Source organism: Xenopus laevis, chromosome 1S (genome assembly GCF_017654675.1).
Source record: "Xenopus laevis strain J_2021 chromosome 1S, Xenopus_laevis_v10.1, whole genome shotgun sequence".
Classification (NCBI taxonomy): Eukaryota; Metazoa; Chordata; class Amphibia; order Anura; family Pipidae; genus Xenopus; species Xenopus laevis.
The window spans coordinates 95,424,338-95,567,387 of record NC_054372.1 but is presented as its reverse complement, the minus strand read 5'-3'; the positions used below and the strand labels follow the sequence as shown (position 1 = coordinate 95,567,387).

At 37.7% G+C, this 143,050-nt stretch overlaps 16 protein-coding genes across 18 annotated transcripts; 1 reads left to right on the top strand and 15 right to left on the bottom strand.

Annotated features, from left to right (window-relative positions):
* Window positions 1-5,880: 5,880 nt before the first annotated feature.
* On the bottom strand, window positions 5,881-8,026 carry crygdl.11.S (crystallin gamma D like gene 11 S homeolog). 2 transcript variants are annotated; one of them, NM_001093875.1, is given in 4 exon segments: window positions 5,881-5,954; window positions 5,956-6,228; window positions 6,778-7,020; window positions 7,835-7,866. In NM_001093875.1, coding segments are annotated over 4 exon segments (570 nt in total). In that variant the 5' UTR covers window positions 7,844-7,866; the 3' UTR covers window positions 5,881-5,909.
* Window positions 8,027-13,866: 5,840 nt separating this feature from the next.
* crygdl.10.S (crystallin gamma D like gene 10 S homeolog) lies at window positions 13,867-16,203 on the bottom strand. The gene is made up of 3 exons (XM_018242834.2): window positions 16,078-16,203; window positions 15,010-15,252; window positions 13,867-14,176 (listed from the first exon to the last, which is right to left on the bottom strand). The coding sequence occupies exons 1-3, from the start codon at window positions 16,084-16,086 to the stop codon at window positions 13,901-13,903; spliced, it is 528 nt and encodes a 175-aa protein (XP_018098323.1). The 5' UTR covers window positions 16,087-16,203; the 3' UTR covers window positions 13,867-13,900.
* Window positions 16,204-20,844: 4,641 nt separating this feature from the next.
* On the bottom strand, window positions 20,845-22,691 carry crygdl.9.S (crystallin gamma D like gene 9 S homeolog). The gene is made up of 3 exons (XM_041578386.1): window positions 22,683-22,691; window positions 21,656-21,907; window positions 20,845-21,135 (listed from the first exon to the last, which is right to left on the bottom strand). Exons 1-3 carry the CDS (start codon window positions 22,689-22,691, stop codon window positions 20,860-20,862), a joined length of 537 nt encoding a protein of 178 aa, XP_041434320.1. The 3' UTR covers window positions 20,845-20,859.
* Window positions 22,692-32,118: 9,427 nt separating this feature from the next.
* crygdl.8.S (crystallin gamma D like gene 8 S homeolog) lies at window positions 32,119-34,233 on the bottom strand. The gene is made up of 3 exons (XM_018242828.2): window positions 34,082-34,233; window positions 32,992-33,234; window positions 32,119-32,463 (listed from the first exon to the last, which is right to left on the bottom strand). The coding sequence occupies exons 1-3, from the start codon at window positions 34,088-34,090 to the stop codon at window positions 32,188-32,190; spliced, it is 528 nt and encodes a 175-aa protein (XP_018098317.1). The 5' UTR covers window positions 34,091-34,233; the 3' UTR covers window positions 32,119-32,187.
* Window positions 34,234-39,835: 5,602 nt separating this feature from the next.
* Window positions 39,836-42,227, bottom strand: crygdl.7.S (crystallin gamma D like gene 7 S homeolog). Its single transcript, XM_018242825.2, has 3 exons — window positions 41,686-42,227; window positions 40,641-40,883; window positions 39,836-40,174 (listed from the first exon to the last, which is right to left on the bottom strand). The coding sequence occupies exons 1-3, from the start codon at window positions 41,692-41,694 to the stop codon at window positions 39,899-39,901; spliced, it is 528 nt and encodes a 175-aa protein (XP_018098314.1). The 5' UTR covers window positions 41,695-42,227; the 3' UTR covers window positions 39,836-39,898.
* Window positions 42,228-45,398: 3,171 nt separating this feature from the next.
* Window positions 45,399-57,413, top strand: post5.S (posterior protein 5 S homeolog). 2 transcript variants are annotated; one of them, XM_041579933.1, is made up of 3 exons: window positions 45,399-46,284; window positions 54,735-54,840; window positions 54,979-57,413. In XM_041579933.1, exons 1-3 carry the CDS (start codon window positions 45,760-45,762, stop codon window positions 56,001-56,003), a joined length of 1,656 nt encoding a protein of 551 aa, XP_041435867.1. In that variant the 5' UTR covers window positions 45,399-45,759; the 3' UTR covers window positions 56,004-57,413. The 2 variants fall into 2 exon arrangements, with proteins under 2 accessions (XP_041435867.1, XP_041435866.1); XM_041579932.1 differs by having other exon boundaries at window positions 54,735-57,413.
* A 2,427-nt stretch (window positions 57,414-59,840) lies between these two features.
* crygdl.6.S (crystallin gamma D like gene 6 S homeolog) lies at window positions 59,841-62,505 on the bottom strand. Its single transcript, XM_018243678.2, has 3 exons — window positions 62,365-62,505; window positions 61,394-61,636; window positions 59,841-60,179 (listed from the first exon to the last, which is right to left on the bottom strand). The coding sequence occupies exons 1-3, from the start codon at window positions 62,371-62,373 to the stop codon at window positions 59,904-59,906; spliced, it is 528 nt and encodes a 175-aa protein (XP_018099167.1). The 5' UTR covers window positions 62,374-62,505; the 3' UTR covers window positions 59,841-59,903.
* Window positions 62,506-66,989: 4,484 nt separating this feature from the next.
* crygdl.5.S (crystallin gamma D like gene 5 S homeolog) lies at window positions 66,990-68,906 on the bottom strand. The gene is made up of 3 exons (XM_018242823.2): window positions 68,758-68,906; window positions 67,735-67,977; window positions 66,990-67,273 (listed from the first exon to the last, which is right to left on the bottom strand). The coding sequence occupies exons 1-3, from the start codon at window positions 68,764-68,766 to the stop codon at window positions 66,998-67,000; spliced, it is 528 nt and encodes a 175-aa protein (XP_018098312.1). The 5' UTR covers window positions 68,767-68,906; the 3' UTR covers window positions 66,990-66,997.
* A 4,473-nt stretch (window positions 68,907-73,379) lies between these two features.
* crygdl.4.S (crystallin gamma D like gene 4 S homeolog) lies at window positions 73,380-75,391 on the bottom strand. Its single transcript, XM_018242821.2, has 3 exons — window positions 75,266-75,391; window positions 74,229-74,471; window positions 73,380-73,702 (listed from the first exon to the last, which is right to left on the bottom strand). The coding sequence occupies exons 1-3, from the start codon at window positions 75,272-75,274 to the stop codon at window positions 73,427-73,429; spliced, it is 528 nt and encodes a 175-aa protein (XP_018098310.1). The 5' UTR covers window positions 75,275-75,391; the 3' UTR covers window positions 73,380-73,426.
* A 4,699-nt stretch (window positions 75,392-80,090) lies between these two features.
* Window positions 80,091-80,397, bottom strand: crygdl.3.S (crystallin gamma D like gene 3 S homeolog). Its single transcript, XM_018242820.2, has one exon. The coding sequence runs from the start codon at window positions 80,387-80,389 to the stop codon at window positions 80,132-80,134; it is 258 nt and encodes an 85-aa protein (XP_018098309.2). The 5' UTR covers window positions 80,390-80,397; the 3' UTR covers window positions 80,091-80,131.
* Window positions 80,398-92,845: 12,448 nt separating this feature from the next.
* Window positions 92,846-94,252, bottom strand: crygdl.2.S (crystallin gamma D like gene 2 S homeolog). The gene is made up of 2 exons (XM_018241394.2): window positions 93,784-94,252; window positions 92,846-93,156 (listed from the first exon to the last, which is right to left on the bottom strand). The coding sequence occupies exons 1-2, from the start codon at window positions 94,228-94,230 to the stop codon at window positions 92,881-92,883; spliced, it is 723 nt and encodes a 240-aa protein (XP_018096883.2). The 5' UTR covers window positions 94,231-94,252; the 3' UTR covers window positions 92,846-92,880.
* Window positions 94,253-98,739: 4,487 nt separating this feature from the next.
* Window positions 98,740-101,736, bottom strand: LOC121398874. The gene is made up of 2 exons (XM_041578378.1): window positions 101,504-101,736; window positions 98,740-101,326 (listed from the first exon to the last, which is right to left on the bottom strand). The coding sequence occupies exon 2, from the start codon at window positions 101,044-101,046 to the stop codon at window positions 98,740-98,742; it is 2,307 nt and encodes a 768-aa protein (XP_041434312.1). The 5' UTR covers window positions 101,047-101,326; window positions 101,504-101,736.
* Window positions 101,737-108,352: 6,616 nt separating this feature from the next.
* crygdl.1.S (crystallin gamma D like gene 1 S homeolog) lies at window positions 108,353-109,977 on the bottom strand. The gene is made up of 3 exons (XM_018242817.1): window positions 109,969-109,977; window positions 109,268-109,510; window positions 108,353-108,628 (listed from the first exon to the last, which is right to left on the bottom strand). Exons 1-3 carry the CDS (start codon window positions 109,975-109,977, stop codon window positions 108,353-108,355), a joined length of 528 nt encoding a protein of 175 aa, XP_018098306.1.
* Window positions 109,978-115,176: 5,199 nt separating this feature from the next.
* LOC121398873 (gamma-crystallin-1-like) lies at window positions 115,177-116,849 on the bottom strand. Its single transcript, XM_041578372.1, has 3 exons — window positions 116,841-116,849; window positions 116,172-116,414; window positions 115,177-115,498 (listed from the first exon to the last, which is right to left on the bottom strand). Exons 1-3 carry the CDS (start codon window positions 116,847-116,849, stop codon window positions 115,223-115,225), a joined length of 528 nt encoding a protein of 175 aa, XP_041434306.1. The 3' UTR covers window positions 115,177-115,222.
* Window positions 116,850-120,212: 3,363 nt separating this feature from the next.
* Window positions 120,213-123,608, bottom strand: LOC121398871 (gamma-crystallin-1-like). The gene is made up of 3 exons (XM_041578368.1): window positions 123,600-123,608; window positions 122,932-123,174; window positions 120,213-120,533 (listed from the first exon to the last, which is right to left on the bottom strand). Exons 1-3 carry the CDS (start codon window positions 123,606-123,608, stop codon window positions 120,258-120,260), a joined length of 528 nt encoding a protein of 175 aa, XP_041434302.1. The 3' UTR covers window positions 120,213-120,257.
* A 3,381-nt stretch (window positions 123,609-126,989) lies between these two features.
* LOC121398870 (gamma-crystallin-1-like) lies at window positions 126,990-128,631 on the bottom strand. Its single transcript, XM_041578364.1, has 3 exons — window positions 128,623-128,631; window positions 127,955-128,197; window positions 126,990-127,280 (listed from the first exon to the last, which is right to left on the bottom strand). Exons 1-3 carry the CDS (start codon window positions 128,629-128,631, stop codon window positions 127,005-127,007), a joined length of 528 nt encoding a protein of 175 aa, XP_041434298.1. The 3' UTR covers window positions 126,990-127,004.
* Between the last annotated feature and the right edge of the window lie 14,419 nt (window positions 128,632-143,050).

The following is a 143,050-nucleotide window of genomic DNA, read 5'->3' as shown; positions in this document are numbered from 1 at the left end:
GTTAATCCAGACTGGTTAAATTAATATTTATATATTGTGAGCAGGATCAGACGAACATACAGTTCTTGAACAGGGTAAAGTCCATTTATTGTTCACATATAAAGACTTTGGGAGCAAAGCAGCATAAAACAAAATAAAACAAAACAAAATCCTGGCCACACTTGGGCTCTAACTAATACACAGGGTAGTTTCCCTCTCTACTAACCGGTCCCCTACTGGGATTCCCGGTCAAACAAGAAAACAGTACAACTCCCCAGAGTCACAGTACCTTTATAAAGTCCTTTCCCTTTGGGGGAAAATAAATTGCCTCTTTGAATGGCCACACTCAGCTCCCAGCTCTCCTCAGTGTGTGTCTCAATCTTCCTCTCAGAGCCCCCAACCCTCTCTAGCAGCTAGCTGATCTAGCCTGCTAATTATTCCCCAGGTGAGACTTTCTAGGGGAATTAACCCACTCAGAACTGCTGTACATATGGGAGTAAGACATGAACCTAGGGGAAATATATCTCCCTTCACACTGTGCTCCAGTTACCGGTTCACAATATATATATATATATATATATATATATATATATATATATATATATATATATATATATATATATATATATATATAAGGAAACAAGGAACAGTTGTGCTCACCACTAATTTTTAAAACCATTAGGCGGGGGTGCAATGAGGCTGTGACCACAAAATACATATAGACAAATACAAGAGTCCTCTGCACTCAACCCATTATCAATATATTTAAGACAGAGACATTTTGTGCATACTGCTACTGAAAAATACCTTACCCTTTAAACAAAACAGGGATTGTTTGTCCATATATTGCAATATATTTAAGCTGGCCAACTACGTCAAAGTCATCCCATATCTGGCCAGTCCTACACTTAATTTTCATCTGATTCATTAAGAATTCTATTGCTTCATTATACATTTTCCAAAGGGACTAAGTTTTACCTGCAACTTACTAGCTGTTTTCAAAGTAAAACTCCCAAACTTGGCTGCCCTTTTATTAGACACCAGTGGGATCACCGGATCATAGTTATACAATAGCAGTGACCAGCTCCATATTGTAGCTCCCACCCTTCCCAGCTATAATCAGGTGATCCCACTGGTGTCTAATAAAAGGGCAGCCAAGTTTGGGAAGACGTTTCACTACTCATCCGAGCAGCTTCTTCAGTTCAACTGACTGGTGTGGGAAGTTCTCAGCATACAGACTCTTCCACTAATCCAATCACAACGGCACATTGTAACTCTTCAATGAGGTGACATCTGAAATTCACAGAGGTGTTGATTCTGTGAAGTTACAGTGATAGAATTACCACTGGTCATGCAACGCCTAGAAATAGGTGTTACTTGTGGGTAGTGATGGGCAAATTTTTTCGCCTTGTTTCGATGTGAAAATGACGCCCATAGACTTGTATGGCGTTGTGCGTCAAAATTTTTTTGCCCATAGACTTTAATGGGTGTTGGTGACATTTCGCTGGTGGACAGGTGAAATTCGCCCAAGCCTACGGGAGTTGCATGAATGTATGTGTGAAGTGTTCTGAAACCGCCAGGGTACAGATGTTAGAACAGCATTGTACGTAGCAGACAGGTGGTGTTGAAGAACCCTGGCTCTGTTCATTGATGGTTGACATGAATCATCTCTTTCAAACCGGCGGTCTTCTTTATCCAAGATTTGGATATTGCTATCTTCAAAGGAGTGTCCCTGGTCTTTTAGGTGTAGAAAGACAGCTGAGTCTTGCCCTGTAGAGTTGGCCCTCCTATGCTGAGCCATTCGCTTGGTGAGCAGTTGTTTTTTCTCCCCAATATATAGATCAGTGCACTCCTTGCTACACTGGACTGCGTATACCACATTGCTTTGTTTTTCTTTAGGCATAGATCATTTGGGTGTACCTTTTTTTGTCTCAGTGTTTTGCTAGGTTTGAAAAACACAGGTATGTTGTGTTTGTTGAAAATTCTCAGTTACATATGGGATGACTATGTTTCACCTACTATGTGTCTACGGGCAGTTATTTCTTTTGGTGTTCCTGTTGGGTTTGGTTGCTGCTGTTTTAACAAATGCCCAGTCTGGGTAGCCACACACTTTCAAAGCTTCTCTGGGATGTTTATTCTCCTTGTCCTTGGACTCTGTATCAGTTGCCACACATTCCACCCTGTGGTGCAGAGTTCTAATGACACCCAGTTTGTGTTCCAGCGGATGGTGGGAATCGAACAACAGATATTGATCCTTATGAGTGGGTTTCCTGGATACTTCCGTTTCCAAGTTACCCCCCACTTGGATGCATATCAAACAGTCCAAAAAGGCAAGTTTGTTCCCATGGACATCTTCCCTTGTGAACTTGATGTTATTGTCCACTGAATTAATGTGCTCTGTAAAGGCCACCACTTCATTGGATCTGATTTTAACTCAAGTGTCTTCCACATATCTGAACCAGTGTAGTTTCCTGGAGTGTAAGTAAAGCCATCCTTTCCACTCCCTCCATGTACAAGTTAGCTACAATGGGAGAGACTGGAGAACCCAATGCACAGCCATGTTTCTGTCTATAAAAAAGGTCCTTGTACTTGAAGTATGTGGTGTTAAGCCACAAATCTAACAACAAACATACTTGGTTAGGATTGAGCTTCATTCTGCTTCTGAGGGTGTTTTCTTGCTGCAGTCAATTTCTTACAGTCTCAATGAAAATCTTCATAGTCATGTAATATGTTTAATTAGCGCAAAAATAATTCAAAAACACCTTTGTGAACATTAGCAAACATGTTTGTGCCATTTTTGAGTGATTTAAAACCTCAATGACTTCATTGCAGAGTTTGCGACCAAAGACCAAATTGCTTTTGCGAATGTTCGCAATGTATGTAATACATTTTCGCAAACCACTTTTTTTCGACAAAATATTTAGCGAAGCTCAGGAGCAGGTGTTAAATGTTCGCAATACATAATTAAGATTGGCAATGCAATTAAGGCCTAAGAAAGAGTATTACATTGTGACCGGTGGATTTTTATTCGCAAAGTTTTGTTCTTTGTGAATTTTATTTGATTTCCCCCAAAGAGTTCATTCCTATACAAGCCCTTTCCCTGTTTTCTTCATGTCTGTTACTAGATCTATTACTTTGTGCCGCTAGTCTATGGGCTTTACTAGCATTTTATTTTTTTTCTCACTAAAAAAAGTTTTTAATAATACATATTATTTGTAATTAAAAATAAACACCTTTCATTCTAACACCATGTAGCTGACCAGGAAAAGAATTCCTGCCAGTTGTTACAGCTTGTTTTTTGGAATGGTGGTATGAGGGATAGTATTTTGGTAAAGGCGCCACACATTTCTGTAAAGTTGATAGAGAGATGTAAGAGTTGTAAGCATGGGTGCACATAATACATGAAATTTACGTGTCACCCTTCTCCCTCCTTACAAGTTTATTTGACACCCTTTTTGCAGAGTATTGTCTGGGTTGTCCCTTGTCTCCACCCGAAGCTCTGCCATATGTGGACTAGACAGCAGTGCTGCAGGTGATATGTGAGTGCAAGAGTAATAAATCTTGAACTGGAATTTTCTAATTTACACTCTATTATATTGGTCAGATTTCCATGTCTGTTGTTGTTCTTATGTTAAAGTCACGGACATAATTTTAGACTATAGAATTCCAAATAGCTCCTAGGTGAGCTTAACAAGTTTAACTGTATTAAAACCATTTATATATTGAAGGAGAGGCCAGGTGAAACTACAACAGACTTAGATCCTTTGAGTACAGGTATGGGACCTGTTATCCAGAATGCTCAGGACTTGGGAGTTTACCAGATAACAGATCTTTCAGTAAATTGGATCTTCATACCTTAAGTCTACTAGAAAATCATGTAAACATTAAATTAACCCAATATGCTGGTTTTGCTTCCAATAAGGATTAATTATAACTTAGTTGGGATCAAGTACAAGCTACTGTTTTATTATTACACAGAAAGAGAAAATCATTTTTAAAAAGTTGGATTATTATATTATAATTAAGTCAATGGGAGATGGCCATTCCATAATTCGGAGCATTCAGGTTTCCGGATCCCATACCTGTACTAAAATACTAGTTGTTTTCTCAAATTGATTTCTTTTTCTCTGTCCCTATAAACCAGCATTATTTATATATATATATATATATATATATATATATATATATATATATATATATATATATATATATATATATATATATATATATATATATATATATATATATATTTCCCCAAGATTGATGCATTCCAGGACTTCATAATGCAGTTTAGAAAAGAAAATTTATTGTCAACGTTTCCGTCCCGTTCTGGGCCTTTCTCAAGACATTACATTGTCATTTACATTTTGTAATGTCTTGAGAAAGGCCCAGAACGGGACCAAAACCAAAATGTTGACAATAAATTTTCTTTTCTAAACTGCATAATGAAGTCCTGGAGTGCGTCAATCTTGGGGAACTACTTTCTACAATATATTTGACAGCACCCAGGCATGAAGAGAATGCTTGACTGGAGTGCACCACAGCTGGAACTTTATATATATATGAACAACCATATTGATCATATTAGTATTAACTTTACTGGAACCGTTTAACTACTCATATGACATTAGGTCAGTAATGCTGTGTTTCAACCCAATGCACGGATGGGGGTCGCGTGGGGGGGCACAGTTGTAAACTTACGTACCAGGGCCCTTAGGGGTCTAGTTACGCCACTGCATTCATTTTCTCTTTTATCCAACTAACAGATCAGAGGGGTAAGATTTTGGCTACCTATGATTTATGCCTTGGGGCTTTTTGTGCACATTTTTTGTACATTCATTGAGAAAGGACAGAGGTATCCAGGGCCAGGGCCAGGGCAGATATCCCAGGCAATCTGGCTGGCCGTATAGCCCCCTCTGCCACTCGCGTACATTAGTGCTTATACATGATGCAAGTTGAATGGCCGCGTCAATGGAGGTGAAAGTATGCACGCCCCCCTTCCCCTCGTACGCGCAAACAAGTGAGACAACGAGACTCTGCAGACCGGACTGGGGTAGGCAGCAGTGAAAGGTATGTGTTTGGTGCCCCCCCAAAGCTTTGTGCCCTAGGTAGGGAATCTACATATCAGTCTTTTGAGTCACTCTCTATAAACTATTAAAAATGATTGAGTTTATAGAATTTACCAGTCATTTATATATTTTGTGGTTATTTATATTTTATGTGATTGTGATCATTTTGTATTAAAAATTAACAAGTTTGATCTGTGAAAATTGTTACATATAGCATAGTGGTACAGTTCATATATATCATTTTTAGTAGTGCAGTTATTGTTATCCCATACATGTAATTAATGGATTATCCAGTCTGCAGAACTCCTTATGATAAATTGGCCAGGGGATCAGGGCCACTGATAATAAATCTATATTGTTGCATTCACTGGAGTCTGATTGACATCTATCAGAATAACTTAAAGTTGTTGTCCCCCACAGTAAAATCATTTTAGGGCCCTATTAAAGTTTGAGAATAATAATTATGCTAAAACTGTCAGTGCCCCACAGGGGCCCCTTAAGTCTCCTGAGGGTTAACAGCAATGTAGCACACTTTTTTTTAAATGTTATCGTTGAATTTTAATCATTTTGAGATTTCTTTTGATCTCTGCTGCAGGCCAGTGATCAGCTGCTTAATGTTTGCTGATTTATCAAACTCAAGAATTGAATAAATCATCATTCCAACCAGTGGTCAGACCCATATTTTACCCTAAATGGTTATGTTTTTGAGAATATTTATAAAAGTTAACTGGACATTTTCAGGCAAATAAAAACATCCTTATTTATTAAATTATAAACGAATGATTTGACCTAAAATGCTACTGCATGTATAAATAAATAACACACACACAAGTAATTTGAAGCATGTTGCTTTAATTGAACTTATTGAACTAATACAAATGTATTAGTAAATGTCTGAGTTGATTTAAAACTTGTGATAAACTCTTCTGAATGATCCAATTCTGGGGCTTGAGGCTCCCCAGTCACTGTATTTCCTGTATTCGCCAGGTCTCAGGTAGTATTGACGCCCCCTGTAGTTGGGTTCCTCGTAGAACATCCAGTGGCCATCAAACACATTGCAGGAGTGAATGTCATTGAAACGGAATCGATCATAAGTATTGGGGCAGTCATCAAAGAACTCCATCATCTGCCCTTGATAGTCTCCTTTTTCATAGATTCTCATTTTGTATTGGCCATTGTGCTTTAGAAATAAAAAAGGAAATGTAGAGACATTGTCAAAACATGCCATTTGATGGTTGCAAAAACACTTTACCTACTTTGTACTACTGGGAATCTGTTTTATTGACATCTTTTAATTGTCTGTAGCTTTTAAATTTTTTTCCCTACTGTTCTACAGGTTTTGATCATATGTATGTTATAGCAGTGATGACATTATTTTGCAGTCATAACATATTATACCAGGTTTCCTTGAAAAAGAATGACTATGTTTTGAATAACTATTTTTAAACTTAGGGTTAAATATTTTAATTGCACATTTTAACATAAAACTAATTATTTTCTCTTACTTCTGTAAAGTGTAGGAATATTGGTTGGATTAGTTCAGAATTTCTTTCAAAACCAATGATTAAGCTTCTAAATAAAGGCTATTCCATAAAACTGGTAATGTGGGGAAAATAAGTTTTCCCAGAACTCCTGCTGGTTTTTATACAGCTAAAGTGAAATTCTGGCTATAGGTAGTGTTATCGTCAATGTTAATGTGCTATTTTAACATAAGTTTACAAACACTTACTTGAGGAATAAAGCGACAGGACCTGATGTTGTCATTGAAGCCCATCCATCTCTGAAAGTCTGGGTATTCTCCTTGCCAGAGATAATACTGGTGTCCCCTGTAACTGGGGTGCTCATAGAGGATCCAGTTTCCACCCTGTACCCTGATGGAGTTGCAGCGATTGAAGTATGAGGACAGGTCAGAACATTCTGAGCCACACTCATAGTGGCGGCCTTGGAAGTTCTTTTCCTCGTAGAAGAAGATCTGAAAAATATGGATATGTTAATTTTCTAATGACGCTGTTATTTATCTTATTTTGCTGGCAATTGGGAAAATACATTTGACTGTAATCCTGCTACAAAGATCTCAGGCACTGATTAAATGATGTATGCAATGTGGGGGTTTGATACATTTCCTAAGAAAGGTGGCCATGAAAAATATGTATTGATGCAAATTGTTTCCTATTTTATTCAATGTGAATAATTGTAATTGCTATTATTTGGCTCCTATGTAATTGTTTTCATTTAGAAAAACTATACACCCAAAATGAATATTTAAGCAACAGATATCAATACGTGGCCTATTAAAGAATCTCACCAAACTGCAATATAGATATCAGTGAATATTGCCCTATTAAATCATTTCCCATAAGCAACCATTATGTGATGGTCTCTGGGCTCCCTCAGAGGTCACTTGACCAGAAGTAACGCAGCTCTAACTGTAACAGGAAGAAGTGTGGGAGCAAAAGACAGAATTTTGTCCATTAATAGGTATTCCCTTGGTTTGTGTGTGTGCACCATGAATTGTATGATCCCAGGGGGTGACCCTTAGTTCATTAAACAAGGCACATACTGCTAAAAAATGTAATTTTTTGATGAAGCTGGATTTAACATTTAAATGTTATGTGATATTTCTTTACAGAGACCTACATTGTGAGGGGTATAGTTTTCCTTTAAATGGAATTGGAATTCTAAAATGTACAATGCCATTCAGAAATACAGTAACAGAATAAACATACATGTAAGCACGAGTTCTAAAGTGTGTAAAAACCACCAGAATGTTAAAGATTTTGGCTTACCTTTCCCATTTTGATTGATTGGAAGTTTCAGTGCAATGGAATGAAGAGATGAAGCAGCCTTTATATATGTCCTGTATTGCTGCTGTCTGTATAAGCTGAGCCTAGAGCTTTTGTTTTTGTCTAGTAAGGTAAATGTAAAGACCTTTTGTATTGTATTGTGTTCAATGCTGTGCTGTGACAGTTACTTCTGGCACCTATGTTCCATACATTATCTAAAGAGCTACTCTGCATTTCCAATTGTCAAAGCTTTGTAAGTGGACAACTAGAATCTATTTTCAGCAGTGGAATAGAGTCTATTCATAGGGGCAGATTTACTAAAGGTCGAATTGTTTCCAGCAACTGATTCACACACTTTGCATCACTTTGCCAGGCGCAAATTCATTACCACTTCGCTATTTCACTAAAATGCAAAGTTGTGTCCTGGGTGCCGAATGCTAACGACTTTTTCTCTTGCAATACTTTTTAAGTGCAAGCATTTCATAGCTAAGATTTGCTAGCAAAAAGTTGCTAGTGGTCTTACACTTATGTCAATTTAGTGCAGGCAATCCCGCTTTAAAAAAAGGAAAAGTCACCAGCGTTTTTTTAAACTTTAATGCATTTTCGACATACCGGATATGATGTAAGTGACATAAGATTGAGGACAATTTTGCTTCATTTTAGCAGTTCATCAGTTCTGAGGTGGCAAAGTCAACTCTGGTGAAAGAGGTAACATTCTATAAAATCTGAATTTGTGGACCAACGACCATTTGCCTGAGCGAAAAGTTGACTGGCGATAGAGTGCGATGGTCTCTTTTGCTATCGAATTGTTGTCTGCGCCTGTTGGTGGATTGGTCCTGTACATTGGGTTTCTGTTGAATTTTTGGTATCGACGGCCACTTTACCCTTTAGTAAATCTGACCCATAGGGGTATATTTATCAAAGAGTGAATTTAGAGATTGCCACAGTCCACTAGAGTGAAATTCCGCCACTCTCCATTCATTTCTATGGGATTTTGAAAGCCATATTTATCAAAGGATGAACTTTCACCCATTGATAAATATGCTTTTAAAAATCCCATAAAAATTAATGGAGAGTGGTGGAATTTCACTCTAAAGGACTGTGGTGATCTCTAATGTCACTTTTTGATCAATATACACCATAGTGTAATTTTTCAAGCATACTAGTGAATACTTTACTTGGCAGCACTTGATCATTAGGTATCATTCCTGTTGTCAGGGTTTGCCAATCCTGAAGGATATTCCTTGTTGGATTCAAAAATACTAACTTGTGTCACCCTAATGTTTCAAGAAGTCTCTTCTATCTTAAGCAACTATCTATTCACTTAAGTGTTTCCCCACATGCCTCTTACCAATGGAGTTACTATAGAGGAAGCAGTCAGCTTTCTCTATAGTATTAGCAACCAGCAGACCTGCAGCCCGGAGATGATGTGTGATGTGACGAACCCCTCCAAATTTTTTAACATTCATATATAAATAATGGTTATAGCATTTTAATATATTTAAAAAGAACAGCACTGCCTAAGGGGTATGACTTTCACTAACATGATTGAAAGCTTGATGGCTGTGCCTGCGCACACTAGCGTGTTAAAAGATGAACACACTTAAGGGGTTATTTATCAAAGTCAATAGAAAAGATTTGACGAGCACTCCATTCACCTGTTCGATTAAAAGAAGTAAATGTTTATTTCAGTATATTAAAAACATCCATTCCCTGACGCTTTTCGTATCATCCGGTACGTAGTCATAAGTATTACATACACATGTAGCCAACGGCTTTTTACACTAACATTCCGGACATGATCTCAGCAATTGAGTTGAGTTAAAACAGATTAGGGCATATAAACCATTTTGCTGCAAAAGTCCTTTTAACAAGTGAAAAAACTTTACTTCAATATTTTACATTTGGAATAAATAAATAAATAAATATATTTATTGCATTTTAGCGTTATCTTCTTATTTCTGATGGGGTAAAACCTTCTAAAAGAAATCCATTGAGGTCACATATCAAAAGGGGGTAATCTCACAAGATTTTGGCTCCCTATGATTTTTCCCTTGGGGCTTTTCATGAACATTTTTTTATACATTCATTGACAAAGGACAGAGGTATCCAGGGCCAGGCCAGGCAGATGTCCCAGGCAATCTGGCCGGCTGCATAGCCCCCTCCGCCACTGACTCGTGTACACAACTGCATATACATGATCGCAAGTGCATGCATGCTGAATGGCCGCATCACTCCAGGTGCAAGTATGAACACCCCCCTTCCCTTGCGTATGTGCACAAACAATCACGATAACAAGACTCTGCAGACCGGACTGTGGTAGGCAGCAGTGAAAGGTATGTGTCTGGTGCCCCCCCAAGCTTTACGCCATAGGAACGTGCCTACTCTGCCTACCCCTAGTTCTTAACCTGGCTGTTTTTGACTAGTTTTAACATTTAAATGTCATTACTCGCAGTAGATAAGTGATAGGTTAATTAAGAAAAAATATGATGTATATAAATATGGTAAGTGTTTTGTCTTACAATTTTTATTTCATAACAGTAAGTGAGCATAATTTAGCTTCTTTTGCTTAAAGGGAATCTACATATCAGCCGTCTTTTGAGTCACTCTCTATAAACTATTGAAAATGATTGATAGAGTTTATAGCAATTTACCAGTCATATATATATTTTGTGGTTATTTATATTTTATGTGATTGTGATAATTTTGTATTAAAAAATTAACAAGTTTGATCTGTGAAAACTGTTACATATAGCATAGTGGTACAGTTCATATATATCATTTTTAGTAGTGCAGTTATTGTTATCCCATACATGTAACTAATGGATAATCCAGTCTGCAGAGCTCCTTATGATAAATTGGCCAGATGATTAGGGCCACTGATAATAAATCCATGTTGTTGCATTCACTGGAGTCTGATTGACGTCCAGCAGAATAATTTAAAGTTGTTGCACCCTGGGGGGGCGTGGCCGGCATGAGCTTGTGAAAGCACGTGCGTCCCGTAGCTCCTGCATCGATCCTGAACTTATCCTGTTTCAAAGTGCACCTTAAAGTACGGAGTTTGAAGTGGAGCTAGTAACAGACAGAGGTGAACTTATTCTGCCATTATGAGGAGGAATTCTGCGCTTAAAGCCTCAGCAAATGTTATGAAAAGGTCTGATCGTAAGGACTCTGCACACAGCCAAGATGGCGTCGGCCCCATATCAGAGAACTCTCCCTCCACAGCCAAGGTCAGTGCTAAGAAAGCAGATGTAAGTACCTCAGCGGCCAAACGTTTGGAAGTTTTTGCACATGACCCGACTACTTCTGCCCTCAGCTGCCCTACTGCAGATGAGACAGTCCTCACACCCGACAGTCCACTGTCCTCCCCTCCCTCACCGGCCATAACCGCAGGCCCGGATGACGCAGCAGAGCCTTCCCTGCTGGAAATTGTGCATATTATGAAACAACATCATGCGATGCTGGTTGACAAAATAGACGGTCTTAAAACGGAGTTTGCCACAGTGAAACAGGATATTTCTAAAATGAGAGACCGTACCAATGAGGCAGAATGCAGGATTGGGGACTTGGAGGACATATGTGGGCCATTGGGAAAAGGAGCCACAGAGGCTGCTAGGCACATACAGGCATTAGAGATTAAGACTGACGACCTCGAAAATCGCCTGCACCGCAACAATATACGTCTGGTGGGAGTGCCAGAGGGAGCTGAGGGTACTGCGACGGAAACTTTTGTGGACAGTTCCTGCCAACATAGATCGGAGAGAAGGCCTTCTCCGCCATGTTCCTAGTAGAGCGTGCGCATCGTGTTCCAGCACGGCCATTACCACCAGGCGCAGGGCCCAGACCGGTGATTGCAAAAGTTTGTTAAACTATCGAGATCGCACTGGCCATTGAAGTGCTAGCCATTATGGTAAGGGCAGATGATAACATTGTTGGCTGTAAATATGGGGATATAGAGGAAAAGATAGCGTTATATGCGGACGATATGTTGCTGTTTCTGGCAGATCCGGCAGAATCACTAGATAGACTCCTCCATACAGTCAAAACGTTCTACAAAAATACGAGTTTGCTTATAAATTGGGGTAAATCTTATATATTTCCTTTGGATCACGAAGCCCCTCGTTATCAACTACCTGGTCAGCCCTTGCAATGGGTCACCCGACTTCAATATTTAGGAATATCCTTTACCAAAAACAACCGTAATTACTTGCAAGATAACTTGAACCCTATACTTACTAAAATATCTAGTCAAATGAAGGCATGGAGCTCCTTCCCCTTAACACCACCGGGTAGAGTGGCTATTTGTAAAATGATCTTTTTGCCACAGCTTCAGTATGTATTCGTAAATTCCCCTGTCTACATACCAAAACAGGTATTTACACGGCTAGATTCTGACACCAAAACATTTGTATGGGTAGGCAAGCGCAGCAGACTGACATACTCAGTTTTACAACTTCCGAGCCTGCAGGGTGGGATGGCCCTTCCAGATTGGAGATCTTACTATTTAGCGTCACAATTGCAACATCTCCTGCCCTGGTCTAAACGAGATGTAACTGATTCTTCCTATGTGGTTCTTAGTAAGTGTTGGGGTAGTAAGGCGGTACCGCCGCTAATTCTTTTAGAACATATACAGAACTTCAACTGCCCCCTTCCATTGATAAGAACACTTTTTAGGGTATGGGAGGTGGCACTGAAACTTATTCACTACCAAGGAATTTCCCCAAATACTCCATTGTGGGAAAATGAGGGGTCCCCTCATTTCCAAAATGCGGATTTGCAGTTATTATGGCAAACACAGGGGGTACAGGTCATTGATGATCTATATGTGGACGGTGTTTTTAAAACCCCCGAGCAGATTGAGACTGATTTTGGTGTGGTGGTTACAGCCTGGTTACAATATTACCAACTTAAACAGGCCGCTAAGGCTCAATGGTCACTATCCCCGGTTGTTATAACTAAATCACCACTGGAAAATATGTTGGAATATCTCACTAGCTTCTGCAGAAATCATAACTGAGATAAGAATACCTGTGAACCCAAAGGTGTGCCTGCTAGGTATTATTACATATCTCACTAAGTCCCACTATGTGTAAATATCCCTGAGGGAATCGCTTTTCCTGGCATGCAAATGCATAGCACTTAAGTGGTTATTGGGTGACTCTCCCACTGTACAGATGTGGAAAAACCTTTTACAGGAACATATTACGCTGGCATGGTTAGTGTACATACAAAGAGATACACCAAATAAGTTTGACTTGGTCTGGACAGGATGGGTGGAAGCTTTGCAACCAGGTGCTGATCCTACTTGAGAAATTGTATCAGTATGACTTGTCATTATGCAAATGTTCTGTTTTATGAAGTGTAATGCAGAGATATGTACCTGGCAATGTGTACGGATATGTATACTGTATGTAAAACACTGAATGTCAATTATTGTGACTTGTTTCTCCACCAACCTTTCTTTTTCTTTTTTCTTTTGTATTTTGTTTTGAAAAAGCAATAAAAAAAGATTATAAAGAAAAAAAGTTGTTGCACCCCACAGTAAAATCATTTTAAGGCCCTATTAAAGTTTGAAAATTAATAAATACTGCATGCTAAAACCGTCAGTGCCCAACAGAGGCCCCTTAAGTCTCCTGAGGGGTAACAGCAATGTAGCACACTTTTTTCAAATTTTATCTTTGAATTTTAATCATTTTGAGATTTCTTTTAATCTCTGCTGCATGGCATGTTCAATGCCTAAGCATTTAATACTTTAATAGGCCAGTGATCAGGTGCTAAATGTTTGCTTATTTATCAAACTCAAGAATTGAAGAAATGATCATTCCAACCAACTGGTCAGACCCATATTTTACTCTAAATGGTTATATTTTGGGAATATTTATAACATTAACTGGACATTTTCAGGCAAATAAAAACATCCTTATTTATTAAATCATAAATGAATGATTTGACCTAAAACGCTACTGCATGTATAAATAAATAACACACACTCAAGTAATTTTTAAAGCATGTTGCTTTAATTGAACTTATTAAACTAATACAAATGTATTAGTAAATGTTTGAGTTGATTTAAAACTTGTGATAAACTCTCCTGAATGATCCAATTCTGGGGCTTGAGGCTCCCCAGTCACTGTATTTCCTGTATTGTCCAGGTCTCAGGTAGTATTGACGCCCCCTGTAGTTGGGTTCCTCGTAGAACATCCAGTGTCCATCAAACACATTGCAGGAGTGAATGTCATTGAAACGGAATCGATCATAAGTATTGGGGCAATCATCAAAGAACTCCATCATCTGCCCTTGGTAGTCTCCTCTTTCGTAGATTCTCATTTTGTATTGGCCATTGTGCTTTAGAAATAAAAAAGGAAACGTAGAGACACTGGGGCTCATTTATCAACACTGGGCAAATTTGCCCATGGGCAGTTACCTATAGCAACCAATCAGTGATTAGCTTTTTAAAGCCAGCTGCAAGTAGAACAATGAATGCAGCAATTTCATTGGTTGCCATTTGTCCAGTGTTGATAAATGACCCCCACTGTCAAAGCATGCCATTTGATTGTTGCAAAAACACTTTACCTACTATGTACTATTTGGAAACTGTTTTATTGACATCTTTTAAATTTCTATAGCTTTTTTTTCCCTACTGTTCTAGTACTCCTAGTACAGAACTCCTGCTGGTATTCATACAGCTAAAGTGAAATTCTGGCTATAGGTTGTTTAATCGTCAATAACGAAAATGGAAACTGTTTTATTGACATCTTTTACATTTCTGTAGCTTTTACATTTTTTCCCTACTGTTGTGCAGTTTTTGATCATATGTATGTAATATCAGTGATGACAGTATTTTGCAGTCATAACATATTATACCAGGGTTCCATCAAAAAAATGAAAAGAATGAATATGTTTTGAATAACTATTTTTAAACTTAAGGTTAAATATTTTAATTGCACGTTTTAACATAAAACTGTAATTATTTTCTCTTACTTCTGGAAAGTGTAGGAATATTATAAAGGATATTTTGGTTGGATTAGTTCAGTTTTTTTTTTCCAAACTAATGATTAAGCTTCTAAATAAAGGCTATTCCCTAAAACTGGTATACGTTTTCCCAGAACTCCTGCTGGTTTTCATAAAGCTAAAGTGAAATTCTGGCTATAGGTTGTGTAATCGTCAATAACACTTACTTGAGGAATAAAGCGACAGGACCTGATGTTGTCATTGAAGCCCATCCATCTCTGAAAGTCTGGGTATTCTCCTTGCCAGAGATAATACTGGTGTCCCCTGTAACTGGGGTGCTCATAGAGGATCCAGTTTCCACCCTGTACCCTGATGGAGTTGCAGCGATTGAAGTATGAGGATAGGTCAGAACATTCTGAGCCACACTCATAGTGGCGGCCTTGGAAGTTCCTTTCCTCGTAGAAGAAGATCTGAAAAATATTGATATGTTATTTTTCTAAAAACGCTGTTATTAATCTTATTTTGCTGGCAATTGGGAAAAATACATTTGACTGTAATCTTGCTACAAAGATCTCAGGCAGTGATTAAATGATGTATGTATGCAATGTGGGGGTTTGGTACATTTCCTAAGAAAGGTGGCTATGAAAAATATGTATTTGGTGCAAATTGTTTCTTATTTTATTCAATGTGAATAATTGTAATTGCTATTATTTGGCTCCTATGTAATTGTTTTCATTTAGGAAAACTATACACCCAAAATTAATATTAAAGCAACAGATAATTTATATCATAATAAGTGGCCTATTAAGGAATCTCACCAAACTGCAATATAGATATCAGTAAATATTGCCCTATTAAATCATTTCCCTTGAGCAACCATTTTGTGAAGGTCTCTGGGCTCCCTCAGAGGTCACCTAACGAGAAGTAACGGAGCTCTAACTGTAACAGGAAGAAGTGTGGGAGCAAAATACAGAATTTTGTCCATTAATAGGTATTCCCTTGGTTTGTTTGTGTGCACCATGAATTGTATAATCCCAGGGGGATTTTCTATTTTTGATTAAACAAAGCACATACTGCTAAAAATGTAATTTTTTGATGAAGCTGGATTTAACATTTAAGCTGTTTAATGTGATATTTTTTTAGAGACCTACATTGTGAGGGTAATAGTTTTCCTTTAAATTGAATAGGAATTCTAAAATGTACAATGCTATTCACAAATAACAGAATAAACATACATGTAAGCACGAGTTCTAAAGTGTGTAAAAACCACCAGAATGTTAAAGATTTTGGCTTACCTTTCCCATTTTGATTGATTGGAAGTTTCAGTGCAATGGAATGGAGAGATGAAGCAGCCTTTATATATGTCCTGTATTGCTGCTGTCTGTATAAGCTGAGCCTAGAGCTTTTGTTTTTGTCTAGGAAGGTAAATGTAAAGACCTTTTGTATTGTATTGTGTTCAATGTTGTGCTGTGACAGAAAGAGCTACCCTGCATTTCCAATTGTCAAAGCTTTGTAGGTAGACAACTAGAAGTTGTCCACAACTCAGCAGTGCAACAGAGTCTATTCATAGGTGCAGATTTACTAATGGGCGAATTGTTGCCAGCAAACAATTCGCACACTTTGCATCACTTTGCCAGGCGCAAATTCGTTACCACTTCGCTATTTCACTAAAATGTGTCCTGGGTGCCGAATGCTAACAATTTTTCTCTAGTGATACTTTTTCAGTGCAAGTATTTCATAGCTAAGATTTGCTAGCGAATAGTTGCTAGTGATCTTATGCTTGTGTCAATTTCAATAGGGCGGGTACATTAAAGTCGTATGGATGTCTTTATTAGAGATGTTGGTGCAAATGCTTGAAGTGGCCACTTTTTATTACAAATGTCCAAGGAACCTTAATAAAGACATAAGATCATATAATGCCCTAGACATGAGCCCACTGTAAAATGAATGTTCCATGGCCCTCAAATATCTGGGGGAAAATGTTAACCCAAAAAAGTTCAAGCTAGGACTTTTGCAGGCAATCCCGCTTTAAAAAAAGGAAAAGTCACCAGCGTTTTTTCAACTTTAATGCATTTTCGACAGACAGGATATGATGTAAGTGACATAAGATTAAGGAAAATCTTGCTTCATTTTAGCAGTTCACCAGTTCTGAAGTGGCAAAGTCAAGAGTGAAGTTAGAGATTGCCACAGTCCGCTAGAGTGAAATTCCATCACTCTCCATTCATTTCTATGGGATTTTGAAAGCCATTTTTATCAAAGAATGAACTCTTACTTTCACCCATTGATAAATACTAGAAATGAATAGAGAGTAGAAGAATTTCCCTCTAAAAGACTGTGGTGATCTCTAACGTCACTATTTGATCAATATACACCATAGTGTAATTTTTCAAACATACTAGTGAATACTTTACTTGGCAGCACTTGATCATTAGGTATCATTCCTGTTGTCAGGGTTTGCCAATCCTGAAGGATATTCCTTGTTGGATTCAAAAATACTAACTTGTGTCACCCTAATGTTTAAAGAAGTCTCTTCTATCTTAAGCAACATGACATGACATGTTTTTAAATTCATTAATTTCATTTATCATACATATTGATTGTTTCAAATATCTAAATTTTCTTTAAGTGACGCTTCATTAAGAAAGATCGGTGATGTCTGGTAAAACATGTCAGGAGGAATATGTAATTTATATAAGGCTTACTTTAACTGAAACTTAATTTATATGGACTGTAATTAGAAGAAATGTTAGTGGATTGAATCGTAACCTCCATGGACCTCTGTCACATGAAGTTTTTTTTACGGCATTAGAGATAAGAAGTCAGCGCAACAATGCAATGAATTTACTTATTTATTTATTTGATGAGATCGTAACCTCAATGAATATCTATTAGAAGGTTTTAACGCATCAGAAATAAGAAGATAACACTAAAATGCATTGAATAGATTTATTTAATTATTTATTCCAAATGTAAAATATTGAAGTAAAGTTTTTTCACTTGTTAAAAAGCCTTTTGCAGCAAAAGGGTTAATATGCCCTAATCTGTTTTAACTCAACTCAATTGCTGAGATCATGTCCGGAATGTTAGTTTAAAAAGCCGTTGGCTGAGTGTGTATGTAATACCTATGACTACATATCGGATGATACGAAACGTGTCAGGGAATGGATGTTTTTAATATGTTGAAACAAACATTTACTTCTTTTAATCGAATGGGTGAATGGAGTGCTCGTCAAATCTTTTCTACTGACTGTGACTCACCTATAGCTAGGGGCTTGGGGCGATGCACCCGGGCCACCCGTCTGATCTGGTGAGTTCCTTCTCATTTATTACCCTTGATACTGTTTAAGACACAAGTGAATCCAGGAGCGGGACCCGGGGTCTATATACCCGGGTCACCATCTATTATGGGTGAGCAGTATTTTTTGGGTGAGTGTATTTTTGAAAGAGCCCGCTAAAGAAACCTGCACCATTCAACATAGGCCTAAGTACAAAGGTGTTTTGGTACCTATTATTTGTTTATAATATGTAAACGGAACCAAATTTAGCGCATACATTTTTGTATACGGGTTATTTATCAAAGGTCAAATTTAAGGGGCAGATTTATCAAGGGTCGAATTTTGAATTAAAAAAAAACTTTGAAATTCAAATAAAAAAAGACCAACCAATATTTATTCGAATTCGAATTGTAGGAATCAAAGAAACATCTTATTCGGTCAAATTCGATTCAAAGTTTTTCTAAAAAAAAACTTTGATTTTTCAAAGTCTACCAATTGACTCCAAATAGGTTCTAGGAGTTCTCCCATAGGCTAAAATAGCTATTCGGCAGGTTTTAGATGGCTAATGGTAGAAGTGGAAGTGTTAAAGACACAGTACAAGATACATTTCAAATCTTTTCAAATTTGAATTGAATTTGGATTATTCTCTAGTAGAACTACACTAAAAATAGCTCAAAATTCGATTTTTTAAATCAAATTTTGACGTCGACCCTTGATAAATCTGCTTCTTAGAGTAATGTGATTTTTTTGAACTTTTTTTTTTAAACTAATAAATTTGATTTCATTCACAATTTGAATGGTATGTTATTTATGAAAAAATGTGAACGTCTAAAATTCGATTGAATAGTCCTGACCTGAAAATCCAATCAAATTCGAATTGGTTTCCTCCAAAAAAGAAAACGACTTTTGCACGACACATTTTTTTGACACGCAACATTTTTTTCTCCCATTGGCGTCTATGGGCTGTCATTTTTGCAGAGAAACTTGGCAAAATGTTGGCACATCACTATTATTAACATCTTCAAATAGTTCAAGAGCCATTGATTTCTACATGAACTCAGCAGGTTTTAGGTGGAGAATAGTTGAATTAGAACTGTTTCCAGGGTCGAGTGATACATCTCGAGTTAGTGGTTTTAAATTGGAATTTGTGAATTTTGACCAAAAAAAACTTGAGGGTCTGTGGAGCATTAGCAATAAATATGCAGAATTTGTGTACTGCAACATCATTGGGACTTGCAGATGTCTTGCTGAACACATAGGACCCATTTGTGTAGTAGTACAGACAGATAAGATTCCTCTTTACATTCATTTTCTCTTTTATCCCACTAAAAGATCAAAAGGGGGGTAATCTCGCAAGATTTTGGTTCCCTATGATTTTTCCCTTGGGGCTTTTGGTGCACATTTTTGTATACATTCATTGACAAAGGACAGAGGTATCCAGGGCCAGGCCAGCCAGATATACCAGGCAATCTGGCCGGCCACATAGCCCCCTCCGCCGCTCGCGTTTATGAGTGCGTAAACATGATCGCAAGTGCATGCATGCTGAATGGCCGCGTCACTCCAGGTGCAAGTCTGAACGCCCCCTTCCCTTGCGTATGTGCACAAAAAAGCACGACAACAAGACTCTTCAGACCGGACTGGGGTAGCCCCACCCCCAAGCTTTACGCACTAGGAACGTGCCTACTCTGCCTACCCATAGTTCTTGACCTGGCTGTTTCTGACTAGTTTTAACACTTAAATGTCATTACTCACAGTAGATAAGTGATAAGTTAATTAAGAAAAAATTTGCTGTATATAAATATGGTAAGTGTGTTGTCTTACAACTTTTATTTAATAACAGTAAGTGAGCATAATTTAGCTTATTTTGCTTATTTTTAAAGGGAATCTACATATCAGCTGTCTTTTGAGTCACTCTCTATAAACTATTGAAAATGATTGATAGAGTTTATAGCAATTTACCAGTCATTTATATATTTTGTGGTTATTTATATTTCATGTGATTGTGATAATTTTGTATTAAAAATTAACACGTTTGATCTGTGAAAATTGTTACATATAGCATAGTTGTACAGTTCATATATATAATTTTTAGAAGTGCAGTTTTTGTTATGCCATACATGTAACTAATATATAATCCAGTCTGCAGAGCTCCTTATGATAAATTGGCCAGATGATCAGGGCCACTGATAATAAATCCATGTTGTTGCAATCACTGGAGTCTGATTGAAAACCAGCAGAATAACTTAAAGTTGTTGCACCCCACAGTAAAAATCATTTTAGGGCCCTATTAAAGTTTGAAATTAATAAATACTGCATGCTAAAACTGTCAGTGCCCTACAGGGGCTCCTTAAGTCTCCTGAGGGGTAAAAGCAATGTAGCATGCTTTTTTTTAAATTTTATCTTTGAATTTTAATCATTTTGAGATTCCTTTTGATCTCTTCTGCATGGCATGTTCAATGCCTAAGCATTTAATACTTTAATAGGCCAGTGATCAGCTGCTAAATGTTTGCTGATTTATCAAACTCAAGAATTGAGGAAATGATCATTCCAACCAAGTAGTCAGACCCGTATTTTACCATAATTGGTTATGTTTTGAGAATATTTATAAAACTTAACTGGACATTTTCAGGCAAATAAAAACATACTTATTTATTAAATCATAAATGAATGATTTGACCTAAAACGCTACTGCATGTATAAATAAATAAATAAATAACACACACACACAAGTAATTTGAAGCATGTTGCTTTAATTGAACTTATTGAACTAATACAAATGTATTAGTAAATGTTTGAGTTGATTTAAAACTTGTGATAAACTCTCCTGAATGATCCAATTCTGGGGCTTGAGGCTCCCCAGTCACTGTATTTCCTGTATTCTCCTGATCTCAGGTAGTACTGACGCCCCCTGTAGTTGGGTTCCTCGTAGAACATCCAGTGTCCCTCCAACACATTGCAGGAGTGAATGTCATTGAAACGGAATCGATCATAAGTATTGGGGCAGTCATCAAAGAACTCCATCATCTGCCCTTGGTAGTCTCCTCTTTCGTAGATTCTCATTTTGTATTGGCCATTGTGCTTTAGAAATAAAAAAGGAAATGTAGAGACATTGTCAAAGCATGCCATTTGATGGTTGTAAAAACACTTTACCTACTTTGTACTATTTGGAAACTGTTTTATTGACATCTTTTAATTTCTGTAGCTTTTACATTTTTTCCTTACTATTCTACAGGTTTTGATCATATGTATGTAATATCAGTGATGACAGTATTTTAGTCATAACATATTATACCAGGGTTCCTTCAACAACAAAAAAATGACTATGTTTTGATTAACTGTTTTTATATTTAAGGTTAAATATTTTAATTGCACATTTTAACATAAAACTGTAATTATTTTCTCTTACTTCTGGAAAGTGTAGGAATATTATAAATGACATTTTGGTTAGATTAGTTCAGATTTTTTTTCCAAACTAATGATTAACCTTCTAAATAAAGGCTATTCCCTAAAACTGGTATGCATTTTCCAAGAACTCTGGTTTTCCTAGAGCAAAAGTGAAATTCTGGCTATAGGTTGTGTAATCGTCAATAACACTTACTTGAGGAATAAAGCGACAGGACCTGATGTTGTCATTGAAGCCCATCCATCTCTGAAAGTCTGGGTATTCTCCTTGCCAGAGATAATACTGGTGTCCCCTGTAACTGGGGTGCTCATAGAGGATCCAGTTTCCACCCTGTACCCTGATGGAGTTGCAGCGATTGAAGTATGAGGACAGGTCAGAACATTCTGAGCCACACTCATAGTGGCGACCTTGGAAGTTCCTTTCCTCGTAGAAGAAGATCTGAAAAATATTGATATGTTATTTTTCTAAAAACGCTGTTATTAATCTTATTTTGCTGGCAATTGGGAAAAATACATTTTTTAATCCTGCTACAAAGATCTCAGGCACTGATTAAATGATGTATGCATTGTGGGGGTTTGGTACATTTCCTAAGAAAGGTGACCATGAAAAATATGTATTTGGTGCAAATTGTTTCCTATTTTATTCAATGTGAATAATAGTAATTATTCATAATCATAATATGTGGCCTATTAACGAATCTCGCCAAACTGCAATATAGATATCAGTAAATATTGCCCTATTAAATCATGTCCCTTGAGCAACCATTTTGTGATGGTCTCTGGGCTCCCACAGAGGTCACCTGACCAGAAGTAACGTAGCTCTAGCTGTAACAGGAAGAAGTGTGGGAGCAAAAGACAGAATTTTGTCCATTAATAGGTATTCCCTTGGTTTTTGTTTGTGCACCATGAATTGTATGATCCCAGGGGGTGACCCTTAGTTCTTAAAATGGCAATTTTCTATTTTTAAATTGAACAAAGCACATACTGCTAAAAAAATTTGATTTCTGATGAAGCTGGATTTAACATTTAAGATGTTTTATGTGATATTTTTTAGAGACTTACAATGTGAGGGGTATAGTTTTCCTTTAAATGGAATAGGAATTCTAAAATGCCATTTACAAATAACATTTACAATGCCATTTACAAATAACAGATTAAACATACATGTAAGCACGAGTTTTAAAAATTTTAAAAACCACCAGAATGTTAAAGATTTAACTTACCTTTGCCATTTTGATTGATTGGAAGTTTCAGTGCAATGGAATGGAGAGATGAAGCAGCCTTTATATATGTCCTGTATTGCTGCTGTCTGTATAAGCTGAGCCTAGAGCAGGGGTCAGCAACCTTTACTATCAAAAGAGCCATTTTGCTCCTCTCCCACTAAAGAAAAATAGTCTGGAGCCGCAAAACATAACACAGCTCAGGCCTGGACTGGGAGTGAAAATAGGCCCTGCCATTCCAAGTACACAGAGGCCCAAAGAGCCTCTTACCAGCCCAAATAGCCCCCTACCAGCCCACTATATGGTAACTTTCTATGGAACTATACAGCAGCCCCTCTGGCATTTGCCAGAACCCACAGATTGCCAGTCCGGGCCTGTCACAGTTTATAAACTTTTTTAACCTTTTTATTAGTTTTAACTGTTACAACAACAGAATACAACAAACAGAAGTGCATTGTGTACATGCAGGGCTACTTTGAAATCAATTAAACACTGAATAGCCCTATTAAATGTTAGTGTTCTCATCTGTTTAATGTGACTTCTGTTTCTGAAGCTCCATGCTGATCTTCCCTCTCTTGTCTTGAGTGTGTGACCGCGGTAAGGACCATGATGAATCATCTTGCTGTGGCTCAGTCTTGCCACTCCTGGGACGTCTATACAGTCCTCGCACCTGCTGGCGGCTTCTTGAGTATGCTTACCGTGGTCGCACACTCAAGAAGCCACCAGCAAGTGCGAGGGCTGTAAATACGACCTGACAGACAAAGCCGAAAGACTGAGCCGCAGTAAGCAGGATGAAGAGCCGCATGAGGCTCTGGAGCCGCAGGTTCCCTACCCCTGGCCTAGAGCTTTTGTTTTTGTCTAGGAAGGTAAATGTAAAGACCTTTTGTATTGTATTGTGTTCAATGTTGTGCTGTGACAGAAAGAGCTACCCTGCATTTCCAATTGTCAAATCTTTGTAGGTGGACAACTAGAAGTTGTCAACTAGAAGTTGTCCACAACTCAGCAGTGGAACAGAGTCTATTCATAGGTGCAGATTTACTAAAGGGCAAATTGTTGCCAGCAACCAATTCGCACACTTTGCATCACTTTGTCAGGCGCAAATTTGTTACCACTTCGCTATTTCACTAAAATGCAAAGTTGTGTCCTGGGTGCCAAATGCTAACGATTTTTCTCTAGCGATACTTTTTCAGTGCAAGCATTTCATAGCTAAGATTTGCTAACGAAAAGTTGCTAGTGGTCTTACACTTATGTCAATTTCAATACATTAAAGTCATATGGATGTCTTTATTAGAGATGTTGGGGCAAATGCTTGAAGTGGCCACTTTTTATTACAAATGTCCAAGGAACCTTAATAAAGACAAAATAGATCATATAATGCCCTAGACATGAGCCCACTGTAAAATGAATGTTCCATGGCCCTCAAATATCTGGGGAAAAATATTAATCCAAAAAAATTCAAGTTAGGAATTTTGCAGGCAATCCCGCTTTAAAAAAAAGGAACAGTCACCAGAGTTTTTTCAACTTTAATGCATTTTCGACAGACAGGATATGATGTAAGTGACATAAGATTGAGGAAAATCTAGCTTCATTTTAGCAGTTCACCAGGTCTGAGGTGGCAAAGTCAACTCTGGCGAAAGAGGTAACATTCAATAAAATCTGAATTTGCGGACCAACGACCATTTGCCTGAGCGAAAGGTTGCCTAGCGATAGAGTGAGATGGTCTCTTTTGCTAGCGAATTTTTGTCTGTGCCTGTTGGTGAATTGGCAATCTCCCCTTAGAATGGGTTTCTGGTGAATTTTCGGTAGCGACGGCCACTTTAACCTTTAGTAAATCTGACTCATTGGGGTTTTTTTATCAAAGAGTGAAGTTAGAGATTGCCACAGTCCGTTAGAGTGAAATTCTACCACTCTCCATTCATTTCTATGGGATTTTGAAAGCCGTTTTTACCAAAGAATGAACTTTTACTTTCACCCATTGATAAATACTCTTTTAAAAATCCCATAGAAATGAATAGAGAGTAGAAGAATTTCACTCTAAAAGACTGTGGTGATCTCTAACATCACTTTTTGATCAGTATACACCATAGTGTAATTTTTCAAGCATACTAGAGAATACTTTACTTGGCAGCACTTGATCATTAGGTATCATTCCTGTTGTCAGGGTTTGCCAATCCTGAAGGATATTCCTTGTTGGATTCAAAAATATTAACTTGTGTCACCCTAATGTTTCAAGAAGTCTCTTCTATCTTAAGCAATATGACATGACATGTTTTTAAATTCATGAATTTTCATTTATCATACATATTGATTGTAGTGACGCTTCGTTAAAAAAGTAAAAAAAACGTAATAAATTAAATACTTTAGAAAGAAAGGTCATGTCTGTTAAAATATGTCAGGAGGAATATGTAATTTATATAAGGCTTACTTTAACTGAAACTTAATTTATATGGACTGTAATTAGAAGAAATGTTAGTGGATGGAATCGTAACCTCCATGGACCTCTGTCACATGAAAAATCTTTTACGGCATTAGAGATAAGAAGTCAGCGCAAGAATGCAATAAATTTATTTATTTATTTGATGAGATCGTAACCTCAATGAATATCTATTAGAAGGTTTTACCGCATCAGAAATAAGAAGATAACACTAAAATGCAATGAATAGATTTATTTAACTATTTATTCCAAATGTAAAATATTGAAGTAAAGTTTTTTTCACTTGTTAAAAAGCCTTTTGCAGCAAAAGGGTTAATATGCCCTAATCTGTTTTAACTCAACTCAATTGCTGAGATCATGTCCGGAATGTTAGTTTAAAAAGCCGTTGGCTGCATGTGTATGTAATACTTGTGACTATGTATCAGATGATACGAAACGCGCTAGGGAATGGATGTTTTTAATATGTTGAAATAAACATTTACTTATTTTAATCCAATGGGTGAATGGAGTGCTTGTCAAATCTTTTCTACTGACTGTGACTCACCTATAGCTAGGGGCTTGGGGCGATGCACCCGGGCCACCCGTCTGATCTGGTGAGTTCCTTCTCATTTATTACCCTTGATACTGTTTAACCCTTTCCCTGCCAAGAACGTAGCTCCTACGTTATTTTAAAAAAAAGGCTGCAAGTGCCAAGAACGTAGGAGCTACGTTCTTTCTTTAATCAGCTGCCTCTCTGCACTCCTGCAAAAATCGAAGTGCAGAGAGGTTCTCCTGGCCCCTCCACCCCCATAACAACGAGCCTAGGGGGCTGCCAGTCGGGTCCTGTGCTGCGATTGTCGCAGGACCCGACTTCTTACCTGATCCTGGCTGCTGTATGCTGCCCCCCCTGTGCTGCTTCTTCCTGGACCGACCTCATGTGAAGCTCCGCCCATGCACTTCCTGCTGTTGATCTCTGCGATCCTGGAGTCTGCAGATCTGCTTCTGATCCCTTCTTCTCCAAAAAACTGTAAGTGCCCTTCTATTTACACAGTTACACACACACATATATGCATTCACACATACATACATGCATTTACACATACACAGCACACATATAACTAACGGTAGATTTTTTTTCTAATTTTCTGGCTTTTTTTTGTATTTTACAGAGTCACATACAGATATACACACACTTATACACTTGTCAGAGCTGTACACACATGTATACACAAACACACACTTATAGGATCTTTTTAACTTTTTTTTTTTATCAGTTTCCCTCTTGTTATTCCCTAAAAAACTGTTGCTTTACCATTGTGACTAGTGGATCAAGCATTCTGACCACTAACCACACTGTTGGATCAGTTATTTTGTTATTTTATTGATTTGCCTAATTTTATTTGATTTTTGTGATTTTTATGCTTTCATTGTTGTTCCTTACATTTTTTAGCATCATTTGCTCTTTGATCATTTGGAGTATAAACACATTTTTAGCAAATTTGGGTTGGTCAGAATGTGTACTTTCCAAAAATATATGGTTTTGGTGGTCCTTGTGCTGTAAAGAGGGTCTTGTGGCACACAATGCGCAGTCAAAGGTCTTTGTTCACAGAAGGCGAATCGGCAGCCGAGAAAATTCATATGCACTATTTGTATTTGGGGTTCGCACATGCCAGCTGCTTTGGTATATCTATGCATATTGGGCATCAAACTGTTCAGTAGACCCTTGGCATCAATATTTAGGGTGTTTTACTATTGTATTTAAGAAATTGGGTGAGAAAAATGCAGCCAATTACAATATTTTTAGGTGATTTTTTAGAAATGTCATAAAAACCACAGCCTTTAGCGTAGCGTTGCAGTATGGTGCTTTGGAGTACAAAGACATGCATACCCAATTTGTATTAGGGAGGATTGTGTACTTTCCAAAAATATATGGTGTTCTGGGGTGAAATTACTCTTTTCTAACTTTGCCCCTCTCAAAATGATATAAATGTGTTGCTTTTGCTGTACCTGAAATGACAGACCATATGGGGGTCTTCCTTTTGGGGCCCCTGTATGCCATGTGCTTCAGTACACCTATTCATATTGGGCATCAAACTGTTCAGAGGATCCTAGGCTTTCATATTTGGGGTGATTTATCTTGATACCTAAACGTATGTGGGCTATATGATGCTGCAGGTTAGAAATTTTGAGGTGATTTTTGGAAATTTCACCAAAATCACCAAATTTAGGAATGGTTTGCGGCTTGGTACTTTGGAGTACAAAGACATGCATACCCAATTTAGATTCGCGGGAATGTGTACTTTCCGAAAATATATGGTTTTCTAGGGTGAACTTACTTTTTTTCTACTTTTGACCCCCCCCAAAACGATGTAAATGTGTTGATTTTGCTGTACCTGAAATGACAGACCATATGGGGGTCTTCCTTTTGGGGCCCCTGTATGCCACGTGCTTGGGTACACCTATACATATTGGGCATCAAACTGTTCAGAGGACCCTAGGCTTTCATATTTGGGGTGATTTCTCTTGATATCTAAAAGTATGTAGGTAATACGATGCTGCAGGTTAGAAATTTTGAGGTGATTTTTGGAAATGTCGCCAAAATCACCAAATTTAGGAATGGTTTGCGGCTTGGTACTTTGGAGTACAAAGACACGCATACCCAATTTAGATGCGTGGCAATGTGTACTTTCCGAAAATATATGGTTTTCTGGGGTGAACCTACTTTTTTCTACTTTTGCCCCCTCCAAAACAATGTAAATGTGTTGATTTTGCAGTATCTGAAATGACAGACCATATGGGGGTCTTCCTTTTGGGGCCCCTGTATGCCACGTGCTTGGGTACACCTATACATATTTGGCATCAAACTGTTCAGAGGACCCTAGGCTTTCATATTTGGGGTGATTTCTCTTGATACCTAAAAGTAGGTGGGTTATATGATGCTGCAAGTTAGAATTTTGAGGTGATTTTTGGAAATGTCAGCAAAATCACCAAATTTAGGAATGGTTTGCGGCTTGGTACTTTGGAGTACAAAGACCTGCATACCCAATTTAGATTCATGGGAATGTGTACTTTCCAAAAATATATGGCTTTCTGGGGATGAACTTACTTTTTTGTACCTTTGCCGCCCCCAAAACTAGGTAAATGTGTTGATTTTGCAGTACCTGAAATGACAGACCATATGGAGGGGGTCTTAATTTTAGGGCCCCTATATGCCACATGCTTAGGTACACCTATACATATTTGCCATGAAACTGTTCAGAGGACCCTAAGCTTTCATATTTGGGGTGATTTTTCTTGATACCTAAAAATATGTGGCAAATATGATGCTGCAGGGTGGAAATTTTGAGGTCATTTTTGGAAATGTCACCAAAATCTCCAAATTTAGGAATGGTTTGCAGCTTGGTACTTTGGAGTACAAAGACATGCATACCCAATTTAGATGGGGTGAACTTACTTTTTTCTACTTTTACCCCCCCCCCCAAAACGATGTAAATGTGTTGATTTTGCAGTATCTGGAATTACAGAACTGATAGCTCAAATGAGGTGTCTATATTTAAGAGCCCCTATGCCACATGCTTGGGTAGACCTATACATATTTGGCATCAAACTGTTCAGTGGACCCCAGGCTTTCATATTTGGAGTGTTTTACATTGATACCTAATGATGTGTGGGAGATATGATTCTGTAGATTGGAAGCTTTGAGGTCATTTTTAAAAAAATTCACCAATTTCTATAAAACATTATAAATTTAGGAAACAATTGCAACTTGGTAGTTTGGAGTACAACGATATATTTACCCATTTTTGATTCACCAGAATCTGTTCTTTCTAATAATGGGTAGTTTTCTAGGGTAAACCTACTGTTAGTGGAATGTTTGGCCTTGAAATCAGAAGTATGCCGTTTGGGGAGCGGTGCTTTGGAAATTTGGTAGTGTACTGCTTGTAGATTTTGATCTATACAAGTGAGAAATCTCCATAAAACTATATATATTTGGTATTGCCGCGTTCAGGAGACATAGACCCTTCCAAATCGGCTGTGTTCTCATACATAAAATAAATGATGTTTCTGATATATGTGATTGTTCTTTGTGAAACATGATTTTTTTCATTTTATTGGACACTTAGAAGCCTATATTTTTTTACAGAAGTAGAATTACACCAAAATTCTTGCATATTTTGAAAGTTCAGGTTGTCCTGAAAAAAACAATATATTGTTTTCCTGGGTAAACTAAAAGACCGCCCCAAGAAAGGCCCTTAAAGTGAAAGAGTGCAAAATATCTAAAAACTGCTTGGCAGTAGATGTTCGCATCTAGGACAAAACGGCTGGCAGGGAAAGGGCTAAGGCACAAGTGAATCCAGGAGCGGGACCCGGGGTCTATATACCGCGGTCACCATCTATTTTGGGTGAGCAGTATTTTTTGGGTGAGTGTATTTTTGAAAGAACCCACTAAAGAAACATGCACCATTCAGCATAGGCCTAAGTAAAAAGGTGTTTTGGTGCCTTTTATTTGTTTATAATATGTAAACGGAACGAAATTTAGCGCACAAATTTTTGTATACGCGTTATTTATCAAAGGTCAAATTTTAGGGGCAGATGTATCAAGGGTCGAATTTTGAATAAAAAAAACTTTGAAATTCAAATAAAAAAAGACCAACCAATATTTATTCGAATTCGACTTGTACGAATCAAAGAAACATCGTATTCGATCAAATTCGATTTAAAGTCTACCAATTGACTCCAAATAGGTTCTAGGAGTTCTCCCATAGGCTAAAATAGCTATTCGGCAGGTTTTAGATGGCTAATGGTAGAAGTGGAAGTGTTTAAGAGACAGTACATGATAAATTTCAAATCTTTTCAAATTTGAATTGAATTTAGATTATTCCCTAGTAGAACTACACTAAAAATAGCTCAAAATCCAATTTTTTTAAATCAAATTTTGACTTAGACCCTTGATAAATCTGCCTCTTAGAGTAATGTGATTTTTTTTAACTTTTTTTTTTTAAACTGACATATTTTATTTACTTTCATTGTACATGAATCTGGTCGTCCGCTGGTTACGGTACCCTGTTATATTTTTTAACCTTTTTAAACTAATAAATTTGATTTCATTCACAATTTGAATGGTATGTTATTTATGAAAAAATTTGAACGTCTAAAATTCGATTGAATAGTTCTGAAAATCCAATCAAATTCGAATTGGTTTCCTCCAAAATAGAAAATGACTTTTGCATTTTTTTTGACACGCAACATTTTTTTCTCCCATTGGTGTCATTTTTGCAGATAAACTTGGCAAAATGTTGTCACATCACTAATATTAACATCTTCAAATAGTTCAAGAGCCATTGATTTCTACATGAACTCAGCAGGTTTTAGGTGGAGAATAGTTGAATTAGAACTGTTTCCAGGGTCAAGTGATACATTTTGATTCAAATTCGAGTTAGTGGTTTTAAATTGGAATTTGTGAATTTTGACCCAAAAAAAATTGAGGGTCTGAGGAGCATTAAAAATAAATACATAGAATTTGTGTACTGCAACATCATTGGGACTTGCAGATGTCTTGATGAACACATAGGACCCATTTGTATAGTAGTGCAGACAGATACGATTCCTCTTTATATTCATTTTCTCTTTTATCCCACTAACAGATCAAAAGGGGAGTAAAGTCGCAAGATTTTGGATCCCTATGGTTTTTCCCTTGGGGCTTTTCGTGAACATTTTTGTATACATTCATTGAAAAAGGACAGAGGTATCCAGGGCCAGGCCAGGCCAGGCCCGGCAGATGTCCCAGGCAATCTGGCCGGCCGCATAACCCCTCCGCCGCTCGCGTACATCAGTGCGAAAACATGATCGCAAGTGCATGCATGCTGAATGGCTGCGTCACTCCAGGCGCAAGTATGAACGCCCCCTTCCCTTGTGTATGTGCACAAACAAGCATCACAACAAGACTCTTTAGACCGGACTGGGGTAGGGCCCCCCAACCTTTACGCCCTAGGAACATGCCTACTCTGCCTACCCATAGTTCTTGACCTGGCTGTTTCTGACTAGTTTTAACACTTAAATGTCATTACTCACAGTAAATAAGTGATAAGTTAATTAAGAAAAAATATGCTGTATATAAATATAGTAAGTGTGTTGTCTTACAACTTTTATTTAGCAACAGCAAGTGAGCATAATTTATCTTATTTTGCTTAAAGGGAATCTACATATCATACATAGCTGTCTTTTTGAGTCACTCTCTATAAACTATTGAAAATGATTGATAGAGTTTATAGCATTTTACCAGTCATTTATATATTTTGTGGTTATTTATATTTTCTGTGATTGTGATAATTTTGTATTAAAAATTAACAAGTTTGATCTATGAAAATTGTTACATATAGCATAGTGGTACAGTTCATATACATCATTTTTGAAGTGCAGTTATTGTTATCCCATACATATAACTAATGGATAATCCAGTGTGCAGAGCTCCTTATGATAAATTGGCCAGATGATCAGGGCCACTGATAATAAATCCTTGTTGTTGCATTCACTGAAGTCTGATTGATGTCCAGCAGAATAACTTAAAGTTGTTGCACCATTTTAGGGCCCTATTAAAGTTTCAAAATGAATAAATACTGTATGCTAAAACTGTCAGTGCCCTACAGGGGCCCCTTAAGTCTCCTGAGGGGTAACAGCAATGTAGCACACTTTTTTTTATCTTTGAAATTTAATCATTTTGAGATTCCTTTTGATCTCTGCTGCATGACATGTTCAATGCCTAAGCATTTAATACTTTAATAGGCCAGTGATCAGCTGCTAAATGTTTGCTGATTTATCAAACTCAAGAATTGAAGAAATGATCATTCCAACCAACTGGTCAGACCCATATTTTACCCTAAATGGTTATATTTTGGGAATATTTATAACATTAACTGGACATTTTCAGGCAAATAAAAACATCCTTATTTATTAAATCATAAATGAATGATTTGACCTTAGACACTACTGCATGTATAAATAAATAAATAAATAACACACAAGTAATTAGAAGCATGTTGCTTTAATTTAACTTATTGAACAAATACAAATGTATTAGTAAATGTTTGAGTTGATTTAAAACTTGTGATAAACTCTCCTGAATGATCCAATTCTGGGGCTTGAGGCTCCCCAGTCACTGTATTTCCTGTATTCGCCAGGTCTCAGGTAGTATTGACGGCCCCTGTAGTTGGGTTCCTCGTAGAACATCCAGTGTCCATCAAACACATTGCAGGAGTGAATGTCATTGAAACGGAATCGATCATAAGTATTGGGGCAGTCATCAAAGAACTCCATCATCTGCCCTTGGTAGTCTCCTCTTTCGTAGATTCTCATTTTGTATTGGCCATTGTGCTTTAGAAATAGAAAAGGAAATGTAGAGACATTGTCAAAGCATGCCATTTGATGGTTGCAAAAATACTTTACCTACTTTGTACTATATGGAAACTGTTTTATTGGCATTGAAATTTCTGTAGCTTTTACATTTTTTCCCTACTGTTCTACAGTTTTTGATCATATGTATGTAATATCAGTGATGACAGTATTTTGCAGTCATAACATATTATACCAGGGTTCCTTCAAAAAAATGACTTTGTTATGAATAACTGTTTTTATATTTAACGTTAAATATTTTAATTGCATGTTTTAACAAAAAACTGTAATTAGTTTCTCTTACTTCTGGAAACTGTAGGAATTTTATAAAAGACATTTTGGTTTGGATTAGATTTTTGGATTAGATTTTTTTTCCCAAACTAATGATTAAGCTTCTAAATAAAGGCTATTCTCTAAAACTGGTAAGCGTTTTCCCAGAACTCCTGCTGGTTTTCATACAAATAAAGTGAAATTCTGGCTATAGGTTGTGTAATCGTCAATAACACTTACTTGAGGAATAAAGCGACAGGACCTGATGTTGTCATTGAAGCCCATCCATCTCTGAAAGTCTGGGTATTCTCCTTGCCAGAGATAATACTGGTGTCCCCTGTAACTGGGGTGCTCATAGAGGATCCAGTTTCCACCCTGTACCCTGATGGAGTTGCAGCGATTGAAGTATGAGGACAGGTCAGAACATTCTGAGCCACACTCATAGTGGCGGCCTTGGAAGTTCCTTTCCTCGTAGAAGAAGATCTGAAAAATATTGATATGTTATTATACTAAAAACGCTGTTATTAATCTTATTTTGCTGGCAATTGGGAAAAATACATATGACTGTAATCCTGCTACAAAGATCTCAGGCAGTGATTAAATGATGTATGTATGCAATGTGGGGGTTTGGTACATTTCCTAAGATAGGTGGCCATGAAAAATATGTATTTGGTGCAAATTGTTTCCTATTTTATTCAATGTGAATAATTGTAATTGCTATTATTTGGCTCCTATGTAATTGTTTTTATTTAGGAAAACTATGCACCCAAAATGAACACTTAAGCAACAGATAGTTTATATCATAATTTGTGGCCTATTAAAGAATCTCACCAAACTGCAATATAGATATCAGTAAATATTGCCCTATTAAATCATTTCCCTTGAGCAACCATTATGTGATGGTCTCTGGGATCCCTCAGAGGTCACCTGACCAGAAGTAACGCAGCTCTAACTGTAACAGGAAGAAGTGTGGGAGCAAAAGACAGAATTTTGTACATTAATAAGTATTCCCTTGGTTTGTGTGTGTGCACCATGAATTGTATGATCCCAGGTGGTGACCCTTAGTTCTTAAAATGGCAATTTTCTATTTTTGATTAAACAAAGCATACTGCTAAAAAATAAAATTTTCATGAAGCTGGATTTAACATTTCAGCTATTTTATGTGATATTTCTTATAGAGACCTACATTGTGAGGGGTATAGTTTTCCATTAAACGGAATAGGAATTCTTAAATGTACAATGCCATTCACAAATAACAGATTAAACATACATGTAAGCACGAGTTCTAAAGTGTGTAAAAACCACCAGAATGTTAAAGATTTTAGCTTACCTTTCCCATTTTGATTGATTGGAAGTTTCAGTGCAATGGAATGGAGAGATGAAGCAGCCTTTATATATGTCCTGTATTGCTGCTGTCTGTATAAGCTGAGCCTAGAGCTTTTGTTTTTGTCTAGTAAGGTAAATGTAAAGACCTTTTGTATTGTATTGTGTTCCATGTTGTGTTGTGACAGTTATTTCTGGCACCTATGTTCCATAGATTATCTAATGAGCTACCCTGCGTTTCCAATAATGATGGTCTCTTTCGCTAGCGAATTGTTGTCTGCGCCTGTTGAATTTGCAATCTTCCTGTTGTAGATATCAGAGTTTTAGATTTAAGCCATAAGTGGTTATTATTAAAGAACAAAGATTATAGAACACAACACTAAATACAGAATTGCTGTGTTGTAGAAGAAGCTCAAGGTTAAAGGCCATTCTGTTATAAGAATGTAGAATGTTTGCACAGAACAAGGAATACATCTGTTGTCTCATATCACAAGTATAGTGCAAGGCCAAGCAAGACACATCGTCTCAGAAACGACAGCATAGATACCATTCTGGACACTGTGCTGACACAGTAGTTGCACCTTATTTGGCTTTTGTACTGAGACTGTGAGTCTGTCCCTAAGATGGAAATAGTGACACAGTTATGCTAAAACAAAAATGATGATTGGATGCCTCTGGATCAGCCCCATGGAAGAAGAAATGGTTAAATAGTCATCTGTTGTATTGCTTATTGTCCCCCAACGTCCTCACAAGCTTTCAGGACATGTGAGCTATTATTTAATACTTTGTATTGTAATATTCTTATTCTATTAATGTATACCTCAAATAAAGCTGTCTGGTTAATTTCCTGAGAGAATCTGTTTGGTTCAAGTCAGGCCCAGGGGGAACTTCGGGGCCAGGCTCGATTTGAGTAAGTATTTATTCAAATCCAAGAGGGACTTACTCATCGTGGCTGAGAATCTTATATCCCTGGAAGACTATAGCAGCATAAATCCGACACCTGTGCATTGGGTTTCTGGTGAATTTTCACTAGAGTCGGCCACTTCGCCCTTTAGTAAATCTGACCCATAGGGGTATATTTATCAAAGAGTGAAGTTAGAGATCGGTGCAGTCCTCTAGTGAAATTCCGCCACTCTCCATTCATTTCTATAGGATTTTGAAAGGTGTATTTATCAAAGGATGAACTTTTACTTTCACCCATTGATAAATACTCTTTTAAAAATCCCATACAAATGAATGGAGTGATGGAATTTAACTCTAGAGCAGGGCTGTCCAACTGGTGGCCCCGTGGTGTTTAATCATATGCTGGGGTACTGTATTAAACACAGGGGAGGGGGAGGCATATGGATTTATGGGTATGTCTTAATATAACTTAACTTTTTTCACATATGAGTGACATCCTTGCCAGGGCAGGCACAAGGTAGTTTGACACCCTAGGCAAGAGCTTCAATCAGTGCCCCCTGTCCTGCATTACCATTTCCCTCATGGTTTTTAAATAAAGAGAGCAAGAAAGTGTACAACACTTTTTCATTTATATTACTGTCCCCCATACCTGTACCAGCAAGCTCAGCAGCCATCCATCATACAGCCCTCCTGCAGCCATCATATTGCTTCCTATCTTTACCTGTGTCAGCAGCAGCCAAAAATAAATCTGATCACGTCATATTGCCCCCAATTATTTATGTACCTGTGCCAGCGCCCAGCAGCAACAGCAAACATATGGGCCCCAAATCTGTACCTGGCTGTGCCAGCAGGAAGCTTCACATTTTACAGTAATAGAAAGAATGTCTTCAGTTCAGTGCAACTGTGCAAGGCTGAGAGCAGCAAGTGCGAGCCACACCAAGCAGGCCGCCAGCTCTCTGCCTCTCTCTGTCATCACAACAGTGACGTCATTGACGCAGGTATACACATCAAGGTGCACCACACAGAAGGAGCTATTACTTGCTGGCAAGAGGGAGAAGGGGAAGGAGATGGATTCCACCCAACCGGGTGACCATGATTACTGAAACAAATTATTAATAAGCGCTTGAAAAAAGTGCGCCCCTCAATGATGGCGCCCTAGACAGCCGCCTACTCTGCCTACCCCTAGTTCCGGCCCGGATCCCTGCAGTGAGCAACAACCATTTGGTTTTTTGGTGTTCTATTAATGTGGACATAGTCTTGCGGTAACATGGGTGTGGTTTAATGTGGGTGTGGTCTAAAAAAGGGAGTGGCTAACACTGGCTTCTGTTATCGGCCCTCCACCATGTAGATTGGGAAAATTCCGACCCTCGGTACCATAGAAGTTGGACAGCACTGCTTTAGAGGACTGTAGTGATCTCTAACTTCACTTTATGATCAATATACACCATAGTGTAATTTTTCAAGCATACTAGTGAATACTTTACTTGGCAGCACTTGATCATTAGGTATCATTCCTGTTGTCAGGATTTGCCAATCCTGAAGGATATTCCTTGTTGGATTCAAAAATACTAACTAGTGTCACCCTAATGTTTCAAGAAGTCTCTTCTATCTATCTTAAGCGACCATCTATTCACTTAAGTGTTTCCCCACATGCCTCCTACCAATGGCGTAACTTCAGATGAAGCAGTCAGCTTTCTCTATAGTATTAGCAACCAGCAGACCAGCAACCAGCAGAGCATCATGAGATAATGTTTGCCGACTTTATGATCATGACTTTGTAACTAAAAAACCCCTGTGTTTGTTAACACATGCATTTGCATATCTACTGAATTACTTAGACAGGGGCCCAGGGAATGTGCACTGACCCATATGGTTATATCAGTAGCACTTCCCTTATACTTATATACATTTCTACTTAGCAATGTGGGTGCTCCCACAACGCTCTGTTTGTGTTTGCCGAACTCCTCCAAATTTTTTAACATTTATATACAAATAATGGTTATAGCATTTTAATATATTTAAAAAGAACAGCACTGCCTAAAGAGCATGACTTTCACTAGCATGATTGAAAGTTAGCTGGCTGTGCCTGCGCACACTAGAGTGTTAAAAGATGAACACTTAGGGGGTTATTTATCAAAGGTGAAATTTTAGGGGCAGATTTATCAAGGGTCGAATTTCGAATAAAAAAAAAAACTTCAAGCTTCAAATAAAAAAAGACCAACCAAAATGTATTAGAATTCGAATTGTACGAATTGAAGAAACATCATATTCGAACAAATTAGATTCAAATTCTACCAATTGACTCCATATGGGTTCTAGGAGGTCCCCCATAGGCTAAAACAGCAATTTGGCAGGTTTTAGATGGCTAATGGTCGAAGTGAAAGTGTTAAAGAGACAGTACATGATAAATTTCAAATCTTTTCAAATGCTAATCGAATTTGGTCCATTCCCTAGTAGAAGTACAAAAAATAGCTCAAAATTTTAGTTTTTTTTAAATCGTTTTTTCAGTTCGACCCTTGATAAATCTACCCCTTAGAGCAGTGATCCCCAACCAGTAGCTCATGAGCAACATGTTGCTCTCCAACCCCTTGGATGTTGCTTCCAATGGCCTCAAAGCAGGAGCTTATTTTTGAATTCCAGGCTTGGAGGCAAGTTTTGGTTGTATAAAAACCATGTGCACTGCCAAACAGAGCCTCAATGTAGGTTGACAATCCACATAGGGGCTACCAAATAGCCAATCACAGCCCTTATTTGGCACCCCAAGAACATTTTCATGCTTGTGTTGCTCCCCAACTCCTTTTACTTCTGAATGTTGCTCATGGGTTCAAAAGGTTGGGGATCCCTGCCTTAGAGTAATGTGATTTTTTTTTAACTTTTTTTTTTTTTAAAACTGACGTGTTATTTACTTTCATTGTACATGAATTGGGTCATCCTCTGGTTGTGGTACACTGTTAACTTTTTTAAACTTTTAAGCTCTAATAAATTTGATTTTATTCACAATTTGAATGGTATGTTATTCATGAAAAAATTTGAACGTCTAAAATTTGATTGAATAGTCCCGACCTGAAAACTCAAATCAAATTGGAATTATTTTCCTCCAAAAAAACCACAAACAACTTTTGCGCATCACATTTATTTTGATGCGCAAAGTTTTTTTGGAGTCTATGTCATTTTTGCAGCGAAACTTCATCGCTATTATTAACATCTTCAAATAGTTCAAGAGCAATTGAGTTCTACATGGACTCCGCAGGTTTTAGGTGGAGAATAGTTAAATTAAAACTGTTTCTAGGGTCGAGTGATACATCTCAATTTAAATTCGAGTTGGTGGTTTTAGATTTGAAATTTAGAAAAAAAATTGATGGTCTGAGGACCATAAGCAATAAATTTGGTTAGTTTGTATACAGCAACGTCATTGGGACTTTCAGATGTCTTTGTGATCACATAGGACCCATTTGTATAGTAGTGCAGACACTAACAGATCGGAGGTGTAATCTCGCAAGATTTTTGTTCCCTGTGATTTTTCCCTTGGGGCTTTTCATGCACATTTTTTTATACATTGATTGACAAAGGACAGAGATATCCAGGGCCGGGCTAGGCCAGGCAGATGTCCCAGGCAATCTGGCCGGCCGCATAGCCCCCTCCGCTGCTCATGTACATGAGTGCTTATACATGATCAAAAGTGCATGTGCGCTGAATACCCGCGTCACTCCAGCTGCAAGTATGAACGCCCCCCTTCCCTCGCGTATGTGCACAAAAAAGCAAAACAACAAGAATCTGCAGACTGGACTAGGGTAGGCAGCAGTGAAAGGTATGTGTCTGGTGCCCCCCCCGCCCTAGGAACGTGCCTACTCTGCCTACCCCTAGTTCTGGCCCTGGCTGTTTCTGACTAGTTTTAACACTTAAATGTCATTATCACAGTAGATAAGTGATAGGTTAAAAATATGCTGTATATAAATATGGTAAGTGTGTTGTCTTACAACTTTTATTTAACAACAGTTAGTGAGCATAATTTATCTTATTTTGCTTAAAGGGAATCTACATATCAGATGTCTTTTGAGTCACTCTCTATAAACTATTGAAAATGATTGATAGAGTTTATAGCAATTTACCAGTCATTTATATATGTTGTGGTTATTTATATTTTATGTGATTTTGATAATTTTGTATTAAAAATTACCAAATTTAATCTGTGAAAACTGTTACATATAGCATAGTGGTAAAATATCATTTTTAGTAGTGCAGTTATTGTTATCCCATTCAAGTAACTAATGGATAATCCAGTCTGCAGAGCTCCTTATGATAAATTGGCCAGGTGATCAGGGCCACTGATAATAAATCCATGTTGTTGCATTCACTGGAGTCTGATTGACGTCCAGCAGAATAACTTAAAGTTGTTGCACCCCATAGTAAAATCATTTTAACGTTTAAGAATAATAAATATGCTAAAACTGTCAGTGCCCCTGAGGGGTAACAGCAATATAGCACACTTTGGGGAGCCTAAAAGTTTTTTTTAAAATGTTATCATTAAATTTTAATCATTTTGAGATTCCTTTTGATATCTTCTGCATGGCATGTTCAACGCCTAAGCATTTAATACTTTAATACTCCAGTGATCAGCTGTTAAATGTTTGCTGATTTATCAAACTTAAGAATTGACGAAATGAACATTCCAAAGAAGTGGTCAGACCCATATTTTACCCTAAATGGTTATGTTTTGGGAATATTTTAAAAAGTTAACTGGACATTTTCAGGCAAATAAAAACATCCTTATTTATTATTATATACATTGCGATTTGACCTAAAATGCTACTGCATGTATAAATAAGTAAATCAATAACACACACACAAGTAGTTTGAAGCATGTTCCTTTAATTGAACTTATTGAACTAATACAAATATATTAGTAAATGTTTGAATTGATTTAAAACTTGTGATAAACTCTCCTGAATGATCCAATTCTGGGGCTTGAGGCTCCCCAGTCACTGTATTTCCTGTATTCGCCAGGTCTCAGGTAGTATTGACGCCCCCTGTAGTTGGGTTCCTCGTAGAACATCCAGTGTCCATCAAACACATTGCAGGAGTGAATGTCATTGAAACGGAATCGATCATAAGTATTGGGGCAGTCATCAAAGAACTCCATCATCTGCCCTTGGTAGTCTCCTCTTTCGTAGATTCTCATTTTGTATTGGCCATTGTGCTTTAGAAATAAAAAGGAAATGTAGAGACATTGTCAAAGCATGCCATTTGATGGTTTAAAAACACTTTACCTACTTTGTACTATTTGGAAACTATTTTATTGACATCTTTTAATTTTCTGTAGCTTTTAAATTTTTTTCCCTACTGTTCTACAGGTTTTGATCATATGTATGTAATATCAGTGAGTATATTTTGAATAACTGTTTTTAAACTTAAGGTTAAATATTTTAATTGCACGTTTTAACATAAAACTGTAATTATTTTCTCTTACTTCTGGAAAGTGTAGGAATATTATAAAGGACATTTTGGTTGGATTAGTTCAGATTTTTTTTCAAAATTTATGATTAAGCTTCTAAATAAAAGCTATTCCCTAAAACTGGTAAACATTTTCCCAGAACTCCTGCTGGTTTTCATACAGCTAAAGTGAAATTCTGGCTATAGGTTGTGTAATCATCAATAACACTTACTTGAGGAATAAAGCGACAGGACCTGATGTTGTCATTGAAGCCCATCCATCTCTGAAGGTCTGGGTATTCTCCTTGCCAGAGATAATACTGGTGTCCTCTGTAACTGGGGTGCTCATAGAGGATCCAGTTTCCACCCTGTACCCTGATGGAGTTGCAGCGATTGAAGTATGAGGACAGGTCAGAACATTCTGAGCCACACTCATAGTGGCGGCCTTGGAAGTTCCTTTCCTCGTAGAAGAAGATCTGAAAAATATTGATATGTTATTTTTCTAAAAACACTGTTATTAATCTTATTTTGCTGGCAATTGGGAAAAATACATTTGACTGTAATCCTGCTACAAAGATCTCAGGCACTGATTAAATGATGTATGCAATGTGGGGGTTTGGTACATTTCCTAAGAAAGGTGGACATGAAAAATATGTATTTGGTGCAACTTGTTTCCTATTTTATTCAATGTGAATAATTGTAATTGCTATTATTTGGCTCTTATGTAATTGTTTTCATTTAGGAAAACTATACACCCAAAATGAACACTTAAGCAACAGATAGTTTATATTATAAAATGTGGCCTATTAACGAATCTCGCCAAACTGCAATATAGATATCAGTAAATATTGCCTATTAAATCATTTCCCTTGAGCAACCATTTTGTGATTGTCTCTGGGCTCCCACATAGGTCACCTGACCAAAAGTAACGCAGCTCTAACTGTAACAGGAAGAAGTACGGGAGCAAAAGACAGAATTTTGTCCATTACTAGGTATTCCCTTGGTTTGTGTGTGTGCACCTTGGATTGTATGATCCCAGGGGGTGACAAAGCACATACTGCTAAAAAAAATAGTTTTTTGATGAAGCTGGATTTAACATTTAAGCTGTTTTATGTGATATTTTTTAGAGACCTACATTGTGAGGGGTATAGTTTTCCTTTAAATGGAATAGGAATTCTAAAATGTACAATGCCATTTACAAACAACAGATTAAACATACATGTAAGCACGAGTTCTAAAATTTTTAAAAACCACCATAATGTTAAAGATTTGGCTTACCTTTCCCATTTTGATTGATTGGAAGTTTCAGTGCAATGGAATGGAGAGATGAAGCAGCCTTTATATATGTCCTGTATTGCTGCTGTCTGTATTAGCTGAGCCTAGAGCTTTTGTTTTTGTCTAGGAAGGTAAAGACCTTTTGTATTGTATTGTGTTCAATGTTGTGTTGTGACAGAAAGAGCTACCCTGCATTTCCAATTGTCAAATGTTTGTAGGTGGACAACTACAAGTTGTCCACAACTCAGCAGTGGAACAGAGTCTATTCATAGGTGCAGATTTACTAAAGGGCGAATTGTTGCCAGCAACCGATTCGCACACTTTGCCAGGCGCAAATTCATTACCACTTCGCTATTTCACTAAAATGCAATGTTGTGTCCTTGGTGCCAAATGCTAACGATTTTTCTCTAGCGATAATTTTTCAGTGCAAGCATTTCATAGCTAAGATTTGCTAACTAAAAGTTGCTAGTGGTCTTACACTTATGTCAATTTGAATAGGGCGGGTACATTAAAGTCGTATGGATGTCTTTATTACAGATGTTGGGGCAAATGCTTGAAGTGGCCACTTTTTATAACAAATGTCCAAGGAACCTTAATAAAGACAAAAGAGATCATATAATGCCCTAGACATGAGCCCACTGTAAAATGAATGTTCCATGGCCCTCAAATGTCTGGGGAAAAATATTAATCCAAAAAAGTTCAAGTTAGGAATTTTGCAGGCAATCCCGCTTTAAAAAAAAGGAAAAGTCACCAGCATTTTTTCAACTTTAATGCATTTTTGACAGACAGGATATGATGTAAGTGACATAAGATTGAGGGAAATTTAGCTTCATTTTAGCAGTTCACCAGGTCTGAGGTGGCAAAGTCAACTCTGGCGAAAGAGGTAACATTCAATAAAATCTGAATTTTATTGACCAATGACCATTTGCCTGAGCGAAAGGTTGCCTGGCGATAGAGTGTGATGGTCTCTTTTGCTAGCGAATTGTTGTCTGTGCCTGTTGGTGAATTGGCAATCTCCCTGTATAATGGGTTTCTGGTGAATTTTCGGTAGCGACGGCCACTTTACCCTTTAGTAAATCTGACTCATAGGGGTTTATTTATCAAAGAGTGAAGTTAGAGATTGCCACAGTCCGATAGAGTGAAATTCTACCACTCTCCATTCATTTCTATGGGATTTTGAAAGCCGTTTTTATCAAAGAATGAACTTTTACTTTCACCCATTGATAAATATTCTTTTAAAAATCCCATAGAAATGAATAGAGAGTAGAAGAATTTCACTCTAAAAGACTGTGGTGATCTCTAACGTCACTTTTTGATCAATATACACCATAGTGTAATTTTTCAAGCATACTAGTGAATACTTTACTTGGCAGCACTTGATCATTAGGTATCATTCCTGTTGTCAGGGTTTGCCAATCCTGAAGGATATTCCTTGTTGGATTCAAAAATACTAACTTGTGTCACCCTAATGTTTCAAGAAGTCTCTTCTATTTTAAGCAACATGACATGACATGTTTTTAAATTCATGAATTTTCATTTATCATACATATTGATTGTTTCAAATATTTAAATTTTCTTTAAGTGACGCTTCATTAAAAAAGTCAAAAAACGTAAAAAACTTAATGAATTAAATACTTTAGAAAGATAGGTCATGTCTGGTAAAACATGTCAGGAGGAATATGTAATTTATATAAGGCTTACTTTAACTGAAACTTAATTTATATGGACTGTAAGTAGAAGAAATGTTAGTGGATGGAATCGTAACCTCCATGGACCTCTGTCAAATGAAAAATCTTTTACGGCATTAGAGATAAGAAGTCAGCGCAACAATGCAATGAATTTATTTATTTATTTGATGAGATCGTAACCTCAATGAATATCTATTAGAAGGTTTTACCGCATCAGAAATAAGAAGATAACACTAAAATGCAATGAATAGATTTATTTAGTTATTTATTCCAAATGTAAAATATTGAAGTAAAGTTTTTTCACTTTTTCACCAGCAAAAGGGTTAATATGCCCTAATCTGTTTTAACTCAAATCAATTGCTGAGATCATGTCGGAATGTTAGTTTAAAAAGCCGTTGGCTGCATGTGTATGTAATACCTATGACTACGTATCAGGGAATGGATGTTTTTAATATGTTGAAATAAACATTTACTTCTTTTAATCGAATGGGTGAATGGAGTGCTCGTCAAATCTTTTCTACTGACTGTGACTCACCTATAGCTAGGGGCTTGGGGCGATGCACCCGGGCCACCCGTCTGATCTGGTGAGTTCCTTCTCATTTATTACCCTTGATACTAAGGCACAAGTGAATCCAGGAGCGGGATCATCACCATCTATTTTGGGTGAGCAGTATTTTTTGGGTGAGTGTATTTTTGAAAGAGCCCACTAAAGAAACCTGCAGCATTCAGCATAGGCCTAAGTACAAAGGTGTTTTGGTGCCTATTATTTGTTTATAATATGTAAACGGAACCAAATTTTTGTATACGCGTTATTTATCAAAGGTCAAATTTTAGGGGCTGAATAATCAAGGGTCGAATTTTGAATAAAAAAAAAACTTTGAAATTCAAATAAAAAAAGACCAACCAATATTTATTCGTATTCGAATTGTACGAATCAAAGAAACATCGTATTCGATCAAATTCGATCAAATTTCAAAGTCTACCAATTGACTCCAAGTAGGTTTTAGGAGTTCTCCCATAGGCTAAAATAGCTATTCGGCAGGTTTTAGATGGCTAATGGTAGAAGTGGAAGTGTTAAAGAGACAGTACATGATAAATTTCAAATCTTTTCAAATTTGAATTTGGATTATTCCCTAGTAGAACTACACTAAAAATAGCTCAAAATTAGATTTTTTTAAATCAAATTTTGACTTGAACCTTGATAAATCTGCCTCTTAGAGTAATGTGATTTTTTTTAACTTTTTTTTTTTAAACTGACATATTTTATTTACTTTCGTTGTACATGAATTGGGTCATCCTTGGCAAAATGTTGGCACATCACTATTATTAACATCTTTACATAGTTCAAGAGCCATTGATTTCTACATGAACTCAGCAGGTTTTAGGTGGAGAATAATTGAATTAGAACTGTTTCCAGGGTCGATTCAAATTTGAGTTAGTGGTTTTAAATTGGAATTTGTGAATTTTGACCAAAAAAAAACTTGAGGGTCTGTAGTACTGAATTTTGGATATTCAACAATAAGCCCATACACGCAATGGGTTAACAGATATTTGCCTTTCCATCAATGGCAACTGTGAAGGTGCAAGCCTGGACAACAGTCATCCTGCCATAAAACAATCCTTGTAGCTACAGTAATGTCCATATCAAAGAGATGCAAATAACTGGACATACTGGTGTGGGTGCAGGGATAGCAAGAGTTCCCAAAGGAATGACACTCTGCTGGATCAACAAAGGGACACCTGGAGCATTGGGTTATGGGATTTCTTTCACAGTGCATCCTAACTTGATTTCAGTCCCTTGTCTATCTAAGAAGAGATGAACCATCTTCAAGAAAAGCTAACATCGACCTGATTGGCTGGGACTGTCTTTTGGGTGTGGCTGTTTTGGGAACAGGGTAGTATGTTTGTTTGAATGGTCTTCCTTATGTGTATATAAAGAGCATTGTAAATACTTTATTAGTTAGTCACTTTCCACTCCCTTCCATTGCATCCTTCCCTATCCCTTTCTACCTCCCTCCATGTTAGTTAGTTCCCTTTATATGTAATACCTTTTAGTTCCTTTGTAAATAAATACCACTTATTTAAAGATCAGTCTGCCTCAAGTCATTAGCCTGGCACCTCAAAATAGAGCAGATCCAACATATTGGCACCCCAGATTTGAGGATTTCAACTAAACCCATCATCCTAAGGAAAAGGAATCTGCTTGGCTGAGAAGATTTGAGAAGCCTGAGACTGACGCGTTAAAGATGAAAGAAGTTAAGGAACACTTTAAGTAAGGTAGTAAGGTCAGTTATTGTGTAGAAACTAAGGTATAGTTTGTTGTTGTTGTGAAGTTTAGTGTTTTGTTTGTGTAAGTAATTGTTTGTAGTGTGTATTGTTTGTTGTAAACATGGAATTTGTTGAAAGATATGTAAACAAATATGCTTCAGCTGATTACAATTCATGTGCAGATGAGTCTTTGACACATCAGTTTAAAAGTCTACTGACACAGTGTCAAAGTTACAACAATAAAGTAAAAGGTAATCATCTTGCAAAAATTGTAAAGAAAATTAAAATGGCCAATGAAATATTAGCATTATTAAAGATGAAAGTTATTGCTGAGAATAAGGCAGAACAGTGGAGAAATGAGAAGGTCCAGTTTAGAGAAGACTTGGAAAAGTTTGGTGAGTCACTTATTGTAGCAGCTAGCACTTCAGAAGAGCATATTTCAGAATTAGAAGAACTGAGGGAGAAGGTAGAACTTTTAGCTAAACAGAATGATTTGTTAGAAGAAAAGTTGAAGGATTGTGAGGAGAGGTGCAGGCTCAGAGAACAAGAGGTGATATCTTTAGAAAGCAAGGCTGGATATGAACTAAATGTCCCAGTAAGTATCTGCCCTGTTACTGAGCAAGAGATAAAAGATGGAGAACAAGGTATAAGACTAGAGATGTCGCGAACTGTTCGCCGGCGAACTTGTTCGCGCGAACATCGGGTGTTCGCGCTCGCCGGAAGTTCGCGAACGTCGCGCGACGTTCGCCATTTTGGGTTCGCCATTGTTGGCGCTTTTTTTTGCCCTCTCACCCCAGACCAGCAGGTACATGGCAGCCAATCAGGAAGCTCTCCCCTGGACCACTCCCCTTCCCTATAAAAACCGAAGCCCTGCAGCGTTTTTTCACTCTGCCTGTGTGTGCTGAAGAGATAGTGTAGGGAGAGAGCTGCTGCCTGTTAGTGATTTCAGGGACAGTTGAAAGTTTGCTGGCTAGTAATCGTTTTGATACTGCTCTGTTATTGGAGGGACAGAAGTCTGCAGGGGTTTGAGGGACATTTTAGCTTAGGTAGCTTTGCTGGCTAGTAATCTACCTTCTACTGCAGTGCTCTGTATGTAGCTGCAGTGGGCAGCTGTCCTGCTTCTGATCTCATCTGCTGACTGCTGCAATAACAGTAGTCCTTGTAAGGACTGCTTTTATTTATTTTTTTGTTGTTTTACTACTACTACTACTACTACTACTATAAGAGCCCAGTGCTATTAGTCTAGCAGTGTTGGGGAGTGGGACTGGTGTGCTAATCTGCTGCTCCTAGTAGTTCAGCAGCACCAACTTTAATTTTTTTTTTTAATATTCATTTTTTTTTTATTTTACTTTTTTTTATTTTACTACCGCTGTAGTAGTGTATAAGTTGACCTTTTAGGCATTATTTGCCCTGTAGGCATTATTTGCACACTGTTTTCTTCAACCCGCCATCGAGCTGTGTGACCTTGTTCCCATTCTGTCTAAATATCCATAATATTACCGTCTCCAGAAAAAACACCGGAGTCACTTTTTTCAAGCAGCATTCATATATTTTACGTAATCCGTATCCACCGCTGTAGTAGTGTATACGTTGGCCTTGTAGGCATTATTTGCACACTGTTTTCTTCAACCCGCCATCGAGCTGTGTGACCTTGTTCCCATTCTGTCTAAATATCCATAATATTACCGTCTCCAGAAAAAACACCGGAGTCACTTTTTTCAAGCAGCCATAATATATTTTACGTAATCCGTATCCACCGCTGTAGTAGTGTATACGTTGGCCTTGTAGGCATTATTTGCACACTGTTTTCTTCAACCCGCCATCGAGCTGTGTGACCTTGTTCCCATTCTGTCTAAATATCCATAATATTACCGTCTCCAGAAAAAACACCGGAGTCACTTTTTTCAAGCAGCCATAATATATTTTACGTAATCCGTATCCACCGCTGTAGTAGTGTATACGTTGGCCTTGTAGGCATTATTTGCACACTGTTTTCTTCAACCCGCCATCGAGCTGTGTGACCTTGTTCCCATTCTGTCTAAATATCCATAATATTACCGTCTCCAGAAAAAACACCGGAGTCACTTTTTTCAAGCAGCCATAATATATTTTACGTAATCCGTATCCACCGCTGTAGTAGTGTATACGTTGGCCTTGTAGGCATTATTTGCACACTGTTTTCTTCAACCCGCCATCGAGCTGTGTGACCTTGTTCCCATTCTGTCTAAATATCCATAATATTACCGTCTCCAGAAAAAACACCGGAGTCACTTTTTTCAAGCAGCCATAATATATTTTACGTAATTCGTATCCACCGCTGTAGTAGTGTATACGTTGGCCTTGTAGGCATTATTTGCACACTGTTTTCTTCAACCCGCCATCGAGCTGTGTGACCTTGTTCCCATTCTGTCTAAATATCCATAATATTACCGTCTCCAGAAAAAACACCGGAGTCACTTTTTTCAAGCAGCCATAATATATTTTACGTAATCCGTATCCACCGCTGTAGTAGTGTATACGTTGGCCTTGTAGGCATTATTTGCACACTGTTTTCTTCAACCCGCCATCGAGCTGTGTGACCTTGTTCCCATTCTGTCTAAATATCCATAATATTACCGTCTCCAGAAAAAACACCGGAGTCACTTTTTTCAAGCAGCCATAATATATTTTACGTAATCCGTATCCACCGCTGTAGTAGTGTATACGTTGGCCTTGTAGGCATTATTTGCACACTGTTTTCTTCAACCCGCCATCGAGCTGTGTGACCTTGTTCCCATTCTGTCTAAATATCCATAATATTACCGTCTCCAGAAAAAACACCGGAGTCACTTTTTTCAAGCAGCCATAATATATTTTACGTAATCCGTATCCACCGCTGTAGTAGTGTATACGTTGGCCTTGTAGGCATTATTTGCACACTGTTTTCTTCAACCCGCCATCGAGCTGTGTGACCTTGTTCCCATTCTGTCTAAATATCCATAATATTACCGTCTCCAGAAAAAACACCGGAGTCACTTTTTTCAAGCAGCCATAATATATTTTACGTAATCCGTATCCACCGCTGTAGTAGTGTATACGTTGGCCTTGTAGGCATTATTTGCACACTGTTTTCTTCAACCCGCCATCGAGCTGTGTGACCTTGTTCCCATTCTGTCTAAATATCCATAATATTACCGTCTCCAGAAAAAACACCGGAGTCACTTTTTTCAAGCAGCCATAATATATTTTACGTAATCCGTATCCACCGCTGTAGTAGTGTATACGTTGGCCTTGTAGGCATTATTTGCACACTGTTTTCTTCAACCCGCCATCGAGCTGTGTGACCTTGTTCCCATTCTGTCTAAATATCCATAATATTACCGTCTCCAGAAAAAACACCGGAGTCACTTTTTTCAAGCAGCCATAATATATTTTACGTAATCCGTATCCACCGCTGTAGTAGTGTATACGTTGGCCTTGTAGGCATTATTTGCACACTGTTTTCTTCAACCCGCCATCGAGCTGTGTGACCTTGTTCACATTTTGTCTAAATATTGATAATATTATCGTCTCTAGAAAAACCACTTGAGTTACTTTTTTTCAAGCAGCATTCATATATTTTACGTAATCCGTATCCACCGCTGTAGTAGTGTATACGTTGACCTTGTAGGCATTATTTGCACACTGTTTTCTTCAACCCGCCATCGAGCTGTGTGAGCTTGTTCACATTTTGTCTAAATATTGATAATATTATCGTCTCTAGAAAAACCACTTGAGTTACTTTTTTTCAAGCAGCATTCATATATTTTACGTAATCCGTATCCACCGCTGTAGTAGTGTATACGTTGACCTTGTAGGCATTATTTGCACAGTGTTTTCTTCAACCCGCCATCGAGCTGTGTGACCTTGTTCACATTTTGTCTAAATATTGATAATATTATCGTCTCTAGAAAACCACTGAGTTACTTTTTTCAAGCAGCATTCATATATTTTACGTAATCCGTATCCACCGCTGTAGTAGTGTATACGTTGACTTTGTAGGCATTATTTGCACAGTGTTTTCTTCAACCCGCCATCTAGCTGTGTGTATTATCGTTTCCAGAAAAACCAACTGAGTTTTTGTTGTTGTTGTTGTTTTTTTAAAAATAATGCCAGGCAAAGGCAGGCCTCCACGCAGAGGCCGTGCTAGGGGCCGTGCTGCTATGCAATCCTGTGGCCCTAGCAAATTGCCCAGTTTTAAAAAGCAATGACCCTGAACTCCCAAAATGCTGAAGAGGTAGTTGACTGGCTTACACAGCACACCCCATCCTCTACCGTTTCTAACTTTACCACAACATCTCCTCATCCTCCACTGCTATGGCCACCCCACGTAACACTTCCTCCACCACCGGTGCCCCTTCTTCACTGGGGTCAGAGGAGTTATTTTCCAATGAGTTTCTTGAACTGAGTAATGCGCAACCATTATTGCCAGAAGAAGATGAAGGAGATGAGGACTTACACCAGATTTAATTCTGGCAGAGAACACGATAGAGATGGACATAATGAGTGATGAGGAGGAGGTCCCCGCTGCTGCTTCCTTCTGTGATGTGTCAGAAGAAATTGATGCATCTGAGGAGAATGATGATGAGGAGATTGATGTTTTGTGGGTGCCTAGTAGAAGAGAGCAAGAGGAGGGTAGTTCAGATGGAGAGACGGAGAGTCAGAGAGGCAGTAGGAGAATAAGACTTAGAAGAAGCAGGGAGGACAGCCGCAGGGATCAGTAGGGCAACAACATGTATCGGCACCTGTGTTCAGCCGGCCAACGCACCCGCCATTGCCGCCAATACCGCAACTCCGCCAACTTCTACTGTTACCGCCAGATCGCACACTTCCAAAAAGTCAGCAGTGTGGGATTTTTTTAATGTGTGTGCCTCTGACAAAAGCATTGTAATTTGCAATGAGTGCAGTCAGAAACTGAGCCTTGGTAAGCCCAACAGCCACATAGGTACAACTTCTATGCGAAGGCACATGAGCGGCAAGCACAAAGCACTTTGGGAGCAACACCTCAAAGGCAACAGGCAAACTAAAAGCCACACTCCTTCTGGTCCAGCATCTTACTGCTCTACCTCTGCTCTCCTTGACCCGTCTGAACCACCCTCCACTCCGCCTTCCACCTTGACCACCTGTTCCCATTCCCAGTCATCTGCCACCAGCCAAGTTTCTGTGAAGGCCATGTTTGAGCGTAAGAAGCCAATGTCTGACTGTCACCCCTTGCCCGGCGTCTGACAGCTGGCTTGTCTGCACTCTTAGCCCGCCAGCTTTTACCATACCAGCTGGTGGACTCTGAGGCCTTCCGCAAATTTGTAGCAATTGGGACACCGCAGTGGAAGGTACCCAGCCGCAATTTTTTTTCTAAAAAGGGAATACCACACCTGTACCAACATGTGCAGAGCCAAGTTACCGCATCTCTGTCACTTAGTGTTGGGCCAAAGGTCCATATGACTACTGACGCATGGTCCTCCAAGCATGGTCAGGGCAGGTATGTCACCTACACTGCCCACTGGGTGAACTTGGTAATGGCTGGGAAGCAGGGAATGGTAGCTCAACAACACACAGTGGAGTTGGTGTCACCGCCACGGATTGCACGCGGTTCTGCCACCACCTCTACTCCTCCATCGCTCTCTACCTCGTCTTCTTCTTCTTCTTACTCTGCTGCTGGGTCCTCCTTCTCCTCCTCCACACCTGTGCACCCCCAGCTCCCCCTAGGCTATTCGACGTGCCAGGTACGCCGTTGTCACGCTGTCTTGGGGATGACGTGCCTGGAAAGCAAAAACCATACCGGATCTGTACTCCTGTCATCTCTGCAGTCACAGGCCGATCGGTGGCTGACCCCACACCAACTGCAGATCGGAAAAGTGGTGTGTGACAATGGAAGCAATCTGTTGGCAGCGTTGAGACTAGGCAATTTAACACATGTGCCCTGCATGGCACATGTGTTAAATTTAATAGTCCAACGTTTTGTCTCCAAGTACCCAGGATTCCAGGACGTTCTCACCCAGTCCAGAAAGGTGTCGGCCCATTTCAGACGTTCCTACACAGCCATGGCACGCCTTGCTGACATTCAGCAGCGCTACAACATGCCAGTCAGGCGTTTGATTTCTGACAGCCAGACTCGCTGGAATTCAACGCTCCTTATGTTGGAACGTCTGCTGCAACAACAAAGGGCCGTCAACGAGTACCTTTTTGAACTGGGTGGTAGGACTGGATCTGCACAGCTGGGGATTTTTTTCCCCCGTTACTGGGTGCTTATGCGCGATGCCTGCAGGCTCATGCGACCTTTTGAAGAGGTGACAAATATGGTCAGTCGCACCGAAGGCACCATCAGCGACCTAATACCCTTCGCTTTCTTCCTGGAGCGTGCCGTGCGACGAGTGACAGATGAGGCTGTAGACCAGCGTGACGAGGAGCTGGAAGCGCGCGATTTCTGGTCGGAATCACCAGAACGAACCCAGGCACCTGCTGCAACGCAGGGAGAGGTGCCAGAAGTGGAGTCAGAGGAGGAAGGTGGCTTTGTGGAGAGGAGGAGGAGGACCAACAGGAGCAGGCTTCCCAGGGGGCTAGTGGTGACCTTTTGGGGACCCCTGGTCTTGTACGTGGCTGGGGGGAGGAGACCGTGGATGATGCAGTCCTTGATAATGAGGAAGCGGAGATGGATAGCTCTGCATCCAACCTTGTGAGAATGGGGTCTTTCATGCTGTCATGCCTGTTGAAGGACCCCCGTATCAAGAGGCTTAAGGAGAAGGACCTGTACTGGGTCGCAACGCTACTAGACCCTCGGTACAAGCATAAAGTGTCAGAAATGTTACCAACATACCACAAGTCCGAAAAGATGCGGCATTTACAAACCAGCCTGCAAAACATGTTGTACAATGCTTTTAAGGGTGATGTCACTTCAGGAACTCATCAACATTCCAGGGGCAGAGGTGCCAGTAATCCTGCCACGAGCACACCTGCAAGGACAAAGCCCTTTGGCCAGTCTGTAACGTCAGACATGCAAATGTTTTTCTGTCCAAGGCAGCGCCACAACCCTTCTGGATCCACCCTCAAAGAACGCCTCGACCGGCAGGTAGCGGACTACCTGGCATTAACTGCAGATATCGACACTCTGAGGAGCGATGAACCCCTGGACTACTGGGTGCGCAGGCTTGATCTGTGGCCAGAGCTGTCACAATTTGCCATGAACCTCTTGTCTTGCCCAGCCTCAAGTGTGCTCTCAGAAAGGACCTTCAGTGCAGCAGGAGGGATTGTAACTGAGAAGAGAACTCGCCTAGGTCACAAAAGTGTCGATTACCTGACCTTTATTAAAATGAATGAGGGGTGGATCTCGGAGGGTTACTGCACGCCGGAAGACTTGTTCTGACTTCTATGCAGCTGTCCTTCTCTTCAAGCCTCATGACTCCACACACAGCTGTCCTTTAGCGTCCTCCTCCTCCCTCCGCCACCGTTACAAACTAGGGTGCAAACCCTACTGGTTTAATTTTTTCTGGCCTCTGTGCTTCAGTGGCTGCGACCAAAAAAATGCCTATTTTCTGCATTTATATGACATAATTTTTCTGGCCTCTGTGCTTCAGTGGCTGCAACCAAAAAATTTATATTTTCAGCATTTATATGGCATAATTTTTCTGTCAACTGTGCTTCAGTGGCTGCGACCAAACAAATGCATATTTTCTGCATTTATATGGCATAATTTTTCTGGCCTCTGTGCTTCAGTGGCTGCAACCAAAAAAATTACTATTTTCAGCATTTATATGGCATATTTTTTCTGGCAACTGTGCTTCAGTGGCTGCGACCAAAAAAATGCATATTTTCTGCATTTATATGGCATAATTTTTCTGGCCTCTGTGCTTCAGTGGCTGCAACCAAAAAAATTTATATTTTCAGCATTTATATGGCATAATTTTTCTGTCAACTGTGCTTCAGTGGCTGCGACCAAAAAATGCATATTTTCTGCATTTATATGGCATAATTTTTCTGGCCTCTGTGCTTCAGTGGCTGCAACCAAAAAAATTTATATTTTCAGCATTTATATGGCATAATTTTTCTGGCAACTGTGCTTCAGTGGCTGCGACCAAAAAAATGACTATTTCAGCATTTATATGGCATATTTTTTCTGGCCTCTGTGCTTCAGTGGCTGTGGCCAAAAAAACTGGGCAAACAATGCCTACAAGGTCAACGACGTTGACCTTGTAGGCATTGTTTGCCCAGTTTTTTTGGCCACAGCCACTGAAGCACAGAGGCCAGAAAAAATATGCCATATAAATGCTGAAAATAGTCATTTTTTGCCATACGTTGACTCAACGTATATGGCAAAAAATGACTATTTTCAGCATTTATGTGACATATTTTTTCTGGCAACTGTGCTTCAGTGGCTGCAACCAAAAAAACTGGGCAAACAATGTCTACAAGGTCAACGTATGGCGAAAATTACTATTTTCAGCATTTATATGGCATATTTTTTCTGGCAACTGTGCTTCAGTGGCTGCGTCCAAAAAAACTGGGCAAACAATGTCTACAAGGTCAACGTATGGCGAAAAATGACTATTTTCAGTATTTATATGGCATATTTTTTCTGGCAACTGTGCTTCAGTGGCTGCGTCCAAAAAAACTGGGCAAACAATGCCTACAAGGTCAACGTATGGCAGTTGTTTAAAGAGAACAGTAGATTACTAGCCAGCAAAGCTACCTAAGCTAAAATGTCCCTCAAATCCCTGCAGACTTCTGTCCCTCCAATACAGAGCAGTATCAAGCAGATTACTAGCCAGCAAACTTACTATCATCTGTCCCTGAAATCACTAACAGCTCTCCCCCTACACTATCTCTTCCAAGCACACACAGGCAGATTTTTCAGATACATTTTTGCCCTTGATCCCCCTCTGGCATGCCACTGTCCAGGTCGTTGCACCCTTTAAACAACTTTAAAATCATTTTTCTGGCCAGAAATGTCTTTTCTAGATGTTAAAGTTCGCCTTCCCATTGAAGTCTATGGGGTTCGCGAACCGTTCGCAAACCGCTCGCATTTTTGCGCAAGTCCGCGAATATGTTCGCGAACTTTTTTTCCGACGTTCGCTACATCCCTATATAAGACCACAAACATTACCTAGTCCAACTCTCTTTAGCCCCCAATCAGAATGTGCTAGACAACGGATCAATAATACATATGTGCCAACTGATAATAATATTCATTCAAACTCAGCAGCACTGAAAATACAAGAGGTTATAAGTTTGACCCAGATATTGGGAAAGTTTGACACTAATTTATGCCCTATTAGCCTTTCCAATAAATTGGAAGCCGTGGTCAAACAATATAACCTTGGAAATAAAGATGCATGTGCCTTGCTTAGAGCATGGCTCCCATATCAGTTGGCTGCAGAACTTAGGCCTCCGGTTGGTAAGCACATTGGGACATTGTCCAATATCAATGAAAATTGGGGAAGTACCACTGAAAGGTTAAGAGAGTTGCAAAGGATTTTGGGTGGGCGAGATATAAGAGGTACAAATGCATTGGAGAATGCAAGGTATAGGAAAGGAGATGATCCAATGTTATTTTGCACTGATTATCTCTCCCTATATAAAGTTGTATTCAACTGCCCTGATATGTTGCCAGATGAGCCCAATTTCCTCTACTCAATGGCAAATAAATGTAATGTTGATTACAACACAAGAACTGCCCTTAGGTATGCCACCTCATACAACAACTTTATAAATACACTTAGGGATTGGTCTCAGGAGTCTTTTGAATTCCAGAGACATATTTCTGTTGCTTCTAAAAACAACCAAAGCAGGAGATTTCCACGGAAATGTTACAGTTGTGGTAAGTATGGTCATATTGCTCGATTTTGCAGAACTTCTGCCAATCAGCATGATACTTACCCAATCCATTCAATACAGAGACAAGAGGGGGATGCACAGGAAAATCTAAATGATTATCTCCTAGACCATAGCCCTCCCTCAGAGCCTGAAACTGTTATCTCCTCTGATAACATAGACACAGGTTCCAATAGTGCAGGAGATCAAAAAGAGAGCCAAAATGAGCCCAAAAGGGAATTTCACACACCTCCCTGTAAAACAGGAAAAGAAGGGACAACTGCCCCACCCTTTATGCCTTGGGTGAACATTCCACTGTGGCTTTACAGCAGTTGGTCTCACATTGCTATGCAAATGCTAATGGCCAATTTAGCACAGTTTGCCCAGGGTGTACCAAACACAAATATGCCTGTTTCTAATGACAAGGAATGTGATGGAATTAAAACTAGATATGGCCATGACCACTGTATAATGGATATGTACTATGTTATTTGTAATGTTATGTATATTAATTATATGTATGTTTCTTTTTCAGAGTACTAGTGGAAGAACGATTGTCCATTTACCCTGTAAAATGAAGAAGATACTGTGATTTTAAAATTGATTTTTGTTTCAACAGGTTGTAGATTTGTTTTAAGGAGCACAGCACCTGATGACTTTGTGTCTTACACTAAATAACCCTGATTAACTGGATAACTGTATTGTTTTTAAAACCACGTGGTACAATCAATGAGCTCAATAGTAAAATAATTGTTTGCAAACAATTTAAAAAACAATATTTAAACTCAATAACATCTCTTCACAATACTGGTGTCCTTGGTATATTATTAACTTTATTGTCCACAGGTATTTGTTTTGTTCATGTATTTGTGTTGTTAAATGTAAATGTGTTATCTTTGTTTTACATGTCTCTGTTTAGTGTTTTGTGTTAGTTTGTATACAGTATTAGTATCTTCATTGTTTTAATCAAAACACTGCTAAAAATAGCAGACCGTGTAATTTTGAATTTTTTTTTTTGCTCTCTACTTGCATAATGGTACCTATGTTTTTCGGTACCAAATGGGGGTGATCATAGTTTTTCTTTCCTAAAGCCCACCAAAAGATACATGAAAATGTTTTTACAATTTCTATTGTTATTTTTTTTTTTTGCAGCTCTCATTTTATGTTATTTTTTTTAAACAGAATGTATTGAACAGATAATAATGCTACGCATATGGTCCTGCTCTTGCTCTTTTATTTCGAGGATCCATGAAACTACATAGAAAAAATTTGGGCCCTGGATCAACAGAGTTTGGTTATATTTTGAAAGGCAAATGTGTTTAGAACTTTTGAATTTTATTAAAACAGGTTTCAGAACAACATTACTCACAGATTGTTTAGGTTAAATGGAAAACATAGGGCACAACTTTCATCATAGAATAAGTATGTTTATGTGTATATATATATATATATATATATATATATATATCACTATAAGTATGTTATTAATATTTGTTTTTAGTTAATGATGTGGTTCGTTGTTTTTACATAGAAGTGAATTTAAATATAAAGTTAGAAGGCATTATGTGGATAAAAATAACATTAATATAAGAATATGCAGACTAGCGAACAAATGTCTGTAGTATATAAAGTTTAATTTGATGTTATGCTACATGAAATGCATGTGTATATGTCATGTGCAATGTTTGGTGGTATTGAAAACCGATGTTATTGCCATATCTTATCATGTGTGAATGTGAGTGAATGGTGTATTGTTGTATGTCCCCTGCCCATTGGCATAATACACCGAGAGAGCCACAGGTCCGAAGAGGATTTGCCACAACTTGCGAAGAGGATTTGCCACGACAGTAATTATGTTTGTTTTCATAGAATATCCAAAAGTATGTTTGTCATTCTGACACACAAAAAAAAAAGTGGGGAATGTAGTACTGAATTTTGGATATTCAACAATAAGCCCATACACGCAATGGGTTAACAGATATTTGCCTTTCCATCAATGGCAACTGTGAAGGTGCAAGCCTGGACAACAGTCATCCTGCCATAAAACAATCCTTGTAGCTACAGTAATGTCCATATCAAAGAGATGCAAATAACTGGACATACTGGTGTGGGTGCAGGGATAGCAAGAGTTCCCAAGGGAATGACACTCTGCTGGATCAACAAAGGGACACCTGGAGCATTGGGTTATGGGATTTCTTTCACAGTGCATCCTAACTTGATTTCAGTCCCTTGTCTATCTAAGAAGAGATGAACCATCTTCAAGAAAAGCTAACATCGACCTGATTGGCTGGGACTGTCTTTTGGGTGTGGCTGTTTTGGGAACAGGGTAGTATGTTTGTTTGAATGGTCTTCCTTATGTGTATATAAAGAGCATTGTAAATACTTTATTAGTTAGTCACTTTCCACTCCCTTCCATTGCATCCTTCCCTATCCCTTTCTACCTCCCTCCATGTTAGTTAGTTCCCTTTATATGTAATACCTTTTAGTTCCTTTGTAAATAAATACCACTTATTTAAAGATCAGTCTGCCTCAAGTCATTAGCCTGGCACCTCAAAATAGAGCAGATCCAACAGGGTCTGAGGAGCATTAGCAATAAATATGTAGAATTTGTGTACTGCAACATCATTGGGACTTGCAGATGTCTTGCTGAACACATAGGACCCATTTGTATAGTAGTGCAGACAGATAAGATTCCTCTTTACATTCATTTTCTCTTTTATCCCACTAACAGATCAAAAGGAGGTAATCTCGCATGATTTTTCCCTTGGTGCTTTTCGTGTACATTTTTGTAAACATTCATTGAAAAAGGACAGAGGTATCCAGGGCCAGGCCAGCCAGATGTCCCAGGCAATCTGGCCGGCCGCAAAGCCCCCTCCACCGCTCACGTACATGAGTGCGTAAACATGATCGCAAGTGCATGCATGCTGAATAGCTGCGTCACTCCAGGTGCAAGTATGAACGCCCCCCTTCCCTTGCGTATGTGCACAAACAAGCATGACAACAAGACTCTTTAGACCGGACTGGGGTAGGCCCCCCCAACTTTACGCCCTAGGAATGTGCCTACTCGCCTACCCATAGTTCTTGACCTGGCTGTTTCTGACTAGTTTTAACACTTAAATGTCATTACTCACAGTAGATAAGTGATAAGTTAATTAAGAAAAAATATGCTGTATATAAATATGGTAAGTGTGTTGTCTTACAACTTTTATTTAATAACAGTAAGTGAGCATAATTTAGCTTATTTTGCTTAAAGGGAATCTACATATCAGCTGTCTTTTGAGTCACTCTCTATAAACTATTGAAAATGATTGATAGAGTTTATAGCAATTTACCAGTCATTTATATATTTTGTGGTTATTTATATTTTATGTGATTGTGATAATTTTGTATTAAAAATTAACAAGTTTGATCTGTGAAAATTGTTACATATAGCATAATAAATAAATCCTTGTTGTTTCATTCAATGGAGTCTGATTGACGTCCAGCAGAATAACTTAAAGTTGTTGCACCCCACAGTAAAATCATTTTAGGGCCCTATTAAAGTTTGAAAATTAATAAATACTGTATGCTAAAACTGTCAGTGCCCTACAGGGGCCCCTTAAGTCTCCTGAGGGGTAACAGCAATGTAGCACACTTTTTTTTTAATTTTATCTTTGAATTTTAATCATTTTGAGATTCCTTTTTATCTCTGCTGCATGACATGTTCAATGCCTAAGCATTTAATGTGCAGTTGTTGTTATCCCATACATGGAACTAATGGATAATCCAGTCTGCAGAGCTCCTTATGATAAGTTGGCCAGGGGATCAGGGCCACTGATAATAAATCCATGTTGTTGCATTCACTGGAGTCTGATTGACGTCCAGCAGAATAACTTAAAGTTGTTGCACCCCACAGTAAAATCATTTTAGGGCCCTATTAAAGTTTGAGAATAATAAATATGCTAAAACTGTCAGTGCCCCACTGAGGACCCTTAAGTCTCCTGAGGGGTAACAGCAATGTAGCACATCTTTTTGGGAGACCTAATGATTTATTTTTAAATGTTATCGTTGAATTTTAATCATTTTGAGATTTCTTTTGATCTCTGCTGCATGGCATGTTCAGTGCCTAAGCATTTAATACTTTAATATTCCAGTGATCAGCTGCTAAATGTTTGCTGATTTATCAAACTCAAGAATTGACGAAATGATCATTACAACCAAGTAATCAGACCCATATTTTACCCTAAATGGTTATGTTTTGGGAATATTTATAAAAGTTAACTGGACATTTTCAGGCAAATAAAAACATTCTTATTTAGTAAATCATAAATGAATGATTTGACCTAAAACGCTACTGCATGTATAAATAAATAAATTAATAAATAACACAAGGAATTTGGAGCATGTTGCTTTAATTGAACTCATTGAAATAAAACAAATGTATCAGTAAATGTTTGAGTTGATTTAAAACTTGTGATAAACTCTCCTGAATGATCCAATTCTGGGGCTTGAGGCTCCCCAGTCACTGTATTTCCTGTATTGTCCAGGTCTCAGGTAGTATTGACGCCCCCTGTAGTTGGGTTCCTCGTAGAACATCCAGTGTCCATCAAACACATTGCAGGAGTGAATGTCATTGAAATGGAATCGATCATAAGTATTGGGGCAGTCATCAAAGAACTCCATCATCTGCCCTTGATAGTCTCCTTTTTCGTAGATTCTCATTTTGTATTGGCCATTGTGCTTTAGAAATAAAAAAGGAAATGTAGAGACATTGTCAAAGCATGCCATTTGATGGTTGTAAAAACACTTTACCTACTTTGTACTATATGGAAACTGTTTTATTGACATCTTTAAATATCCTGTAGCTTTTACATTTTTTCTCTACTGTTCTACAGGTTTTGATCATATGTATGTAATATCAGTGAGGACAGTATGTTGCAGTCATAACATATTATACCAGGGTTCCTTAAAAAAAAAAAAAATGACTATGTTTTGAATAACTGTTTTTAAACTTAAAGTTAAATATTTTAATTGCACGTTTTAACAAAAATTAAGAAACGGCGAAACAAGTCAGTGGTGACATAGCAGGTGTAGAAGCACACGGACTGTGAAGCTGGGGCAAGCGCAGTGGATCTAGGCGAACGCTGAACAGACACGCTGGATGCGCAGTAGAGACTGCGAAGCTGCCAGCAGCAGGACTTGGTTTTAAAACTGATTTTATGCGAATGAATATTCCATGCTTGTGAGTGTAAACTTTTACTTACTATAAAAATTATAATTACGTTTCTACACATGCTGCCTTCTTATTGCCCATAAAGGAGAAAGGGGAAAAAGAAGATTTAACTTGGGAACGGAATTCACGCTGTGATAAGCTCTGGTTTACTGGCTTTCTTGTGAGTATAATATACCACCAGAAACACTAGGATTTTAGGTGGACAGATTCAACCCCATCTTTCTATGGATCACTTGTCTGCTGCATTTAACCCACTGTTCACTAAAACAAGTTTATGGGACACATTTAATGAGTATTTGAACACTTATATGGTGGTTTTTTATATATTATAAAATACTACACTATATTACTTTTCTGTTTTTTTCCCTCCTCAAATCACTTTGAGGTATACAGCGATTTTTTGAAACTTTTTAATTTTTGGAGGTGGAAGAGAGCCTGGTGATCGCTGGATTGGGAACACACTGCGTTTGGGAGTCGTTTTGTATTTATACGTTTTAACAAAAAACTGTAATTAGTTTCTCTTACTTCTGGAAAGTGTAGGAATTTTATATAGGACATTTTGGTTTGGATTAGTTCAGATTTTTTTCCAAACTAATGATTAAGCTTCTAAATAAAGGCTATTCTCTAAAACTGGTAAGCGTTTTCCCAGAACTCCTGCTGGTTTTCATACAACTAAAGTGAAATTCTGGCTGTAGGTTGTGTAATCGTCAATAACACTTACTTGAGGAATAAAGCGACAGGACCTGATGTTGTCGTTGAAGCCCATCCATCTCTGAAAGTCTGGGTATTCTCCTTGCCAGAGATAATACTGGTGTCCCCTGTAACTGGGGTGCTCATAGAGGATCCAGTTTCCACCCTGTACCCTGATGGAGTTGCAGCGATTGAAGTATGAGGACAGGTCAGAACATTCTGAGCCACACTCATAGTGGCGGCCTTGGAAGTTCTTTTCCTCGTAGAAGAAGATCTGAAAAATATTGATATGTTATTTTTCTAAAAAAACGCTGTTATTAATCTTATTTTGCTGGCAATTGGGAAAAATACATTTGACTGTAATCCTGCTACAAAGATCTCAGGCAGTGATTAAATGATGTATGTATGCAATGTGGGGGTTTGGTACATTTCCTAAGAAAGGTGGCCATGAAAAATATGTATTTGGTGCAAATTGTTTCCTATTTTATTCAATGTAAATAATTGTAATTGCTATTATTAGGCTCCTATGTAATTGTTTTAATTTAGGAAAACTATGCACCCAAAATGAACACATAAGCAACAGATAGTTTATAACATAATATGTGGCCTATTAAAGAATCTCACCAAACTGCAATATAGATATCAGTAAATATTGCCCTATTAAATCATTTCCCTTGAGCAACCATTATGTGATGGTCTCTGGGCTCCCTCAGAGGTCACCTGACCAGAAGTAACGGAGCTCTAACTGTAACAGGAAGAAGTGTGGGAGCAAAAGACAGAATTTTGTCCATTAATAAGTATTCCCTTGGTTTGTGTATGTGCACCATGAATTGTATGATCCCAGGGGTGACCCTTAGTTCTTAAAATGGCAATTTTCTATTTTTGATTAAACAAGCACATACTGCTAAAAAATAAAAATAACAAATAACAGAATAAACATACATGTAAGCACGAGTTCTAAAGTGTGTAAAAACCACCAGAATGTTAAAGATTTTGGCTTACCTTTCCCATTTTGATTGATTGGAAGTTTCAGTGCAATGGAATGGAGAGATGAAGCAGCCTTTATATATGTCCTGTATTGCTGCTGTCTGTATAAGCTGAGCCTAGAGCTTTTGTTTTTGTCTAGTAAGGTAAATGTAAAGACCTTTTGTTTTGTATTGTGTTCCATGTTGTATTGTGACAATTTCTGGCACCTATGTTCCATACATTATCTGATGAGCTACCCTGCATTTCCAATTGTCAAAGCTTTGTAAGTGGACAACTAGAATGTATTTTCAGCAGTGGAACAGAGTCTATTCATAGTGGCAGATTTACTAAAGGGCGAATTGTCGCCAGTGACCAATTCGCACACTTCGCCAGGCAAAAATTTGTTACCACTTCACTAATTCACTAAAATGCGAAGTTCTGTCCTCCGTGCTGAACACTGACGATTTTTCACTAGCGATACTTCTTCGGTGCGAGCATTTCATAACTAAGATTTGCAAGCGAAAAGTTGCTAGTGATCTTACACTTATGTCAATTTGAATAGGGCAGGTACATTAAAGTCACATGGACGTCTTTATTAGAGATATTGGTGCAAATGCTTGAAGTGGCCACTTCTTATTACAAATGTCCAAGGAACCTTAATAAAGACAAAATAGATCATATAATGCCCTAGACATGAGCCCACTGTAAAATGATTATTCCATGGTCCTCAAATGTCTGGGGAAAATTTTTAACCCAAATAAGTTCAAGTTAGGACTTTTGCTGGCAATCCCGCTTTAAAAAAGGGAAAAGTCGCCAGCGTTTTTTCAACTTTAATGCATTTTCGACAGACAGGATATGATGTAAGTGACATAAGATTGAGAAAAATCTAGCTTCATTTTAGCAGTTCACCTGGTCTGAGATGGCAAAGTCAACTCTGGCGAAAGAGGTAAAATTATTAAATAAAAAAATAAAATCTGAATTTGCAGACCAACAACCATTTGCCTGTCGAAAAGACGCCTGGCGATAGAGTGCAAACGATCGCTAATGATGGTCTCTTTTGCTAGTGAATTGTTGTCTGCGCCTGTTGAATTTGCAATGTCCCCGTGCATTGGGTTTCTGGTGAATTTTCACTAGCAGTCCTCTAGTGAAATTCCGCCACTCTCCATTCATTTCTATAGGATTTTGAAAGGAGTATTTATCAATGGATGAACTTTGACTTTCACCCATTGATAAATACTCTTTTAAAAATCCCATAGAAATGAATGGAGAGTGATGGAATTTCACTCTAGAGCAGGGCTGTCCAACTGGTGGCCCGCAGGCCGCACCCCCTCATGTGGCCCTCCACATCAAAGTCTGCCTGCTGTGTCTTCTTACCATATTTAAATTTTAAAAGGTATCACTACAGAGATTAACTGGCCCCTGCATTGTCTAAACCTCAAATTCAGACTAATCCCTATGCTCCCTGTGTGTGTCATACTTTGGTATTTGTTCTGGGGGTTTGTTAGCATTTGAAAATTATTGTTAGTGGCCCCTAAGGTGTTTAATCATATGCTGGGGTACTGTATTAAACACAGGGGAGGAGGAGGCATATGGATTTATGGGTATGTCTTAATATGACTTAGTTTTTTTCACATATGAGTGACATCCTTGCCAGAGCAGGCACAAGGTAGTTTGGCACCCTAGGCAAGAGCTTCAATCAGTGCCCCCTGCCCTGCATTACCATTTCCCTCCTTACTTGGATGTTTTTTTAAATTCTTCCAAATGTAAAGTCGCTGTATTCCTCCAAATAAATTTGGGGGGGAGAATAACAGAAATAAATTTCATATAGTGTAGTATTTTTAAAAGTTTTTTGCTGACCCCCTTGGTGTCTATTTAAAACCACCGTGCTTTATAATTCAGACTATAATTGTGTCATCCAATGTTTCGTGGCAAACTTAAATTCAAAGCAATTTTAAGGAAAAAATAAAAAAAAATAAAAAATATTAAAAAATAAAAAATAAAAAATGGAGGAAAAAGGATTGTTTTGTGAAATATTACATTAAACAGTAGCCAATACGTGCAGCCCTTGCTGTTATTTTTTCACCCTGTGTGCACACAATAATTACATAACTTTTAAGTGCTGAGTGTAAACACTCTAACCACAATTCAGAGACCGATCGTGCCAGTAGCACAAACAACTCACCAGACGTGAGTTTTGAAAGATCAAAGATCAAAAAAGGCAGACTCCAGCCTCCGCTGGTTCCACCGATTATGCTGAGAGATAAAAGAGTTCATGTGCAGATTTCTCTAAAAACAGTTTAATACAAATAAAAATCACACTCACAAACGTTGGCTTGTACACTGCAAATAGTAAGTCTTTTAGCGTCCCAAATTTCCAATCTGACTCCTCGGCGTCCCTGAGAGTCTAGTGTTGCTTCAAAGTGGGCGCTTCTGCACAGATGAGCTGTATCCCGCTTACGCGTTTCGCCTTTGCTGGCTTCTTCCTTGAGCGATGAAGTCAGTTTGCTCTGTCCTTCCTTTATCCCTCACGTTCTCTCAACCTAACTTCATTTAACTTTATTTGTCCTGACAAAACTTTACAAAATCTTTTATCTTCGTATTGCGGCCAAAATACATATATTAAAATCAATCCTGCACCAATCCAATTTAACAATAATGCAACCTTGCTTATTATAGTATACTCATTTAAAAACTTTCTATTTCTATTAAGTGCAGGATTTTTAAATCCATAAAAACATTTTTATAATAAATACATAGAAACACTTTCCCATTTAAAAATCTTTATCTTTTATGGAAAAAAGGGGATATTGTTTTATTACTTAATTTATTCCAAAAAGGCCCTTAGATTAAAATCTATATTTAGGCTTGATGGGATTAATGTTTTGAGCCTATAAATCCACCAGCTCTCTCTTTGTAAGGTCTCTTTGTAAGAATTTGACCACCAAACCCTTACAAAGAGAGAGCTGGTCATACATCTCAATTGAAATTCGAGTTGGTGGTTTTAAAATTGAAATTTGGAAAAAAAAATTGAGGGTCTGAGGACCATAAGCAATAAATATGGTTAATTTGTGTACTACAACATCATTGGGACTTGCAGATGTCTTGGTGAACACATAGGACCCATTTGTATAGTAGTGCAGACAGATAAGATTCCTCTTTACATTCAATTTCTCTTTTATCCCACTAACAGATCGGAGGTGTAATCTCGCAAGATTTTTGCTCCCTGTGATTTTTCCCTTGGGGCTTTTCATACACATTTTTTTATACATTGATTGACAAAGGACAGATATCCAGGGCCGGGCCAGGCTGGGCAGATGTCCCAGGTAATCTGGCCAGGCGGATAGCCCCCTCCGCCGCTCGTTCACATGAATGCTTATACATGATCACACGTGCATGCATGCTGAATACCCGCGTCACTCCAGCTGCAAGTATGAACGCCCCCCTTCCCTTGCATATGTGCGCAAACAAGCAAGACAACAAGAATCTGCAGACCGGACTGCGGTAGGCAGCAGTGAAAGGTATGTGTCTGGTGCCCCCCCAAGCTTTACGCCCTAGGAACGTGCCTACTCTGCCTACCCCTAGTTCTGGCCCTGGCTGTTTCTGACTAGTTTTAACACTTAAATGTCATTACTCACAGTAGATAAGTGAAAGGTTAAAAATATGCTGTATATAAATATGGTAAGTGTGTTGTCTTACCACTTTTATTTAACAACAGGAGGTTAGCATAATTTATCTTATTATGCTTAAAGGGAATCTACATATCAGCTGTATTTTGAGTCACTCTCTATAAACCATTGAAAATGATTGATAGAGTTTATAGCAATTTACTAGTCATTTATTTATTTTGTGGTTATTTATATTTTGTATATTTTGATAATTTTGTATTAAAAACTAACAAGTTTGATCTGTGAAAACTGTTACATATAGCATAGTGGTACAGTTCATATATATAATTTTTAGTAGTGCAGTTATTGTTATCCCATACAAGTAACTAATGGATAATCCAGTCTGCAGAGCTCTTTATGATAAATTGGCCAGGGGATCAGGGCCACTGATAATAGATCCATGTTGTTGCATTCACTGGAGTCTGATTGACATCCAGCAGAGTAACTTAAAGTTGTTGCACCCCACAGTAAAATCATTTTAGGGCCCTATTAAAGTTTGAGAATACTAAATATGCTAAAACTGTCAGTGCCCCTGAGGGGTAACAGCAATATAGCACACTTTTTTGGGGGGGGCATAAAAGTTTTTTTTTAAATGTTATCATTGAATTTTAATCATTTTGAGATTCCTTTTGATATCTTCTGCATGGCATGTTCAACACCTATGCATTTAATACTTTAATACTCCAGTGATCAGCTGCTAAATGTTTGCTGATTTATCAAACTCAAGAATTGACAAAATGATCATTCCAATGAAGTGGTTAGACCCATATTTTACCCTTAATGGTTATGTTTTGGGAATATTTATAACAGTTAACTAGACATTTTCAGGCAAATAAAAACATCCTTATTTATTATTATATACATTATGATTTGAACTAAAATGCTACTCCATGTATAAATAAATAAATAAATAAATAAATAACACACACACAAGTAATGTTTAGTGTTGCTTTAATTGAATTTATTGAACTAATACAAATGTATTAGTAAATGTTTGAATTGATTTAAAACTTGTGATAAACTCTCCTGAATGATCCAATTCTGGGGCTTGAGGCTCCCCAGTCACTGTATTTCCTGTATTCGCCAGGTCTCAGGTAGTATTGACGCCCCCTGTAGTTGGGTTCCTCGTAGAACATCCAGTGGCCATCAAACACATTGCAGGAGTGAATGTCATTGAAACGGAATTGATCATAAGTATTGGGGCAGTCATCAAAGAACTCCATCATCTGCCCTTGATAGTCTCCTCTTTCGTAGATTCTCATTTTGTATTGGCCATTGTGCTTTACAAATAAAGAAGGAAATGTAGAGACATTGTCAGAGCATGCCATTTGATGGTTGTAAAAACACTTTACCTACTAAGTACTATTTGGAAACTGTTTTATTAACATCTTTTAATTTTCTGTAGCTTTTAAATTTTTTCCTTACTGTTCTACAATTTTTGATCATATGTATGTAATATCAGTGATGACAGTATGTTGCAGTCATAACATATTATACCAGGGTTCCTTCTAAAAAAAATTACTATGTTTTTGTATTTTCTCTTACTTTTGGAAAGTGTAGGAATATTATAAAGGACATTTTGGTTGGATTAGTTCAGAGTTTTTTTTAAAACTAATGATTAAGCTTCTAAATAAAGGCTATTCCCTACAACTGGAAAGCGTTTTCCCAGAACTCTTGCTGGTTTTCATACAGCTAAAGTGAAATTCTGGCTATAGGTTGTGTAATCGTCAATAACACTTACTTGAGGAATAAAGCGACAGGACCTGATGTTGTCATTGAAGCCCATCCATCTCTGAAAGTCTGGGTATTCTCCTTGCCAAAGATAATACTGGTGTCCCCTGTAACTGGGGTGCTCATAGAGGATCCAGTTTCCACCCTGTACCCTGATGGAGTTACAGCGATTGAAGTATGAGGACAGGTCAGAACATTCTGAGCCACACTCATAGTGGCGGCCTTGGAAGTTCCTTTCCTCGTAGAAGAAGATCTGAAAAATATTGATATGTTATTTTTCTAAAAACGCTGTTATGAATCTTATTTTAATGGCAATTAGGAAAAATACATTTGACTGTAATCCTGCTTCAAAGATCTCAGGCATTGATTAAATGATGTATACAATGTGGGGGTTTGGTACATTTCCTAAGAAAGGTGCCCATGAAAAATATGTTTTTTGTGCAAATTGTTTCCTATTTTATTCAAAGTGAATAATTGTAATTGCTATTATTTGGCTCCTATGTAGTTGCTTTCATTTAGGAAAACTATGCACCCAAAATGAACACTTCAGCTACAGATAGTTTATATCATAATATGTGGCCTATTAAAGAAGCTCACCAAACTGCAATAGATAGATAGATATCAGTAATATTGCCCTATTAAATCATTTCCCTTGAGCAACCATTTTGTGATGGTCCCTGGACTCCCTCAGAGGTCACCTGTAAGTATTCCCTTGGTTTGTGTGTGTGCACCATGAATTGAATGATCCCTGGGGATGACCCTTAGTTCTTAAAATGGCAATTTTCTATTTTTGATGAAACAAAGCATATATTGCTAAAAAAAATAAATTTTTTGATGAACCTGGATTTAACATTTAAGCTGTTTTGTGTGATATTTTTTAGAGACCTACATTGTGAGGGGTATAGTTTTCCTTTAAATGGAATAGGAATTCTAAAATGTACAATGCCATTCAGAAATAACAGATTAAACATACATGTAAGCACGAGTTCTAAAATGTTTAAAAACCACCAGAATGTTAAAGATTTTAGCTTACCTTTCCCATTTTGATTGATTGGAAGTTTCAGTGCAATGGAATGGAGAGATGAAGCAGCCTTTATATATGTCCTGTATTGCTGCTGTCTGTATAAGCTGAGCCTAGAGCTTTTGTTTTTGTCTAGGAAGGTAAAGGTAAAGACCTTTTGTATTGTATTGTGTTCAACGTTGTGCTGTGACAGAAAGAGCTACCCTGCATTTCCAATTGTCAAAGCTTTGTAGGTGGACAACTAGAAGTTGTCCACAACTCAGCAGTGGAACAGAGTCTATTCATAGGTGCAGATTTACTAAAGGGTGAATTGTTACCAGCAACCGATTCGCACACTTTGCATCACTTTGCCAGGCGCAAATTCGTTACCACTTCGCTAATTCACTAAAATGCAAAGTTGTGTCCTGGGTGCTGAACGCTAACGTTTTTTTTCTAGCGATACTTTTTCAATGCAAGCATTTCATAGCTAAGATTTGCTAGCAAAATGTTGCTAGTGATCTTACACTTATGTCAATTTGAATAGGGCAGGTACATTAAAGTCGCATGGACGTCTTTATTAGAGATATTGGTGCAAGTGCTTGAAGTGGCCACTTCTTATTACACATGTCCATGGAACCTTAATAAAGACAACAGAGATCATATAATGCCCTAGACATGAGTCCACTGTAAAATGAATATTCCATGGCTCTCAAATGTCTGGGAAAAAATGTTAACACAAAAAAGTTTAAGTAAGGACTTTTGCAGGCAATCCCGCTTTAAAAAAAGTCGCCAGCGTATTTTTAAATTTAATGCATTTTCAACAGACAAGATATGATGTAAGTGACATAAGATTGAGGAAAATCTTGCTTCATTTTAGCAGTTCATCTGGTCTGAGTTGACAAAGTCAACTCTGGCGAAAGACGTAACTCAATAAAACCTGAATTTGTGGACCAACGACCATTCACCTGAGCGAAAAGTCACCTGGCGAAAGAGTGCGAACGAATGCTAGTGATGGTCTCTTTTGCTAGCGAATTGTGGTCTGCGCCGGCTGATGTATTAGCAATGTCCCTGTGGTTTGGGTTGCTGGTGAATTTTCGCTAGCGACGGCAACTTGAGTAAATCTGCCCCATAGGGGTATATTTATAAAAGAGTGAAGTTAGAGATCGTCACAGTCCTCTAGAGTTAAATTCTGCCACTCTCCATTCATCTCTATGGGATTTTGAAAGGTGTATTTATCAAAAGATAAACTTTCACTTTCATCCATTGATAACTACTCTTTTAGAAATGAATGGAGAGTGGCAGAATTTCACTCTAGAGGACTGTCGTAATCTCTAACTTCATTTTTTGATAAATATACACCATAGTCTAGTTTTTCAAACATACTAGTGAATACTTTACTTGGCAGCATTTGATCATTAGTTATCATTACTGTTGTCAGGGTTTGCCAATCCTGAAGGATATTCCTTCAAGACGTCTCTTTTATCTGAAGCGACTATCTATTTACTAAAGTTTTTCCCCACATGCCTCCTACCAATGGCGTAACTATAAAGGAAGCAGTCAGCTTTCTCTATAGTATTAGCAACCAGCAGACCAGCAACCAGCAGAGTGTCATGAGATAATGTGTGCCGAACCCCTCCAAATTTTTTAACAGTTATATACAAATAATGGTTATAGCATTTAAATATATTTAAAAAGAACAGCAATGCTTAAAGGGTATGACTTTCGCTAGCATGATTGAAAGCTAGATGGCTGTGCCTGCGCACACTAGCGTGTTAAAAGATAAACAGGGGGTTATTCATCAAAGGTCAAATTTTAGGGGCAGATTTATCACGGGTCAAATTTTGAATAATAAAAACTTTGAAATTCAAATAAAAAAATATCAACCAAAATTAATTTGAATTTGAATCATACGAATCAAATTAACATCGTATTCAATCAAATTAGATTCAAAAATTTTTCCAATTGACTCCACATAGGTTTTAGGAGGTCCCCCATAGGCTAAAATAGCAATTCAGCAGGTTTTAGATGGCTAATGGTCGAAGTGGAAAAAGAAAAAAAGTGTTAAGTGTTAAAGAGACAGTACATGATACATTTCAAATCTTTTCAAATTCAAATCGAATTTGGACTATTCCCTAGTCGAAGTACACAAAAAATAGCTCAAAAAGTTTTTTTAAATTGAATTTTCACTTCGACCCTTGATAAATGTGCCCCTTAGAGTAATTTGATTTTTTTAAAACTTTTTAAACTCTAATAAATTTGTTTTTATTCACAATTTTAATGTCTAAAATTCTATTGAATAGTCCTGACCTGAAAACTTGAATCAAATTCGAATTGTTTTCCTCCAATAAAAAAACAACTTTTGTGCATCACATTTATTTTTGATGGGCAACATTTTTTTCTCCCATTGGTGTCTATGGGCTGTCATTATTGCACCGAAACTTGGCAAAATGTTGGCACAGCACTATTATTAACATCTTCAAATAGTTCAAGAGCCATTGATTTCAACATGAACTTGACAGGTTTTAGGTGGAGAATAGTTGAATTGGAACTGTTTCAGGGTCGAGTGATACATATCAATTCAAATTCGAGTTGGTGGTTTTAAATTGGAATTTGGAAAAAAAATTGAGGGTCTTTGGAGCATCAGGAATCAATATGTAGAATTTGTGTACTACAATGGCATTGGGACTTGCAGATGTCTTGGTGAACACATAGGACCCATTTATAGCAGTAGTGCAGACAGATAAGATTTCTCTTTACATTAATTTTTGCTCCCTATGATTATTCCCTTGGGGCTTTTCGTGTACATTTTTTTATACATTCATTGACAAAGGACAGGGGTATCCAGGGCCAGGCCAGGCCGGCCTAATGTCCCAAGCAATCTGGCCGGCTGCATAGCCCCCTCCGTCACTCGTGTACACGACTGCGTATACATGATCGCACGTGTATGCATGCTGAATGGCCAATTCACTCCAGTATAAACACCCCCCCTTCCCTCATGTACGTGCGCAAACAAGTGAGACAACAAGATTCTGCAGACCAGACTGGGGTAGGCAGCAGTGAAAGGTATGTGTCTGGTGCCCCCCCAAGCTTTACGCCCTTGGAATGTGCCTACTCTGCCTACCCCTAGTTCTTGCTCTGGCTGTTTCTGACTAGTTTTAACACATAAATGTCATTACTCACAGTAAATAAGTGATAGGTTAGCTAAGAACAAATATGCTGTATATAAATATGGTAAGTGTATTGTCTTACAATTTTTATTTAACAACAGTAAGGGGCAAATGTATCAAGCGTCGAATATCGAGGGTTAATTAACCCTCGATATCCAACTGGGGAATTAAAATCCTTTGACTTCGAATATCGAAGCCGAAGGATTTTGCACAAATAGTTCGATCGAACGATCAAAGGAATAATCGTTCGAACTAAGGATTATCGAAGGATTATCCTTTGACCAAAAAAAGATAGCCAAGCCTATGGGGACCTTCCCCATAGGCTAACATTGACTTCGGTAGCTTTTAGGTGGCGAACTAGGGGGTCAAAGTTTTTTTTTTTAAAGAAACAGTACTTCGACTATCGAATGGTAGAATAGTCACACCGATTTTTAGTTAGAATCCTTCGATTCAAAGTCATAGTCGAAGGTTGAAGTAGCCCATTGGATGGTCAAAGTAGCCAAAAAAACACTTCGAAATTCAAAGTATTTTTTCTTCTATTCCTTCACTCAAACTTAATGAATGGGCCCCCAAGTGAGCATAATTTAGCTTATTTTGCTTAAAAGGAATCTACATATCAGCTGTCTTTTAAGTCACTCTCTGTAAACTATTGAAAATGATTGATAGAGTTTATAGCAATTTACCAGTCATTTAAATATTTTGTGGTTATTTATATTTTATGTGATTGTGATAATTTTGTATTAAAAAAGTTTGATCTGTGAAAACTGTTACATATAGCATAGTGGTACAGTTCATATATATAATTTTTAATAGTGCAGTTATTGTTATCCCATACATGGAACTAATGGATAATCCAGTCTGCAGAGCTCCTTATGATAAGTTGGCCAGGGGATCAGGGCCACTGATAATAAATCCATGTTGTTGCATTCACTGGAGTCTGATTGACGTCCAGCAGAATAACTTAAAATTGTTGCACCCCACAGTAAAATCATTTTAGGGCCCTATTAAAGTTTGAGAATAATAAATATGCTAAAACTGTCAGTGCCCCACTGGGGCCCCTTAAGTCTCCTGAGGGGTAACAGCAATGTAACACATGTTTTTGGGAGGCCTAATGATTTTTTTTTTAAAATGTTATCGTTGAATTTTAATCATTTTGAGATTTCTTTTGATCTCTGCTGCATGGCATGTTCAATGCCTAAGCATTTGATACTTTAATATTCCAGTGATCAGCTGCTAAATGTTTGCTGATTTATCAAACTCAAGAATTGATGAAATGATCATTACAACCAAGTAGTCAGACCCATATTTTACCCTAAATGTTTATGTTTTGGGAATATTTATAAAAGTTAACTGGACATTTTCAGGCAAATAAAAACATTCTTATTTAGTAAATCATAAATGAATGATTTGACCTAAAACGCTACTGCATGTATAAATAAATAAATTAATAAATAACACACAAGTAATTTGAAGCATGTTGCTTTAATTGAACTTATTGAACTAATACAAATGTATTAGTAAATGTTTGAGTTGATTTAAAACTTGTGATAAACTCTCCTGAATGATCCAATTCTGGGGCTTGAGGCTCCCCAGTCACTGTATTTCCTGTATTCACCAGGTCTCAGGTAGTATTGACGCCCCCTGTAGTTGGGTTCCTCGTAGAACATCCAGTGTCCATCAAACACATTGCAGGAGTGAATGTCATTGAAACGGAATCGATCATAAGTATTGGGGCAGTCATCAAAGAACTCCATCATCTGCCCTTGATAGTCTCCTCTTTCGTAGATTCTCATTTTGTATTGGCCATTGTGCTTTAGAAATAAAAAGGAAATGTAGAGACACTGTCAAAGCATGCCATTTGATGGTTGTAAAAATACTTTACCTACTTTGTACTATTTGGAAACTGTTTTATTGACATCTTTAAATTTTCTGTAGCTTTTACATTTTTTCCCTACTGTTCTACAGGTTTTTATCATATGTATGTAATATCAGTGATGACAATCTTTTGCATTCCAGTCATAACATATTATACCAGGGTTCCTTCAAAAAGAATGACTATATTTTGAATAACTGTTTTTAAACTTAAGGTTAAATATTTTAATTGCACGTTTTAACATAAAACTGTAATTATTTTCTCTTACTTCTGGAAAGTGTAGGAATATTATAAAGGATATTTTGGTTGGATTAGTTCAGATTTTTTTTCAAAACTTATGATTAAGCTTCTAAATTAAAGCTATTCCCTAAAACTGGTAAACATTTTCCCATAACTCCTGCTGGTTTTCATACAGCTAAAGTGAAATTCTGGCTATAGGTTGTGTAATCATCAATAACACTTACTGGAGGAATAAAGCGACAGGACCTGATGTTGTCATTGAAGCCCATCCATCTCTGAAAGTCTGGGTATTCTCCTTGCCAGAGATAATACTGGTGTCCCCTGTAACTGGGGTGCTCATAGAGGATCCAGTTTCCACCCTGTACCCTGATGGAGTTGCAGCGATTGAAGTATGAGGACAGGTCAGAACATTCTGAGCCACACTCATAGTGGCGGCCTTGGAAGTTCCTTTCCTCGTAGAAGAAGATCTGAAAAATATTGATATGTTATTTTTCTAAAAATGCTGTTATGAATCTTATTTTGCTGGCATTTGGGAAAAATACATTTGACTGTAATCCTGCTACAAAGATCTCAGGCAGTGATTAAATGATGTATGCAATGTGGGGGTTTGGTACATTTCCTAAGAAAGGTGGCCATGAAAAGTATGTATTTGGTGCAAATTGTTTCCTATTTTAATTAAAGTGAATAATTGTAATTGCTATTATTTGGCTCCTATGTAATTGTTTTCATTTAGGAAAACTATAGACCCAAAATGAACACTTAAGCAACAGATAGTTTATATCATAATATGTGGCCTATTAAAGAATCTCACCAAACTGCAATATAGATATCAGTAAATTTTGCCCTATTAAATAATTTCCCTTGAGCAACCATTTTGTGATGGTCTCTGGGCCCCTCAGAGGTCACCTGACCAGAAGTAACGCAGCAAGGTATTCCCTTGGTTTTTTTGTGTGCACCATGAATTGTATGATAACAGGGTGTGCCCCTTAGTTCCTAAAGTGGCAATTTTCTATTTTTGATTTAACAAAGCACATACTGCTAAAAAAAATACATTTTTTGATAATGCTGGATTTAACATTTAAGCTATTTTATGTGATATTTCTTTATAGAGACCTACATTGTGTGGGGTATAGTTTTCCTTTAAATGGAATAGGAATTCTAAAATGTACAATGCTATTCACAAATAACAGAATAAACATTCAAGTAAGCACGAGTTCTAAAGTGTGTAAAAACCACCAGAATGTTAGAGATTTTGGCTTACCTTTCCCATTTTGATTGATTGGAAGTTTCAGTGCAATGGAATGGAGAGATGAAGCAGCCTTTATATATGTCCTGTATTGCTGCTGTCTGTATAAGCTGAGCCTAGAGCTTTTGTTTTTGTCTAGGAAGGTACATGTAAAGACCTTTTGTATTGTATTGTGTTCAATTTTGTGCTGTAATAGTTATTTCTGGTACCTATGTTCCATAGATTATCTAAAGAGCTACCCTGCATTTCCAATTGTCAAAGCTTTGTAAGTGGACAACTAGAATGTGTTTTCAGCAGTGGAACAGAGTCTATTCATAGGGACAGATTTACTAAAGGGCGAATTGTCACCAGCGACCAATTTGCACACTTCACATAAGTTTGCCAGACGCAAATTTGTTACCACTTCGCTAATTCACTAAAATACAAAGTTGTGTCCTGGGTGCCGAAAATTTGCTAGCGAAAAGTTGCTAGTGATCTTACGCTTATGTCAATTTGAATAGGGCGGGTACATTAAAGTCATATGGACGTCTTTATTAGGGATGTTGCAAATGCTTGAAGTGGCCTCTTTTATTACAAATGTCCATGGAACCTTAATAAAGACAAAAGAGATCATATAATGCCCTAGACATGAGCCCACTGTAAAATGAATGTTCCATGGCCCTCAAATGTCTGGGAAAAATGTTAACCCAAAAAAGTTCAAGTTAGGACTTTTGCAGGCAATCCCGCTTTAAAAAAAGGAGAAGTCATCAGCTTTTTCATCAACTATAATTCATTTTCGACAGACAGGATATGATGTAAGTGACATAAGATTGAGGGAAATCTAGCTTCATTTTAGCAGTTCATCTAGTCTGAGGTGGAAAAGTCAACTCTGGCAAAAGAGGTAACATTCAATAAAATCTGAAATTGCAGACCAACGACCATTCACCTGAGCGAAAAGTCGCCTGGCGATAGAGTGCGAACAAATGCTAGCATCTCTTTCGCTAGGGAATTGTTGTCTACACCTGTTGGTGAATTAATGTCCCTGTGGATTGGGTTTCTGGTGAATTTTCGCTAGCGACAACCACTTCACCCTTTAGTAAATCTGAGCCATAGGGTGTATATTTATCAAAGAGTGAAGTTTGAGATCGGCACAGTCCTCTAGAGTGAAATTCCACCACTCTACATTCATTTCTATGGGAATTTGAAATCCCAAGGTAAGCCAAAATCTTTAACATTCTGATATTACATTGCAGCATGTGAATTTTTATTCACAAATTTGTTCTCATTGTAACTTGTATTACATTTCCCCATAGACTCTCAAGTGTGAAATGCATTTGAGCTTCTCTTTCCCTAATGGGGTAATATAATATTTGTCGGTAACACAGAGTTTGAAATGCATTTTTTATGTTTTAGTAAAGTAAGATATATAATTAATATGTTGCAAATTAAAGTGGACCTGTCACCTACACATAAAAAACTGCATAATGAAAGTCCTTTCCAAATTAAATATGGAACCCCAAAACATTTTTTCATTAAAACATCCATTCCTGTTATAAAGGTGTTTAAATATCTAAACTGTCAATCAAATATTACCTGCCCCGCCTCTATGCCCGTGGCATAGAGGAGGGGCAGTCAATTACTTTAACTTTCCATTCAGCACTTCCTAGATGTCACAGCTCTCCTCACATTCCCCCTTCCCTCCTCAGGCTCTATAATTGTGTACGGCACCGCACATGGACATTAGGTCCCTCATTCTGGTTCATACACAAGATTTTGGGGTGACACACAATTTCCCTTAATAACCTTGTCCACAAAATGGCAGCTGCCTGCTTGCTGTGATTGTATAATTCCAAAACAGAAGGAAACGAAATTTAAATAATAAATACAGTGTAAGTAAAGTTTATTTTGCTCAACTAACATGACAGAAAATAATTCGAAAATATTTCTTAGGGTGACAGGTCCCCTTTAACAAACTTCTTTGTGGCATTATTTTCCACTTTTAGTTATTTAGTAAATGCATTTGTGTAGTTAAGTTGAACTGAACTGAATGGCCCAATATGTGCTGCCATAGAAGCAAGGCTTGTTTTACCTTTCTTGCCTCCCTTGGCAATAATCAGTGTATATATTAGTAAATACAGTAAAAAATAACACATAAAATAAGTTGAAATTTAGATCTGAATTTTTTTTAAAACTTTAGGATTAGCAAAGCCTTTTGTAATGCTCCTCTCTTTTTATCATCATATGAAAACTTTCTGACAATCTCAGCTTCAGTTGAAAGCAGAGCAACGCTGTTTAGCTTTTCTTCACTAAGAGAGTATCCCAGGTAGTTTTTTTACTCTTTTTTAGCAAGGAAAGGTCTAATACTGCAGTTTGTTGCCAGTGTGCAAAGAAAAAATCATAATGATACATACACATTTGGGTAAATTCAAGTGAGTCTTCAACAATGTTTTTGAGCAGCTGAGGAATAGTGATGTCCTGGGCACCAATACATTTTAAATAAAGGTGCAGGCATTCATTAGGCAGTTTATGATCCAAGTGATTTGGATACAGACTGCACAGATGATAAGCTTGCAAATCCTCAGTGCTAAGTATGCTCATATTTTCAAATAAGCTGTTATTTTCAAATGAGTGTTCCGTCAGGGATAGTTTACACAGGATAGGGAGGAAGGTGTTAATTCTGAATTTATCTCTTGAGTTTAGTTGTGTGTGTCCTTGAAGGCTGACATCAAATGGCTTTTATGGTCTTTCTGTAGATCAGGGATCTCCAACCTTTTTTATGAGTGAGCCACATTCAAATAGCACCATCTGTATTGGCAGCCCGCAGAATGCTCTGTTTGGGAGTGCATTTGGTGAGTGAAATTAAAAAATTGAGCAACTGATTTGAGGTCCCTGGGAGCAATATTAAATGGGTCAGTGAGAATCTAGCCCAGATAACTCTCTAGCTTCTCTCTCACACCTTTTAAAATCATCCCTTATATCTTACAAAAGTCTGGTGAGACCATCATAAAGCCGTACAACTGTACCAATTTCAATATCCACACATTGTAAGCATTTGTTTGAAGCACTGAACCGCTCTAAAATGAAGCTCCAAAATACTGTCATGATGGCAGTCTCTAACTTCTGCAAGTTTTTGCTTGGACCTGCAGCCTCATTTTGAGTTGTTGGCATTTGGAAAACATAATCTTATGGCATCCAGTGCTTCTTTGATCTCCTTCCATGATCTTTTTAGACTGAGGCATGCATCACTCCTTGATGACCACCGTGTTGTAGATAAATTCTTAACTACTGTAGATTTCAGCTGTAAATGAGAGATCAACAATGCAAAAGAAAGCAACTGCTTCTCTGTAGCTTTCAGCAGCACTGGTTCTAACAAGGTTTAGAATAGGGACATGTTGCTAGCATTGTTATATGACTGTCCTCTGCAATCCTTTATGTCAATGTGATATTCAATGTGCCCATGACTGAACAAATTTCAAGTTTTATGACCCACATTTGGGATGAATTTAATGAACCTTTCATTGAGGATGCAGTCATTTTTAAGAGAAGGCAAACTGGTGTATATGATACATCTGGAGTTGAATCAACACCTGATGAGTAATATTTTGCTTGCTTTGTTTTGTTATTTTAACTTGTAGCATACTGAAGGCTACAATATCATTGAATTCATAACATATAGTTTTGGACAAGTATGATGTACTGCCATGACCAAAGTTTCCATACTTCTTTCTGTGCTCTTCTCAAGAAAAAGCTGGTCAACTCTGCCACTATTTTTTCCCTATTTTGCATGAAATTGTGACATTTTGACTCTTTGGGGGTTATTTTTAAAAGCTTGTATTCTTCAAGGTTTATTATGCCCCAAAGCAGCAAAAAACCAAAGCACTATGTGACATCCACCCGCTATCAAAGTATAATATTTTTAATTTCATTGCTTCCCTGAACTGCCACACTTCAAATCACATAAACTTCTTATCTGATCTGATAGGCATCTTCTGAATTTCTTTTGCCTTCTTCTGGATTAGCTAGCAGTTGTGTAGGTTTTATATAGCCACAAAAGGTTGAATTTGATGGATGTGTGTCTTTTTCTCCTTTACTGTATTTAATGTCTTTAACCACTGAGCCCTCCCTAAATATCTGAAGAATGCTGGGGTTTACAGAGCCAACCAGCATAAAGTGCTGCTGCCCGCTCTCACAATCCCAGCCCCACAACCATACGTGTTTATAGCAAATTAATTTACCATTTACAAATTAGTTAAATAATATAAAGTAAAAAGTAATTTTTAAGGGAGAAGATGACTACTGAACACTACTCAGTTGTCTTGGATGATTACCAGTGATGAACAAAATTAGCATGATTCGTTTGGATGAGAAATCTTACTCTCCCTATGCTGAGTGTCTGAGGCTAGTGCACCTGGACCTGTAGTAGGTGTATGTTAAAAAAGCGTTGATAAAGTTAAACATGTATTAGCTTTTCTATTTGTAAATTGGAAAAAAGTTGGCACAGCAGGGTGACTTGTGACTAATACAGGATATCTATGCACAATTGAAATGATCCTTTCCTCAAACATAGAATACTGTACCATACTTCTTTATTGTATTTTAAGAAGAGTTCATTCTTGAGTTTGCTGTAAATTTGTTAAATTATCAATTTACTGAGCAAAGTGTTAATTTAAACTAGAAACTAGCTCTGTGTTTACAGTTTAACCCCAGAGTAGTATGAATCTTTGTAAATAGACAATCCCATTCAAATAAACACAGCCTTGTTCATAAAGCCATAAATATAGGATCTGACCTAAAGCTGCACTGCATACATTTTTAAAAAGTGCTACACAGACAAGTAATTTTAAACATGTCTATTTTATTGAATTATCAATATAACTGTATTAGTAGATTTTTTAAATTGGTTTAAAATCTTTGATAAACTCTTTTGAATGAGCCAATTCTGGGGCTTGAGGCTCCCCAGTCATTGTATTTCCTGTATTGTCCAGGTCTCAGGTAGTACTGACGCCCCCTGTAGTTGGGTTCCTCGTAGAACATCCAGTGTCCATCAAACACATTGCAGGAGTGAATGTCATTGAAATGGAATCGATCATAAGTATTGGGACAGTCATCAAAGAACTCCATCATCTGCCCTTGGTAGTCTCCTCTTTCGTAGATTCTCATTTTGTATTGGCCATGGTACTTAAAAAATAAGATAAAATAAGTAACATAAAAAACATAAATACGATTAAACAAATAACTAAACAATTAAAATACCTTTCAATTCTGAAACTTTTTTTTATTTAAAACATTGCCATTGTCAGTACAGTTCAAAACCTGTGTCCTGCAGATGCTGATGACCTAGGTTTTTATACCTAGTGATAAGAACTAGGTATATCCTATATTATAGGATGTCAAGGATATATGCAGAAAATCACTATGTTTCTAGAATAAGGCAACCAGCTTATGTGAAAACTCAGGTATATTTCTAGAAAATGCAGCAAGAAGCATTTTATTTGAATGCAATAATTGAGTAGTCTTGTAGTTTCAAATTGTATTTGTGTCTTTTAAAATAAAGGTAACATTTTGTTCTATACCACCATCTGTATACAAGACACCAGAAGGATAAGTTCCCTGTACAATAGACTCAAACGGGGGAATGTAATAAAAATCGCTAACGGAAAAACTATTCGCAATGCGAAAAGTTATGCCTTTGCGCGAACAAATTTTGCTTTGTGCGAATTTAATTTAGCTTTTGCGAGCCCGGAAATTGTTTAGCGACCACTTCCGACAGTGAAAGACCGTTTGCGAATTTTATAGTTTGCGCCAATGTAATAAAACTTCTTACTGAAAAAGTCGTTATGTTTGCTCCAAAAGATTACGAAACCTTCAAGCACTTCTTATGAGTGCGCAATTAAAATTCGCAATGCAATAACAGTTTAAGGAACAATATTACATTGCGAGATGTGGATTTTTAGTCTTATTGGTGCGAATTGTTTTGCTCTTTGCGACTTTTATTACATTCCCCTGAAAGTTGTTTCTGTATTGGCACCATTCCTAGAAGTTACTTGCACCCAAACAGGATTATTTCAATTTGCCACCTAGCTTTCTCTTATGAATTGTGTGCAGGTGCATGTATTGATACAAGGTCACCCTAAATCCCAAATACTATCATAAACACCACATGCATTGTTGTGCTGGAAGTGACACCATACCCCTGCAAATTTTGCTAGGAGCTGAAAATAAAATTGCAGAAAAAAACATTGCAGCTTGTGCCCAAAAAGTGCACTTAGCACCATGCTAAATGAGGAGCGGCACAGAAATAGCTGAGATTAGACTTTGGTGATTGGTTGAATTATCATGACTGTAAATGTGCTGTTTTGAACACTTACATTTGGAAGAAAGCGACAGGACCTAACTGAGTCATTGAAACCCATCCATCTTTGAAAGTCTGGATATTCTCCTTGCCAGAGATAATACTGGTGTCCCTTGTAACTGGGGTGCTCGTACAGGATCCAGTTTCCACCATCTACCTTGATGGAGTTGCAGGGATTGAAGTATGAGGACAGGTCAGAACAATCTGAATTACACTCATAGTGGCGACCTTGGAAGTTCCTTTCTTCGTAGAAAAAGATCTGAAAGACAAATAATGGATTATTTTTTTTAAAAAAAAACTGTCCAAATTGATACGGTACTGATATTTTTTTAAGCAATGCCAGTTTTATTGTTGGCAATTAAAAAAAAATAGATGTCTCACTAGACTCATGTTGCATAGAGAACAGACACAGATACAATTCTGTGTGCACTTTGGAGTATTGATACTTTTCCTGAGAGAAGTTACCATCACCAATCACCAATATGTAGAAGTGCTGTACATTTTTAAATTTTTTAGTGAATGTTAATCAATGTTATCATTATTAGTTGGTTCCATTTTGTTTTAATGTAAGCATAGGCTAATTACAAACTGTAGTCTAAGCATATATGTGTAAATTCTTTCACCAACATTATTGTGTCTGAAAGTATTAGTAACAAATGTAAATGTGACTTCTACAGTATGATTGTAATTGAAAACCATCAGAATAGTTAATTGTTTTCTAGTTGTTGATTTTAGCTTACCTTTCCCATTTTGATTGAATGAAAGTTTCAGTGCTGTTGAAGAGTGAGTAGAGGCAGCCTTTATATATGCCTTGTATTGCTGCTGTCTGCATAAGCTGAACCTAGTGCTTTTGTTTTCTGTCTAGTATGTTAAATGTAAAGATATTTTGTCTTGTCTTGTGTTCAGTGTTGTGACAGTTATGTGCTGTGACAGTTTTTTCTCAGTGTTTTCTGACAGCTATGTTTTTTTTTACCAAAAGAGCTACCCAGCATTCTCAGTGAGTCGATAATCTAGTACCTGAACAAATGGAATCTATTTTGAGAAAGCTAGCAGTATAGAATATGATCCATACTTAGTCCATAAAAAGTCCATTTAATAGGGAATTCTTGATTTGGAAGAATTTGCTCATTAGCCATCAATTCATGAATTGGGGTTTACCAAACCTTAAAGGTGTAGCTTGTTTGAGTAACACATATTTATCACATATCGTTAGACATTAAAATGTTCTGAATAGTGATGGGGGAATAAATTCACCAGGCTCGAATTCACAGCAAATTTCTGCGTTTTGCTGTCTGAGAATAAATTCGCAAAACTGCCGGGAAGTTTCAATGGCGAAAAATCCATTGCATCAAAAAGATCTGGGGGCACGTCAGAATAGTCATGTGCATAAACATTGTTGCGTGTCTAAATTATTCAGACGCCCATTGACTTTATTGCATTTGGCCAAAATAAGCACGCGTATAGCAATTGTTGCAGGCATCTAAATTGACATCAAAATAATTTTGACTTCAATGAAGATTGCGAATATTTCATGGGAAATTCACAAACTTTTCGGTGAAGCGAAACAGGGCAAATTCACCCATCACTAGTTATGAAATAATTAAGCCAACGTCATCCCATTTTTAAAGGGGTTGTTCACCTTTAATTTAATTTCTAGTATGTTATAGAATGGTCAAATAGAAACAACTTTTCATTTGGTGTTCATTATTTTTTTTTTTTATAGTTTTTGATTTATTTGTCTTCTGACTCTTTCCAGCTTTCAAATGGGGGTCACTGATCCCATCTAAATACAAACGTTCTGTAAGGCTACAAATACTGTATATTTATTACTTTCTATTCTGGCATCTTCTATTCATAATCCAGTCCGATACTTAAATCAGTGAATGATTGCTAAGGTAATTTGGACCCTAGCTGCCAAATCGCTGAAATTGGAAACTGAAGAACTGCAAAATAATAAACTAAGTAACTCAGAAACCACAAAGAATAAAAAATGAAAACCAGTTTCAGATTGTCTCAGAATATCACTCTTTACATCAGGGGTGCCCAGACTTTGTTAAACTGGGATCTGCTCTCGACACCTGGCCTCCACCAGGAGATCTACCTTGATAAAAATAGTGTGCTCTCCTAAGGCAGAAGAATGCATACTCCTGTATTGTGCAATTTTATGTACACATACAGTACCCCAGAACTCATAGAAGGGTGTCGATTCCATATATAAATACCCCCCAGAACTCACAGCCAGATGGCACAGTGTCAAATTAATGTCAAATTCATACCCCCAGAAGTCATAGCAAAATGGCAATTTTATTTATAAATACCCCCAGCAGTCATAGCAGTGACACAGAGTCACAGAAGGCAGGGAAAGAGTTAATAGTCACTTTGGGATAAACACCAGGCAAATGTGTGTAAGAAATTGGTTAGGGAAGAGTTAGGGGGGGGGGAAGTACCAGCAGGCAGTACAGGTAATAAAAACTGCTTACCATTGCACTGCTGAACTTATCAGTTCAGGGGGGGGGAGAGGGGGAAATCTGTAGAGTTGTACTCAGCCAGATAACCCCGACCTCCCTTCCTTCCTGCTCAAAACAGCTAGCCCGCCCTTTGTGCTGCTCCTGTTCTGCCTGCTCATCCTCCCTTCCATTCATGCTGCTTCTCTTGTCTGCCTTGCCTTCCTTCTGTAGATAATGCATAGCACACCTGATTTGAAAAACAAAATTCATTTATTGCAAAAAAGAAGAAAAAAATATAAGCAAAGAAAATACACAAAACATAATCAAAAATCAGAAATGAGCCCAACGCGTTTCGACCTTAAGGGTCTTCATCAGGGGCACAAATAAACAAAAAATCAAAAAGGCAGAACGAGTCTTACTGTCTGTGTCATTTTATAATCCATGCTGAGTACATGCGATGGTAATCTGGCGTCTGACGTCACTTCCGCCCCCCAACTCTTAGGGGGTAAAGCAGCATCATCTGGGTATCCTATTGGAACGCAAATGCGTTCCATTCTAGCGTCCATCCTACGTCTATCGTTTTCTGGATACATAATAAGCGGTCACAGATGAAGTTCAGGCTCTTGACATCACTGCCGCTTGTTTTAACCTACAGGAGCAGCCCAGCATTTCCTGGAAGTCCAGTTGGAACGCACATGCGTTCCATCATAGCGTCCAAAGCCTCAGAGAATCAAGTAGAATTATATGTAATGAGTCCACTGTAAATATCAAAATATCAATAAACATTAGAGACCACCATAAGGTTTTATGAAAATGCTTATCACTTCTTGTCATTTTGAACATTACTCACATTAGCAGCACAAATGCTTGCCAGCACTTCTATATTAACGTGAAACGCATTAAATAATGTTCCTATTCAGGGCCCACTGTCTCATAGATTATAAAGTACTCATTAAAGAACAACTAAAAAGAATAAGCATGTAACTTTGGAACCTGTCCATGGAAACCGACTATCTGAAGCTCATCAGGATTTAGAACACTAAATCAAAAAACAACAGACCAATGGGAAAATTGCATTCCTTCTGTGACGCTCCTCTTGTCTGCCTTCCCTTCCTCTCTTCCTTCCATGCTGCTTCTCTTGTCTGCCTTCCCTTTCTCCCTTCCATGCCACTGTTCTTGTCTGCCTTCCCTCTCTCCCTTCCATGCCGCACCTCTTGTCTGCCTTCCCTCCCTTCTGTGCTACTCCTCTTGTCTGCCTTCCCTGCCTTCCTTCCATGCTGCTCCTCTTGTCTGTAGGGATGTAGTGAACTGCCGATTTGGTGTTCGCGAACGCCGTTCGCGAACACCGGCAAAAAATGCGAACGTTTCGCGAACAGTTCGCGAACTTCGAACACCCGCTAAAATCGTTCGATTCGAACGATCGAAGGATTTTAATCGTTCGATCGAACGATTTTCATTCGAATCGAACGATCGAAGCATTCGATCGAATGCTTTTCATTCGATCGAATGCTTACAATCGTTCGAACGAATGGAAATCGTTCAATTTTTAGCGGTCGAAGGAATTCGAATGGTCGAACGATTTGTATTGGAATCGAACGCGAACTCAAAATGCGAACGTCGCGCGACGTTCGCGAACATTCGGCGGACGCGAACGGTCGAAGTTCGCGCAAACAAGTTCGCCGGCGAACAGTTCGCTACATCCCTACTTGTCTGCCTTCCCTCCTTCCCTTCCCTGCTGCTCCTCTTGTCTACCCTTCCTTCCTTGCTGCTCCTCTTGTCTGCCTTCCCTCCCTCCCTTCTGTGCCACTCCTCTTGTCTGGCTTCCCTCCCATCCATACCGCTCCTCTTGTCTGCCTTCCCTCTCTCCCCCTTCCGTGCTGCTCCTTTTGTCTGCCTTCCATCCCCTCCTTCCATGCTGCTCATCTTGTCTGCCTTCCCTCCCTCCCTTCTGTGCCGCTCCTCTTGTCTGCCTTCCCTCTCAGCCTTCCATGCTGCTCCTCTTGTCTGCCCTTCCTTCATTGCTTGCTGCTCCTCTTGTCTGCCTTCCCTCTCTCCCTTCCGTGCTGCTCCTCTTGTCTGTCTTCCCTCCCTCCCTTCTGTGCCACTCTTCTTGTCTGCCTTCCCTCCCTTCCATGTCACTCCTCTTGTCTGCCTTCCCTCTCTCACTTCCGTGCCTCTCCTCTTGTCTGCCTTCCCTCCCTCCCTTCCTTGCCGCACCTCTTGTCTGCCTTCCCTCCCTTCCTTCCTTGCTGCTCCTCTTGTCTGCCTTCCCTCCCTCCCTTCCATGCTGCTCCTCTTGTCTGCCTTCCCACTTTCCCTTCCATACTGCTCCTCTTGTCTGCCCTACCTCCCTTCCTTCTGTGCTGCTCCTCTTGTCTGCCTTCCATCTCTCCCTTCCATGCTGCTCCTCTTGTCTGCCCTTCCTACCTTGCTGCTCCTCTTGTCTGCCTTCCCCCTCTCCCTTCTGTGCTACTCTTCTTGTCTGCCTTCACTCCCTTCCTTCTGTGCCACTCCTCTTGTCTGCCTTCTCTCCCTTCCGTGCTGCTCCTTTTGTCTGCCTTCCCTCTCTCCCTTCCGTGCCGCTCCTCTTGTCTGTCTTCCTTCCCTGCCACTCCTCTTCCCTGCCTTCCTTCCCTTCCTTTTGTGCTGCTCCTCTTGTCTTCCCTCCCTCCCTTACGTGCTGCTCCTCTAGTCTGCCTTCCATCCCTTCCTTCCCTGCTGTTCTTATTGTCTGTCTTCCCTCTCTCCCTTCAGTGCCTCTCCTCTTGTCTGCCTTTCCTCTCTCCCTTCCATGCTGCTCCACTTGTCTGCCCTTCCTCCCTCCCTTCATGCTGCTCCTCTTGTCTGCCTTCCCTCTCTCCCTTCCATCTCTCTCTCCCATGATGCACCTCTAGTCTGCCCTTCCTTCCTTCCATGCTGCTCCTCTTGTCTGCTTTCCCTCTCTCCCTTCTGTGCCGTTCCTCTTGTCTGCCTTCCCTCCCATCCTTCCGGGCCACTCCTTTTGTCTGCCGTCCCTCCCTTCCATTTCGCTCCTCTTGTCTGCCTTCCCTCCCTTCCTTCCTTGCTGCTCCTCTTGTCTGCCTTCCCTCCCTCCCTTCCATGCCGCTCCTCGTCTGCCTTCCCTTCCTCCTATCCTTGCAGTTCCTCTTGTCTGCCTTCCCTCCCTCCCATTCCGTGCTGCTCCTCTTGTCTGCCTTCCCTCTCTCCCTTCCGTGCCACTCATCTTCTCTGCCTTCCCTCCCTTCCTTCTGTGCCGCCCTCGTCTGCCTTCCCTCTCTCCATTCGTGGCGATCCTCGTCTGCCTTCCTTCTCTCCCTTCCGTGCTACTCCTCTTGTCTGTCTTCCCTTCCTTCCGTGCCACTCCTCTTGTCTGCCTTCCCTCTCTCCCTTCCGTGCTACTCCTCTTGTCTGCCCTTCCTCCCTTGCTCTCATCTGCCTGTCTGCCCGTCCTACCTCCCTTACATTTGTGCTGCTGCTCCAACTCTTTAGCCCCACCCACCTTCCATTCATGCTGCTGCTTCTCCTCCTCTTCTTTAGCCCACCACTCTCCTTCCCTTCATGCTGCTCTCCAGCCCAGCCCTCCCAACACTGGGCCCCTGGTCGCGTTCTACCAGGAACATTACCACGATCTACTGGTAGACCGTGATCGACGTCCTGGGCACCCCTGCTTTACGTCATACAAAAGGCTAACTCAGAGGTGAACAACCCCTTTAAAGAAGTCATATTTCTAGCTATCTAACTCTTCCTCATACAGCTTTCACATTGTTTAGCAAATACAACCCTTGGTATTCATATGGAGTAGGAATTAAGATTATAAAACTCTGTTGTTTTTTTGCTTGAACATTAGGGTAACGTTTTTGGAGGTAATTGTAAATGCCCTGTAGCCTGAAATGTTGCCAATATGTTGGTAGCAGTAAGTAAAACATATACATTAGAATATACAGAGGGTTGAACCCCCCACCAAAATATGAAGAAGTGACTTTGACAAGTTATTACTAGTAGAAGCACGGAGAATCTATACATTAGATTGATACTTAAGGTTTTGCCCATTAAGTCTGCAATATAAATATATAGAGCTCTCAATATATATATTCATGGGCTATGTATATGGTATCATGATTTGGAAAAAAATGTTTATATTGTAATATAAAGTAATATATCCTACAGTATATGGAGCACCTTAGTATTCCAACACACTATGGAATGCATTTGGGTTCCCCTTCCATAAAAGAGAACTAAACAGTGAAAATGAATATGGCTAAAAAATGAACCATCCTAAAGGTTCAGCATCTATATAGTAGTAATGATCTAGACCTTCAAAGTTGTCCACCACATTAGTTTTCCATCTTAGATTTTGTTAGGAGTGTCTGTGACATTCAGATGCTCAGTGTACTTTGAGCAACTGTTGAGAAGCCAAGTTTAGGTAAATAAGGTTTACCTGTCATATGATCTGATGCAGGGCTATTTATTGGAACATGTGCTGTCATGTACTAATAATTATTTACTAATCAGTTTCAGCCTTATATTGTGACATTTATATTTTATATTTAGTATCTTGTATCTTGTATATTGGTCCGGGCGATCCTGGCCCCTCTGCTGCCTGAGGCAGCAGCAGTTGCTGCTGCCCCCCCTCCCCAAGAAATTCGCTCTTAAAGTACCAGGAGCAGCATTTTTGCTGCCCCTAGTACCTAGTGGGGCGCTGCCGCCTGAGGCGACAGCCTCAACTCGCCTCATTGGCGAAGCACCCCTGCTAAGCTCAGTAACTGACAGCAGCACAGAGAATAATCTGGAAACAATTTTGTGTTTAAACATAAACAATTTTGAATATAATCAATGTATATTAAAATAGCTTGAAATTTAGATCTGAAAAAAATCTGAAAACTTTAGGATTAGCAAAGCCTTTTATAATGCTCTTTTATTTTTGCAAATGTTTCAATGATGTCTTCATATGAAAACTTTCTGACAATCTCAGCTTCAGTTGCAAGCAGAGCAAAGCTGTTTAGCCTTTCTTTACTAAGAGAGGATCTCTTTTTACTCTTTTTTTTTAGCAAGGAAAGGATCTTATACTGCAGTTTGTTGCCAGTGTGCAAAGAAAATTTCGTATATACACATTTGGGTGAATTTCTTCCAGTGAGTCTTCAACAATGGTTTTGAACACAGGAATAGTGATATCCAGGTAAAGTACAGAGGTGCAGCCATTCATTAGGCAGTTTGTGATTCAAGTCATTTGGAGTCTGACTGCACAGATGATAAGTTTGCAAATCCTCATTGATAAGTATGCTCATATTTTCAAATAACCTGAAATAACTGTTCAGTAAAGTATAGTTTATCCAGGATAGGGAGGAAGGTGTTAACTCTGAATTTATCTCTTGGGCTTAGTTGTGCGTGTCCTTGACGGCTGACATCAAATGGCTTTTATGGTCTTCCTGTAGATTAGGGATCTCCAACCTTTTTTATGAGTGCGCCACATTCAAATATAAAAAAGTTGGAGAGCAACACAAGCACAAAAAAGCCCATAGGGAGGGCCAAATAAGAGTATTGATTGGCTGTTTGGTAGCACCAGCTGTATTGGCAGCCCACAGAATGCTCTGTTTGGGAGTGCATTTGGTTTTTGTGCCTTAAAAATTGCCTACAAGCCAGGAATTAAAAATAAGGCACTTGATTTGAGGCCCATGGGAGCAACATCAAATGGGTTGGTGAGAAACATGTGGCTCATGAGCCACTGGTTGGGATCATTGCTGTAGACAAATCATATTCTTCTAGCCCAGATAACTCTCTAGCCTCTCTCAAACCTTTCAAAACCATCCCTTTCAAAAGTCTGGTGAGGCCATCATAAAGATGTACAACTGTACCAATTTCAATATCCATATATTGTGAGCATTTGTTTGAAACATTGAACCACTCTAATATGAAGCTCCATTATGGTGGCAGTCTCTAACTTTTGCAAGTTTTTGCTTAGACCTGCAGCCTCATTTCGAGATCATTAAGAGATCTTCTTAGACTGAGGCATGCATCACTCCTTGATGACCACCATGTAGTAGTTTTTAAATTCTTAACTACTGTAGATTTCAGCTGTAAATGAGAGATCAACAATGCAAAAGAAATCAACTGCTTCCCCACAGCTTTCAGCAGCACTGGTTCTAACAAGGTTTAGTGAGTGTGCAGAGCAAGGGATGTATACAGCTAGAGAATTCACCTGTTTTTTTCCAGCCTGATCACCAGAATATGGACATGTTGCTAGCATTGTTATATGACTGTCCTCTGCAATCCATTATATCAATGTGACATACTTTCAGAGTGTCCATGACTGAACAAATTTTAAGTTTTATGACCCACATTTGGGATGAATTTAATGAAACTTTCTTTGAGGATGCAGTCATTTCTGATAGAAGGCAAACTGATCTGTATATGATACATCTGGAGTTGAATCAACACTTACTGAGTAATATTTTGCTTGCTTTGCTTTGTTTATTATAACTTCTAGCATACTGAACGATACACTATCATTGAATTAATAACATATAGTTTTGGACCAGTATTATGTACTGTCATGAGCAATGTTTTCCTACTTCTTCCTTTGCTCTTCATAAGAAAAAGCTGGTCAACTGCCACTACTTTTTGCCCAATTTTGCATGAAATTGTGACATTTTGACTCTTTTTAAAAGCCTGTATTTTTCAAGATTTATTATGTCCCATAGCAGCAAAAAAACAAAGCGCTATGTGACATCCACCCATTATCAAAGTATAGTATTTTAAATTGTATTTTTTCCTGAACATCCACACTTCAAATCATATAAACTTCTTAGCTGATCTGATCTTCTGGATTTCTTTTGCCTTCTTCTGGATTAGCTAGCAATTGTGTAGGTTTTATATAGACATAAAAGGTTGAACTTGATGGATGTGTGTCTTATTCTCCTTTACTGTATTTAATGCCCTTACCACTGAGCCCTCCCTAAATATCCAAAGAATGCTGGGGCTTACAGAGCCAACCAGCATAAAGTGCTGCCGCCTGCTCTCACAATTCCAGCTCCACAACCATATGCGTTTATAGCTAGGGATGTAGCGAACCGCCGATAATGTGTTCGCGAACGCCGTTCGCGAACACCGGCAAAAAATGCGAACAGTTCGCGAACAGTTCGCGAACTTCGAACATCCGAAAATCGTTCGATTCGAACGATCGAACGATTTTAATCGTTCGATCGAACGATTTTCGTTCGAATCGAACGATCGAAGCCATTCGATCGAATGATTTCATTCAATCCAATGGCTTCGATCGTTCGATTCGAACGAAAATCCTTCGATTTTAGCGATCGAATGGTCGAATGGTCGAACGATTTTGACGCGAACGCCTATTGGCGAACGTCGCGCGACGTTCGCGAACTTGCGGCGGACGCGAACAGCCGATGTTCGCGCGAACAAGTTCGCCGGCGAACAGTCCGCGACATCCCTATTTATAGCAAATTAATTTACCATTTACAAATTAGTTAAATATTATAAAATAAAAAGTCATTTTTAAGGGAGATGAGGCTAGAGCCTTAAATTAATTTCAGTAGCATATGTTTAAAATCCATTTAGTTTACATAAAATTAATCAGCAGCATTATTATTTATATAATTAACCTTCCAACTGGAAGATTTCCAATCAATAAAGTGCAGTTCTGTAACTGTTGTTTCCCTGCCTGCAGTGGCTGTGCTATTAAATTTCAGCTAATTTTGCATGAACTGTGTACAGCTCTGAGGCAAAAAAGAGAACCAGTACATAATCTGCCAAACCCCGCACAAGTGACATCACAACATTGTGCATGCATGTGCAGTCAAGTGATGACTTCACTCTACACGAGGCCCAACCAATAAAAACTGGTTACAAACTTCTCTCTTCTCTGCCTATGTTGGCAAAATAAGGAGTTAATTATTATGTGATTTTAGTAAGCACAGCTGGTGGCTAAGAAAGGGATCCCAATGCCTTTATGAAAATAAATGTTACAGTACACAACACAGTCACATAGTAGCGCTGAGCTGCGGGTTACGGTGGTATGCTTTGACTTATACTGTCCGTTATAAACCACCCTAAACAGCTTGCTGTCCTAGACCAGGGCCTTTGTGGCCCAGAAGATGGATCCGCTGAAAGTGGGGGCAAGGTAGAAGATACATTTTTATAATTATATCTTGCACTAGACAGCAAAATCTGAAATTGAAAGCAAAGTCACACTCTACTTCCAGTTTGTACAAGTACAATTAACAGAGAAGCCCTCTGTAATGGCTGTAAGGCTTCAATTGTGGCAAGGGGGGTTTCTTAGTGGACTGCTGATATGTTTTGATATAAATATTTAAAAAAAAAAAAAAAACGGAACTGATACAGTAAATCCTAATCTTTTCTGTCCACTCACTAAATAAAAATACATATTTCAGCTTTAAACAAGAATGAAAACCCATGACCTTTTTAAAAAGTTCCCCCATAATAAGCAAATAGCACATTCTATTTATATAAATTGTCATTTTTTTATACAACCCCATAAAAAGCTGCCTTAAGTATGTACAAAAAAAGCAAACAATATGTAATAAAAGCCTCAGAGTTGCCCATATGGAATAACCCATAGCAACCAATAAGATATTTGTTTTTAAACAAATACTGAATGATTGTCTTGGATGATTACCAGTGATAAGCATAATTTCATTTGGATGAGAAATTTTACTCATTTACAAATAAACACAGCCTTGTTCATTAAGCCACAAATATAGGATTTGACCTAAAGCTGCACGGCATAAATACATTTTAAAAAAGTACTACACAGACAAGTTATTTAAAAAATTTCTATTTTATTGAATTATCAATATAACTGTAATATAACTGAATTAAAACCTTTGATAAACTCTTCTGAATGAGCCAATTCTGGGGCTTGAGGCTCCCCAGTCATTGTATCTCCTGTATTCTCCAGGTCTCATGTAGTACTGATGCCCCCTGTAGTTGGGTTCCTCGTAGAACATCCAGTGTCCATCAAACACATTGCAGGAGTGAATGTCATGGAAACGGAATCGATCATAAGTATTGGGGCAGTCATCAAAGAACTCCATCATCTGCCCTTGGTAGTCTCCTTTTTCGTAGATTCTCATTTTGTATTGGCCATGGTACTTAAAAAATAAGATTAAATAAGTAAGATAAAAACATAAATACTATTAAACAAATAATAAAACAATAAAAATACCTTTCTGAAACTTCTTTTTATTTAAAACATTCCCATGGTCAATAAAGTCGACATCTTTCAATTTTCAATACCCTTTCAAATTTAGCCCTGCTGCAGATTCTGATCATATTTTATATCAGTTACCTTAACATATTATTTAAGGGTTCTGGGAAAAATGAATCACTATGTTTTGAGTAACTGTCATCAAACATATTAAAAATATTTTTTTAATTTCATGTTTTAATAATCCAACTGTCTAAAATGTAATTATTTATTTAATTGCAAATTTTAATATGTAACTGTAATTTTTTGTTTTCTGTGCATGAAATATACATATTTGCATTCTTACAGTATCTGTGTAAAATTTGATGGACCTCAAAAAGGGTGAAACTGATCTTTTGCATGGATTAATTTACAATTATTTTTCAAACTAATGAGTAAGCTTCTACTTATAGGCTTATGCAATGAAACCGGCAAACTGGGAAAAAATATGTTTTTTTTCAAACAGCCGAGATAAGACTTTGGTGATTGGTTGTGTTATCATCACTGTAAATGTGCTGTTTTGAATACTTACATTTGCAAGAAAGCGACAGGACCTAATGGAGTCATTGAAACCCATCCATCTCTGAAAGTCTGGGTATTCTCCTTGCCAGAGATAATACTGGTGTCCCTTGTAACTGGGGTGCTCAAAGAGGATCCAGTTTCCACCCTCTACCCTGATGGAGTTACAGCGATTGAAGTATGAGGACAGATCAGAACAGTCTGCGCCACACTCATAATGGCGACCTTGGAAGTTCCTTTCCTCATAGAAGAAGATCTGAAAGACAAATAATTGATTGTTTTTTTCATAAAACTGGCCAAATTGATACGGTACTGATATTTTTATAAGCAATGCCAGTTTTATTGTTAGCAATTTAGAGAACAGGCACAGATACAGTTCCGGGTGCACTTTGGAGTATTGATTCTTTTCCTGAGAGAAGTTGACATGACCAGTATGTAGAATTGCTGCACGTTGTTTCATTTTTAGTGAATGTTAATCATTGTTATCTCTATTAGTTGGTTCCATCTTGTTTTAATAAAAACATAGGCTAATTTCAAACTGTAGTCTAAGCATAATTTCTTAGGGGCAGATTTATCAAGGGTCGAATTTCGAAGTAAAGAATACTTCGAAATTCTACTGTGCTGTATTGCATCAGCTATGCGTGATGTTGTCTACTGTTCTGTCCTGCTCACTGTCTGAAGTAAGATTGACAGGCAGATAACCCTTCTTCAAAGTACCACACTGTGTAAGTTGTTAACTTGTTTAATGGGTATTTAAAGATGAAAGGGTAAAACTGAAATACATACAAATAAAGAGGTATAAGAGGCTGGACTGGTAAAACAATATACATACAGTACACATGCATATACATTATACAGATGTAATAAATCTGTTACCAAACAGAAACAAACCTCTCTATCTAAGATGCAAAAGCTGAGTATATTAAACAAATAGAACTGTATACACTCACCAACAATGCTGCATAGGGCCTTTTAGCATGGAGAAAGCTGAAAGCACATGAGATGAACTGCACAGGCTGGAAACAACTACTTCCTGTGACCTGGAGTTATGACATCAGAGGTCAATAACTAACTTTATTAAACAAATAACTAACACCAGGAAATATCTACAAGTGTCCAGTAGATGGAGCTGAAGGACTGCTCATACCTGTAATCAAATGAAAAGACATATACCTGTCCTAACAGTACACTCCCCGCCTGGTGTCTGTAAGATCACCACAATTATTCTAGTCCAATCAGGGAGCAGGGTCTTCAGACTGAAGAAGAAGGATGAGCTCTGTCACTGGTCTGAAGAATAATGTAGAACTCCGATCTCTGGCAATCTTTATTTCCACTTTGCGAACTTTGCCATCTTTATCAGGGAAAGTCTTTGTTACACGACCCATAGGCCATTCATTCCTCTTGGTATGTTGATCTTTTAGAAGGACAAGATCTCCTGTGTTGATGTTAGGTCTATCTGATTGCCATTTCCTTCTTACCTGCAGGGTAGATAGATACTGTTTGCGCCACCGGTCCCAGAAGACCTTGGCTAGGCTTTGAACCTGTCTCCATTGTCTTTTATAGAGATCTTTACCATCAAAGTTCCCAGAAGGTACAGGATGAGATGCAAACTTCTGAGTCAACAGTGTAGCTGGAGTGAGTATTTGTGGGTCCTCAGGATCTGATGAGACTGGGGTCAGAGGCCTTGAGTTCACTATTGCAGTCACTTCTGCCATTAGAGTAATGAGAACCTCATGAGAGAGTTTTGAAGGTAACTGTAGAAGCATGGAGTCTAATATTCTTCTTGCAACTCCTATCATTCTTTCCCACACACCTCCCATGTGGGAGGCATGAGGAGGATTAAAGATCCAACACACCTCTTGTTTGGAAAGGAAACTTTCTATCTCTTCATAGTTAAGGTTGGAAGAGATTCCAAGTTCACGGCATGCTCCAACGAAGTTGGTTCCACGATCAGATCTGATAGTTTTGACTTGACCACGTATAGCAAAAAACCTTCTGAAAGAATTTATAAAGCTTGAAGTGTCCATGGATTCTATCACTTCAATATGAATGGCTCTGATATTTAGACAAGTAAAAAGAACTGCCCATCTTTTGCTGTCGGCAGAGCCTCCTCGTGTACGTCTTGAGCAGACTGTCCATGGCCCAAATACATCAAGGCCAATGTGAGTGAATGGTGGATCTGTTCTCAGTCTATCAGGTGGCAAATCTGCCATTTTTTGTGTTTCGCAAGTATTTCTGAGCTTCTTGCATATGACACATTTAAAGATGAGGCTACTCACACATCTCTTTCCTCCTGTTATCCAGTATCCTGCTGAGCGGACGGCTCCTTCTGTAATGTGGCGCCCTTGGTGTTGCGACTGGATGTGATAGTGACGAACAATGAGGGTCGCAATGTAGTGATGACCAGGCACAATAATTGGATTCCTTTCTTCTGGTCCTAGGTCTGCATTTCTCAAGCGACCACCTACTCTCAGTAGTCCATTTTCATCTATGAAAGGGTCCAATGCTCTGAGAGGACTATCATTTGGCATGCCTTCCTTTTCTAAAATGCTCTGTATTTCTTTTGCAAAAGTCTCTTTTTGAACATTCTGTATGATGACTGTTCTAGCTTTCTTAAAGTCATGCACCAAGTTTAGTTCTTTGCAAAGGTGCCAGCCCTTACAATGATCAAGTTGGCTGTCTCTTTTTTGTTTGAACAGATGTGCAACATGAATGAGGCGTGCTAATGCTCTCGTCAAAGTATTCCAGCTAGAGAACCTGCAAAAACGTTCAGACCCTAGTTCTTTATCTTTGGATGTTGTACTCAAGGTTGTAACTTGTGGACGAATCTCTGTATCTTGAGCTGGATCCACTAATGTAAAGGTTTCAGTCTCTAGTTTCAAGTGGTGAGAATGACTCAAGAAGGGTGGACCTGTGAACCACATAGTATCTTTCAGGTGTGCTGCTGATACAGATCTTGTGGCCAGATCAGCTGGATTGCTCTCAGTTGACACATAGTGCCATTGTTCAGGGAGAGAGGATCTTCTTATTCGCTGAACTCTGTTGCTAACAAAGACATAAAATCTTCTTTTCTCATCGCAAATGTAGCCTAAAACTATTCTGCTATCTGTGAAGTAGCTGACAGAGTCTATATTGGTGTCAATTTCTTTTGTTATGAATGCAGCTATATCCACTGCGAGGACTGCTGCACAGAGTTCGAGTCGTGGGACTGTAAGTTCTGGACATGGGGCTAACTTAGCTTTTCCTAGCACAAAACCTATGTGGACCTGACTTTCAGAATCTATCACCTTTAAGTAGGCCACTGCTGCAATTGCTTGCATGGAAGCATCTGAAAACACACAAAGTTCTTTGTATTTAGCATTAGAACAAGAAACAGATACATAGGGTCTAGTTACCTGTATGTGCTTCAAATGGTGAAGGGACTCTTTCCAATCTTCCCATGACAGTCTCTTACCTTCAGGCAAGGGTGCATCCCAATCTTGAGTCTCAGAGGTGAGATCACGAAGAAGAACTTTCCCTTGAATGGTTACTGGTGCAGCTATCCCCAAAGGGTCATACAAACTGTTTATTGTAGAGAGGACTCCTCTTCGTGTGAAGGGTCTTTTCTCTGATGACACTTGGAAGGTCAGGGAATCGCTTTTAAGATCCCAGCAGATGCCTAAGCTTCTTTGCATGGGTAAATCATCATCATTGAAATTGAGATCTTTTAAGTCTGTTGCATGATCTTCAGAAGAAAAGGCAGCCATTACATCACTGCTATTGGATGCTATCTTATGTAAGCGGAGATTTGAACATGCTAGCATTTTTCTTGTCCTGTTCAAGAGGTCAATGGCTTCAGCTGCAGTGGGTACTGACTTCAGACCATCATCCACATAAAAGTCTCTTTTCACAAATCTTTTAGCGTCTGCACCAAACTCCTTTTCTTCCTGACAAGCTGCTTGTCTAAGACCATATATGGCCACTGCTGGAGAAGGGCTGTTACCAAAGATATGTACTTTCATTCTCCATTCTATGATGTCTTGTGTAGGGTCATTGTCTTTGTGCCAGAAGAACCTTAAGTAGTTTCTGTCTTCAGGTCTAACTAGAAAACAATGGAACATCTGTTGGATATCAGCCATGAATGCAATGGTGTCCTTGCGAAAGCGTAACAACACACCAAGGAGGTTATTATTTAGGTCTGGGCCTTTCAACAGAATGACATTCAGGGATACCCCACAACACTGTGCACTTGAATCAAAGACAACTCTAATCTGTTGGGGTTTCTTGGGGTGGTAGACTCCAAAGAGAGGCAGATACCAACACTCTTCCCTTGGATTGAGAGGTGGCGCTATCTCTGCGTGGCCATTTTGGATTACCTTTCCCATAAATGCAAAGAAATGCTGTCTCATCTCAGGTTTTACTTTAAGAGACCTCTGTAGGGACCTGAAACGTTGCAAGACTTGTTCTTTGTTATTTGGTAGCTGCTTTCTTTGTGGTTTGAAGGGTAGAGGAGCTACCCAGCTACTGTCTTCTGCTCTGTAGAAACCCTCCTTCATTGTTTTCATAAAGGCAAGATCTTCCAGAGAAGGAGCAACCGTCTCATCTTCTGTAGTTCTCTGAAAGATACTGTGGCTTACATAATCCTCAAACTCTTTGCAAGAGGATTTGTACGTAGACACTGAGGATTGCATAGTTACCCATACATTCATGTCATAGTTTTCCCTCAAGTATGGACAAGGTGGAAAGAGGGATCTGCAGCTCTCTTCTGAGGTTCTGGTGTAAAGACAGTGTACTAAGTCTGGTCTATGGACTCCTTTCAGGCATACATTGCCCACTATGACCCATCCTGTGTCTAATCTGTGTGCATAGGGAGCGTTATGTGGTCCGTTGATCTGTTGCCCCACTTTATGGACCCTAATTATGTCTCTTCCTAATAGCATAAGGATAGATGCTGATGGATCAAGCTTCGGTATCTCACTAGCAAGTGACTTTAGATGTTTGTGATGAAGAGCCACCTCTGGGGTTGGGATCTCCGTCCTGTCGTTTGGTATCTCATTACATTCAATGAGTGTGGGTAATGGATTGTGGCTTTGCCATCAAGAGACTGTAGTTCAAACCCTTGCGCTCTTCTTCCTGAAGTGTTAATCACCCCTGCACAGGTTCTGAGAGAATATGGAAACTGCTGGCCTTTTGAACCGAAGATTTCAAAGAACTCTGACCTGACCAGGGACCTATTACTTTGGTCATCTAGAATAGCATAAAGTTTGATTGCCCTGTCTTTTTGTCCGGTAGGATAGACACTGACTAAGCAGATTTTAGAGCATGATCTGTCTCGAAGATCTCCTCCACACACTTCAGTACATGTTGCAGTTACTGTAGCCTCTGCACTGTTGTCCTTTCCCTCCCCGCCATGATCACTCCTTTCTAGAGGCCTGACTGACCATGGTGCAGGACCAGGATGAAGAGCGGACACATGTCTGTCACTGTTGCACTCTGTGCAGCTAACTGATTTGTCACAGTCTTTCGCAAGGTGTGCATTTGAGGCACAGCAACGGTAACAAATATTGTTTTGTTTTAAGAAAGTCTTTCTCTCATCAAGGGACTTACCTCTGAAGCCTCGGCATTTGTACAGAGGATGAGGTTTGTGATGAATCGGACATCCTTTAGTTAAGTCCATGGTCTTGGCATCAGTAAAAGCTGAAGAGTTTCCTGTAGCTTGAGATACTTCAGTCTTGTGCACCCTGATGGAACTTCTCTGAGGGGTGTTCTTGTAGCGGTATTTCTCTGGCTTGTTGTCACCAAAGGTCTGGAACGTCTGAGCAAACCCTGGGTCATTGTACATCTTTGCCTGTTGAGAGATAAATTGCACGAAATAAGAGAATGGTGGGAATAGTACATTATGTATTTCCTTGTACTTGGTCCCATGTGATGCCCATTTCCTTTTTAGAGAATCTGGCAGCTTTTTTACAAGGTCTTCTATTCCTCTAGCGGAATCAAGATTATTTAGTCCTAGAAAGCAACCTTCATTTTTTGCTGCCAACAGTTCTATTACCAGATCACTGAATTCTCTAAGTTTCTTGCTGCACTCTCTTTCAAAGATATTCCCAAAGTTGTCAATCCTGTCCCACAGGGATTTTTCTATCTTCTCTGGAGCTCCATAATCTTTGTTCAACCTTTGCCATGACATCTGTAGTCCTTTACAAGAATCATTGACATATACTGCCCGAATGCCTTTCACTTGTCTGCTGGACTCTGGACCTAGCCACTTCACTAGGAGATCTGTTTCTTCTTTGTATGAAAGGTGTAGATCCTCTATAGCATTTTTGAATGACGCCTTCCAAGCCCTGTAGTTTTCTGGCTTCTCATCAAACTGAACAAGGCCTGATGTTATCATTTCTCTGCGTGCCATAAATCTCACTAAGTCTGACATCTGCCGATTGCCAGAAAGTTGGTCTGAATCAGGCTTAATAGGAAGCGCTGGCTTCACATCTGGTGTGTACTGGTATGCTCCCTCTGGAGAATGACTGCCTCTATCAGGAACCACTGGTTGTGTAACAGGAGGATAGCTGTATTTATTAGTAACAGGTAAAGTCCTCTGAATGTCATTATAGTATCTGGCTGCAGGAGTTTTCACATCAACAGGATACAATTGTTTGAAATCCTTTTGTTCTTGTAACAGAGCACCATCTGGTGGTGGGGTAGAGGTAACTACGGGCACATTGTAGTCACATTGCAAAGGAATGTTCTGGAGAGGTATACTATGATTTTGCTCAAATGATGGGATAACATCACTGTCTCTGTATTCACTAAGCTTTTCTAGGCTTGGCATTGATGGACTGTACTCCTGTGAATGTTTCAGCACATATTCTTTAGTACGTTGCATAGCAGTTTCTGGTTTTACATCAGGCTGCATAGTGAATTTCTGACTTGCTTGTTCTGTAGTGTCGAGAACTGCATCTAATGCATCTGCCTTGGCATTCGCAATTGCCACCGTCTTACGTAAATTAAGAATCTCTATTGAAGCTTCTAAGCGTGCCATTTGAAGCTTTGCCTCCACTTCTAACCTTGCCTTCTCTGCCTCTTTCTCAGCTGCCAGACGAGCCTTGTCTGCCTCCATCATAGCCTCTAAGCGTGTCTTCTCTAATTTTAGCTCTGTTTCCTTCCCAGTAAATGTGAGTTGAGCTAGTGCAGCGGCAGCTTCTGCACGGAAAAGCGCAGCGTCAGACACCTGGGAGCGGTTTGAGAGTCTGGATGAATGTGACACCCTAGATCTGGTCTTGATTGATCGTTCGGACATCTTGCCGTCTAATCTTGATAAGAGTTAGCACGTGGTACTATGTTAACTGAAGCTGTACTGTATCTCTGTGGTATTTGCTAATCCACTCTGCGTGTGGGCCTCTTGATACCAGCTGTTGTTTTACTGTGCTGTATTGCATCAGCTATGCGTGATGTTGTCTACTGTTCTGTCCTGCTCACTGTCTGAAGTAAGATTGACAGGCAGATAACCCTTCTTCAAAGTACCACACTGTGTAAGTTGTTAACTTGTTTAATGGGTATTTAAAGATGAAAGGGTAAAACTGAAATACATACAAATAAAGAGGTATAAGAGGCTGGACTGGTAAAACAATATACATACAGTACACATGCATATACATTATACAGATGTAATAAATCTGTTACCAAACAGAAACAAACCTCTCTATCTAAGATGCAAAAGCTGAGTATATTAAACAAATAGAACTGTATACACTCACCAACAATGCTGCATAGGGCCTGTTTAGCATGGAGAAAGCTGAAAGCACATGAGATGAACTGCACAGGCTGGAAACACCTACTTCCTGTGACCTGGAGTTATGACATCAGAGGTCAATAACTAACTTTATTAAACAAATAACTAACACCAGGAAATATCTACAAGTGTCCAGTAGATGGAGCTGAAGGACTGCTCATACCTGTAATCAAATGAAAAGACATATACCTGTCCTAACAGTACATCTACCATCGAATTGAAATACTTTGAATTCGAATATCGAAGTCGAAGTATTTTTCACCGAATTTGGCCATCAAACTATCGAAGTGGAATTGATTTTAGCGTACGATTGAACGATTTTACTTCAATGTGTGAAGACTTAGAAAGGTCCCCATAGGCTAACATAGCACTTCGGCAGGTTTAATTTGGCGAAGTATTTAATTTTTTTAAAGAGACAATACTTAGATTATCGAATATTCGAATATTCAAATTATTTTACTTCGAATAGAATTCAAAGTAAATTCGAACTGTAGTATATTATTCGATGGTCGAAGTATCCAAAAAAATTACTTCAAATTTTTTTACTTCGAAAATTCCCTCGAATTCACTTCGACCCTTGATAAATCTGCCCCTAAATGTGTAAATTCTTTCACCAATACTATTGTGTCTGAAAGTATTAGTAACAAATGTAAATGTAAACAAGTGACTTCTAAAGTGTGTTCACTTGATTGTAATTAAAAACCGTCAGAATAGTTAATTGTTTTCTAGTTGTTGATTTTGGCTTACCTTTCCCATTTTGATTGAATGAAAGTTTCAGTGCTGTTGAAGAGTGAGAAGAAGCAGCCTTTATATATGCCTTGTATTGCTGCTGTATGCATAAGCTGAACCTAGTGCTTTTGTTTTCTGTCTAGTAAGTTAAATGTAAAGATATTTTGTCTTGTCTTGTGTTCAGTTTTGTGCCAGTTATGTGCTTTTTATGTGTCAGTGTTTTCTGACACCTATGTTTTTTTTACCAAAAGAGCTACCCAGCATTCTCAGTGAGTCCCTAATCTAGTACCTGAACAAATGGAATCTATTTTCAGAAATAGTATAGAATATGATATGATAAATATTCCAGTGTTTTCTAAGTTACTAGGGAATCCTTGATTTGGAAGTATTTGCCCATTGGCCATCAATCCATGAATTAGGGTTTACCAAGGTATAGCTTGTTTGAGTAACCAAGTATTGTTAGACATTGGGAGGCAGATTTATCAAGGGTCGAATTTCGAGGGTTCGACCATCAAAATAAAATCCTTTGAATTAGAATATCAAATTCGAAGGATTTTAGCGCAAAAGCTTTGATCGAACGATCGAATAAAAATCGTTCGATCGAACGATAGAATGATAAAATCCTTTGAATCGAACGATTCGAATGATTTGTATTCGATCAAAAAAAACTTAGAAAAGTGCTCTGTATGGCGAAGTATGAAGTCAAAGTTTTTTTAAAGAGACAGTACTTAGATTATCGAATGGTCGAACAGTCGAACAATTTTTAGTTCGAATCATTCAATTCGATCGAATTCAATCGAATTTGACCAATTTGATGGTCGAATTACCCAAAAACTTACTTCGAAATTCGAATATTTTTTTATTCGAATTATTCACTCGAGCTTAGCAAATCTGCCCCTAAAATATTATGAAATAATTAAGCAAGTGTTATCCCTATTTAAAAGAAGCCATATCTATAGCTTTCTAACTCTACCTCATACAGCTTTCATATTGTTTAGCAAATACAACCCTTGGTATTCATTTGGAGTAGGAATTAAGATTATATAACTTGCTTGAACATTAGGGTAACATTTTTGGAGATAATTGTAAACGCCCTGTATCCCGAAATTGTTGCCAATATGTTGTTGGCAGTAAGCAAAAACATATACTGTACATTAGGATATACAGAGGGTTGAACCTCCCCCCCAAAAGATGGAGTAAAATGTTATTACTAGTAGGAAAACAGTGGATCTATACACTAGAAAGGTTTTGTCCATTAAGTCAGCAACATTAAGTCAGCAATATAAATATACAGTATAAGTATAAATATATAGAGTTCTCACAATATATATATATTCCAGGGCTATGTATGTGATATCATGATTTGGAAATTTTTTTTCTAAGATTGTAATATGAAGTAATATATCATATATGGAGCACCTTAGTCTTCCAACACACTATGGAATGCATTTGAGTTCCCCTTCCTTAAAGAAGTAAACACTAAACACTGAAAATTAATATGGCTAGAAATGCCATATTTTTCATTTTGTAAATCCCAACAATGGAGTGCTGCTCCAGGCTTGAAACACCAGATTGGTGTCAGGTGCCGTCAGGTATTGGGCCCAATGCTGCCCAAAGCCCAAGAACTGTACATAGCAAAACAATAAACCTGTGGCACAGCTGATGCGATTGATTCAGTGATCAGTGTTTATTCAGCTCTTGTTTTGCTATATTTTTCATTTTGAACCAGCCTAAAGGTTCAGCATTTCTATAGTAGTAATGATCTAGTCCTTCAAAGTTGTCACAGTAGTCTTCCATCTTAGATTTTGTTAGGAGTGTATGGGACACACACATGCTCAGGGTAATTTGAGCAGCTGTTGAGAAGCTACGTTTAGGTAAATAAGGTTTACCTGTCATATAAGCTGATGTTACAGGGCTGATTATTGGAACATGTGCTGTCATGTACTAATAATTATCTACTAATCAGCTTCAGCCTTATATTGTGACATTTATATTTTATATTTAGTATCTTGTATATTGGTCCCTAAGCTCAGTAAGTGACAGCAGCACAGAACATGTGCTGTGAATCGGTAGAAAAGAAGATGCGGAGCTACTAGGACATTTTTGGAGGCACAGATCATTATTTCTAAAAGGTTGTGGTTGCCTTGAGCTGATATAGAAGACCAAAACATAATGTACAATATTTCTACCATACTTCTTCAGTTAAACTTTAGTTCCTTTTATCCCCTAAGTGGCTCTTGTACTTCCTCTACACCTCTATATGGTTTCATGCAGTGTTTCTCTATGCTAGCCATCATGATTCACAGGGCCGGATTTGCCCTGATTGTCCAGAGGCTGGCGTCCTCCGTTGCCCCCTCCCTCTCTAAAGATAGCACACATGCAAATCCACTCAGAGGCAGGCGCATGAGCATCCTCATGCTTGGTTTCGGAGCACTAGCCACTCTAGTGATCCGACAAAAAACTGCTTGTGCAGCTGGGCGGCATGCCGCCCCTTAATTGATGCCACCCTGGGCCTGATGATTCACTTACAGGACAAATATAATAAATATTCATATAAATATGAGCTCCAGCATATGTATCCTAAAATCTCTTACTATAGTAGCCTTTAAAGACTGGGAAAGGGAACTGCTACACTAACAATTGTACTTCAATGGTTGTATCTTTAGACTTTGATGTGTGTTACCATGTAAACATCAATAGACCATCAATTAAAGAGCCAACTGGATAAGTATCTACCACCCCAGCCCTATGGTCTTTTCATGCAGATGCCATAGATTCCACATTGTAGCACATAATTTAGCTTCTTTCATACATGAAGAATTGCATATCAGTTGTCAGATGACACACTTCTAAACTATTCAATTAAAGAGCAAACTGGATGAGTATCTATCACCCCAGCCCTATGGTCTTTTTATGCAGATGCCATAGATTTTACATTGTAGCCCATCATTTCGCTTGTTTCGTACATGAAGAATTGTATACCAGTTGTCAGATGACTCACTGTCTATAAACTATTAATAATTTAGTTATACATTTTAAAATGTATTAAATAAAGCAGGCTTTTTTACCAATCAATTTGCACATTTTGTATATGAAAATAAATAAAATAAAAATAAAATAAATAATTTATATCTATGAACTTTATTTCACATAGTGATTCATTTTACATATATATGGTTAAGTAGTGGAGTTATTGCTATCCCATTCATGTGACTAGTGGAGAATGAAGGTGGGAGAGTCCCTGATGATAAAGTTACCAGGTCCAGTATTTATTGTGCAGATCAGAGATTTTATGGCTTGAAAGTCACAGCTTATTGTATATCATGAACTGTACTGTAAGTGGCTTGGTGGACGCAAAGAGATACATCAGTAGAATACTTCATATGATAACTCACCTTGAATGTGTAGTGCAGTTTTGTTCTCCAGTCCTTCAGAAGGATATTATTGAGCTGGAGCGATTACACAGCCGTGCAACTAGATTTTTTTCTGAGTTGGAGAATTAAAACTATGAGGTTAGACTGTTGGGGTTGTTTTATCGAAAAAAAGACACTTGTCAGGTAGTATGTTTACTATTTACAAATACATTACTGGACATTATAGACATAGAAAAAAATAAAGAATGAGAGGCCATCCCTTTAGACTAGAGAAACCCAACTTTAATTTGAAGCAGTATAGGTGGTTCTTTACCATGAAGGAAGTGAAATGATTACAGATCCTAGTAAGTTAGGGTTTGGATGATTTCTTTAACAAGCAAAATATCCAATTGTTATCTTAAGATCTACAATTAATTAGTATTGATATTGGTATACTGGGCTGGTGAACCCTGGCTCTTTTGGGCTTCGCTGGGCCAGACCTGCATCCTGCACTCCCTCTCCTAGCCCCCCTTCCATACACTGGCAGCACTTGTGAGCCGTAAAAAGTTACGCATGTACCCGGGCTTGGGGGAGTGATGGCGGGTGGTGGCATGAAGAGGACTTTGTGGCTGGGGGGGCCTGGGGGATGGTGTGGGGGGCCCCAGAGGCTGCAGGCCCGGGGGACCCTGAGCTCCCCGGTCTGTTGGTATATATATATATATATATATATATATATATATATATATATGCGTCCTGTGGGTATCAGCACTCGATACTTGTATGAGTTTGAGGTGCAGGATCAAATTAATGATACAGGTGATGTAAGGATCAGCACACTCATTTGTAGAAAAGCAAAGTGTATTTTATTTCAACACAGCATTGTGTCCAACGTTTCGGTTCCTCCTGGATAAAGGTTCCCAGGAGGAACCGAAACGTTGGACACAATGCTGTGTTGAAATAAAATACACTTTGCTTTTCTACAAATGAGTGTGCTGATCCTTACATCACCTATATATATATATATATATATATATATATATATATATATATATATATATATATAGGTCCGTATATGTGTGTGCAGTTTGAGCAGCTGTTGAGAAGCTATGCTTAGGGGTCATCGCAAATCATCAAGAATAAAATGAGGTTTGTCTGTCATATAAGCTGAGGCTAAAGGGCTAATTATTAAATTCTGATGCTAATTGTGCTGGTTTCTGAGATGCCATGTACCAATAATCTGAATAATTTATTAATCAGCTTTATATTGGGATATTTATATTATATATTGTGACAGGGTGTTTGGGAAACACTACTGACTTAGAGCAAAAGGCACATAAAAGAGTGCATTTAAACTGCATTGTATGTGCTGCAAAGGAATATTTGGCTCAGGTAGGGTTAATATTCCCTCTCAGCCAGGTAATTAAGTGGCAGCTGAGAGAGGATCTACCTGACCATGTAAAAGGGCTGTGTGAGCACAACTCAGGGCTCTCCAGGGAAGTGAGGGGCTGTGAGAGACAGAGCTGGGCAGAAGCAGTTTTTCTGCCAGCAAGAGAGTTCCAGAGCTTGGAGCCTAAATTCCTTGTGGGGAAAGAAAGAGAAAAGGACTGGCAGAGGCTAGTGAGTCTGAGTCCCAAGAGGGTAAGGCCAGCAGGGCTGAGTGTGAAGCCCAGATACTTCAAGGTGCAAGAGGGTGAGAGTTTCCCTTGATGGTGAGCGACCAGAGGGGGGGGAAAACCCTGAATGTTTTGCAGTGTATTTACTGAACTGTACCCTGCATTTGTTGAACTGTTACCTGAACATTTTTCTGTTGCCTTTTTGTTGGGAATGTCCAGTGCTTAATAAAGCTGTGTTTTTGTTGGAAGCCTTGGTGTCCCTGTCTCTAAGCTCAAAAATCCTACGCTACCTGCCTACCAAACGCTAATTCCCCCATAAAAGTGCATGGGCAGGCCAGTGGCATGTCACAATATATTAATTATCTTGTGTGTCGGTCCCTAAGCTCAGTAAGTGACAGCAGCATGTGCAGTGAATCAGCAGAAAAGAAGATGGGGAGCCTCTGGGGCATCTTTTGAGCATAGATCTTTACTGCTGAAGGGCTGTGGTTTATAAAGCAGTATCTTGTACTTGGTTCTACCTAGGCTCCATATTGGTGACAATACCTAACTATTGGTTTTATTTAATGTCTAAATGATTTTCAGTAGCTTTAAGGTATATTGATACAAATTTTGGAAATATCTTGTCTGGAAAACCCCAGGTCCAAGCATTCTAAATAATTAACACTTCTGAATGCATATATAGAATCTACTGTAAACAACAGATTCTTTACATGTATTCAGAAAGTTTCAAATTACAAAAAGACCAATTCTCAAACCTAAGCAAATTATATTTTTTTCTAATTATTCCCCTTGTCTCTGTAATAAGAAAACAATAGCTTGTACTTGATGGTAACTAAACTACATGAATCTGTATTACTGGAAAAATAATGCTATTGTGTTTATTTAAGGTTTATATTTTTTTAGTAGGCTTAAGGTGTAGTGATTCAAATTATGGCAAAAACCCCTTATCCAGACCCCAAATACCAAGTACTCCAGAACATAGTTCCCATACCTGAAAGAATTTGATCTAAAGTTGCACTACATACAGTATATAAATTAAAAAATACATAAAAAACTAATTTTAAACATGTGCATTTTATTGAACTTTACATATAATCTTTGAGTAGATTTAAAATTGATTTAAAATCTGTGATACACTCTTCTGAATGATCCAATTCTGGGGCTTGAGGCTCCCCAGTCACTGTATTTCCTGTATTCTCCAGGTCTCATGTAGTACTGACGCCCCCTGTAGTTGGGTTCCTCGTAGAACATCCAGTGGCCATTAAACACATTGCAGGAGTGAATGTCATTGAAATGGAATCGATCATAAGTATTGGGGCAGTCATCAAAGAACTCCATCATCTGCCCTTGGTAGTCTCCTCTTTCATAGATTCTCATTTTATATTGACCGTGGTACTAAATAATAAATGAAATAAATATACACAAATCATAACATTTTTGATTGGCTATTTATAATATATAATATAATATATAGGAGGTACTTTACCTACTATATATTATGTTGCCAGTCATTTTTCATTACGACACCTTTTTTACATAAATATTATAATTGCCAGGGCTATTAAAAATGTGGACCTTCATTGATTACCTGCATTTAATATCATAATATAATGATTGTATTTATTTTTTTTCCTAGTAATAATATCTGCACAATATCTGGAAAAAAACTTACTGTTTTTAAAATAACTGCTACCTAAATGTCAAGAGGTTATTTGATTTATTTAATTACATGTTTTAATATGAAGGTATACATTTTTCTAGATCACCAAAAATAATTCTCAAACACTTGTACATTAGTTTTTCACTCTCCTTACACTTGTGTGACACCACATGCCTGGTGTTGCTTATGTCGATAAGAAACCTTGTTCTAAACAAATGAAAATTCTGTTCCTGTCAGTTGAAGATTTAAAACCAGTGATTAAGCTTCTACTTTTTCATAAAACTGGTAAACTTGAAATAAAACCATGACTACTTTGATGATGGGTTGTTTTATCTTCACTGGAAACGTGCTGTGTTAACATTGAATAAACTTACATGGGGAATAAATCTGCAGGATCTGATGGAGTCATTGAAGCCCATCCATCTCTGAAAATCTGGGTATTCACCTTGCCAGAGGTAATACTGGTGTCCCCTGTAACTGGGGTGCTCATACAGGATCCAGTTTCCACCCTCTACCCTGATGGAGTTGCAACGGTTGAAGTATGAGGACAGGTCAGAACAGTCTGAGCCACACTCATAGTGGCGCCCTTGGAAATTCCTTTCCTCGTAGAAGTAGATCTAAAAGAATATCATCAATTGTAATTTAATACCATGGTACTAATCATTTTTATGTAAAGCAGTGTTGATTAATTTGCTGACCCTTTTGAAAAATAGATTTCTGACTGGAATCCAGCTGTATATAGAGAAGCAGGCACATACTGTATACCGTACAATTTTTGGTGCACTAAAAGTTTTAATACTTTTCCTGAAGGAGTTACCATGAAAATTATCAAAAAATTACAGCAATTTGTTTCACCTTTTAGGCAAATTAAATCATTCATTTTGCTATTTTTTTGTTCCAATACAGTTATTTAAATCTAAGTATGGGTTACAAGTTCTAGTATAAAAATAAAATGTATGATGGTTTTTTTTTTTGGTTTTTTTTACAAATTATAGCTCTTCTTTAGGAGTAGGTAACATACTATATAGAACATAAGTTTAAAATGTGAAATCATTTTTGAATGATGTCAACTTACCTTTCCCATTTTGAATAGAAGTTTCAGTGCAATGGAAGTTTGAGAAGAGGCAGCCTTTATATATGTCCTGGATTGCTTCTGTTTGCATAAGCTGAGCCTCTAGTTTTATTTTTCTGTAAATGTAAAGATCTTTTGTCTTGCATTGTGTTTCATGTTGTGCTGTGACAGTTTTGTCTCAGTGTTAAGTGGTACCCGTGTTCTATAGCTGTACTAAAAGAGCTACCCAGCATTCCCATTATTTCATAATCTCAGTATCTGAACAACTGAAATATGTTTACGGTGCTACAGTATCAAGAATGCTTCAAATTAGTTCATACTTAGTTATCAATAGGCATTTTTAGAATATTATTGAATCCTTGAATTGGCTGCATTTGATCATTTACCATAATTCTATGTATAAGGTTTTTTAAACAACCCTGAGGGGTGTAGCTTGTCAAGTAAACATAAGTATACTGGTGTATGGCTCTATCCAAAAACAAAATAAAGAAATAAGTTGTCCAAAAATAAAGAAAATGAAAAAGTAAGAAAATAGTAAAACTGATGAAATGGTTTATCACAGGACAACACCCAGTCCAAGGGTTGCCAATCAATTTTTTTCATTATGCAAAAATCCAAATGGAGTGAGGCCCATTTCCAAGTAAAGCAGTAGCTTTCGTGCCTGTGTAGGCACTTATTTATAGGCTGAGGGTCTCTCCCAGGTACAATCCTTATAAAGGCATGTCGACCAATTAAAATACATTGCATCACAAAAATTCTTAACCAATAGGTGAAAAGCTCAAAACAAAGTGCAGAACCAAGAAGGATATACTGTATAGTGCATTGATCAAGATTTGAGCTACTGCTTTACTTGGAAATGGGCCTCACTCCACTTGGATCTTTGTGTAGCTTGTCAAACTTACGAACCAAGAATGGGGTAACAGCATGATTGTGCTATGGTAACCCCAATATAATCCCGATGTTCAGAAAGTTCCATCTCTACTCAATATCTAGTCCACATACCTCATACAACATTTAACAATGCAGGGCATATACAACCCCCTTGGTATTACATGTGGTAAAGGATGTAAGGTTAAATACCTTTACATTTTCAGGTGACAAGGAACAAGGCTGCTTGAACACTGCAGTGACATATGTAGAGGTAATTTTAAAAGCCTTGTGGCCTGATATTTTCACCAATGGTTGGATAAAATAAACCTGAAAACTTGAAGGTTTATTTGTTAATATTTTAATTTTAGTGCTTGTAGAGGTTTTTGAATCCACAACTGAATTCACATTCGCTAAAACCATGAATGTCATGGAATTTATTAATAGATCCGAATACAAAAAGTAAGAATGAAAAAAAGCTCTGAACAGTGTACTTAAAAATGTAAATACCTCTAAAACCTCTACGAATTCAAGTTTTTTGGACAATTCCTAGTGACAAAAATCTGAAACCCTCTAAAATTCTGAATTAATTAAAAGCAGTCCAATAAGATCAGTGCAGCTCCCATTGACTTCTATAGCACCTAGATAACTTTTACCTGGTGAACTTTTGCATTTTAGGGTTTTGTGTTTTTTACACTTAATAAATCTTGAATTTTTAGAGCTTTTAAGAAATACAGTATAGGAAAACAACTATATTTTGGACTTTTGTGGAAAAAAACAAATCTGTTAAATGTCCCCCTTAGACTCGGGGCTATACAAAGTCCCAAAAAAGAGGGGGTGGTAACTTTATGACTGGTTGAAGCTAAGAGGATCTATACATTAGATGCAATGTCCTCCAGGAATGTTGAAGTTGGTCTTGAAAAGCTCTGCAAAGCTGAAGAGAAATGTAAGTCAATGCAACTGTTGGCTTTATTATTTGTGAATAGCATTTACAATAATGTTGGCCTTATATTAGTATAACTCCTGGAGATCATGGTTTCATCGTTAAGACTACTACAGTGAGACCATTCAAATTGTACCCACTTGATCAGTTGAATGCATGTTTACTATTCTCTTCAACCATGGAACCAGGGTGCTATTATTTTGGGCACAGAATTTGGAACCTTGGGGTTGTTGCTCTCCTTTTGCAATAAATCCAATATAAATATATTTGGTTTAAGAACTTCTCTGTAGGTATGGGTCCTATTCAATCTCTTTTGTATGGTTTTATGAAGTGTTTCCCAGTGCTAGACATCATGAATAGTGATAAGTGAAATTTTTCATCTAATATTGCTGCAAAGATTACGCCCATAGACTCCAACGGGTGAAAAAAATTGCTGCACGACAAAAATAATTTGACGTGCCACAACGTGCGACAAAAACATTTTGATGCCCATAGAGAGTAAATTCCAATTGTTGCAGTGCAGTTAATCCTATATGAGGCTCAGCTACTTTTAAATTAGAGGCAGCTTCTCAACTAGATCAAGTTATTATAACGGGTGACTTTAATTATCCAGACAACGGGCCAGATTCGATTCAGTGAGAAAAAAGTTTGTCACGTGAAAATCTCATGGACGAGATTCAATTTTAGATGCAATTCAAGAAAACTTATCTCAGTGTTTATCCTGTAAAACTCTATCGAAGTCTATGGGGTAAAACTAGAACTGGATACGTCCATGACTTTTCACATGATAAACTATGAAATAACTTTTGCTCACTGAATTGAATCTGGCCCATTGACTGGGGTAATGGGGTTGCCAAGTCAGAAAAAGCTAGCAGGTTTGGCACTTTTTTATTTCAACTCATTCAAGAACATACTAGCAATGTCTTTCTTTTGGACACGGTAGTCCTAATACTTTTTAATACTCTGAATTCTAATAATATAACTACTGATGCATAGTTCACACAAAAGGAAATTCAAAAGTGTCTAGGTAGAAAACGTAAACATAAACAAAGATCCAGCACCGAATGGTATTCATCCCAGGGTACCAAACGTGCTTTGCTCTGTGATTGCCAAACCTCTTTACTTAATTTTTCAGGATTCATTGAGGTCTGGAATGGTGCAGAGATATTGGTAAATTGCTAAAGTGGTGCCGCTATCCAAAAAGGGATCCCATTCTCAACCTCAAAACTATAGGTCGGTTAGTCTGACGTCAGTGATAGAAAAAAGCTTTAAGGATGGATATTAACAGATAAGTTATTATGACAAACTAAAAGGATTATGAGTTTGTGATAGCATGGTTTAATGCTGGCATGGTTTTATTAGTCTTGCTAGACGAATTAAATTGCATTCTTCGAGGAGGTGAGCAGGAACCTTGACTCTGGGATGGCAGTGGATTTCATATGCTTAGAATTTTCTAAAGCATTTGATACAGTACCATGCAGAAGACTACAGGTTAAATTAATGCATTTTGGCCTGGAACATATATTTGTACTTGGATAGAAAACTGGCTGAAGGAAAGATTACAAAGAGTGGTGGTAAATGGAACATTTTCTAATTGGACTAGTATTGTTCAATTCTAAATTCAACCTTTGATATATCTGCCCATAAATGGCAATGTGTTGGGAGTTTCCTTAATTGAGACCTATCTGGATATTTTCATAGATAGCAAGTTGTTTAATGCCAGGCAGTGTCACTCAGTGGCTACTAAAGCAAATAAAACACTGTCTTGCATATAAAAAGGGCATTTACTCGAGTAATGAAAACATCATTTTGTCTCTTTATAGGTCCCCTGGTAAGGATTCATGTATGCAGTGCAGTTTTGGGCTCCAGTCCATAAGAAAGCTATAATTGAGCTAAAGAGGGTGCAGAGATGTGCAACTAGACTAGTTTAATGGATGGAAGATTTAAATTATGAATGTAGACTATCAAGGATTGGGCTGGTTTGTTTGAAAAAAAACGCCTGCGAGGAGACATGATTAGACCTTACAAGTATCTTAGAGGACATTATAGACAAATAGCAAGGGACCCCTTTACCCAGAAAGAGGATCACCACACCAGAGGCCACCCCTACAGACTAGAGGAAAGAACTTTCATGTGAAGCAGCATAGGTGGTTCTTCGCAGTGAGGGCATTGAGGTTGTGGAATACCCTGCCGGATGTTTTTGTGATTGCTGATTCAGGTTTTTAAGAGAGGTTTTGATGATTAATTGGACAAGCATAATTTCCAAGGCTATTGTGATACTAAAATCTTCAATTAGTATAGATATTGGTATATATATATATATATAGTTTATGTGACTATATGGAGGGTAGGTATGAGTGTGTGTTTCATTTGGAGGGGTTGCACTTGATGGACTTTGGTATTTTTAATCCAATTTAACTATGTTACTAAAAAAATGACATTTAATTCAACTTACAGAAATACCATTATAAAACTATCAGTCAGCATTTTTTTTTTGCTCCTGGTTATATTGCTACGTGTTTGTTGTACTGGGTCCAGATTAATGTATTTATTATTTTTGAATTTCACAAATATTATCAGAAAAGTTTCACATAGCCCATCGTTCAATTTATAAATGGTTTAATTGCAGTTAAACTTGTTAAGATCACCTAGGAGCTATTTGGAATTCTGTAGTCTAAAATTATGTCTGTGACTTAAACATAAGAACAACAACAGACATGGAAGTCTGACCAATATAATAGAGTGTAAATTAGAAAATTCCAGATCGAGATTTATTACTCTTGCACTCACATATCACCTGCAGCACTGCTGTCTAGTCCAAATGTGGCAGAACACTGGTTGGAGACAAGGCACAACCCAGACAATACTCTGCAAAAAGGGTGTTAAATCCTTAGGCAGGTATATATAGTATTGGCCGTGTGGACATTACATTTCAAATATCTCTATTAGAATCTACAGTATTGAATATTTTTGTTGAGAGCACAGTTAGGAGTCCAGGCTATGACCAAATGTCATAACGAAAAGCAATACAATACAAGTTCAGTATCATGTAGCTTAAATGAGAACTAAATCCTAAAAATAAATATGGACAAAAATGCCATATTTTATATACTGAACTTATTGCTCCAGCCTAAATTTTCAGTTTCTCTATAGTAGCCATGATCCAGAACTAAAAATTTGTCACAGGGGGGTCACCATCTAGGAAAGTGTCTGCGACACTCACATGCTCAGTGGGCTCTGCGAAGCTGTTGAGAAGCTAAGCGTAGGGGTTGTCGCAAACGATCAAGCAGAAAATTAGGTTTGTCTATATATATATTATATATTTTGGTGTATTGGAGATCCAAGGTGCGCTTTATGTACAAATGATGATTAAATAAAAAAGTAATAAGGAATTTGTCATCTTTATTGGATCATAAATATATTAGGTGTACAATGTTTCATAATGATTTAAAACATGTGATGAACTCTTCTGAATGATCCAATTCTGGGGCTTGAGGCTCCCCAGTCACTGTATTTCCTGTATTGTCCAGGTCTCATGTAGTACTGACGTCCTTGGAAGTTGGGTTCCTCGTAGAACATCCAGTGGCCATCAAACACATTGCAGGAGTGAATGTCATGGAAACGGAATCGATCATAAGTATTGGGGCAGTCATCAAAGAACTCCATCATCTGCCCTTGGTAGTCTCCTCTTTCGTAGATTCTCATTTTGTATTGGCCATGGTGCTGTACACATATATAAATAAACATATGATTAAAAAAACAAGCAAGCCATGGATCTGGAAAATCTTTTCAATAGTCAGTCTACTAGCCCTACTAAATAATGATAAAGGCAAGTACACATGGTTTAGTTCTATAATAGTCCTTTAGTACGATATACATGTTTAAATGCAATATTTAGCAATTTACCCATATACCATGCTACTGTTTTTTCCCATTCATTGCTGTAATACCATTTTATATTATAAGAAATATTTAATTATCAACAACTTAGTTCAATGTAATAATAGGTCCACAAGTTTCTGCAGGTTAAAACATATTACCATGTAGCATTTTGTAATGGGGAAACTTTCTGCCATTTCTGATATTTATTTTTTACATTTCTTTAATTCCTATATAAAATTGTAGACTGCTGTGCAACCACTTGTGCATCAATATCAAAAACTAATTTATCTTTATTCTAAACAAAGAACATTATAAATAAATGTAGGAGTAATGAATGCTCTTCATATTGTACCCCCAGGGAAATTGCAACAAATCTTACAAATGACAGGCTCTTACTTAAACTGTCCATGCATCCAATTTGAAAAAAGCCAAAGAATCATTTATAATAATTATTATTCTAGCTTTCCTACTATTGCAGCACTACAGCAGTTTTAGGAAAGCTTTGAAAACTCACCTGGGGAATAAAACGACAGGACCTGATGTTGTCATTGAAGCCCATCCATCTCTGAAAGTCTGGGTATTCTCCTCTCCACAGGTAATACTGGTGTCCCCTGTAACTGGGATGCTCATAGAGGATCCAGTTTCCACCCTCTACCCTGATGGAGTTACAGCGATTGAAGTATGAGGACAGGTCAGAACAGTCTGAGCCACACTCATATTGGCGACCTTGGAAATTCCTTTCCTCGTAAAAGAAGATCTAAAAAAAAGACATTGTAGGTTCAAATATTATTTTTCATACATCTGGAACTGAAGCACTTCATTCTGATATTAGTTACACTTATCTATGCCAACATATTACACAATGTTGTACAACAGAATTGAAAACACATAAATGCAGCTTTGAGAACAGTAAGATGATAAACCTTGTAAACAGACACTTTGAATGTGTTTTACGAATAAGCAGAACATCTAGTGTTTTTTAAAAAACAAAAAATTGGATAGAACAATGTTCCTTTAAGGAAAAATTAAATAAAACAACCGCAGGTTGATTCTTCTTAAAATTGGGTATATGTTATGTTTAAGTTGGATGTGGACCTCAAATTTACAAAATGTAGTTGAATACTACAGTACAGTAATTAGAAATGATCAGAATTATCAAGATATTTTCAAGGTTCTGACTTACCTTTCCCATTGTGAATGGATAGCAGATTCAGTACCACTGAAGTGAGAGAAGAGACAGCCTATATATATATGCCCTGTATTGCTGCTGTCTGCATCTGCTCAGTCTGGAACATATATTTTTGACAGGTAAGTAAAATGTACAGATCTTTTGTCTTGTATTGTTTCGTTTAATGTTGTGCTGTGACAGTTGTTTCTCTGTTCTTACTGCCACCTATATTCCATGGCTTTACCTAAAGAGCTGCCCAGCATTTTCAACAATTTAGTCATTATCTATAAAGAACACATGCTTCTCACAACACACACTCCATTTATAGTGAAATATTACAATATGGAAACTTTGAAGCATAATAATGAACTATGCATGGTCCTACTAGTTGTGTTATATCTTTATGCCATGCTTATATTCAGTTGTTTGGAAATAAAATACCTTTTCTTATTATATATTGGTGGAAGGGATTTGGGTAAATTCCAATTGTTGCAGTGCAGTTAATCCTATATGAGGCTCAGCTACTTTTAAATTAGAGGCAGCTTCTCAACTAGATCAAGTTATTATAACGGGTGACTTTAATTATCCAGACAACGGGCCAGATTCGATTCAGTGAGAAAAAAGTTTGTCACGTGAAAATCTCATGGACGAGATTCAATTTTAGATGCAATTCAAGAAAACTTATCTCAGTGTTTATCCTGTAAAACTCTATCGAAGTCTATGGGGTAAAACTAGAACTGGATACGTCCATGACTTTTCACATGATAAACTATGAAATAACTTTTGCTCACTGAATTGAATCTGGCCCATTGACTGGGGTAATGGGGTTGCCAAGTCAGAAAAAGCTAGCAGGTTTGGCACTTTTTTATTTCAACTCATTCAAGAACATACTAGCAATGTCTTTCTTTTGGACACGGTAGTCCTAATACTTTTTAATACTCTGAATTCTAATAATATAACTACTGATGCATAGTTCACACAAAAGGAAATTCAAAAGTGTCTAGGTAGAAAACGTAAACATAAACAAAGATCCAGCACCGAATGGTATTCATCCCAGGGTACCAAACGTGCTTTGCTCTGTGATTGCCAAACCTCTTTACTTAATTTTTCAGGATTCATTGAGGTCTGGAATGGTGCAGAGATATTGGTAAATTGCTAAAGTGGTGCCGCTATCCAAAAAGGGATCCCATTCTCAACCTCAAAACTATAGGTCGGTTAGTCTGACGTCAGTGATAGAAAAAAGCTTTAAGGATGGATATTAACAGATAAGTTATTATGACAAACTAAAAGGATTATGAGTTTGTGATAGCATGGTTTAATGCTGGCATGGTTTTATTAGTCTTGCTAGACAAATTAAATTGCATTCTTCGAGGAGGTGAGCAGGAACCTTGACTCTGGGATGGCAGTGGATTTCATATGCTTAGAATTTTCTAAAGCATTTGATACAGTACCATGCAGAAGACTACAGGTTAAATTAATGCATTTTGGCCTGGAACATATATTTGTACTTGGATAGAAAACTGGCTGAAGGAAAGATTACAAAGAGTGGTGGTAAATGGAACATTTTCTAATTGGACTAGTATTGTTCAATTCTAAATTCAACCTTTGATATATCTGCCCATAAATGGCAATGTGTTGGGAGTTTCCTTAATTGAGACCTATCTGGATATTTTCATAGATAGCAAGTTGTTTAATGCCAGGCAGTGTCACTCAGTGGCTACTAAAGCAAATAAAACACTGTCTTGCATATAAAAAGGGCATTTACTCGAGTAATGAAAACATCATTTTGTCTCTTTATAGGTCCCCTGGTAAGGATTCATGTATGCAGTGCAGTTTTGGGCTCCAGTCCATAAGAAAGCTATAATTGAGCTAAAGAGGGTGCAGAGATGTGCAACTAGACTAGTTTAATGGATGGAAGATTTAAATTATGAATGTAGACTATCAAGGATTGGGCTGGTTTGTTTGAAAAAAAAACACCTGCGAGGAGACATGATTAGACCTTACAAGTATCTTAGAGGACATTATAGACAAATAGCAAGGGACCCCTTTACCCAGAAAGAGGATCACCACACCAGAGGCCACCCCTACAGACTAGAGGAAAGAACTTTCATGTGAAGCAGCATAGGTGGTTCTTCGCATTGAGGGCATTGAGGTTGTGGAATACCCTGCCGGATGTTTTTGTGATTGCTGATTCAGGTTTTAAAGAGAGGTTTTGATGATTAATTGGACAAGCATAATTCCAAGGCTATTGTGATACTAAAATCTTCAATTAGTATAGATATTGTTTATATATATATATATATATATATAGTTTATGTGACTATATGGAGGGTAGGTATGAGTGTGTGTTTCATTTGGAGGGGTTGCACTTGATGGACTTTGGTATTTTTAATCCAATTTAACTATGTTACTAAAAAAATGACATTTAATTCAACTTACAGAAATACCATTATAAAACTATCAGTCAGCATTTTTTTTTTTGCTCCTGGTTATATTGCTACGTGTTTGTTGTACTGGGTCCAGATTAATGTATTTATTATTTTTGAATTTCACAAATATTATCAGAAAAGTTTCACATAGCCCATCGTTCAATATATAAATGGTTTAATTGCAGTTAAACTTGTTAAGATCACCTAGGAGCTATTTGGAATTCTGTAGTCTAAAATTATGTCTGTGACTTAAACATAAGAACAACAACAGACATGGAAGTCTGACCAGTATAATAGAGTGTAAATTAGAAAATTCCAGATCGAGATTTATTACTCTTGCACTCACATATCACCTGCAGCACTGCTGTCTAGTCCAAATGTGGCAGAGCACTGGTTGGAGACAAGGCACAACCCAGACAATACTCTGCAAAAAGGGTGTTAAATCCTTAGGCAGGTATATATAGTATTGGCCGTGTGGACATTACATTTCACATATCTCTATGAGAATCTACAGTATTGAATATTTTTGTTGAGAGCACAGTTAGGAGTCCAGGCTATGACCAAATGTCATAACGAAAAGCAATACAATACAAGTTCAGTATCATGTAGCTTAAATGAGAACTAAACCCTAAAAATAAATATGGACAAAAATGCCATATTTTATATACTGAACTTATTGCTCCAGCCTAAATTTTCAGTTTCTCTATAGTAGCCATGATCCAGAACTAAAAAGTTGTCACAGGGGGGTCACCATCTAGGAAAGTGTCTGCGACACTCACATGCTCAGTGGGCTCTGCGAAGCTGTTGAGAAGCTAAGCGTAGGGGTTGTCGCAAACGATCAAGCAGAAAATTAGGTTTGTCTATATATATATTATATATTTTGGTGTATTGGAGATCCAAGGTGCGCTTTATGTACAAATGATGATTAAATAAAAAAGTAATAAGGAATTTGTCATCTTTATTGGATCATAAATATATTAGGTGTACAATGTTTCATAATGATTTAAAACATGTGATGAACTCTTCTGAATGATCCAATTCTGGGGCTTGAGGCTCCCCAGTCACTGTATTTCCTGTATTGTCCAGGTCTCATGTAGTACTGACGTCCTCGGAAGTTGGGTTCCTCGTAGAACATCCAGTGGCCATCAAACACATTGCAGGAGTGAATGTCATGGAAACGGAATCGATCATAAGTATTGGGGCAGTCATCAAAGAACTCCATCATCTGCCCTTGGTAGTCTCCTCTTTCGTAGATTCTCATTTTGTATTGGCCATGGTGCTGTACACATATATAAATAAACATATGATTAAAAAAACAAGCAAGCCATGGATCTGGAAAATCTTTTCAATAGTCAGTCTACTAGCCCTACTAAATAATGATAAAGGCAAGTACACATGGTTTAGTTCTATAATAGTCCTTTAGTACGATATACATGTTTAAATGCAATATTTAGCAATTTACCCATATACCATGCTACTGTTTTTTCCCATTCATTGCTGTAATACCATTTTATACTATAAGAAATATTTAATTATCAACAACTTAAGTGGTGGACTGATAGAGGTATTCGGTCATTGGGGCAGCTATGCTCTACAGCAGGGCCCCTTCCCTTACAGGAATTGATAGACAAGTTTTCAATCCCTTCTACAGAAAGGTTCAGATTACAACAAGTTTATCACTTTGTTTTAACTCAGTGGGTCCAGGTAAAAGACAAAGAGAACAGAGAAACATTCTTTGAAAGATGGTGTATCTATTCTCCTAGTTCACGACGAGTAGTCTCCAGTTTGTATAATAAATTTTTGGAGGGCCTGCAACCCTCGATGCTTTCCTATATGTTAGCCTGGCATAGGGATCTATCTAGAGAAATTCCACATGAGGATTGGGAACAGATCTGGAATACGACTAGAAGATCATCTAATAATGTTTCCTTACTAGAGACGAATTATAAAGTGTTATTCAGATGGTACCTGGTTCCAGCACGTATAGCCAAATTTGCCCCTTTAGCTGATTCTAGCTGCTTTAGAGGGTGTGGAGAAGTAGGCACAATGTTCCACATTTGGTGGAAATGCCCTTTAGCCCGGAGATTCTGGATTAGAATCTTCAATATGGTATATTCGGTATTGGAGACCCCCATTCCTAAAGATCCTGTCCTAGCTCTACTTGGGAAAAAAACAGATACTTTATCGAAGTCTCAGTTTAGTCTATTTTCTTTCATAATGTTAGCAGCTAAGAGAACTATTGCTGGAGCTTGGAAACAGAAACAAATCTCAATAGAACCAGTTAAATCTAGAATAGACTGGATTATGTGTCAAGAGAAAATGTCCAGCATTCTCCTCGATTCTCATCAGAAATTTCTTGCTGTTTGGAGGCCCTGGATCGAATATAGACAGGGGCCTGGAGAGGTATCTATTCCTCTCTCACTGTAAGAATTCTTTTTTTTACAGTAGAGGTACTTATTATTTTGGTAAATTTTTTTTTTTTTTTTTTTTTTTTGGTGTTTTTGATTATGTGTATTAAATTTTGGGTTGGCCTGGGGCCTGGGGCGGGGAGGGTATACTTAGCACAGAAGGACACAATTAGGGGTTCCTCCCCCCCTTTTTCCTTTTTTTTTTTTTTTTTTTTTTCCTCTTCTCTCTCTCTATCCTAAATTTTAGAGATGGGCGATAAAAGGTTATTGGGTTTGCGAAGTCATCAGACACTTATTTAATAAATTTGTCACGTTAATGTATAAAGAGCATCACTGGGGGGGGGGGTTTTTTTTTTTTTTTCTCCCTTTCTAGGATCATGGGGGTTCACTTTAAAGGATCAACTGCTCGGCTATTTCAGTAGCGGGGGCACCGTTCTTCACAATAAATCGGCTCTAGGTTATATATAACATCACTGGTTTTAATCATTGACAGTATTATGGCACGGGTTTGCACTATACAAGGATCACAACTTTTCACGAAGTTATTAGCTTTAATTCAGGACACTACATTAGGGGTTTCGGGCATGTGGGTCTCTTTTTTTTTTTTTTTTTTTTTTTTTTTTTTTAGGGGGGGACAATATATGGAACCCAAGTTTTGTCCCGGGTTGTTGGGGTTTCCCTCTTAACCTCAGGCAACAGGTTAAAATTTTCTATGGATTTGTTTTTTATGTTTATTATGTAAGATGGATATGGGAAATATAAATGATCCTGTTTAAAAAGCACTCTGTATACAAATGTGGTTTAAAAGAATAAAAATTTATTGAAATAAAAAAAAAAAGAAATATTTAATTATCAACAACTTAGTTCAATGTAATAATAGGTCCACAAGTTTCTGCAGGTTAAAACATATTACCATGTAGCATTTTGTACTGGGGAAACTTTCTGCCATTTCTGATATTTATTTTTTACATTTCTTTAATTCCTATATAAAATTGTAGACTGCTGTGCAACCACTTGTGCATCAATATCAAAAACTAAATTATCTTTATTCTAAACAAAGAACATTATAAATAAATGTAGGAGTAATGAATGCTCTTCATATTGTACCCCCAGGGAAATTGCAACAAATCTTACAAATGACAGGCTCTTACTTAAACTGTCCATGCATCCAATTTGAAAAAAGCCAAAGAATCATTTATAATAATTATTATTCTAGCTTTCCTACTATTGCAGCACTACAGCAGTTTTAGGAAAGCTTTGAAAACTCACCTGGGGAATAAAACGACAGGACCTGATGTTGTCATTGAAGCCCATCCATCTCTGAAAGTCTGGGTATTCTCCTCTCCACAGGTAATACTGGTGTCCCCTGTAACTGGGATGCTCATAGAGGATCCAGTTTCCACCCTCTACCCTGATGGAGTTACAGCGATTGAAGTATGAGGACAGGTCAGAACAGTCTGAGCCACACTCATATTGGCGACCTTGGAAATTCCTTTCCTCGTAAAAGAAGATCTAAAAAAAGACATTGTAGGTTCAAATATTATTTTTCATACATCTGGAACTGAAGCACTTCATTCTGATATTAGTTACACTTATCTATGCCAACATATTACACAATGTTGTACAACAGAATTGAAAACACATAAATGCAGCTTTGAGAACAGTAAGATGATAAACCTTGTAAACAGACACTTTGAATGTATTTTACGAATAAGCAGAACATCTATTGTTTTTTAAAAAACAAAAAATTGGATAGAACAATGTTCCTTTAAGGAAAAATTAAATAAAACAACCGCAGGTTGATTCTTCTTAAAATTGGGTATATGTTATGTTTAAGTTGGATGTGGACCTCAAATTTACAAAATGTAGTTGAATACTACAGTACAGTAATTAGAAATGATCAGAATTATCAAGATATTTTCAAGGTTCTGACTTACCTTTCCCATTGTGAATGGATAGCAGATTCAGTACCACTGAAGTGAGAGAAGAGACAGCCTATATATATATATGCCCTGTATTGCTGCTGTCTGCATCTGCTCAGTCTGGAACATATATTTTTGACAGGTAAGTAAAATGTACAGATCTTTTGTCTTGTATTGTTTCGTTTAATGTTGTGCTGTGACAGTTGTTTCTCTGTTCTTACTGCCACCTATATTCCATGGCTTTACCTAAAGAGCTGCCCAGCATTTTCAACAATTTAGTCATTATCTATAAAGAACACATGCTTCTCACAACACACACTCCATTTATAGTGAAATATTACAATATGGAAACTTTGAAGCATAATAATGAACTATGCATGGTCCTACTAGTTGTGTTATATCTTTATGCCATGCTTATATTCAGTTGTTTGGAAATAAAATACCTTTTCTTATTATATATTGGTGGAAGGGATTTGGGTAAATTCCAATTGTTGCAGTGCAGTTAATCCTATATGAGGCTCAGCTACTTTTAAATTAGAGGCAGCTTCTCAACTAGATCAAGTTATTATAACGGGTGACTTTAATTATCCAGACAACGGGCCAGATTCGATTCAGTGAGAAAAAAGTTTGTCACGTGAAAATCTCATGGACGAGATTCAATTTTAGATGCAATTCAAGAAAACTTATCTCAGTGTTTATCCTGTAAAACTCTATCGAAGTCTATGGGGTAAAACTAGAACTGGATACGTCCATGACTTTTCACATGATAAACTATGAAATAACTTTTGCTCACTGAATTGAATCTGGCCCATTGACTGGGGTAATGGGGTTGCCAAGTCAGAAAAAGCTAGCAGGTTTGGCACTTTTTTATTTCAACTCATTCAAGAACATACTAGCAATGTCTTTCTTTTGGACACGGTAGTCCTAATACTTTTTAATACTCTGAATTCTAATAATATAACTACTGATGCATAGTTCACACAAAAGGAAATTCAAAAGTGTCTAGGTAGAAAACGTAAACATAAACAAAGATCCAGCACCGAATGGTATTCATCCCAGGGTACCAAACGTGCTTTGCTCTGTGATTGCCAAACCTCTTTACTTAATTTTTCAGGATTCATTGAGGTCTGGAATGGTGCAGAGATATTGGTAAATTGCTAAAGTGGTGCCGCTATCCAAAAAGGGATCCCATTCTCAACCTCAAAACTATAGGTCGGTTAGTCTGACGTCAGTGATAGAAAAAGCTTTAAGGATGGATATTAACAGATAAGTTATTATGACAAACTAAAAGGATTATGAGTTTGTGATAGCATGGTTTAATGCTGGCATGGTTTTATTAGTCTTGCTAGACGAATTAAATTGCATTCTTCGAGGAGGTGAGCAGGAACCTTGACTCTGGGATGGCAGTGGATTTCATATGCTTAGAATTTTCTAAAGCATTTGATACAGTACCATGCAGAAGACTACAGGTTAAATTAATGCATTTTGGCCTGGAACATATATTGTACTTGGATAGAAAACTGGCTGAAGGAAAGATTACAAAGAGTGGTGGTAAATGGAACATTTTCTAATTGGACTAGTATTGTTCAATTCTAAATTCAACCTTTGATATATCTGCCCATAAATGGCAATGTGTTGGGAGTTTCCTTAATTGAGACCTATCTGGATATTTTCATAGATAGCAAGTTGTTTAATGCCAGGCAGTGTCACTCAGTGGCTACTAAAGCAAATAAAACACTGTCTTGCATATAAAAAGGGCATTTACTCGAGTAATGAAAACATCATTTTGTCTCTTTATAGGTCCCCTGGTAAGGATTCATGTATGCAGTGCAGTTTTGGGCTCCAGTCCATAAGAAAGCTATAATTGAGCTAAAGAGGGTGCAGAGATGTGCAACTAGACTAGTTTAATGGATGGAAGATTTAAATTATGAATGTAGACTATCAAGGATTGGGCTGGTTTGTTTGAAAAAAAAACACCTGCGAGGAGACATGATTAGACCTTACAAGTATCTTAGAGGACATTATAGACAAATAGCAAGGGACCCCTTTACCCAGAAAGAGGATCACCACACCAGAGGCCACCCCTACAGACTAGAGGAAAGAACTTTCATGTGAAGCAGCATAGGTGGTTCTTCGCAGTGAGGGCATTGAGGTTGTGGAATACCCTGCCGGATGTTTTTGTGATTGCTGATTCAGGTTTTTAAGAGAGGTTTTGATGATTAATTGGACAAGCATAATTTCCAAGGCTATTGTGATACTAAAATCTTCAATTAGTATAGATATTGGTATATATATATATATAGTTTATGTGACTATATGGAGGGTAGGTATGAGTGTGTGTTTCATTTGGAGGGGTTGCACTTGATGGACTTTGGTATTTTTAATCCAATTTAACTATGTTACTAAAAAAAATGACATTTAATTCAACTTACAGAAATACCATTATAAAAACTATCAGTCAGCATTTTTTTTTTGCTCCTGGTTATATTGCTACGTGTTTGTTGTACTGGGTCCAGATTAATGTATTTATTATTTTTGAATTTCACAAATATTATCAGAAAAGTTTCACATAGCCCATCGTTCAATTTATAAATGGTTTAATTGCAGTTAAACTTGTTAAGATCACCTAGGAGCTATTTGGAATTCTGTAGTCTAAAATTATGTCTGTGACTTAAACATAAGAACAACAACAGACATGGAAGTCTGACCAATATAATAGAGTGTAAATTAGAAAATTCCAGATCGAGATTTATTACTCTTGCACTCATATATCACCTGCAGCACTGCTGTCTAGTCCAAATGTGGCAGAACACTGGTTGGAGACAAGGCACAACCCAGACAATACTCTGCAAAAAGGGTGTAAAATCCTTAGGCAGGTATATATAGTATTGGCCGTGTGGACATTACATTTCACATATCTCTATGAGAATCTACAGTATTGAATATTTTTGTTGAGAGCACAGTTAGGAGTCCAGGCTATGACCAAATGTCATAACGAAAAGCAATACAAGTTCAGTATCATGTAGCTTAAATGAGAACTAAACCCTAAAAATAAATATGGACAAAAATGCCATATTTTATATACTGAACTTATTGCTCCAGCCTAAATTTTCAGTTTCTCTATAGTAGCCATGATCCAGAACTAAAAAGTTGTCACAGGGGGGTCACCATCTAGGAAAGTGTCTGCGACACTCACATGCTCAGTGGGCTCTGCGAAGCTGTTGAGAAGCTAAGCGTAGGGGTTGTCGCAAACGATCAAGCAGAAAATTAGGTTTGTCTATATATATATTATATATTTTGGTGTATTGGAGATCCAAGGTGCGCTTTATGTACAAATGATGATTAAATAAAAAAGTAATAAGGAATTTGTCATCTTTATTGGATCATAAATATATTAGGTGTACAATGTTTCATAATGATTTAAAACATGTGATGAACTCTTCTGAATGATCCAATTCTGGGGCTTGAAGCTCCCCAGTCACTGTATTTCCTGTATTGTCCAGGTCTCATGTAGTACTGACGTCCTTGGAAGTTGGGTTCCTCGTAGAACATCCAGTGGCCATCAAACACATTGCAGGAGTGAATGTCATGGAAACGGAATCGATCATAAGTATTGGGGCAGTCATCAAAGAACTCCATCATCTGCCCTTGGTAGTCTCCTCTTTCGTAGATTCTCATTTTGTATTGGCCATGGTGCTGTACACATATATAAATAAACATATGATTAAAAAAACAAGCAAGCCATGGATCTGGAAAATCTTTTCAATAGTCAGTCTACTAGCCCTACTAAATAATGATAAAGGCAAGTACACATGGTTTAGTTCTATAATAGTCCTTTAGTACGATATACATGTTTAAATGCAATATTTAGCAATTTACCCATATACCATGCTACTGTTTTTTCCCATTCATTGCTGTAATACCATTTTATATTATAAGAAATATTTAATTATCAACAACTTAGTTCAATGTAATAATAGGTCCACAAGTTTCTGCAGGTTAAAACATATTACCATGTAGCATTTTGTACTGGGGAATCTTTCTGCCATTTTTGATATTTATTTTTTACATTTCTTTAATTCCTATATAAAATTGTAGACTGCTGTGCAACCACTTGTGCATCAATATCAAAAACGAATTTATCTTTATTCTAAACAAAGAACATTATAAATAAATGTAGGAGTAATGAATGCTCTTCATATTGTACCCCCCAGGGAAATTGCAACAAATCTTACAAATGACAGGCTCTTACTTAAACTGTCCGTGCATCCAATTTGAAAAAAGCCAAAGAATCATTTATAATAATTATTATTCTAGCTTTCCTACTATTGCAGCACTACAGCAGTTTTAGGAAAGCTTTGAAAACTCACCTGGGGAATAAAACGACAGGACCTGATGTTGTCATTGAAGCCCATCCATCTCTGAAAGTCTGGGTATTCTCCTCTCCACAGGTAAAACTGGTGTCCCCTGTAACTGGGGTGCTCATAGAGGATCCAGTTTCCACCCTCTACCCTGATGGAGTTACAGCGATTGAAGTATGAGGACAGGTCAGAACAGTCTGAGCCACACTCATATTGGCGACCTTGGAAATTCCTTTCCTCGTAAAAGAAGATCTAAAAAAAGACATTGTAGGTTCAAATATTATTTTTCATACATCTGGAACTGAAGCACTTCATTCTGATATTAGTTACACTTATCTATGCCAACATATTACACAATGCTGTACAACAGAATTGAAAACACATAAATGCAGCTTTGAGAACAGTAAGATGATAAACCTTGTAAACAGACACTTTGAATGTATTTTACGAATAAGCAGAACATCTAGTGTTTTTTAAAAAACAAAAAATTGGATAGAACAATGTTCCTTTAAGGAAAAATTTAATAAAACAACCGCAGGTTGATTCTTCTTAAAATTGGGTATATGTTATGTTTAAGTTGGATGTGGACCTCAAATTTACAAAATGTAGTTGAATACTACAGTACAGTAATTAGAAATGATCAGAATTATCAAGATATTTTCAAGGTTCTGACTTACCTTTCCCATTGTGAATGGATAGCAGTTTCAGTACCACTGAAGTGAGAGAAGAGACAGCCTATATATATATGCCCTGTATTGCTGCTGTCTGCATCTGCTCAGTCTGGAACATATATTTTTGACAGGTAAGTAAAATGTACAGATCTTTTGTCTTGTATTGTTTCGTTTAATGTTGTGCTGTGACAGTTGTTTCTCTGTTCTTACTGCCACCTATATTCCATGGCTTTACCTAAAGAGCTGCCCAGCATTTTCAACAATTTAGTCATTATCTATAAAGAACACATGCTTCTCACAACACACACTCCATTTATAGTGAAATATTATAATATGGAAACTTTGAAGCATAATAATGAACTATGCATGGTCTTACTAGTTGTGTTATATCTTTATGCCATGCTTATATTCAGTTGTTTGGAAATAAAATACCTTTTCTTATTATATATTGGGATTTAGGTAGATGGAGCAGCAGATGTTGTAAATTCCAATTGTTGAGGTGCAGTTAATCCTATATGAGGCCGAGCTACTTTTAAATTAGAGGCAGCTTCTCAACTAGATCAAGTTATTATAATGGGTGACTTTAATTATCCAGACAACGGGCCAGATACGATTCAGTGAGAAAAAGTTTATCACGTGAAAAACTCATGGACGAGATTCAATTTTAGATGTAATTCAAGAAAACTTATCTCAGTGTTTATCCTGTAAAACTCTATTGAAGTCTATGGGGTAAAACTAGAACTGGATACGTCCATGACTTTTCACATGATAAACTATAAAATAACTTTTGCTCACTGATTTGAATCTAGCCCATTGACTGGGGTAATGGGGTTGCAAAGTCAGAAAAAGCTGGCAGGTTTGTCACTTTTTTATTTCAACTCATTCAAGAATATACTAGCAATGTCTTTCTTTTGGATACGGTAGTACTAATACTTTTTTTTATCAATTCTTTATTTTTTTCATTTTTTTGAACAAAAAAGAAAAAGGAAATTGGGGGAAATGGGTTACAGAAAGGAAAACAAGGGAGGAAAGGAGAAGTGTTGTTAAAATCCACATTGTATACAGTTAAGAGTTCATATATTTTATCCATTATTATAATCACCACTAATATTATAAATAGAAATCCACATATATATTAATTTATTTTCTTCATAAATTCTACCCAAGGATGCCAAATTGACCAATATTTCTGACTTTGGTTGTGAATTAGGCAAGTAATTTCTTCGATTTGTCTAACTTCTTCTACTTTGGATAACCACTCTTTACACCTTGGGGGTTCTGTTGATTTCCACCTTATTGGAATTAAAGCTTTTGGCACTTGTAATAAATGAAGGGTAAGTGGGTCTTTTAAAGTTGTGCTCCTATCATAATTCATATTCAACAGGATTGTCTGGGGCATATCAATTTGAATCTCTTGTTGTGTAACTTCATTTATAATCTGAAGAACATCTTTCCAATATGCATGAATAACTGGGTAATTTATCCATATATGAGTATGGTTCCCCTCCAATATGTTACATCTCCAGCATTTCTCATTATTGTTAGGATAGCGTTTTTTCAGCTTCATCGGTGTATAATGCCAACGTGTAAGCAATTTATATACTGCTTCTCTAGTTCTGAAATGTGGATTTAAAAATATCTTTCCACATATTGTCATTTATATCTATATTTAATTCTTCTGCCATTCCTGACGTTGAGTGTCTGGGCCTACCGCCAAGGTTTCTACTAGAAGTTTATATAATTTCGAGAGAGGTTTAGCCAAGACCTTTGAAGAGGAGAGTAAGGTTTCCTATTGTGTTTCAGGTCTTTGCCAGTCCATGGATACTTTTGATTGGAAGTACGTTTGCAATTGGTTATATCCCCATACATCTCTAGGGTGCTGTTTCAATCTGTTTTGTATCTCAGCTAATAGGATTAACTTTCCATTTTTAATAAGATCTTTTAAAGTGGTTTCCCTAGTACCCATTTTCCCCCATCTCTTAAATGACCCTTTTTCCAAATTTGGTGGAAATTCAGGATTAAACATTAAAGATTGTAATATGCAGGGACTATATGTTAGTCCTAGTCTAATTTTATTTTTATGCCATACTCCTAACGTGGCCCCCACTAAAGGGTGTTGCCATGCTGCTTTAGGTGTAAATTCCTTTTCGACCTATAAATTATTAATTAACAGAAATCCTGTCGTTAGATGTTCCAACTTAATCCAATCTTTTTGTGGGTTAACTACAGACCAGTCTAATATCCTTACAAGATGTGTTGCTACATAATACAGGTAACAGTCCGGTAATCCTAGGCCCCTTTTTTCTTTTGGTGCTATCAATGAGATATGTTTTAACCTTGATTTCTTATTGCCCCATATAAATTTAGAAATCATCGATTTAAAAAAGGAGATTGGAATCATTATAATTAATGCCTGGATAAAATACAAACATTTAGGCATAAAAACCATCTTGATAGCCTGAATTTTACCAAACCATGATAATCTAAGTTTATCCCAAACATCTATCATTTTTTGGAGAGATATCATTAATGGGAGATAATTATCTTGGTACAATTTCCCAAGGTCTGCTCTTATTTTGATGCCCAGGTATTTTATATTTGGTTCCGTCCACTTAAAAGGAAAACTAGATTTCAGGTGTTGTATTCTAACATCTGATATATTTATATTCAAAATCTCGGATTTATTATAATTCAGCTTAAAATTAGATAGTTCCCCAAAATTTTGCATGAGGGCCATGACCTTTGGCAATGATATAATTGGTTTAGTAAGATATAATAATAAATCGTCAGCAAATGAAATACATTTATACTCCTTACCCTCTATAGTGATCCCAGATATATCAGGATCTTTTCTAATATGAGAAAGCAGTATTTCCATAACCAAAATAAATAGAACAGGCGACAGGGGACAACCTTGCCTCGTCCCATTGCACCATTTGTACTGTTGGCGACAATATCCCATTAATTCTAATTCTGGCCGTGGGTCTCTCATAAAGGGCCATTATTCTATATATAATTGCATGGCCAAAACCAAAGCTATGCAAAGTCTGTTCAAGAAACGGCCAGGACACCCTATCGAACGCCTTTTCAGCATCTGTAGTAAGAATAATTGAAGGTACTTTGTTCCCTTGGACATATTTCATCAATGATATAATTTTAAATATATTATCTTTTCCTTCCCGTTTAGGTGTAAAACCCGCCTGATCAGTATGAATAAGGTCCGGTAAGTATCTCTTTATCCTATTACTAAGTATTTTGGCATATATTTTTAGATCTATATTAATCAAGGAAATCGGTCTATAGCTTGGGCATAATCGTGGGTCCTAGTCAGGTTTAATGTGCGCCTCCTTTGCTTGGGGATAAAAAGTATTATTCTCACCAATACTATTATAATAGCTAAGAAGTTGTGGAATTAATATTTTTTTGAAAGTTTTATAAAAAGAAGCAATATAGCCGTCTGGTCCTGGGCTTTTCCCCGACTGTAAAGCATCTATACAATCTTCAATTTCCTTCTCTTCAAACGGGGAATCTAACTCTCTACCATAGTCACCAGTTTATTTATGTATACCTGCATTCTCAATAAAATCCTTCAATATATTCGAAGTCTGTTTCGTGGCGATGATACTTTTAAACAGTATAATGTTTGATAATATTCACAAAAGGCATCCACTATACCTTTAGTATCATGATGAATTTTGTTTTCCTTATCTTTTATTGATATGATGTGTGTTTGCGGTTGGATTTTTTTAATTGTCCTAGCAAAATATTTATTACATTTATCTCCTAACTCATAGGGGCAGATTCATTAAGGGTCGAATTTCGAAGTTAAAAATACTTCGAAATTCGACCCTCGAATTGAAATCCTTCGACTTCGAATATCGAAGTCGAAGGATTTAGCGCTAAACGTTCGTTCGATCGAACGATTAAATCCTTCGAATCGAACGTTTCGAAGGATTTTAATCCAACGATCGAAGGAAAATCCTTCGATCAAAAAAAGTTTAGCAAGCCTATGGGGACCTTCCCCATAGGCTAACATTGACTTCGGTAGGTTTTATCTGCCGAAGTAGGGGGTCGAAGTTTTTTTTAAAGGGAAAGTACTTCGACTATCGAATGGTCGAATAGTCGAATGATTTTTCGTTCGAATCGAAGTCGAAGGTCGTAGTCGAAGGTCGAAGTAGCCCATTCGATGGTCGAAGTACCCAAAAAATACTTCGAAATTCGAAGTATTTTTCATTCGAATCCTTCACTCGAGCTTACTGAATCGGCCCCATAGTATTTCTGCTTGGTCCTTATATAACTCTTCTGAACCTTTTGGTTTAATAATGCCTTGAGTTGTAACCTTTTAAATTCTAAAGTAATCAATGTTTTTTGAGAAATATTTTCTTTGTGAGATTGTTCTAATTGTGAAATTTCTTTTAATAATGCCACTAATTCCTTTTCTTTTTCCTTGTTAAGCTGACTACCCATGGCAATTAAATTACCTCGAAGGACGCACTTAAGAGTTTCCCACAATGTTTTTGGAGATACTTCTGGTGTAGCATTATTGTGTATTATTGTCTCTATTCACATTTGTATTTGTTTGATCCCACCTTTTGTATGTAAAAAAAACTCATTAAAGCACCGCATATATTCCACTTTTAGTGTTTTTGGCATGGCAAATTTTACTATGATTGGGGAATGATCTGATAATAAAATATTACCTATGTCTGCTTTTATAAATAATTTTAGCCAGTAATGAGACACAAATATGTAGTCAATGCGAGAATAAACTGAATGAACTTCTGAAAAGTATGTGTAATCTTTCTTCATCGGGTTCAGTACCTTCCAAATGTCTGCAAATAACTGCATCTCTCATAAACTTTTTTTAATTTCTGTAAGGCCCTTATATGAAATATTTGTTTTTTTAGAAGATGAGTCTACTAAGGAATTTAGGGTAACATTAAAATCTCCCCCTAAAATAATAAGACCTTCCCTGAAATTATCTAGGGCATTAAAAAATTTTTTAAGTATTTCACTTGGCCCGTATTTGGGACATATACGTTTGCAATGGTACAGATTTGATCGGCCAATTTCCCTTTCACCATAACATACCGGCCCTCCTTATCGGTAACTGTCTCTAAATGCTTGAAGGGGAGATCTTTATGAATTAAGGTCATCACTCCAAGGGATTTCCTAACTGGGTTGTTACTCATATATATTTGGGGATAATTATATAACTGAAGTGCTGGCATATGGTTAATTTTAAAGTGATATTCCTGAATCATTACAATTAATGCCTTTTGTTTTTTGATGTAGTATCTGCGCCCGTTTAACCGGTTCATTCAGACCATTAACATTAAATGACAATATATTGCCTTCCATATTAATTGTGTTAGCCTTAGGCATCTACATATGAATTCTGCCAAAAATCATATGTTTCCTCAAATGTATCCTTTATTTGCATAATGAGTGTAGAGAACCACAAGGGGGTATGGGGATTGAAAGAGGGGAAAAAAGGGAAAAATGTTTGCCACGGTAGGCTGGTCAGGGTACAGTCCCTGAACTGTGGTAACTTAACAGCAGCACGGGAGCAACGCACCATATAATTGGGGGTATGTGGTTGAATGATGCACCTTAGGATCATAATCAGTGCAATCACTCCCCTGATCTCAATCCGCCTGCTATTTAAATATATATTAAAGTTATAATGATGTTATAATGATGGGGGGACATATATCATATAATAACATTATCCGGTAAGTAAGTGGGCCTGAAACTTATTACAAAAAAAATAACCATATTTACCTTCAATCCTATATTCCAGGTCTACCACCCTAGAAGAAGTCAATGTAGTGAACGACTTTTCCTACATTATAATCCATAACTAAAAAAGAAAAATTTATTTCCTAGTACACCATCATAATTCTTAAGAAACTAAAATATTTTAGATTTCTGAGGTCTCTGACTCTCTCTCCTTTCTATGTTGCCATAATTAACCTAAATATGAAACCCAAAGAAAAGCATGCATCACTAGTTTGTATTGTATCTCTCAAAAGGGAGGAGAGAGGAGCCTATGGGGACCTTCCCCATAGGCTAACATTGACTTCGGTAGCTTTTAGCTGCCGAAGTAGGTGGTCGAAGTTTTTTTTAAAGAGACAGTACTTCGACTATCGAATGGTCGAATAGTCGAATGATTTTTAGTTTGAATCCTTCGATTCGAAGTTGTAGTCGAAGGTCGAAGTAGCCCATTCGATGGTCGAAGAAGCCCAAAAAATACTTCGAAATTCGAAGTTTTTTTACTTCGAATCCTTCACTCGAATTTAGTGATTCGGCCCCTAAGCACTCTCTGCTGCTGCCTGCACTCTTCTTATGGGTGCCTGGGAACAGAAGGAGACACACAGCCAATGACTGTTTAACTTTAGCACTCATGTGTTCTGAGTGGATTTGCTTGAAAAACTACGTTTTAGTGATTTCTTCTTGCAAGCGGTGCCAAATTTTTAATATGTTTAGACTGGAAAATGGATCCATATGATGTAGTGCACACACTAAGAGAACATACTTTTTGCATTAAAAGGCATACATGGCAACTAAATCAAGTGCAAATGTGCCAAAATAAACAATTGGCTTATGATCAAATATGGTGGCATGACGCTCCTTAAGTCATTATGGTTTTCAGCAAAAAAGGAGCACCAGCTCCTGTTCCAAGGTTAGCACTTATACAGTCATATGAAATAGTTTGGGAACCCCACTCAGCCTGCATAATAATTTACTCCACTTTCAAAAAAAATATAACAGTGGTATGTCTTTCATTTCCCAGGAATATCTGAGTACAGGGGTGTTTTCTGAACAAAGATTTTTAGTGAAGCGGTATTCAGTTGCATGAAATTAATTCAAATGTGAAAAACTGGCTGTGTAAAAATTTGGGTACCTTTGTAATTCTGCTAATTTGAATGCATGTAACTGCTCAATACTGATTACTGGCAACATCAAATTGATTGGATTAGCTTGTTAAGCCTTGAACTTCATAGGTAGGTGTTCAATCATGAGAAAAAGGTATTTAAGGTGGCCAATTACAAGTTTTGCTTCTTTTTGACTCTCCTCTGAATAGTGACAGCATGGGATCCTCAAAGCAACTCTCAAAAGATCTGAAAACAAAGATTGTTCAGTATCATAGTTTAGGGGAAGGCTACATAAAGCTATCTTAGAGGTTTAAACTGTCAGTTTCAACTGTAAGGAATGTAATCAGGAAATGGAAGGCCACAGGCACAGTTGCTGTAAAACTCAGGTCTGGCAGGCCAAGAAAAATACAGGAGCAGCATATGCGTAGGATTGTGAGAATGGTTACAGACAGCCCAGATTCACCCAAAAGACCTGCAAGAACATCTTGCTGCAGATGGTGTATCTGTATTGTTCTACAATTCAGCAAAATTTGCACAAAGAACATCTGTATGGCAGGGTGATGAGCAAGAAGCCCTTTCTGCACTCATGCCACAAACAGAGTTGCTTGTTGTATGCAAAAGCTCACTTAGACAAGCCACAGTCATTTTTGAACAAAGTGCTTTGGACTGATGAAACAAAAATGTAGGAAGAAGAACACCGCATTCCAAGAAATACACCTGCTACCTACTGTCAAATTTGGTGGAGGTTCCATCATGCTGTGGGACTGTGTGGCTAGTTCAGGGACTGGAATCATATATAGAACAAACTAAATAAAAAGCAAAAGACATAGGAAAATATATAAGGAAGCTTACCGCTTTCCATATGGGGTCCGGGTGCTCATGCTCCAAACCCTCAGCAAGGGGGGAAAATACATGCAAGACACGAAAAAATAGAACTGGCACTAATCCGGTACCCCAAAAATATGATCAAATCAAATAGAATCCAGGAGTCACGAAGTATTAATAAAGTAGTACAAAAAGTTTTATTGCATCTTGTATAAAAAATAAAAGCCTGACGCGTTTCGTGTCCACACAGGACACTTAATCATAGGCTAACTGGTACATGTTACAAACACAGTATTTAAAGGAGTGAGAGCCAATAGAAAATGACATGGGCGGAATTACAATCAATTTAAAAAAAAAGGGTGTATTGCTGCCCCTAGTGGCTCATTATCTAAAAAGCAAAGCTAGTACAAATAGTAGTTCTAATGGATGTACTATTGAATTTTTTATACAAGAAAATAACAATATCCTTCAAATATGAATATGTATCATTAAAAAAATCACAAATATAATATAGATAAATATGAAAAACAAAAAACAGGGGTTGTTTATAAAATAATAGTTAGATAAAGCAAGAGATATCAAAATCATAATTTAAACCCAATGGTTGTCTGGTTCCTAGGTGAAAAATCCATTTAGCCTCCTTTCTCAGCAGGCCCGAAGTGACATTGCCTCCACGAATATTAGGAACTATTTTATCAATAGCGATTATACTTAAATTGGATACATCTCTATTATTGCATTCAGCGAAATGTTTTGCTACTGGGGTTGTACAGTTATCTCGAGTGATACTGGAAATATGTTCCCTAATTCTATCCTTTAATCTACGACCCGTCTGACCTACATATTGTTTCTGACACTTTTTGCATGTTAATAAATATATCACATTTTTTGTGTTACAATTAATATAATGTTGTATGGTGTATTTCTTATTGTTCGTAGAAGAAACAAAATCTGATGTTTTTGTCAAATACTTACAGGTAATACACCTACTAGCCCCACACTTGAAACAACCCCTGGTTTGTAACCAAGTGTTGTGATGTTCTTGAAATCTGACAAGACTAGGGGTCAACTGATTACCAATTGTTTCAGTTCGTCTCGGAATATACTTTTGTCCTTTTTTAAGAATCTCTTTCAATGTAGGATCAGTTTCCAAAATTACAAGATTTTTCTTTATAATGTGTTTAATTTGGTTGAATTGAGGACTATATGTTAATACACACGACAAAGCCTCAGAATGTTCTAAGTTAGTTGTGTTTTTTATGTCCTGATCAGTTTCTACACTACCAGTCTTCACACTATATCTTTTAAACAAATCTTTTCTATTGACCCTAGTTGCTCTTTTTAGGGCCCTATCTAAAAGACTTTTTTCGTAGCCACGTTGTAGTAATTTAATGTAAAGATCATTAGATTTAGTGAGAAAGTCATCATCTTTTTTGCAGATTCGACGTATACGTAAAAATTGGCTATATGGTATATTGTCAGTTATATGTTTGGGATGACATGAACGGGCATTCAAGATGGTGTTCACTGAACATGGTTTTCTATATATCGTGGTGACGACCGAGTTGTCTTCTACACTAAGAGTGACATCCAGAAAATTAATCAATGAAGTGTTCAGTTCTTTAGTGAATTTAAGATTGTAATCATTGGAGTTAAGTTCAGAAAGGAAATTATCAAACATTAATTGTGTGCCTGACCATATTATTAGAATGTCATCAATGAAGCGGCCATAGTATTGTATATATTGTGAAAAATGATTATCATCTTGAAAAATGTGCAATTCTTCCTGCATAGGAAGGTGCGAATTTTGCACCCATGGCTGTTCCGCAACACTGTAAATAATATTCGTCATTGAAAAGGAAAAAATTGTGCGTGAGTAAGAAGTGAATTGCTTGTAATAGAAAAGAAATGAGATTAGTATCATAAGTACTATATTGATTCAAATGATATGCTATTGCTCTCAAACCTAAATGATGTGGAATGCAAGAATACAACGAAACAACATCAATGGATGCCCATTTATAGGTAGTCTCCCAATGGAATGTGTTAAGAGCATGTATAAGATGACCACTGTCTTTCAAATAACTAGGTAGTCTAAAGACTAGTGGTTGCAAAAAATGATCTATAAATTCACATAAGTTCTCGCCTAAAGAGCCTATCCCTGCTATAATCGGGCGGCCAACTGGTGGTCTAGAACGTTTGTGTGTTTTCGGTAAGTAATGAAAGATGGCAGTTTTAGGGTGTTCAACATTGAGAAAATTAGCTGTTGTATCAGCAATTATATTATATTCTAGTGCAGTCGATATTAAATCTTCCAATTCTTTTTTAAATTTAACAGTGGGATTCTTGTTTAGTTTCTTATATGAAATAGGATCTGACAATTGTCGATTGGCTTCCATCAAATAATCTTGTCTATTTAGAATAACTATTTGTCCCCCTTTATCTGCTTGTCAGATAACAATGGTCTGATCCTTTTTGAGATTAATCAATGCTTGTTTTTCGGTAACTGTAATATTATTATTAGATGATAAATAATTTGTGTTATGAACTTTAGTGTGTAAATTTATAAGGTCATTCTCAATATTTTTCTGAAAATTATTTATCACATTATCTCTTAAATATACCGGATAAAAGTTGGACTTGGATTTAAACCTGTTGTGAACAGGGCCAGACCCAACCCTCCCTGCCTCCAAATCTGTTTCCCTTTGTAATTTTTCTAAATGGGTAATCGTTTTTAACTCCTTGAAGTTTGGAAAAATAGATTGTTTAAATTCAGGACTAGATTCAGTACTCTGCTCTACACGTTCATCCCTATGGGCATTAAAGAAGTGTTTTTTCAATAGAATTTTTCGAACAAAGCGATTGATATCTATTACTGTATCAAACACATCAAAATTTTTAGTAGGACAAAAAGTAAGACCTTTTTCAAGAACATTATTCTCTTCCACTGTTAGAACTCTATCAGAGAGATTCAGAACTTTTTCTTCCTGTCCCTCTGTGGATATTTCGATGTTCTCATTCTTTCGTCTTCCTCTCCTGAATCACTTGAAAGAAACATCCTTTTGTTCTTCCTCTTTGTTTTTTGTCCATAATCGTTTTTTGAAGACGAATGGAATGGGCCGGATGAAATTACGCGACCTGAGAAGACTTCTTGTGCATATGCATGTCTGTTAGCCTGAGGAGACAAAGGAGAGGAGGAGCAGGCACCGGTATCTAATTCTTCAAAGGTATCATAATCAGTACCTGAAAAGCTGACATGTTTATCTTTATCTTTCGGAGGTTTTAATATCGACTTTTGAGACATGGAGTTATTCTGACTCATTCTACGCATATTTCTCTGTTTGTCACCCACCCTGCACCAGTTATACACTTTATTTAACTCATAATCAATTTTATCACGTTTAAATTTGTTGGTTTTAATGTCCATCAACTCTTTTTCCATTTTATCAACCTTATTATTGAGACTATCTACATGTTTGAGGTATTCTGGTTGCTCCTTAGACTCTAGGTATTCACTTTTTAACTTAGCAATATCATCCTTTAATAAGTCATAAGTTTGACGTTTCTTTTCTGTCAACGGTGCCATTAGGCGCAAGGAGCAATCAGATAGAATTTTGTTCCATTGATCCATAAATTCAAGGTCATTAGTCAAAAAAGTGGGATATTTTTTGATCCTCAAACCTCTAGGTATCATATTAAGTGACAAGTATTTTTCAAAGGAGGCTATCTCCCACCATGTTCTCATTTCTCTTATCGACAAGGTCTCTAGTTTGTTAAAGTGTTCTTTCATGGAGCTTACATTAGTGTCACTCCCTTGAGAAAAAACCTTGTCAAGTTTTTGTTCTCGTGTACGTAAATCCATGATGAGTTGATGGACAGAAAAACAAACAAACAAACACAAAAAAAAACAAAAAAAAACAACCCCTTTGTTTTTCATATTTATCTATATTATATTTGTGATTTTTGTAATGATACATATTCATATTTGAAGGATATTGTTATTTTCTTGTATAAAAAATTCAATAGTACATCCATTAGAACTACTATTTGTACTAGCTTTGCTTTTTAGATAATGAGCCACTAGGGGCAGCAATACACCCTTTTTTTGTAAATTGATTGTAATTCCGCCCATGTCATTTTCTATTGGCTCTCACTCCTTTAAATACTGTGTTTGTAACATGTACCAGTTAGCCTATGATTAAGTGTCCTGTGTGGACACGAAACGCGTCAGGCTTTTATTTTTTATACAAGATGTAATAAAACTTTTTGTACTACTTTATTAATACTTCGTGACTCCTGGATTCTATTTGATTTGATCATATTTTTGGGGTACCGGATTAGTGCCAGCTCTATTTTTTCGTGTCTTGCATTAGTTCAGGGACTGGGCCCTTGTTAAAGTCGAGGGTTGGATGAATTCAACCCAATATCAACAAATTCTTCAGGATAATGTTCAAGCATCAGTCACAAAGTTGAGGTTACACAGGGGTTGGATAGTCCAACAAGACAATGAACCTAAAGCCACTTCAAAATCTACAAAGGCATTTATGCAGAGAGAGAAGTACAATATTCTGGAATGGCTGTCACAGTCCCCCAACTTGAATATCATTGAAAATGTATGGAATGATTTGAAGCAGGCTGTCCATGCTTGGCAGCCATCAATTTACTGGAGAAATTTTGTATGGACGAATGGTCAAAAATACCGCCATCCAGAATCCAGACACTAATCAAAGGCTATAGGAGGTGTCTAGAGGCTGTTACATTTGCAAAAGGAGGTTCAACTAAGTATTGATGTAATATCTCTGTTGGGGTGCCCACATTTATGCACCTGTCTAATTTTGTTATGATGCATATTTTCTGTTAATCCAATAAACTTTATGACTGCTGACATACTACTGTTTCCATAAGGCATGTTATATATTAAAAGGAAGTTGCTACTTTGAAAGCTCAGCAATTGATAAAAAAAACTCCAAATAATTAAGAGGGGTTCCCAAACTATTTCATATGACTGTATTAGTTTTTAATACTTTTAGACTGGAAAATGGATACATACGATGTAGTGAACACACTAAGAGGCATACATGGAAACTAAGGCAAGTGCAAATGTGCTGAAATCAACAACTGACTTATGATCAAAAATGGTGGCATGATGCTCCTTAAAGGGGAAGGAAACCTAGTCGGCGCAAACCCCCCACCCCCCTCCCATTGTTGCCCTCCCTCCCTCCTCCCCCCTGGCCTACCCGTCCCGCTGGGCAAATGCCCCTAACTTGTTACTTACCCTTCTGCGCAGGTCCAGTCCAGGGAGTTCACCGACGACATCTTCTTCCACGCGATCTTCTTCCTGCTGTGAACGGTGTTTTGGCGCATGCGCAGTAGGATCATTTCGCCGGTACGGAGCTACTGCGCATGCGCCAAAAGTCATGTGCATGCGCAGTAGATCGTACCGGCGAAATGATCCTACTGCGCATGCGCCGTTCAAAGCAGGAAGAAGAGCTGAGGAGCTGTTTGGGCTGGTAGGGGGCTGTTTGGGCCTCTGCGTACTTGGAATGGCAGGGCCTATTTTGACTCCCAGTCCAGGCCTGTCGGCGGGCAAGGGATTTTGTAAATGGTATTACAAATTACCAGCAGCTACATTGCCGGTAAAATACCGGCCGGGTGGCAACCCTAGACACAAAGCATGCAGGAAGTATTATGTTAGACACCCAGTAACTCCAGCATTTATACATTACATTTTTGCCTAACTAACTATATTAGAAACATTTGTTTTGCACAACCCCATTTTTATTTTTACACTGAACAATGCCTTTAAGCAGCTCAAGTCCGCAAATATATATATATATATATATATCTTCACTAGGGCAGCACCCTGCTGACGTTGTGTTCCCTGGGTGCATGGTAAAAAATCCAAATACTTTAAAAAGACCAGCAACACCAGGATTTTTGTGTATCAAAACAAAGTGTATTCAATTATTGCATGAATAGCCGACGTGACGTTTCGGTCCACGCAGGGACCTTCCTCATGGCCATGAGGAAGGTCCCTGCGTGGACCGAAACGTCACGTCGGCTATTCATGCAATAATTGAATACACTTTGTTTTGATACACAAAAATCCTGGTGTTGCTGGTCTTTTTGAAGTATATATATATATATATATATATATATATATATATATTTATATATATATATATATATATATATATATATATATATATATATATTTATATATATATATATATATATATATATATATATATATATATATATATATATATATATATATATATATATATATATATATATATATATTAGGGTTGCCACCTTTGCTGATGGCTAAACCCGAACATGGGGGACAGGGCAGATAACATCGGTGGTGAGGCAGTGATGTAGGAAAAGGCATGATGACATCAGAGGTGGTTACAATGACGTTGGTGGAGATATGATACATAATAATGATATTGCACTTAGATGCAACTGGCTGGATTTCTATCCAATGTTTTAAAATTTAAAGTATTGATGCCCAATTCAAAACCACACAGGTGGCAACCCTATATTCTGCTTGATGATTAAGCCCAATCCTTTAATTACAGGTATGAGATCTATTATACAGAAATCAATTATCCAGAAAGCTCTGTAATACAGCAATGCTAATTTAGAAAAAAACATTCTTATTTTTGATTGATTTGCTTTTTTTTTTGTATCTGTAATAAGAAAGGTGGGTATCTTAGTATTTAAAT

Coding starts and splice junctions, on each gene's coding strand:
- crygdl.11.S (XM_018237743.2), bottom strand. Junction 6,229..6,777: donor CCTGTCGCTTTATTCCTCAA/GTAAGTGTTTGT, acceptor TTATTTCTAAAG/CACAATGGCCAATACAAAAT.
- crygdl.10.S (XM_018242834.2), bottom strand. Junction 14,177..15,009: donor CCTGTCGCTTTATTCCTCAA/GTAAGTGTTATT, acceptor TTATTTCTAAAG/CACAATGGCCAATACAAAAT.
- crygdl.9.S (XM_041578386.1), bottom strand. Junction 21,136..21,655: donor CCTGTCGCTTTATTCCTCAA/GTAAGTGTTATT, acceptor TTATTTCTAAAG/CACAATGGCCAATACAAAAT.
- crygdl.8.S (XM_018242828.2), bottom strand. Junction 32,464..32,991: donor CCTGTCGCTTTATTCCTCAA/GTAAGTGTTATT, acceptor CTATTTCTAAAG/CACAATGGCCAATACAAAAT.
- crygdl.7.S (XM_018242825.2), bottom strand. Junction 40,175..40,640: donor CCTGTCGCTTTATTCCTCAA/GTAAGTGTTATT, acceptor TTATTTCTAAAG/CACAATGGCCAATACAAAAT.
- post5.S (XM_041579932.1), top strand. CDS start 45,760: ATGGAATTTGTTGAAAGATATGTAAACAAATATGCTTCAGCTGATTAC. Junction 46,285..54,734: donor TAAAAGATGGAGAACAAGGT/ATAAGACTAGAG, acceptor CTACATCCCTAT/ATAAGACCACAAACATTACC.
- crygdl.6.S (XM_018243678.2), bottom strand. Junction 60,180..61,393: donor CCTGTCGCTTTATTCCTCAA/GTAAGTGTTATT, acceptor TTATTTCTAAAG/CACAATGGCCAATACAAAAT.
- crygdl.5.S (XM_018242823.2), bottom strand. Junction 67,274..67,734: donor CCTGTCGCTTTATTCCTCAA/GTAAGTGTTATT, acceptor TTATTTGTAAAG/CACAATGGCCAATACAAAAT.
- crygdl.4.S (XM_018242821.2), bottom strand. Junction 73,703..74,228: donor CCTGTCGCTTTATTCCTCCA/GTAAGTGTTATT, acceptor TTATTTCTAAAG/CACAATGGCCAATACAAAAT.
- crygdl.3.S (XM_018242820.2), bottom strand. CDS start 80,389: ATGAGAATCTACGAAAGAGGAGACTACCAAGGGCAGATGATGGAGTTC.
- crygdl.2.S (XM_018241394.2), bottom strand. CDS start 94,230: ATGAAACAACGTGCAGCAATTCTACATACTGGTCATGTCAACTTCTCT. Junction 93,157..93,783: donor CCTGTCGCTTTCTTGCAAAT/GTAAGTATTCAA, acceptor TTATTTTTTAAG/TACCATGGCCAATACAAAAT.
- LOC121398874 (XM_041578378.1), bottom strand. CDS start 101,046: ATGTCCGAACGATCAATCAAGACCAGATCTAGGGTGTCACATTCATCC.
- crygdl.1.S (XM_018242817.1), bottom strand. Junction 108,629..109,267: donor CCTGCAGATTTATTCCCCAT/GTAAGTTTATTC, acceptor TTTATTATTTAG/TACCACGGTCAATATAAAAT.
- LOC121398873 (XM_041578372.1), bottom strand. Junction 115,499..116,171: donor CCTGTCGTTTTATTCCCCAG/GTGAGTTTTCAA, acceptor ATATGTGTACAG/CACCATGGCCAATACAAAAT.
- LOC121398871 (XM_041578368.1), bottom strand. Junction 120,534..122,931: donor CCTGTCGTTTTATTCCCCAG/GTGAGTTTTCAA, acceptor ATATGTGTACAG/CACCATGGCCAATACAAAAT.
- LOC121398870 (XM_041578364.1), bottom strand. Junction 127,281..127,954: donor CCTGTCGTTTTATTCCCCAG/GTGAGTTTTCAA, acceptor ATATGTGTACAG/CACCATGGCCAATACAAAAT.